Raw genomic sequence first — 121,896 nt, 5'->3', positions numbered from 1 at the left:
TTATTTTGAAAGGTTAGGGCAGCCATTGTTTTTCCATATTATTTCTGGGCCTTTATGGTTTGAAATGCTTGTTAAACTCTGGATAAATGTTGCTGCTTATAGTGCATTTGCTTTTTTCTATTTGTCACATTCTGTTCAAATATATTATACACTTAGCATGTATATATATACACATATATATGTATATATATATATATATATATATACATACATATACATATACATACATATACATATACATACATATACATATATATACATATACATATATATACATATACATATATATACATACATACATATATATCTATATACACACACACACACACACACACACACAAAGTCAAAAACAAAGTCATATTTGTTAGTATTTGTGGGCACAGTTCAGGTTTAATCATCACAATGATTGATTTTGACAAAAGGAAAAAGAAACAAACTTTTTCGTGACAAAATATCAACCTATATCCAACATTATGTACATAAATGGAATAAAAACTACAGTCTATATCTGTACAGGGAGAGGGGGCTTTTCTTTCCTCTTCTCTCGTCTTCTTCATGTCACAGTAAAGTCATTTGGCCACACACAATTCTCAGGATTTCACAGTTCCTTGCAATTACTCCTCTCTACACTCAGCTCACTCGATCTCAGTGAAGCGTGAAAACATGGCCTTACGAACAGCATCCTTGTAGGTGTCAGATGCTGTCAGCTCGTACGCGCTTCCTTTTATACCCAAGCCTGTTCCCTTGGTCCTTAATGAAGCCTGCAGGGAGACAAGGAGCAGCTATTAGAGTAGGCAGACCGGACACTGGTGCCCCCCTCAGGTAACACTGCTAATTACTTCACGAGTGGGTAAAAAAAAGAAATAAGAACACAGTGAGAGGCTTATTCCATCTGTTATTTTTGAATGTTAGTTTCCTCACCGCAATAGGAGTAGTGATGCCCTGTTGGTGGCGCCCCAGGCCTTTGCCTTCCTGCCAGCCCATCGCTTGCAACATTTTGTTCCCGATATTATCGCTTGTTAGGCCGTCTTTGGTCGGCTGCTCGTAGTCTCTGTGGAGGTGGAAGACGGGTCGTGACAATCCGTACATTTACTAAAACCAGACTCTTTAAAATATGTGATAGTCCAAATAAAAGTTTATTCATCAAATATCTCAATAATGTCGTTAGAAGCCGAATAATTACTGCATGAACACTTTCATTCAGACTCAAACTGGCCTGGGCAAATCTGCACATGCTCCACAGATCCCACCTCTGGGTTTGACCCAGAATTAAAAAGAAGGAAGCGAGAAAGAAACAGTCCAGGGCGGCTCTTTATTTGGACTGAGGAGACCCGAGTTCATGCTGTGTCAGCTTGAAGAATGGAATACTTTTAAGTGCACAAATGGTCGAAAAGGCTCCAAGCTACTAACGAACCGTCAAACAAGAAAACACCAAATACCAACAAGCTGAAAAAGGGAAAATGGTGCCATCGAGCGTAGTTCACTGTGCGTGGAAACATACTGAAAAACTGTGAGTGACACTTACTGTGTTGGGGCTGGAGGTTGATAGCGTTTCTTCTTCTTGGGTGCAGGAGGTTCAGGGACACCGTACTTCTCCCTCCTCTCTGCCGCTCGGTCTCTGTATTTCAGCTGAAATGACCACGACACATTAGCGAGACTATGAAAGGAGAAAGACTGGACAACATCTTACGAGCCAAATACCTCCGTCTCTTTCCTCTCCAGCTCCTCTAGTTCAGCTTCCGAAAGCCTCGACCTTCTCTGGATTTCCAGATTTTGCTACAAAGTTGAAAGAAAACGTTAGTCGAGCTAACACGAGCTAACACCATCATGTAAAATATCCTATTTCCATCTATATTCACGATCACGTTTAAGATCTATAATATCTTTTCCATTTTCACATTTCTGTCCTACACTGAACAGATGGCACTGCCCGGAATATTCATGGCCACTGCCGTTTTCCACACTCACCTTGTGGAGGTCAGAGAGCTGCTGGTGACGCAACAGAGCGTCTTTGGTGGGAAACTGACGCCGACACAGCAAACAAACCATTTTCTTCCAGTCTGTTATGTTACCGTCGTCCTCGACCGCTCTCTCTGAGCCACCCTCCTCTGGGTCACTGTCGCCATTATAGGTAACAACGGGGGCAATCTGCAATTAGAGAGCAGATTTAACAGATTTGACTCCATTAATAATTGTCAAGGGGGGAAATAACGGCAAAGGCGCAAAGAAACCTTATCTGGAGTCTCCTGCTCAGGGATCCTGAACTGTTCATTCATGAGGGGTGACATTTCGAAACCTCCACTTTGCTGAAAGGAAACAAGAGACAAATGAAATGTAAAACACAAGATGGTCTGGAAGATAAAGGCCAGTCTCTCATGTCCTAGTTTTTATGACCAAAACGCTAATGACAGCCAAAGGACTCACTGCACTTCATGTCAGATGTGAAGTATTGTGCAAGAATGCATTCCCAGATGAACTTTTTATTTCTTATTCACCATGACACTTATCCAACTGATAAGAAACAGTATGAGGGTCTAACAATGACACTACCTTCTTCTCAAAGAGGAAGAAACCAGCATCAGCAGCTGCAGACTCTCTCCTCTCTTCCTCCTTAGACAGTCCTTGGAAAGTGCTCTTGAAACCTTCTTTTTGCTTATTTAAGCTTTTTGCCCACCGCTCCATGTCTTTTGCAATCTGCAATTTCATTGACAATATTTTTATTTTAAAAGACACAACAAAATAGCCTTAAATTAAATTAAAATACCTTTTGAAAAGCAGCATTTACCTGTTGTGCAGATTTGCTTTTGGGCTTCTCTTTTTTCTCTTTGGGCTCTTTGTTGTTTGAGCAGCTTGCTGCGGACATCTTCTCTGCGTTTGGGTCTGCTGATGCAGGAAAGTACGTCTGCTTCTCGCTGTCCCAGTACAGGTACTGCTGTGTCTCTGAGTTATAGTAGTACTATTGACGACAAGAAAAAAAATTAAAAAGCCATTTAAAGTCACAGTTCTGATAAAAACAAATAAAAGACAAGAGTGTTTGGAAGGATTTTTTGATTCTGCACATACCTGGCTGCTGGGATCATAGTACAGGCCAGTCTGTGGATCGTAATAGTAACCTGAAGACTCGTCGTACTGATACGAGGATGAATCTGGGACATCTGCAGTTAAACAAAAAAACACCAGGGCAGATCAAATACAGTATGATGCTATGTTATTATTGGCATTTTCTCTTTCATCATCACCAGTATATTAGATTATCATGATTCGGCAAATCAATACACTTAAATTAACAATTTATTCATTTTATATCGAAACAGCAACAAGCGGCCTGTCTCTAAATTATAGACGGTACATGCAGCTAAATGAATTATTTTACCTGACGTGTTAGCAGTCGGGGCGGCACAGGCTGTGACTGAGGAACCTGCTGGTGTTACCAGTGATGGAGCACAGACACTGGCAGGGTGTTGATGCACGACATCGACCACACTCGCTACTTGATGTGGCTGCAAAGTGCAAATGAATCACGATTATCTTCCACATCCATCACACAATACTAGAGAGCGTTACTTATAATCCTTACATTATATACACACTATATTATTCATATAACAATGAATAGGTCTGTCTGATGACTGTACAGTAGATGACGTGTTGTAACTACCTGTATAAGTGGCTGGCTGACGACGACAGGCTGGTAGAATTGAGCCGTCTGTGAAAGGACCACACCACTGGCAGCAGGGAGTAATGTCTTGATTCCTGGAGCAGCTGGTGACGGGAGCAATTAAAAATTGCAGTTTTAAACTTTGTGTAAAAAAAGGCACCAAAACACTGTGAGTGATTAACACCTCGTTATTACCTCCGAGTAATCCATCTCCAATGACAGGAGTCAATCCTTCCAGCTGCTGCCGCCACACTTGGAAATTCTGTCCCTAAGTCAGAAAAATAGTTAGAAAATCATGGCTCGTCCTCATTAAAAAGAAACATTATCACAATAAAGTTAACTTAGTTAAAGTTAAATAAACTGACCTGCGTTTGTGGCGGTGCAACGACCTCTGGAGGAACGTATTCAGAGGAAGCCCCTGAACCCTGTTTCAACTAAAGAGACAAGTCAGTTAACAACACAAAACAACACAAGCTATATATAAAACTGCATCGTGTTTTGAACACAAAGAAAAACCAAATAATTATACCTGGCTGGACGACCACTGGGCAGCAGCGATGGCTGTGCTGGCTGCAGAGAGAGCGCAGGCTCTGGTCCCATCGTGCTGTGCAGAGTCTCTGAAAAAGACACAGGGCGTTCATTTTTCAACAAATATGGCAAAAGAAATTAGCCCCTAATTGTAGGATTTCTACATAACATTCTTTTCCCCCAAGAAAATAAATACATTTTTAAAGTATTGTATTGTATTGCGTAGCATGTATAATTAAAATTCCATCATCCACAATGTGTAGTCATGCACTACCCCAAGCCCCAAAGGTGCTTAACTGTGCTGGATTCTATTCATAGAAAGCTAAATATGAATCCAAGCTGTGTGAGGTGTGATGACTCACTTCCTAGCACTTTTGGCATAATCCACACCGATTGTTTTCCCATCCAGTTTCAGAGGTGGCTGAAGGCTCTGGAGGATGGTGAGCAGCTGAGAAGCCTCCTGTAAGCAAGTAAAGACACAGCATTGTCACACTTGCGTACACTGACACTCCCTCGAAAAATGATGCTGCACTGACTAGGGATTGGGCTTTTCAAGCTAAAAATGATATTTGATATATTTGGTCTTATTGTAAGTCGCTTTGGATAAAAGCATCTGCTAAATGACATGTAATGTAATTTGACAGCCCACTAACCACAAACCCCCTGCACATGAGAATTAGTGAGATTAATGTAGGCTTCACAGTGTGTTGAGCCAAGAGAGGCAGCTAACATGATGCATTCAATGACCCTGGTACATTTCATTTAGGCTTTGAAGAGTTGCTGCTGCTGCCACCTTGTGGTCGTGGATGCACCACAAATCAAATTGACATTGAAGACTGCATGTTTGCTTCCTAACGCAATCATTGAAATTATTGCTCAATTTGGTATTTATTTTTATTGTAATAACCAGGGCAGCAATGATTATTAATGGATTCCTAAATTAATTGTCAACTATTGAGTGTTTTTTTCTATAATTAAGAAGTCATTAAAACATGTTAATTTTGGTCTTTGGATCAAACAAAACATTCAAGAACATCATCATTTTCAGGTTTGGGAAACATTTTTCAACATTTTGTGACATTTCATAGAACAAACAAGTACTTGATTAATGAAGAAAATAAATCAACAGATTAAATGATTAAGAAAATAATTATTAGTTGCAGCCCTAGTAATAACGAACAGTCGTTCAGTGATTGACATTAACAATCAAACAAATAATTCATGCCCATCCCTTGTACTGACTGTGTACATACCAGGGGGGATGAGAGTTGAACAAAAGCAAAGCCTCTATTTTGTCCTGTTTGCTTGTCTTTGATGAGGCGGATGTTGCCCACAGACAGATTGGCGTAGGGAGACAGTATGTTCAAAATCCCATCGACACTTGAAAGGGGGGCGATGTTCCTCAAAATGATTGCTGTTAACAAAAACAGTCACAATGAAAAAATGCACAATGTTGTAAAGATGAAATACTTTGAATGTGCAGTAGAAAAAACAACAACTCACTATCTCCATTGTAATCTCCTGGATGTTGAGATTCCATGTTTAACCCATTTACTGCGGGGGTCTCTCCATCTACACGCCATCACAACAAAGAGTAACAATGTATTGGTCTGGACAAGAGGACAAATCCAATTTAAAAGAAAATACCTATGGTTTGATAAGGCTACCAACTCACCAACTTTGGCTCCTCCACACCTGAAACACTTCAGCCTTTTCCGGAAATTGTACAGACCGCACTGTAACAAAGTCAGTGAAAATGTGTTGTGTTTTTCCAGTTTACCGATGCAGCAGAAACACAAAAAACAAAGCAAAAAAATGTGTTGGGAAAAAAAAAACCACTCACAGAGTTGCAAAGCCAGTTTTCAAACTTCTGTCTCCTGTTGCTGTAGTGCACTGCAATGCTTTTCCCCTGGATCACCAAGTTGTTCTGTGAAAGTCAGAGGGTCCCCAGTTATTTCAAATTGTGACATATTCAAGCCACAGAAGCAGGTGAGATCCTGCCATTACCCCACCCAGTGAGTGAGAGCATCTGGAACAGGGAAAGAGTGGCTAGGCTTACACTCGCTGGTTAGGTAGAGTGTCTTTGGGGAGTACAAGGGAACAGAGGTAGAAAGAGAGATTGACAGAGAGATTTAGAGAGAGCGAGAGAGAACTGCAATTCTGTGTACGAGGAGATGAGGCCTCAAAAACAGTTCAGTGTGTTTGGGACCGGAGTGCTGCCAGCTCATCCCAGTCTCATTCCAGTCTTCGGATTTTAAATGGAAATGAGGAAAATATCCAAGTGACTGAGCTGGAGCAAAATGTGCTATGAAACCACAGGGAAGTGAAAACTAAAACATTGGGGCCCACTCTGTTAATAAAAAAAACCCTAATATTGAAAGAGAGGCATGGTGTCTGACTGGGCATGTAACAGACACATGCAGAATACATCACTGCATTTCAGAAAATACAGTGACTTATGCCTAAATTTATAAAACACATTAAGAGAAGCAGCTGAAAGATGATTTTAATTTGGCAGGAAATGTTACTGTATCGTTAGAAAATGAATCATCCAAGTGTGTGATATCAAAAAAATAATTGATTCTAATATCACAGTTTTTGGACTGACTAACTGAACTCTGCAAACAGTCATCACCCTCACAGCATTAGTTAACTGGAGCTTTAATTCTAGACTTGGTGATTATTGAGGCAACCTGATTGGTCTCCATCCATCGGGTAGAATCTTGCAAGTGATAAAACTCCACGAAGGCGAAACCTCGGCTTATACCTAGAGACAGCATTCAAATATAGATGGGAGGTGTGTTAGTTAGAATGCTTTGATGGAACATGCAAACTCACATTGGGTCTTGTACAGTCCAATTCAAAGTGTAAAAAAAAACAAAAAACGGAGGTGGGGAGGAGGGTGCTCATAAGGTCAAGAGGATGGTTGCTGCATTTTGTTTACCATAGCTTGAAATGATGCTACTAACATGATAGAGGTATCGTACATACTGCACCTGACCGCATCACCAAAAGAGACATAAAGGATCCTCTGAAACTGGTATGACATTTTATATAGTGGTAAAAGTGGGTTTTATGACTGGTGCATTTTGTCTGAGGGTGAGACACGCGCCACTGTAAGGCATCAATCACCTGTTCTCTTCCTCATCAAGCGTATGTCCACAGGCTGCGGTCCCTGCAGCTGCTCGAGTACTGTGCGGATCTGGAATAGAGAGACAGGCGGTCAGAGTCATCCGACTACAGCTGCTGTTCTTCAGTGTTTTTCAATTTTTTTTAACATCAAACAAAGAGATCAAAGTTGCTCTGTTAGCAAACTAAAAAGCAATTGTGGTTCTTGTCACTTGACTCCTTACTAAGTTATCCATGTAAAAAAAACAAAAACTTTTGCTTTGAGTGTAGTTCTGAATGCTACAGAGTGTATCATCACTGTAGGAGGAATTCTGACAGGCTTTTGTGTTAAAACACGCATGAATGTCCATACAACTACAATTATTGTAGGTTAACACCCCACCAATGGCATTTTTCTTTAAATGACCATTCCTATCTCGTGTGACTTTACCCTTTAAAAAATACTCTCAAAGTTCTGGCTCACGATTAAAAAGGGTGAACTTCAAACTGTGGATTAAGACCTTCAAATTGTGAAGGGCAGCATTACACCTCTCGGTGAACAGCCTGTCATAAATTAGGAGAAGAAGAAGAACTGTAAGCTTACATCATCCTCTGTAACATGGAGAGAGAGGCCCCTAAGCATAATAGTCCTGCTCTCCTCCTCTGACTCCATTTTGTAGTCCTGGTCTGGATAATCATCATATTCATCATCAGATCTGTCACTGTTGTGCCGTTTTCGCCCCCTCTAGTATAGACAAAACAAAAATGTAATGCTGTTAGTGTTGAATTTTGACATTTCCAGTGGTTTCTGCTTCTACAGGTGAGAAAAAGATAAAGATGTTCCTATATTCACTTACCTGTGGACTGTCTCTGCGGTCGTCAAAGCGCTCTCTGTGTCTATCATCGTGTCTATCATCGTGTCTATCATCGTGCCTATCATCGTGTCTATCATCTGCCCAGCGCCGGTCATAATCCCTCTCTGCATCTCTACTTCGCCTTTCATGCCAGTCTAGATCCTCTCTCCTTCCATCTGAACCATATCTTCCACTACGTTCTCCACGACTGGTCCTGTAAAAACAAGAACCAACCGATGACATAAATACAATGAACATGTGCCACAACAGCTGGCTGATGTTTCGTTTTACCTTTTATCGCTTCCCATGGTTGACTGTAGAGAACACGTGCTCGATCAAGAAACTGTAGGGAAAAAATATTTGACTTCTGTCAGTGAAAAGCTAAAAAGGGTTAACAGATAAACAAACTGAAGCTTCATGGTGCATAGTTTTCATGGAATTTCCATGAACTATTTCAATGTTCATCCTCAGAAACAACTACAGAAAGCTGTTGGTAACACCTCTTCAATGACCACATTGCTCGATTATTCTGGCTAACTTGCCTTAGTTTAATTAAGTGTATTCTGGTTAGACAGCTTTGGATTTTAGATATTTTAATGAATTCAACACCTGCTTTGAAGATCAAAGCATCTATTACAATCATCATGCTTTGTTTCTTCTTCTATGGGATTTAACAGCAGCTTGTATCCAGTGGTGTGCACAGACAATTGGAAGGGCAGGGGTTAAAATTTAAAGGGCACCACCTACAGCATTCCAGTGGGCCAGGGGCCACAAGTACACTTAAGGCAGGCATGCCCAAAGTACAACCTGTGGCCAACGGAAGCCCGGCCCTGGTGACTGAATTTAATGTGGCCCTTTAGATGGACCTCCACACATTATTGTTTAAGTAATTTCTAGACTTAAACAATAAGTCTCCCCCCCACACCACTGCTTGTATCCATGATGTTGCATTACTGTCATCTTCTGGAATTATGCTAGCAATGAAACAATTACTAAATTAATCGTCAACTATTTTGACAATTATTAAAACAAGATTTCCGATCGTTTCAGCTTCTTAAATGTGAATCATTTCTGTTTCTTTACTCCATATAACAAAGAAATCATTAAAAGTTTGAGTTTGATTGACAATGTGTGCAATGATTTTGTGAACGTTCTAACTTGACAATATTTAACGTGCCGTTTCTAATGGTTCACTTTCTGGTTCAGTGTGATATGAGTACTTGTACAGAAAAGTTATTATGAATAAGGTTAAAGTATTGTGGATTTTCTGTATTTTGATGCTGTTGTTATACTTCTTTATTGACTACATGTATATTGATGATTGCTGCAGACAACATTTCATTCCACACAACTTTTAGTAAAAGTGTTATTCATGTTATTATTTTAGTTTAACACATGGAGGTCATAGCGGGTGATATCACTGGCTTGACCTTAAACAACTTAATTGCCAACAAGACAAAGGTATAAGCTGTCTCAGATGCCGTGAACTTCAGCTAAAATACAGCTAAATGTGCCCTTAAAACATCACTTTTCGTTTTCGAATGTAAAGCGAGCATTAGCCCTTTGCTAACACGAAAGCAAACAGGCCACTTCGGCTAACGAAAACAAAAGCTAGCGAACGACGTTACCTTAAACGTTTGACGGAAACGGTAAAGACCTTAAATTCAGCCGTAACTCAGCTGATGTTGACCGAACGACGAAAAACAACTATTTAAATGACATATATTTGCACTGACCTGATTAGCGAAGCTTGCTATGAATGCATGTCCTTCCAGTCTGTGAAAGAACAAGTCTGTCCTTTTCTTCTTCCGTTTTTTATTTGTTTTATTTAGGTTTAATGGCGGTTGGCAAACGACGATTTGGTGCATTACCGCCACCATCTGGTATGGAGTGTGGATCAATTATTTATCAATATAATATTTATGGTCATTTGTAGGTAGCCTTCTCCAATTAATGATAATTTAATTTTGAATCATAATGGTAATAATGGTAATATTGAGATGATTTTGAGTGTTTTGTCGCATCTACTTAAGATGGTTTTAAACAGTTCTGCAGTAATAAGTATGTTATACTCCTAGTTCTTTATTTGTTGATTTTAAGGTTTTACTGTAATAAGTACTATTGTGCTATGTACATGATTTTTGAGTTTAATTTCAAACGTTGGCTTAGGCTGAATCCTGTGACCTTATTAAATGAGTTAAGCCTTGTTTTATCCTTATTTGTGATGAAACCGTTTTGCATTTATTTACTTGTCATCGTTGGTTGCTGGTTGTTGTTTTTTAATCGGTCCCCTCACAGTTTTTGAAAGCCCACTCTTGTCTCGAGTTCGAGGCCACACCATCGCCAGGAGACGCTTCCCTCCATCACCACTCGGTGGCACTGCAGCCCCGGGGAAAGAGATGCTGATGAGCGACAGAAGCAGAAATCTGCCCCTCATCCTCAACACTACACCACAATGAATGTGGCAGTACGCACGAAGTGATAAAGGTTGTTCGATTCATTCAACTACCTCACATTGCGCCCGGTGTGCGTCTGCCGCAGCGGTGAAGTAAAACGCCGCAGGTGCTGCCTGCTGCTCCGCGCGCTAAGAAGACTCGCCATCTCCCATCGAGCACCAGGAAGAAGGTAGCCAGCTAGCTAGCGTTAACAACGTTTTTTCATTGGCACAGTTAACCCCCTCCATTTTCTGGTTTATGTGACAATAACAGTTATTGTATATTGATTAATACAAACGACACATGTTTTGTAAATCAACAGGGTCGTTTCTACGTGTCAAATTGCTCCTTGTCATCTGTTAGCTTCATGGCTAACGAGGTTTAAGGACTGACGGTCCATCCGTTTGTGCTTTCGAAGCATTTCCGTTGTAGCTACTGTTGGGGGTGTTGATGTGAATGTTGAGTCAGCATCAGTTGTTTTCACTGTTCTATTGTTTATCTATTGTTGCCTATTTCGCTTTCGGTATCTGCGTCCACGGTTAACCCTCAATTTCATCATTCGGTTCTTTTTTTATTGTTGAAATTTGTTAATTTCCCCGAGGGAACCTCCCAGAGGGATCAGTAAAGTCGTCTGTCTGTCTTTTTTTAATCCTCACAGTTTGTTGGTGTTTAGCATACACAATTGTGGGAGGGATAATCCAGAAGGATTGAGAAATAAGGATGAGAATGAAGGAGAATTTGCAACTGTTTTCAACAGTTGAATGGAGAAATATGAGAGCATTGAAGTGTGATGAAGCAGGGTGAAAAATCATGATCAACTGCGTTTAAGAAGGAACTGCGATTTTTTTTCCCTGTGGAGGGCAGTGTTGCAGAACCTCCTAGTGAATCATTATTATTATTATTATTATTATTATTATTATTATTAAAAGACCAAAATGTGGCAATAACGGACTTCAGTGATAAAGAAATAACTTTGGAGGGCAGCATTACACCAAAAGTGTGGCTTGAGTATAGGGTGCAAAAACTGATACTCTAAATTGACTGATTGCATTACTGTCTCCATCTTCTCTTAACCTTTAGCTTTTTAAAATCCACCTGACCTTTCTCCTTCTAAATCTTCTTCTTTGATGCTTTACACCAGGCTGAATGGCGGAGCCGGAGCTTCTGCTGGACTCCAATATCCGACTGTGGGTGGTATTGCCCATTGTCTTCATAACCTTTCTTGTTGGGGTGATACGGCATTATGTCTCCATTCTTCTTCAGAGTGACAAGAAGCTGACTCTAGAACAGGTTTCTGACAGGTATGTGATCTGCAGTTGTGAGGTGAATAATGTTTGGGGAAAAAAATGCAATTCATCCAATGTCTTTTTTCCTTTCTTCTCCATCCAGCCAGGTTCTTATTCGGAGCAGAATTCTCAGAGAAAATGGAAAATACATTCCCAAGCAGGTAGAGATCTCTCTTATTTGATATTGTTACATTCATGTTTTTCCTATGTCTAACACGTTTCCTTCTCTATCTTTCTTCTTCAGTCCTTTTTGATGAGGAAGTTTTACTTCAATAATCAAGAAGATGGATTTTTCAAGAAGACCAAAAGAAAGGTTGTTCCACCCTCTCCAATGACAGGTAAAGTACATAATGCAGGGCTGACTCCTTTCACTTTTCCAGCAGGTGGAGAAGCAACAGACCACTTTTCTGGGTCTCGAGAAGCTGCTTACTTACTATAAAACCTTTCCTTTGCTTGTCTCACATTCACCGCTTCACTGTCAGTTTTCAGCTGCTCACTTTTCAATTATAACTCACCTTTTACATAGATATGAGGAGGAGAGAGTCTGGGAGAATGATTCTAAACAATCCCAAGATAATGGTGTGTTTGACGTGCTTTCACTGTGCAAGTGAAAATCATTCGTAGCCAGCTGTGAAATTTGAGTGGCACCGCTTGGAATCATGTAGCACTGGTGTACTAGTGCAGATTCTGGATGAATACTATTAAACCTACCTGTATGAATTAAAAACCTATAGAGGTCAATAACAGACTGTAAACTGGATGCCAGGACACATTCTGCAGCTACAATATATGATCCTTCAACTTCACAGCCTCTTCTCTATTTATTTGAATCACTTTGAATCAATGTTAATGCTATTAATATTATGGATGTTCTTTAACATCCGCTGCTAAAACACATGTCTGTTGTAAAAAAAGGCCTATTGAGAGTTTATAGAAAATGTCAAATGCCAAAAATGCTGTTTCTTTTGACACATCTACATTTTTAGGAAATGGCAAATTCAACTAACAATAGTTGATTCAACTGATATTGACTCATTGGTTTCTTCCTACAGATCCCAGCATGCTGACAGACATGATGAAAGGCAACGTCACCAATGTGCTTCCCATGATCCTCATTGGTGGCTGGATCAACTGGACATTTTCAGGATTTGTTACAAGTAAATGATCTCTCTTCATCACCCGATTTCACAGCTTATCGTGCAGAATGTTGCATGCTGTGAGTTGGAGTAGCTACTAATAAAGATATTATTAATTGATATATTTTATGTTTTTTCTGAACAGCTAAGGTTCCGTTCCCTCTTACGCTGCGCTTCAAGCCCATGCTGCAGCAAGGAATAGAGCTACTCTCGCTGGATGCATCCTGGTAAACAAATAAAAGACACACTGCCGTTACGTATTTAAGAATATGTGTTTCAGACCTTGAAACGTTTGCTTTTGTGTGCACTTTTCATCCAGGGTGAGCTCAGCATCGTGGTATTTCCTGAATGTGTTTGGACTTCGAAGCATGTACTCGTTAATTCTGGGGCAAGATAATGGTAATGTTGAGATGATTTTGAGTGTTTTGTCACATCACATTGTGAAATTCTACATTGCATTTAGATTTGTATTTGTTATCTTTGGTTGCTGATCTCACAGGCGCAGACCAGTCGAGGATTATGCAGGAGCAGATGAGTGGTGCTGCCATGGCCATGCCTGCAGATACAAATAAAGCATTTAAGGTATATTTTACGGTCAACATAGTTTTGGGAGTTGTGGTTTGTTGAGTTGTTCATGTTTGTTCTTGATTTTAGGCTGAATGGGAGGCACTGGAACTGACTGACCATCAGTGGGCGCTGGAGAGCGTTGAGGAGGATCTGATGAGCAGGGAGCTGGACTTCGATGGCATGTTTAGCAAAGAGCTGCCAAGCGGCATCTTCTGATGGCCTTGGTGTTACTATTTGTAGCCTTCAATTTACATTTTGTATCATTGAGGGAATATTTTTTCTGTTAAAGACAGAGATTGGACGAATCCCTTAATGTTATGCAAAGTTTACATTTGCTTATTTGTAATCCTTGTTTTTCTATTTTCACCTGTCTGTGAAATACCTGAAACTAAAAAATACACTGGTTAGGTGACCACCTTGTAGATACTGAAAGCATTTCTTTGTTTTTTTTCATCTTTGAGATTTTAAGTTTGGTAGAATTTAGGATGCTTTCACTTATAAAACGTTTTATTGTTTAGCTTTTTAATGTATGCCATCATAATGCCATTAAGTAATAGAAAGCATTTTTTTAAACATTAAGATTTGTTGTCTTCATTGTTCCATGTGTTGTAGAAATACAGCACTATTTTACAGGTCTGAACGTCATTTAATAAAAGTAACTATGTTTAAAAAAAAAACTACCTGCTTGGCTAGATTACAAGTTATTGTCAGTGATTAGTGTTGGCTGGGCAAATGCTTGTGTGATTGAAATATCGCTTTAAGCATTTTGACTGTTTTATTTTGTAAAAAAAACTCCCTTTTGTTGTTTTTTTACGGGATAAAAAGTCTGTTTTAGCTACCTACATTTAATTGCTGTAGTGCTGCAATTATTGCTGCATTTCCTCAGAATTTGCAAGTCAATATAATTTCTTTTAAGAGATAAAACTTCCGTTAAAGAAATAGGAAACTGGATAGCTACGCATTTGCACACAAAGCAAAGACATGCAGCAATGTGACGATGTGATTGTAATTATGACACTGAATAGCATCAGCAAATGTAATCTACTCTTGAAAGGAAACTATCAAGACATCTGTGACCCACTCAGCGTTCTGTATTCAACCTTATAGGCTGGGTTAAAAAAAGTTGTATACAAATACTAACATCTGGACAAGACTTGGACAGCAAAAAGTATCAATACGCGGGTGTTAAACCCAGACAGGAATCGGCAGCTGTTCGCGACTCGTGAACCAACCGTAGAGGAAGAGCGTTTCCGACGTGAACGCCGCCGCTCTGAAGCTCGCCGAGTGCGGCTCTCCACCCGCGCGTTCACGATACCGGCATACACTGACTGCATGATGGCCGAGGGAGGCGGACCCGAGTCGGGTGGCGCGGCAGACTCAGACGCGGAGCCGGTAGCCGCACAGATGCCAACCCCTTCAACCGAGAGTCAAAAACAGACTGTTGGATCTCTTTTGAAAACTGCTCTAAGGAAAGGCGACGAATGGTGAGAACAGAAACCGACCAGCGTTTACGGGGTCTCCCAGTTTGCGTTAGCTAACGTTAGCTTGTGTATGAGGAACAGGAAATGCTAACGTGCTATGCTTGGCATGCTACCTTAGCATGTTAGCATTTCCTGTTCATGTCACAACGGAAGCCGCTGTGATAGTGACATTTTGCTCAGCTAATGTTTAACAAGTTAGCATGCTAGTTGCTAACTTCACTAGTTCCAGCCCGGCTTTATAATTGTTCTGTTAAGAGTGGTACTTCAATAAACACTTGTAACCAACAGAACTAACACGGCTAATCAAATATCTTATCCGTTTAATACTGATGCGTGTGGCGTGTTACTATTCGGCAGACTGGTCGATGTTGAAGGCTAGTCGTCAGTTAAATTAGGCCCTGGATTCAGGTGGTGGATTCTACTGCTGGCCAAACCGGCTCGTTGCTTAATAACAAGGAACTAGGCCCTATCACGGGACTGTGGCGTAAACAATGGCGGTACCTGTATGTGATGATTTGTCAGATTAATTTGTTCGATGTGTTTGTTCAACTTGTCAGTAACGTGCGTTTGCCAAGGCTATTACTATAAGATCGAACAGCACATAGGCCTGGGCTCAATGCAGCCTCATGGTTTTAATCTCAGCAAATAATTTCATAGAGAATAATGTACATTTAATGTTTTTAATAGATAGAACTGGACAAATAGGCAAGAAGCAGCTATTGGTCAGGTCAGCTAACGTGTTGAAATTGGGGTTAAATTAGCCACCACTACTTATAGATAGTCTCAGTTGTGTTGTAATTTAAACGACCTATCATCCCCTGGTATTCAGGCTAGTATATAAAGTTCACAGGCTCATTAACACTGCTGTTTACCCTGGGTAACTCTCTGGACTGGAAACGGACAGAGAGGAAACAATGGGTGGTACAATCCAGAAGAATGCAGCAGTGTAACGTTACAGATGCCAAATGCCATAAAATGCCACTACCAACTTCACAAACAATCACCAGGGGGGCAAAGATTACACTCATTTCATTTTGTGCCTTTTGTACACATGTTCTGCAGTGGTTGTATCACGTGACCAGCATCTTGCTACTGAATTAACCAAAGGTGATTCTCCCTTTTGTTGGGATCAAGTCAAACTAGCTTGCTCTTATCATACCTGCAAATGCCAAGGCAGTTTGGTGGTGCATAAAGTCCTGAGTTAGCATAGTGTACAGTCTCTCCAAACCCTATATATTTTACATTATTAAAATATACATATTCCTTGTGCCCTTTTCTATTTTTGGTTGATATGCCATGTACACCAGGTGATCGAAAATGTAGGACAAATGATCAAAGTATTATATGTTTATCATTTTCTATCTGTTTTAGGTATCTAATAGACAGCAGGTGGTTCAAACAATGGAAGAAGTATGTGGGATTTGACAGCTGGGACATGTACAATGTAGGAGAAAGAAGCCTCTATCCAGGACCAATTGACAACTCTGGGCTGTTTTCAGGTAACATTTGTTTTTTGAAGAATATTAGATATTAAAACAATGATTCCAATTCCACAAAGAGATTTAAATATGTTTCTTAAGTCATCATTTAATTTTTTTTCCCCACAAAGACCAGGAAACTCAGACCCTGAAAGAGCACCTTATAGATGAGCTCGATTATGTCCTTGTACCCACCGAGGCATGGAATAAGCTTGTCAGCTGGTACGGCTGCCTTGAGGGTCAGAGACCAATTGCCAGGAAGGTAATGCTGTTGAAGATCTTTTCATCTTTTCATTTACACTGTTCTGGGACTCCCTAAATATACCTACATTTATGCTTTGTTTTCTAGGTGGTTGAACATGGTATGTTTGTGAAGCACTGTAAAGTGGAGGTCTATCTGCTGGAGCTGAATCTGTGTGAGAATGACAACATGGACAATGTGGTCACACGCCATTTTAGTAAGGCTGATACTATAGGTAAGTTACCTACCTGTGACACCTGCAATATCGGCTTTGCTTAGATACAGGGAAGATAAAATCTTCCAAATCTTTTTTTCCCCAGACATAATAGAGAAGGAGATGAGAATGCTGTTCAATATCCCATCAGAGAAGGAGACACGGCTCTGGAACAAATACATGAGCAACACCTATGAGCAGCTGAACAAGCCTGACAGCACTGTGCAGGATGCTGGTCTGTTCCAGGGGCAGGTATGGTAAAGCTTTATTATTCAAATGACCTCCAGATCACTGATGGTCACTATGCCTCATTTCTCTGAAATAAAGAGCACCACCTTCCTGAAGCAAACCTGTGCTCACCGTATACATAATTAATTTACAGACATTGTACAAAATAAGTAGAGCCTAATGCATTGCAATACATTATCCCTATAATAATACATACTCGTTGAGACTGATATAGACTTGGTTCCGCTCTATTTTTATTAAGTGGAGTTTACATTGTGTTGTACTCCAAGGGCGGTGTAAGGTGTTCTCTTATATAAATTAGGGGTGTAGGAAGCCTGCTAAACAAACCGCTTATTTAAGTCCAGTTGCATACTCTTGTTCGTGTTCATTTTAGACTAGTGAAACAGCACCTGTACCCAGGAAAAGTTGATTTCCAGACCTTGAAAAGTCTCGAATTTTGTGTGAAAGTCTGGAAAAAAGTTTTGCCCATAGTAGAGTTTTAGAGTCTATACATGTTTTTGAATGTCAGTAAAACATAATTGGCTGTGAATTCTGTGTTCATTCCTTTGATTCATTCTTGCTTTGATAAAATGATCTTTTCCATTAAACACAACAGATACAATCTCAAACAGAAAGTAGGCATGCACATATAATGCCCCTGCCAAGTTTGCAGCCTGTCAAGCAACCTGTTCGATAGATATGCCAATAACAGACAAACTGACTATCACTTTCATTTCTTATCCAAACAAAGTCAAACGGTCTGTGTTAAAGAACCTTGAACTGCGCTTTCAGTCTTGAAAGTGTAATGGACCACTTTCAACCGTGGAGGGCACCTCTCAGTGTACAGCCTTTCAGAACATATTGGAAGAAGACGAAAGTCAAAGTCAACAGACTCGACACTGCATGCACTAGTTTGTTCTTTCAACAAAAGCAGTGTCAAGTGTTTAATTTACTACCATGGTTGCTGTGGTAAACCACATACAGATGATATGTTTGAGGACGTCTCACTCAGTCATCTTCTACTGCTTTATCCTGCACATGAGGGTCACATGGGGGCGCTGTGCTCAGTTGACATAGGACGACAGGCAGGTCGCCACAGTCCATCACAGGGACCACATATAGAGACACAACCGTCACACTCAGTGTCCAATGTGCTCCAAATAACCCTAACGCACACACAGGGAGAACATGCAAACTCCATGCAAAAAGACTCTTGTTCAGATTGTTGACCTCTACACTGAGGACAATGTCTGCCTCCATTAATTTCTCCATATGAGACAGAGCGTAAGTGGCTCATATAACATTATATCTGTCCCATTTCTACCGATATCTACTGTGTTTCAAAGTTGGTATTACACACATTCAAGCCCTTTTATTAACAAGTTAGAATCTTCTATGTACCTTATATATCCGCCGGCAGCCTCTGTAAAACACTGCAGCCTCTGACTCATACATTATTTAATTTAAGTCTGGTATATAGCATATGAAGGTCAGTTTGGCTCTTACTCGGCTTGCTTTCACACAGGTGCTTGTGATAGAGCGGAAGAACGAGGATGGCACGTGGCCCAGACAAGCGTCTCATCCCAAGTAAGCCAGGATTTATTTATTTTCTTGGTAAAAGGAAATACAAACAGCAAATCCTAATGTTAAAATGTGTGGGGGGGTTTTAAATAAATGTTCATTTCAGACGTTTCAGATGTTTTTCTCCTGTTCACCAGATCAAGTACAACCCCATCCAGGAATTTCACTACCTCCCCCAAACTCTCCTCTTACTCATCAGCCAGTATCTCCTCAACATTAGCCAATGGAGACAGCAGCTGTAGCCCTGGATATACACTCAATAACAGCACGTCCTCCGGGAACAGGCAAGTTTTTCCCAAACATAACATAACACTGTTTACCTCAGACACTGGTTTTACTCACTCTGTGTTTTGCACACGTCTCTTGCATTTTGTATGTGTGCAACCATTTTATAAATGTGTATGTGATATAATTAGAGCGTCATTTCAGCACAGTTTGTGTAATGTCACTGGAGAGTTTGGTGTTTCCTGTCCAGGCAAACACGCATACCCCTATTTAGTCGTGTGTGTGTGTGTTTCTTAAATTGATTTAAAGTGGCAACTAACAATTATTTTCATAATCGATTACTCTTGTCGATTATTTTCACGATTAATGGAGTAATCGTTGGTCCATAAAATGTCAGAAAACGTAAAAAATAACAACCTGTTGATGTGTGTTTGTCAATCCTGGAAATGATGATGTTCTCAAATGTCTTGTTTTGTCCACAAACCAAAACGATTCAGTTTTACATTTCTTTGTAATGTGAAGCAAAGAAACCACAAGATATTCACATTTGTTCAGAAGCTGAAACAATCAGAAATCTTGTTTTAATCATGAAAATAGCTTCAAACCGATTAATCCATTATCGAAATAGTTGAAGGTTAATTTAGTAATTGATAAGTAATCGATTAATGGAGTAATTGTTTCAGCTCTACATTAATTGTGATTGTAAGCCAAATTAAAGATGACCCTCCTGTGGATAAAGCGGTAGGAAATGGATGGATGGAATTGGTATCTGTGACCAGATTTGTAAATGTTATGGAGACCACTGTAGTGGCGAAAGTACACTTAATTCCAAAGCCACTGAATAGTCGTTAGCTGTTAAGCAGGCCTCAATTGGCTTGACTCGTAGGTACTGTTTTAATTCATCAATCACGAAGGTGAGAGAGAGTTGTGAAGGGTTTGCACATTTATTTCCACTTACCGTACATCCAAGTTACATTTGTGTCCAAGCTTCTCGAGGATCAACAACACAGAAATATTCCCTTGATGTTCAGTTTGTGAATGACGATCTATAGATTCCAACAGTAAGACGACGCAACCTAATGTCACGTAGTGACCTGCCGTCAAAAACCCTTGTTACACCAAAACTTAGAGTACAGCTTCTAAAACGGACACAACAATCCAAGTGATATTTTTCAGTACATATCTTCCAATTCCTTTTTATCATAGGCGTCAAAGATATCAAAGTGTCCATGGTAGCTTTTATCTAAAGAACAAAATAAACAGAAAGGCCCCAAAGCCATGTTACTTTCCTTGCGAGAATACTTAATTTAATCAAAGGCTTAAGGGTTGGCCTTAAGCCTTTGATTAAATTAATATTCTCCCCTTTCTGATGTTTATATAACTTCAACTCTTCATTTCAATTACATTGTAACAAGTGTCAAATCCTGCATTAACCACCCGACCTAACTCTGGCTCCTACAACCACATTTAATCAAGCAAAAGTTGAACGGTAAAGAAAAAGCATATATTAGGTTTTCCTCAAAATGAAGTTCAGTCTATGAGAGTAGATGGAGCGTAGGGGAAACCTGGTGATGGTAGACGGTTGTGCTTTCACACTCACCATGAACTCTCGTGCCCAGTTACTGGGTACACCGAGAGGGCAAGTGTGAAGCTTAGGTTTGCTTAGAATCACACACCCAGTTCTGCCGACTAGCTGAGAAAAGAAGTTAATGACAGCGAATCACAACCGTTTGTCCCAGTGCTGCTAATGGTCCACATGTGACAGATGGTGTTTTAGAGAGGGAGAGAAAACTTGGCTCAATGAAAGTTTGGTGGACCAAAGTAGACTAGTTAATTGTTTGGAAACACTTTTGCGGTACGCATGATTTCTACTGCTATCGGCGCTGTAACAGATCTGCTCTATCTACAGATTGGGGGGCTACAACTCGTATAGCTCCTCCTACAACTACAGGGAGTCCCAGTCGCAGCCTGGCCTTTGTGGTCTCAGTAATTTGGGCAACACGTGCTTCATGAACTCTGCCCTCCAGGTAAAACTCCAAAGTCCTGACATTTATTCCGAGAGAGATACTTGTGTTCTCGTGTGTCATATTCTCCCATCAATAATATTAATTGTTTCCTTTTTCTCCAGTGCCTGAGCAACGCATCACCACTCACAGAGTACTTCCTCACTGACCAGTATGAGGCCGAGATTAACCGCGATAACCCATTGGGAATGAGAGGCGAGATAGCCGAAGCCTATGCTGATCTAGTGAAGCAGATGTGGATGAGCCGTAGCAGCTATGTGGCCCCACGCACCTTTAAAGTAAGTCGTGTAGATGCATCTTCATGAGTGGACGCGTGCCAAAAATGATTGAGTCCAAATGTACACGGCTAATTAAATGGATTTTTCTCACCAGACCCAGGTCGGACGCTTTGCCCCCCAGTTTTCAGGCTACCAGCAGCAGGACTCGCAGGAGCTGTTGGCCTTCCTGCTGGACGGACTACATGAAGATCTAAACCGTGTCAAGAAGAAGCCTTATCTGGCCCTGAGGGATGCAGAGGGCCGTCCAGATGAGGTAAAGTGAAACTGAAACAGAATTCATGCATTAGTGATTTCCTTCGTGTAGCACACACAAACTCACCAACAACAAACTAATTAAAGTCAGGCTCAATCTGATGCTGGAGTTTACCTGCTGAAGTGTTGTTGTTTTTAGAAAGTGAAAGCTGAAGGAAACCTAATTAGAAGCTTCCAATTGAGTTCACGATCTCCACTAATTGATTCACTTTCCTCATCTTGTATTGAATAAACGTTTGAATAGTTTTGCTCCATTGTTTGTTTGTTTGTGCAATTCCAGATTGTTGCTAAGGAAGCCTGGACAAACCACCGTTTGCGCAATGACTCCATTATAGTAGATATTTTCCATGGCCTCTTCAAATCTACGTTGGTTTGCCCAGAGTGCTCCAAGGTGTCCGTCACCTTTGACCCATTCTGCTACCTCACACTACCTCTGCCCATGAAGAAGGACCGCACCATGGAGGTTTTCCTGGTGCGATCAGACCCTCAGTCGAGACCCACGCAGGTAAATTGACATTAAACTAACACAATAGTTGGCAATCATTCAGTAAAGCATTGTTCATAATCCTGTTTATTTCTCCGACAGCATCGAGTGGTCGTCCCCAAACTGGGTAACGTGACAGACCTGTGCAATGCCATGTCCAAGCTCTGTGGTATCCCTTCAGAAAATGTAAGACCTTCTTCATTATTAAACCTTTTACATTTTATTTGTCGTTTGCTGAAGCGCTCACTCTGCAATTCACATGTGTTTCTAGATGGTGGTGACGGATGTTTACAATCACAGGTTCCATAAAGTTTATCGACGGGACGAGAACCTCAACCAAATCATGGAGAAGGATGACATCTTCATGTAAGTCTCGTTGGTCTGTAGATATTGAGATTAGTGCTGGGTCACCATGGTCGCTGTTTTCTGTGACATGTTTCTATATATGTGCTGCCAATGTGTTCTGCAGGTATGAGGTACAGGAGGAGAACAGCGAGAGGATGAACCTGCCTGTGTACTTCAGGGAGCGCCATTCGAAACACGCCGCAAACTCCACGAGCACCATGCTGTTCGGCCAGCCTTTGCTCATCACTGTGCCCAGGCACAACCTCGTAGCAGATGTTCTGTATGAAAAGATCCTGGAGAGAATTGGGTAAGAAATGATTCTGTATAATAACTGGAATACAGTCATTTATTTCCGTATTTGCTGCCGCCTGACTTGTAATTTATCTTCACTGTTTTTCTTCCAGGCGTTATGTTAAACTACCCCAGAGCCCCGGCACTGAAAGCAGGGCCTCGGCCTCCGTTGCCAGCTGCAGCCAGGCTCCAGAATGTTCCACATCTACAAGTGTCAATGCCGGCCTGAGTGGCTGTGGCAGCCCCCTGTCCGATGGAGCCTCCTGCAGTGCCAGCTCCAGTAACGGCAGCAACCACTCGGGGACCTGCAATGAAACTAACGGGATATACGATGGTAAAACAGCCGAAGTTACAAATGAATGTAAAGGGAAGCATTTGTTGATGAGGAGTCATTAATTCTACATTCATTGGTTGTGTGTTCAGGTGACGAGGAGGCCATGGACCACCAGGTGAGCCCAGAACCGCAGAACGGCCAGTCAGAAGAAGAGGAGGAGGAGACGACGTCTGACTTGGAGAACGGGTCGAATAAAGGAGAGAGCAAAGCAAAGAAAAGCACCGTGCCGGCCAAGCTCTTCACGTTCAGCATCGTCAACTCTTACGGAACAGCCAATATCAGCCCGCTTCCTTGCGATGGAAATGTCCTCAAGCTAAATCGTCAGTGTTTATATATATTTTATCGTTTCATTTATTTGTTAGTTTCAATGAATTGCATCCAGTTAACCCACATTTCCCCCCCATTTTCTTTATTTACAGCACATTCCACAGTGGCCATCGACTGGGACAACGAGTCAAAGAAGTTGTGCTACGATGAACAGGAAGCCGAGGTCAGTGGGTTAATGTTTCTTAGGCAGCCCTTTGACACAGTATCCAAAATAGTCTTATTTATATTCAGTGTAAATATTGTATATTTACAGGCTTATGAGAAGCACGAGAGCATGATCCAGCCTCAAAAAAAGAAGGCCACCGTGGCTCTGAGGGAGTGCATTGAGCTCTTCACCACCATGGAGACTCTCGGAGAACACGATCCATGGTGAGGGTTAAAACACCTAAGGATTACCATACTCGTTATCTCGTAAAATCTGAAAAAGAACTGTCAAATAAACCCAACCCCCCTTTTTTAACGCAGGTATTGTCCCACGTGTAAGAAACACCAGCAGGCCACAAAAAAGTTTGACCTGTGGTCGCTGCCTCGCATTCTGGTCGTTCACTTGAAGCGTTTCTCATACAATCGGTGTTGGAGGGACAAGCTGGACACAGTGGTGGACTTTCCCATCAGGTATGATGGAAATCAGGATTTCTAAAGTTTTACCATGTAAGCATGGGGCCTGGAGACAGCGGGTGTTGAATCCTAAGAAACATATATTATACACAGGATTTACCCCGCTTTTAAATAAAGTGTTAATAATCTTTGACAGTGATGAACTCCCTCACAAGGGGGAGCTGTTGTCTAAAAACTTGTCTTAGTTATTGCAATCGATATGACTCCTGCCTCTTGGGTCACTGTTTTCCAAAGAACAATTACACCTGTGTTCTTATCTGCTGTTGTGTAACTGTAGATGTTGAAACTTGAGTCATTAACCCTTTTTTTCAGTTGGTACAGAACAAATTTCCCTTTGTCTTTAAAATAGAGAAGTTGCTTCAGGATTACGTGGTTTTTAAGGCTTCCCTCTTGGCGCCGTGTGCGGCACTCATTGACTTTCTTTAGAGGAACTTGATCCAGCTGAAAACCAGGAAGCGGAACACGAGTTACTGTGTTCTTGTTTTTGAAAAAGCCTGAGTCATGCTTACTAAGGATGACTGAATCAATTCTTCATGTTTTTTTGATCAAGGTCTCTTTTATTTTTCAAATATAACAAGCAAAAAAATACAATTCACACATAGAACAGTCAAGTCTAGTTCCTGTCATACAAACAAACAAACAAACTGACCAACTTCCCAATGCCCCCCACCCACAGCAAATTTCCATACATCCCAACATATTGTTACAAGTATGGGTCTGCAGACTCATACATATATAATTAAAATATCTAAGTAAATAAAGGAAAATGACAACATAAATAAATAATAATAGTAATAATTAAAAAAGAAAAACAACATCAAGGTACACAGTTAGTAGCTGCCACACCCTCTACAAAGGAAATGGATGGCTGCCAAATGACATAAACTTTTCTAGTGGACCCTCTTACAGTGTATCTAATTTTTCCTAAATGAACATGACTCATAACTTCTCGAATCCATTGCCATGTTGGGGGGAGAGCATCTTTCCATTTAAACAGGATAAGCCTCCTAGCTAACCCAATTCTTCATGTTTTAATGCTGTACATGGTTTGTTCTGGTGTGAAAATTCATGACTCTTTTAATGACTGTGGGTATTTTCTTTTTACAGAGATCTGAACATGTCAGAGTTTGTGTGTGACCCTAAGGCCGGCCCTTACGTATATGACCTCATCGCCGTGTCAAACCACTACGGAGGAATGGGAGGTGGTCACTGTAAGTCACTGTTCATTTTCTTTATATCTTAAACGACAGGCACAAAGTCTGCCAGCTCAATGACAACCTCTGTTATCATTTAAATCACATCTCATTGTTCTTTCATGTGCATTTTATGACTGTTCCTCTATCTGAGTGAACAAATGGCTTGTAACAGCTGTTTGCTCACACTTGTCTTCCTTCCCTCTGACAGACACGGCCTATGGCAAGAATAAAATGGATGGGAACTGGTATTACTTTGACGACAGTAGTGTCTCGTCTGCCACAGAGGACCAGATTGTGGTGAGTGTTGACTCTTCAAATAATAATGAGTCTGTTTCTCCTATCATTTGAATGTCCTCGGAGGCTCCTCTTTTTTTGTTTGTTTGAAAGTACGTAAAACTCGAGATACATCTGTCGTCCACACACTCGCCCACCGGTTTAGAGCTCAGAACAACAGAAGTATAGAAACGCTGCCGGCTCCAATTTAGTTGGAAAACTCTAGTGCTGCGTTTCATTAAAGATGGGCTTAAAACAACAATTTTAGAGAATCAATGACAAGTTTTCAGTATGTGTTTAGTATGGACGCAGTTTAGGGCTGCACAATAAATCGTTAAAAAAAATCGAGCTCTCGATCTGCAACTACGCGTGATCTCATTTCTAAATGACAACGATTTGTCTCCATTTCATTTCATGAGCTGCATCGCAAATAAACAATCCTATTTTCCTCAAACGCAGCCTTGTCACTGCCTTCTCTCTCAACACATGAAGTGCCTTCACGCCACGTGATTGTTGACAAGTAACGATGAAAACTCAGGTGGTAGTGACGAGAATCACACAACCACCTGACGTTCGGCTCGCCGCTCACAGGCTTTCAGCAGTGCTGTCATTAAAAACACCACACTCCTCTGTTAAATGATGAGATTTTAGATATTTCCCTGCAACGTATTAGAGATGATCCCTTTTACCGGGCAAAGAATTCCATTTGGTAACTTCTGGAGACACCCAGAACTGAGTTACCATGAAATTTCACCAATCATTGGAGGCCTGTCACACTCAAAACCTTAAGTGCTCTTCCAGAAGGCTCAGTCTCCTCCTGCATCTGCAGTAATATCTCAAAAACTAATGATAGAAAGTTGATGAAAACATGGAATACCTGGAGGGTAGAGGTCCCAGAGGACCAGGATTGTGAAACACTAAAGATCAAAAAAGTTCTAAAATAACATTCCTTTCACTTTATTTGTGTTTTCCTTGTTTATCTACATACGTATAGGGGCAAGGAACCATACGTGGTACTTTTCTGCCTGCAAATAAAAACATTTTGACAAATTTAAGGAAAGGAAAAAGGTCTTTCTTTTTTTATTAAGTCTTTTTAACTGATCTACAGTTCGGCCTCTTCCTGTGATCGTGCAGCACTAACACAGATTATTACTAAAACGCTGTTAAAATGGACACAGATCTTCTTCTTCTTTTAAATAAAAATGTAGTCAGAGATGCTGTCGTTCTTATCAACAGACCATTATCAGATGCAGGTGACTGCAGCCGCCGCCCTCTTTGACTTCTGTCCAAAGTGTCAAGTGTCCCAGGTTTTTGTTTGGTCATCTTATCTCTTGTCCTCCTCCTCCCGTTTCAGACGAAAGCAGCCTACGTGCTGTTCTATCAGCGCAGAGACGAGGAGTCTCCCTCCAAACCTCAGCCTTCGGCCTCACTGGGTGGAGCACCCGAAGCAGCTGAAGACCACATGGACACAAACTGAGGAGCCCTGACGTAAAAAAATAAAAAAGGGACGCGCACTGAAATGCATAGAGCAAACCGAGACACTTGGATGCACACAAAGCTACTTTAGTGACAGAAGACTCCACAGACTTGACGTTATTAACCCCCCACCTTCCCTGTATTTTGGTATTTTGTCTTGTATGTTGTCAACTAGAGCCAACAGCCTTGTCAGAGACTTCCTTCTTGCAGTGGGGGTGGCCTGCTGATTTCTGAACATAGTTTACTAGTCTGGAACTAAAGAGGAATATACACGGGATAAAGATTGTCTCACTGGATGAACAGAATGTTAGAAGTGCCCTCAAAACACATAGGTAAATCATTGTTTCTGTCGCTCCCAAGACTACAGTCAAAAATATAAAATAAGCCAAATGCACATGTTTCAACCAAAGTGTTTCAAGTTATTTATGATTAAAAACAAACAAACTTGTAAGACATTAGCAAAATAACTGGGACTGTGCCTCGGATAATCTCACCGCGCTGAGGTCAGTGCTAACTCGCGCAGTATCCGCCGAGGTCGGTGAAAGGAAATGATGTGACTGAATGTCACCTGTGAAGAAAGAGAGTGGATTGCTGATCGTGGTGGGGGGGGATGTGGGGGGGGTCCTGCTCTTGCAGTGTAGCTGTGGCAGTTGTGCTCCCGGTGTCTGCTGAATCAGTGATGCAATCTAAAACCGCAGAGGGGAATGTGTGTGGTTTTCTTTTCTTTCTTTCTTTTCAACGACGAGGTCTTGACATCTTGAGTTGTCTTTTTTTTCTCGGGTTCTCGTTCAGCCTTCTCTCCCCACCTTTCTTTTGACTCGCAGTGGGCTCTGCTGTCTCTCCGACCCTAAACTTGTGAGATAAGACCTTGCTTCAAATTTCTGTTATTCTTTTCCCTTTTTTTTTTTTCTTCTAATCACAATGCAAAAGCGGCCTTTTTGATTCCTGCAACCTGACTAAAAAAAGGAGGCACTTTGAATTCTCCATTAGTACTTTATCTACCTGCTTCTGGTGTAACTAGACATTACAGGATGGTATTGTTTGGTCTTTGGCGTTCAGGTCGAGTCACACACACACACACACACACTTGAGGATGATTTTAAACATGTCTTTTAAGCATATTTTAATCGCTGCCTGATTGGACCCCTAAGCTCGCCTGCGATGGCTTGTCCTCATTAGTCTTGTACATTTAATGCAGATCTGTATTGAAATGGCTGTTATTTGATATCTTCAAAGCACACACAGAGTGAAATCAAAAATAAATAAAGTATAAAACTGGTGCTTTTATTCATGAGACTTGCTCCGGTCACGAGGAACAGAAAATGCATGTGACTTCAGATGGGGGTAGAGCAGCAGCAGCAGCAGCAGCAGACAGTTTGAATTAGTTTTCCTCCTCTTATGAGCTTTTTTTGGTCTTCATGAAAACAAACCGGCTCCACTGAGTTATAAAGGGCGTTGAATGTGATGAGAATAAAGTGAAAGTTTACTAAATCTTGGGTTTCAGAGGTGGAGTGAAACTAGAAACGATGCGTAACGGTTTGTCTGTTTCCTGTTCCCTGCACTTTGTTTCACAGCAGTGTGTCTCTGCTGGTTGTTCACAAACAACTACCTAAATATAACCATGTATGCCTGTGACTAGGAAAGCTTTATCACATCATATCTGTAATATATGGCTAAAGAAAACCTTTGTTTAAACTACAATTCAAACCCTTTTCCCTTCAATCTCAACAGCGGTTATTCAGACACCCCCCCCACACCCCCGGAAATCGCTGAAGAGATGTAAATAATCACACTATTTTAAATAGGTGTATAAATTCTTGTCCGCATATTTATCTTATTTGCGATATCTTACAATTATTTGTTTTTAAAAAAAGAGAAATATTTGATTTCAAAATATACAATAAAGACTGGAAGCCTCAATTAAAGCACGGTGCGGTGGTTTGTTTGTAATAATTCACACAGAGCAGAAATGAAGCTGGAAAAACTGCATCATTCTGAATCACCTTAAAGTTAATTACACTGCATTATGTGCTGTCTGGTTGCAGGAAAAACAAAGTGTAGTCAGCTCTCATTTTGTTTATGTCTTGTCGGGAAAGAGCCAATTTCAGAGGTTCAAGAATGTAAAGTGTGACTTTTCTAATGTTAGAATTCATCCATCCATCTTCTACCACTTTACCCTTCACATGAGGGTCACAGGGTTCACTGGTGCCAATCTCAGCCGACAGAGCGACAGACGGGGTCACACTGTCCATCACAGGGACACCGGGACAATCATTCCCTCACACACACACACACACACACACACACCTATGGTCAGGGGTCTCCAACCTGTTTTCTTCTGAGAGCTACTTTGACAAAAGGAAAATGGCCGAGAGTGACCTCATCGCTTATATCGACCCAAACAAAAACACTGGACCTGAAGTTTTATATAAAATGTTGACGTCGTCCGCAACTCACATTTTGCAAAAAAAGTATTGAAGTACTTAATTCAGCTCCGTGTGCATTTCTTTTCTAGTATATCTCACACACTATTGAATTAAAATATTAATGCTGTCATTCACAAATACACCAACATGCCCACTCTGTCACGGTGTCACTACACAAGAGCACCCACATGTACAGCTGTATGTATGATGTATATACTGGGTATTTCCATTTAGTGAGGTGACTGGCACTTGCATGGAGTCAGAGACCACTTAGGTCACAAAATACAGGTTTACTTGTGGTTCCCAGAGTCTGTAAGAGCAGAATGGGAGGCAGAGCCTTCAGTTACCAGGCTCCTCCTCTCCTGTGGAACCAGCTTCCAGTGACAGTTCGGGAGGCGGAGCCTCTCTCTGTATTTAAAGTTAAACTTAAAACTTTCCTTTTTGATAAAGCTTATAGTTAGAGCTGGTTCAGGGAAACCTGGACCAGCTCTTAGTTATGCTGCTATAGAACTAAACTGCTGGGGGATTTTCCTGTGGTACACGCACATTCACTCTCTCACACTCAGGATTTGATTATGACTTTTTATATGTCATTAACTTTGTCTCTTTCTCTCCCTAGTTTGTGTCTTTCCTTCCTTCCCTCTCTCTCTCTCTGTATTCTCATCATGCAGGTTGCAGGATCAAGATCCAGTTTTCGAGGCTACGCTTATCATCACCATTATTATTATTTTGTAAATTAAAAAGTCGATATCAGTAACTGTATAAACTTGTAACCTGATACAGTTGTTGTGTACCTGCTGCTGGTCTCCCTCTCTCTCTTCTGTCTCTCCCTCATCTCCCTCTTGTCCTTTCTCCCCCCCCTTCTGTCCCCCACCTCTCCGCTATCCCCCATTTTTCCTTTCACCCCAACCGGTCGAGGCAGATGACCGCACATCTCTGAGCCTGGTTCTGTCAGAGTTTTTTCTCTCCACTGATGCCTAGTGTTTGCTCATTGTGTGAACTGTTGTGTTTCCCTGCTCTCCTTCATGTTGTCTATGTACAGACCTGAGATCATGTATGTTATGATTTGTCACTATGTAAATAAAATTGAATTGAATTGAAAGAGAGAGGGTTCCACTCATTGGCTAATAATTTAGTATTAGAAGGGGCAGGACACCTTGTTGGAGACCCCCTGGTTTAGAGTGTCCAATGTTACCTAATCCCCTTACTGCATGTTTTTGGACTGTGGGAGGAACCCGGAGAAATTTTACAGCATAAACATGTTTTTATGTTTAGTATCGTGAACGACTTTTACTTTGAAATTTGAGAATCATCACATATATCTCTATTTTGATATCACCATGGAATATTGTGTAATACTTTTAAGATCATATTGCCCACTCGCCACCCAAAAGTTGTTTTCCTCACTTTTTCCTCCCCCTCTTGACCAGACTAGACGCTCATTGGCCCGTTAGAATCCCATGTTTGACTAAAAGCCACAGTTTAAAAAGACAGCGAGACCATTTTTAATCCTTTTAATATTTAAAAAAAACCACAGCAGTGCTTTACACGTACTCGATGTAGCTGAGAAGTTCGACCTTTTACGCGTCATCAGATAACCTCCTCACATCTAAGCTGGTTTCAGAGGATGCCTTCATTTAGTAAAAGGACAGAACACAGTCATCGTGCACATGAGAGCACAACACGTGGTTAGGAAACGTGTCCAACCATCTACAGAAGCTGTGGAGGGGAAAAAAAGGACAAGCATTTAAGTGTATTTAAGTGTGTTCTGTGATACACGTGCTCACTAAGTGCAGAGAGGCTGGTGACAATAACAATCTGTAGAACGGCAAAAGAACATTTCGGAGGACGGTTCGTTTAGTGCGCCTGGCTGAGGAGCTTCTTGATGTCTGCCTCGATGTCGCTGGTGAGGAACCTCCTGCTGTAGCGCTTGAACGGCACCCCGTCAGGCCCGATGAGGAACTTCTCGAAGTTCCAGGCCACGTCGTTGCGGCACACGGGGCTCCAGATGATGCACTTTGGGTCGTTCATGAGGGCGGAGCGCTCGTCGCTGGGGAACGGCAGCTTCTCTCTCAGGAACACAAACAGGGGATGAGCGTCCTTCCCGTTCACGTCCACCTTCTCCAGGAGCTGGAACTTGGGCTCGAAGCCGTTGCCAGGACGGACGTACTTCAGGGACAGCAGGATTTCCTCGTTCTTGCAGTTCTCCTGAAAAGCATTTAGTGGAATATTACTGAGCTGCTTAAGAGTGTGATGGGTTCAAACACTGTGTTAAGACTTTAAGAGGAGCTGAGCACCAGATACTGTTGTGGAATAAATAAGGAAAGTCACCAAACCTGTGCCTGAAGCACTCATCTTAAACCCTATAAACCACCGGGGCACACTGACATTTGGTTTGTCTGTCTGTGAGTCACATACTGACTCAGACATTTTATTTACTTTAGCTTTTGTCTTTTTCTTTTTCCTTCGACAGGAAGAACCAGCTCCACTCACACACTACCTTCCACTTCCAATTGTCAATAACCTTCAATGAATGAGTGACTTATACCGAGTTGATGGATAACTTGTTGCTTACTGAGTGCATCCTAATACACATGTTAGATTTACACTTGTTTTAGTCTCCTGATGAATGCTGCTGTGTGCAACCTCCTGTTTCATATGAGTTTATACTTTTTTCTGTTTAAAATACAAATACATGCAGACTAGAAAAACTCATACTTTTTTAATTTTTGTTAAAAAGTAAATTGTTCAACCTTTTTTGGCAAAAATTCAATAAAAATGTAATATTGCATTCTGAATTTGAAGCTCACTGTGCAAATGAAAACACTGAGCATGGTTTCCACACACAGTTTGGAAAGTGAGGCATAAAAAAAGATCAGTCAGCTCTGTTTGTTACAAGAAAAGTTAGAATAGTTTGGGCTTTTTCATTAGTTTTAATTTAGTTTTGACTTTTATTTTATTGTAAATGCTTAGTTTTAGTTTAATTGTTATTTATTTCAGTGTGTAATATGGGGTATTTGCCAGGTGCAGGAATCAAAAATGTCATCATAAGTATTGTGTGTCTTTAAAAACCAAACAAAAGATGCCACTTAAAAAATGTATGATAACATGAACAACAGTCTCTGAATCAAATGTAATATAATAATAGAAATTAGACTAATGTGCAAAATGTGCACTGTTATTATGAATGAAAATAAAACATTTCAAAATAAACAAACTGCAGATGAAGCCAGAAGGATTATGTATGAAATTAATTTACAAAGACGAAAACTAAAGCACATTTTTACTGCAATTTTAGTTAGTTTGTTAGTATTCAGGGTTTTTTTAAACTCTTGCTTTCTATTTTTATTTCAGTTAACTTAAATGTTTCCAATTTTTTTCCCCGTCATTTCGTTAGTTTTCGTGAGTAAAATGTGCTCAACATGGCTTAAATAAAACAATAAAAGGGTCATTAAATCTAACACGTGCCTCTCATCTTTATCCCATGTGCACATATATTATTGCATAGATATATGATTTGACTCAAAATATTGAAATAAATACTAGAAATTCATCCTATAATTGACTAAATCTCAAAATGTCACTTATGTCGAAACAGCGTGGTTCCACCACTTCCGGGAAACATGGATAAACTTATATAACATAATTCAATAAAATAATAAATAAATAAATAAATACAATTAAAATAAAAACACACACACACGCGCACAAAACCCCCTGAACATTAAAGGAAGAGATAGATGGATGTCCTCACCTGGTGGCCGAACTGGTTGCAGGGAACTCCCAGGATAACGAGCCCCTTGTCGGCGTAGCGCCCGTGGAGCTCGTTCATCTGGACGTAGTCCCTGGTTGTCGTTCCTCAGAGAGACGCCACATTCTCAACGAGGACCACTTTTCCCCGCAGAGAGGAGAAGTTAAAGGTCTCTCCTGTCAACAATTTAGCCGTGAGGTCGTAGAACTTCGCTGCCATTCTGGCGGTCATTGATATTTCCTTTCCAGAGAATGAGAGAGTGGTGTCCGCCTTCTTCAGCGTCCAAAAGTCTGTCTACTTTGACTCCTTGGAGCAAAACCCTTTAATTGTGAACAAAGAACTGGTGCTGGTTTACGTGTCAAGATAATTCACCCCCACCTTCTTCTTCTTCTTCAAAATATTTCGAGAATTAAGTGGTAATATTAAAAAAGTCATAATATTGCAAGAATAAAGTCATAAATTACAGAGAATACAGTCGGAATATTATGAAAATAAAGTCTTAATATTAGCATAATAAAGTCGCAATATAATGAGAATAAAGTCACATTATTAAAAAAGTCATGATAATATGAGAATAAAGTTGTAATATTGTTGTAATATTGTTATTATTATTATTATTGTTATTGTTATTTAGATTTAATGCTAGTTGATAACCAGTGTAATAGCATTACCGCCACCTTCTGGTCTGGAGTTTTAGAAAAATATGACCGTTTCCTTGCGTAGATTCACCAGCGTTGTTTTCTCCAACCTTTCAGCGCTTTTCTTCCGTCCACATTCTCTGTTGATGATATTTATGACATTCTATAATTGGAAGTGTCATATAAAACCTGTTTTTGTTGATGACGTTTTCCTAATTACTGAGCTGGTAGTTTAGATTCTGTTCAGTCCACTTGTAATAATGCCCCCAAAATAAATAACTTTCTACATGTTGTTTACTGACCAAAAACCTGACCAAACATATGTGTAGTTTAATGACCTATCACTTCTTGCTATGTCACATGACTCAAAATGTATATTTTCATAATTTTCACTTCAGATGTTGTGATTGTAGTTCGTGTGTCACATAATCATTTTTGATTTACAGCCTGTTACATGTGACGCACTATTTATACGTAATTCAGTCGTTATAAAACACGACTGAAGGATGCATGCAGGGGGGAAGCAGCTTAAACAACTGTTTACTCTTCGATGTGGTTGCGCACGTACAATTTCTCTGTGGTTGCGCCTGTTTCATCATACAACGTCGCCCGAAAAGCTTCACCATATTATTACAAGCATGGGATAAACTAATCACCGCCCGACAGTGTTGAGTACGCTATAAAAACAAGCACGCACATTTAAGGGACTGTATAAAAATGTGTTTTAATCTCGTTAATGTTGAACACCTTTGCATTTAATAGCGCACTATAGATTACCGCGTCCAGGACAATGTTATAAATGAGTTACGAAGAGAAAGAAACTGTAGACTATTATGATGATTTTCTTTGACGCACGATTCTTTAAGTCCGTCTACAATCACTGCTCCGGCTACGTCACACGGAAGTGGACTGTGTGCCCTGGCTGACTTTGATGACGCAATGGTGCTTTGGCGCGGAAGTTTGTTTTGTAAGTGGAATAATCGTCTACCGTCGTCCGTCTTTGAGCACTTTTCTATTCACTTTTCTATTCACTTTTCTATTCACTTTAAAACAATTTTCACAGCCAACAACTAAACCTCGTCGTAACCACATACACGCGAGGTATGTGTCATGGTAACGGACTCACTTGCTGTCTTCATTAATACGTCAACTTCTCTACATTGACTGTTGTACAGTACAGTAAAACGTTCTTTAGTTCGTGTCTTCTCTGATAAACTCTCTGACGTTTGTTATTCTTTTAGATGTTGCGCAAAAAACGACGCTCGTCTGCGGATAAAGGAGAGACATCCACCACAACTAACAGTACGTTTTTATTATTATTATTTTAAATATAATGTCATAACTCATAACCAAGGTTATAAGAGTTTGGTATTTTTTCATTCGTTTTTATTTGTTGTAAATGCTTAAGGTTTAGTCTTAGTTGTTTTTTAATATGGAACATTTGCCAGGAAGGATTCAAAAAGGCAGAGTACTGGAATATTTATACTGGAATGTCTAAAAATGTACTCAAGTTAAAGTAAGAAAGTATCTCAGAGTAAAAGTTACTTAGTTAAGGTTGGGGTTCTTTCTTGTGTCGTGCAAAAAGGACACAGGGACACAAATATCACGTTTATTGTTTTTAATTAAAGGCAAACTTTTACAAATTAAAGTGCTAATAAAATAAAATACCACATAATGTGTAAGTCAACATGGGTCAAAGGTCACACATGCTCATTCACTACCAGTTGATTATTTTTTAAATTAATTTTTACTCAGTAACGGATGTGATTTAAAATGTACTTTAATTAAAAGTACAATTACACATTTTTAAGTACACAAAAACTACTCAATTACAGTAATGTGGGTAAATGAAATTCACTACTTTCCACCTCTGCAAAAAGGTCATAATAAGTATTGTGTGTCCAGCAAAAAATGCCATTTTATAAAATGTACAAGAAGTGCAAAATGTGCATAATACTGCTAATATCAGACTAAAGGATAGACATGAACATAACATAAATCTCTAATCTCTCTCTCCCTCCATAATAGAGGCAAAGAAGAGCCGCAGCACAGGTCGTCATCCTAAAGTCGCCGTTCCTGTCGTCACTAATGAAAGTGCATTTACCATATTCCTGAGAGAAGCAGGTGTCACCTTAAAGCGAGGTGGCACATCCAATGAGATCGGTAAACATACTCAAGTTCAATTCCAAATCCATTCTTTGGCCAAATTAAAGATATTGCCTTTAAATAATCTTTGAGATTTTCTCCTCTCTCTCTCTAGCTGTCGATCAAGTCGTCTTCCAGAAAAGGATAGAGCAACAAATACGGAAGAGTCCCAAGTACCCTGGAGTAAGTAATGTGTACTGTATACACGTACTGTGTACTGTATACACGTACTGTATACATGCTTCAGTCTTAAGACTGTTATGTTCATTGACATTTCATTTCTCAGGTTGTTCAGGAGTTTGTCACTGGGTTAGAGAGTCACATTGAAGACGCAGATAGTTTTAGGAATTGCCTCCTGCCGTGTGTCCCGCGATTGTCTGACGGAGATGACAGGTGACCGTTTTACAGACTATTATGTACTTTACACTAGAAGCTACGTTTGTTTGCTGTAACAGACCGATTGATCGTCTTTGTTGTCGTAGTTCTGCCAGCTCATTCCAGGAAAGTCTGCTACGCATGCTGTTGGCTATTGAACTTCTGCAGGTGAGAACTTTACCTCTGACAAAGACAAAAGTGGACGGATTTTAATCACATTTTCTGGGGATGTAGGTTGTGAACCAAGGAAGAAATTATTATTATTATTATTCAGGATTTCTTGCAAGATTGGGGATTGTATTAATGCTGTGGGAGACTGAGCGAGCGTTCTCTCTACAGCATCACATTTATATGATCAGACGAATCAAACAATCTTTGAGGGATACAAATATATGAATTGTGCAAAGTTTACACGTATGTGAATCTTTTGTCTTCATTTTTCTCTCATGCAGACTTCCATCATTAACACCTTGCTTGAAAAACTCCCCGAGTTCATGCTCGATGGGTCAGTATTTAACATGAGTTCATGAAGGTTTATTATATATATATTTAAACGTCATGTGGTTCTGTTTCCTCACAGAACCGGAGATGGAGGACTCAGCATTCCACGCATGATCATTAACCAGCTCAAATGGCTCGACAGGGTGGTGGACAGCAAGGTAAGTCATTCCTCTGATGACAGGGTTTCCTTCCATGTTCATTTCTCACACCCATGTGTGATGTGCTTGTTTCCCTCTGTCCTCTCTGTGGCCTGTTACTGTCTGTACCTGCAGGAGTTGGCAGAGAAGCTCATGGAGCTGGTGTCCGTAGCGCCGGTGGATGTCGCGCGAGACATAATCACCAGTCTGCCCGAGATACTGGAAGACTCGCAGCACAATGACATCGCCAGAGAGCTCAAGTGTGTACTGCAACTACTACAACTACTGCACTGTCTGTGATTCCTCTGTGGTTTATTTATCTCTGCTGTGTGTGTAGCTCTTTGCTCCAGACCAACACTCAGCTGACCGTTCCCATCCTGGACGCTCTCTCCAGTCTGAACCTCAGCTCCTCATTACTGACTGAGGTAGCAGACGCCGCACCGCTCATTACACTCACTTTGGGTGACTTATTAAAGGCTTTAGTGAACGTTTACGCTCTGTTTTCACAGGTCCGTGGAGCAGTTATGGCCACGCTGGCTGCCGTGCAGCTGGAAGACCTGCCCGTGGTTGTCAAGTTCATCCTGCACTCTGTTTCAGCCTCTGACGCACATGAGGTTAGATCTCTTACTCATGTCTACAGCCGTATTCTTGTACTTAATGTCTAAGAATCAGTGACATCTAATGGTGAGAGCGTGAATTGTAACAAATGAAGATCATGCAACTACAGTGGTCTTTTCTTTGTTTTTATTTGGGTTTTTTTCATACTAAGCTCCACTTTAAACATGGCGTCACAAGATGGCAACCTCTGTAAAGCAAGGCCGTCACCCTAAAGTAGTTATAAAAGGCTTATTATTAAGGATACAAAAATCCAGTCATATACACGTATATGTAAACCCTCCTAAATGTTACAAACTGGAACTTTAATAAATTGTCTATTTATATTCCTGTGCTTTTATTTTGAAATAAAGGTGGTGAATGATCTTCGTCAGAAGCTGGAGCTGGAGCAGTGTGTTCTCCCTCCAGTGTTGCAGGCCTCTCAGAGCCGCATGAAGAGCAAAGGAGCAACAGAGTAAAACAAAACACATGATGTTTATGTCAGTTCATGCTGTCAAGAACATTCCTCTGGTTTGATTTTTGTGATTTAATAAATCTGACTTTTGGCTCAGGGTCACGTCCACTCCAGGAGCTGGGAACAGCATTACACTGACACTGGACGGCATCAAGTCAGCAGTGAGATTTCAAAAAACTATTTCAGAGGCTTGGCTCAAGGTGGGTTGTTGTTGTTGTTGTTTTGTGAGTACAATTTATTTCTTTTAAATCCTTAGCAAACATTTGTTTTCCCTTTGTTGTCTTTCGTCAGGCAATCGAGTCTGTGGATGAAGCTGAGGACCACAAGGTGACTGTTATCTCCTCTGTTTGTCTGTGTATTATTATTTGATAAGCACATCTTCTCTATGAATGTGACTGCAAGAGGTAAAGGAATTGCCATTTATTTCAAAGTTTGACAAATTTTGCTTCTCAGAAATGTGATGAATGCTGCACAAGTGTTCATTTGAAAAGATTTGTTTTTTTTCAAGACCTGTTTATTGTATATAATATTTAATTAATAACATATATATGAGTGACCTGCAATGCAGACACAACTTGCAGTTATTAAATAGCTGTTTTTTTAAGTTATTATGATAATATCAATAATGATTATATCGGCATGTATAGAGAAACACATATTGGTCGATCTTTACTTTAAAAAAACCAAAGAAACCTCGGCTGGACCTTTCCAGGTAATAGATCTGCTGGTGCTGTTCATCCTCCACTGCACCAATGCCAACCTTAGTCGACGAGGAGCAGAGCGAGTGCTGAAGCTTAAAGTGAGGACAGGACTGATTCAGGAGACTCTGCTGCAGAAGACCTTCAGGGACTATTCCCAGGTGAGTCAGTCTGTTCACACAGGTGGTATCACAGTGACATATTTTACTTTGTGGATCATTAACCCTTAGAACACAGAGCATTACTGTGTTCAAACATAGAGTTTTTGCCAACTATATAGACATACCTGAGCAGAAAGTACTCAAAATGTTTAAAATTGGATTTTTATGAAATGACGGCGCAGTTCAAAGTAGAGCTGAAACAATTACTCGATTAATCGATTGCTTTTTTCATTATAAAAACAAGATTTATGATTGTTTCAGCTTTTTAAATGTGAATATTTTCTTTGTTTCTTTGCTCCATAAAACAAAGAAATCATTAAAAGTGAATAACAAAACACGATATTTGAGAACCTCATTATTTCCAGGTTTGACAAAACGCTGATTGACATTTTTTTAACGTTTTCTGACATTTTCGATTGATCCATCGATTAATCGTGAAAATAATCGACAGACTCATCGAAAATAATTCTGCACAATTATTGCCACTCTATATGAAAACTTTGACAGAAAAAAAAACACACATTTTTTAAAGCCTGAATATGTGACACAATATATAAACACACACACACACACACCTGGATGTCCATATCAGGAGTTGTGTATTATTCCCCCGTGGGTGCAGCTGTATGAGCACTAAGGGTTAATGATCAACTGATAAACGTGTTGTATGTTTGAATCGATTCAGGTCTTGCGAGGGTATTTCCCGTCCATCTTGTCTTTGGCTCAGTGCTTGTTGCGCTCCCATGACCCCTGTGTGGTCCCTTTTGGCGGATTCATGTACCGACTCTCCTTCACCGTGTTTGACTCGTACTGCCAACAAGTGCGTTCTTCTTTTCTTTCATTTTCAATGTGCCTTTTTGGATTAATCTGTTTGTTTTAAAGTGGAATGCACGTGTGTGTGTGTGTGATTTGTCACTGTCCTGTAATGTTTGACAGGAGGTGGTGGGCTCTTTAGTGACCCATGTCTGCAGTGGTGTGGCGGGGGAGGTGGACATGGCCCTGGAGCTTCTCTGTGACCTGGTCACAGAGAAACCCACAGAAATGGCTCTGTATGCCGTCTTTGTGAAGGTAAGGAGGTCACACTTTGGCAAATGTCCCATTCTGTCTTGGTTTGGTTTGGTTTTTGACTGAGCGTTAATGTGATGTGCTTACAGGGGATTTTGGACTACATGGACAACCTCACACCTCAGCAGATACGCAGACTTTTCCACCTCCTGAGCAGACTGGCCTTTGGGCAGCAGCAACAAGGCTCTCACATTCAGGTGAACAGTCATGCGTTCATGTGTCCCACCTTTCCTGTGTTGTGTCTGTTCTCTAATGTTCTCTTGTCCCAGGACGACATGCACATCGTGATCCGTAAGCAGCTCTCCAGCACCGTGCCCAAGTACAAGCGCATCGGCATCATTGGTGCCATCAGGATTGTAGGCAGCATGGGGGCCTTCAGGTGAGGCCAGTTTGTCGTAGGCGTCGTTGTCATTATTTTCTCTCTCTCTCTCTGTTTCCTGATTATTCTTCTTTTTCCACATCCAGGCCCAAAGTGAAGGACACACAGAATGAGGCGTTACCTCAGGAGACGTTCAGACAGGTAGGTACAAGTTAGGATGACAGTGAAAATGTGGCGCAATACTTCATTTACATTTAGATTTACAGTAAATACTTCATTGTCTGTGCTTAGGTTAGTGTTTTCTGTGGTTGAGAACAAAACAGGTTTTTTGTTTCAGTTTATCCATTTGTTTTGATGTAAACAGCTGAAATTGAAATGAATAACACCTTTATGGCAGCTTTTTGTTTTTGGATATTCTTCATCTTCGTTTTCTTGCAGGTGACGGCTCTGTTGGAACTCGTGAGGTCAAGCAGCGAGAGTTCACCCGAGGCCACGGCTCTGTTCTACGATGAACTCGCCAATCTAATCTCGAGCTCCACCCTGGACCCGAGTGTGCAGGTGTGTCTCAGCAAATAATGATTCACTGTAAGAGTGATGAGTGTTGGAAACAACCTTTTATGAACTGCAGCTCCTGTTCCTACTAGCACTTTGATCCTGTTGTGTATGTATATATATATATATATATATATATATACATGTGTCTCCCCTCTTCCCAACAGGAACACATTTCAAAGAGCGTCATAGACGACTTTCAGAACGACTTTGTGGTGGATGTTTGCCCTGAAATAAAAGGGTTAGTAAGGGATAGAAGAATTAGAGAAGAATTCACTGGAATGTTTATTTCTTAGTGTCATTAATCCCTCCTTCCCCCGCATATCTCAGGTCCTTCCCTCTACCGGTTCATTTGATGTACAACCTGGAAGTACTGGATGAGAACAGCATCGCCATCAACCTGTTGCCTCTGCTGGCGAAAGATATTCAGAACAAAAGCGAGCAGCAGAGTCAAAGCAAGAAGGCGCACAAGTCAGTCCACTTCCCCTTCTTATGTTCTGCCGAATAACAGCAATGTATTTTAAATCAGTGATGTACTGTATTTCACTTGTGATGCAATCAGATTGAGGATTATAGTTTATTGAGTAACAACTGTCTGTAATGATCTTACAGAAGAGTATTAGGGCCACATGTAAAAAATAATAATCTAATAATAATAACACATTGAAAAAAGAAAATAAAATGGCATGAATTCTGACGAGACTTTAATAATTCTGAATTCAGACTTTAATCTCAGTTTCAGACTTTAATCTCAGAATTCAGACTTTAATCTCAGAATTCAGACTTTAATCTCAGAAAAGAGACATTTTTCTCAGAATTCAGACTTTAATCTCAGTTTCAGACTTTAATCTCACTTAATCTCAGAAAAGAGATATTTTCTCAGAATTCAGACTTTAATCTCAGAATTCAGACTTTAATCTCAGAATTCAGACTATATTCTCAGAATTTAGACTTTAATCTCAGAATTCAGACTTTAATCTCAGTTTCAGACTTTAATCTCAGAATTTAGACTTTAATCTCAGTTTCAGACTCAGATTAAAGTCTAAATGAGACTTTAATCTCAAAATTGTTTTTTTTTTCTCAGAATTATGAATTTAATCTCAGAATTCATGCCGTTTTATTTTTAAATATTTTATATGTGGCCCTAATCCTCTTCCATATGATCTAGATTTCTGATGTTTATTTTTCATTTACAGGAGAGTGTCTCCTCTCTGTCTGGCTCCGTTTTTTCGCCTCCTGAGACTGTGTGAGGAGAAGCAGAATCCTGGAACCCTGGAAAACATTGATGGTCTTCTGGGTAAGGAAGAGGAAAGAGACAAATCTATAATTGAAACCTGTGGTTGTGAAGTAATGACTGTGTTTGGCGTGGTCAGGCTGTCCTCTGGTCCTTACAGACATGGGTGTAGTGGAGAAAATCGAGAGCCTGTCGAAAGCTGAGAGGGAGTTTCTTTGTAACTTACTCTTTTACACCATCAACTGGTTCAGAGAGGTAACTGCATGTTGAATTGAAGTCATTTCTTTTCCTGAACATATGAGCTCTGTGACTAAAGTCAGGCGTTGTTTTCTTGCAAGACTGTAAATGCATTTTGTGGGCAAAAAGAAACTGAGATGAAGATGAAGGTGATGACCCGACTGCAGAACATCACGTACCTTCAGACGCTGCTGGAGAGGGTGCTGGCTGGTACGTATTTGACTAATTAATGTCTCAATTATGTTTCTAAAACGTATTGTTTAAATAGTTGTAGAAGGACGGAAAACATATCCTGGTCTCCTTTAGCCTGGAAATCTAGACGCACTCAAGCGGTAACAAATTTAATTTGTAGCCAGGTTCTGTCTAGAAACTCTCTGTTAGCTTGCGAGCTGCAAAATCCAAAGTCTGGTTAGTCTAGTCTAGTCTAGTCTAGTCTAGAGTCTAGTCTAGAGTCTAGTCCCTGCTGGTCTCTGCTACATGTAATGCATTTAAATTCAACATAACATCATAACACCACACGCGGAACACTTGCCCATGGACTATTTTCCGTCACTGTGCCTACGTTACCTTCTCCGCTGCGATTGGTTGTAGCGCTTTCCTGTTGCGTGCAGAGGGAATTTGAAGGACGACCGTTAATCCCGCCCCTCGGATTGAGTCAGGCTAGGTCTCCCCGTGACCCCTGCAAAAGTGGTTGCATTGGTTGTAGTGTAGTTTGCTACGTTAGTCCAGATTTGGACTAGTTCCTCCCCACACACACACACACACACACACACACACACACACACACACACACACACACAGATCTTTGTGTATTGAAGTGTTTCAGAAACAAATTGACATACAAATTCTATTCTATTCAGTGGAAACAAATGAGTTAAATAATTGAACCCAATCTTAACGTGTGTTTCAGGAACGCCTGGTTTTCTTCCACCTGTTGCTAACTTTGATGGAGACAGCGCAGAGGGAGCAATACTAGTTAGTTCCACTGCTCCTGTGAACAAGGCAAAGAAAGGTAATAAAGCCCAACACCTTTGATGAAATAGTTAAAATAAATATTTAGTATAATATATGAAACATTTGTTATGTAGATGGTACAGGAAAGAAGAGGAAGGCAGCCGGTAAGAGCTCCTTAGACAGCAGCTCCATGCACGATGAGACGACTGAGGCAGATGACACTCAGCAGGTAAAACTTCAGCTCTCACGTTATCGCTTCTTTTTTTAACATGACCAAGCTAAAAAATAAAAAAACCTCTTGTGCTTTTTCTTAAAGGAGCAGCCCGAGAAGGAGAAGGAGAAGGAGATCTTACATGGAGTCAGTCTGGTGTCCTACAGACAGTTTTTCAGGGAGCTGGACGTGGAGGTGCTGAGCGTGCTGCAGTGTGGCCTCCTGTCTCGCTCACTGTTGGACTCTGAGCTCCACACCAAAGTGAGACGAAGAATATGACCCTCTAATCTTATTCAAAGGTCCAGTGTGAGAGAATTAGTGACCTCTAATAGTGACGCCTTCCTTTCATAAACACAGAGAACACTTGTTCTGGCTGCTTTGTCTGATTGGGCTGATGTAGAAACATGGTGGTATAACAACATCATAATAATAATGATGATAATAATAATAATAATAATAATAATAACAATAATGTAATAAAAAGACAAATACATCATTGAAACTCAACACAGTATGAAACTAAAGCGTTAACTTTAGATAAACTAAAAATGGAATATAAACAAGCTAAAATGGCAGCCTACATAATACAAGGCTATGAAAACTCTATTTATATACTTACATACACAAACATACTGATAGGTAATTTATGCTATGCAGAAGCCTTTCATATTTGTGTTTAGTTTAATTTAACTTGTTTATTTTTTACTTTTTAATAGTTTGCTACTAATTTTATTTCTAGGTAACTGAATGTGTTCAAAATTAACAGAAGAGATGAATGAGGTGAAATAGAAATGTGAGCATGACGATTCATTTAGATTCAAGTGAAATTTATGCCAGTGATTGCTGGTTTTTAACTCCACCTGTGATACTCTGACTTTACTGAGGTGCAAGAGGAAGTCCTGCTGGGTCCGGCCGAGCTCGTCCTCCTGCTGGAGGACATGCTTCGCAAACTGGAGTTCAGTCTCACCTCTGCTCCTGTCAAGAGAGCGCCGTTCCTCAAGGTACGAATCATTAACAGATTTGAGCGTTCAGGTGACAAAACATGTCGTCTCAGAGTTTCTTGAGTTTTGAGTTTCATCTGCATGTTATTAACACTTTGACACTACAGATTTGGTAGTAGAGGTGCAAAAGTGTTGATTTATGTTCAACTGAGAGGTTTAATGGAGTTAAAGATCAGTGATGCCAATGGTTGAAAGTTGAAAACCTTTGACTGAGGGAAAACCTGTTCATCTTTGGAAAAACACACTTTTCTTGTGTATTGTTTTCTTACATCTGACTGATGGAGACACCTGAGAGTTGACTGACTCTGTCCGTTAGTCATCAGTGATGTTCAGAGGCTCCGGGTATCAGTGGCCTTTAGTTGCAGCTGTATAAAACTGTAATCAGCAGGCTCATATGAGCCAAACACTAAATGAAATCTTTTCTTTTCCAGGCAAGAGCTGATAAAAGCGCTGGTTTCTCCCATCTGCAGCAGAGGAGCGCCAAGGACATCGCTACCTTCTGTGTGCAGCTGTTACCTGCGCTCTGCTCACACTTGGAGAACTGCCACAACCACTTTCAGGTAACAGTCTCACACTCGGGTCGAGTCGGACCGATTATTGACAGGTTTTTACATCACGATCGGCCAATTATTAATCATTGTGTTTGCTGAGAATTGATAAATGCAATAAGTGCACTAAGTAAGAATTGTTTTGACAGTGTTTATTAATATTTAGTTGATATCTTGCTTTTATATTAAAGGTATAAATAAACTGCAGTGCAGTAGGAATCCAACATTGTTATTATGATTGTAATATACTTCCAAATAAAAGGACCTGTACTATTGCAATACTTGAATCAGAATCGCAGTAAAAATTCAAATGTAACGCGTGTGCTGTCCTCAGACTCTGCTGACGGACAACAACGGTGTCATGGATGGACCGGCCACAGACGTGCAGGAGCAACAGTTGATGACATCTTGCTATCAGCTGCTCCTGCGGGTTCTGAACACCACCTTCAGCTGGTGAGAACGTGGTGACACTGATTTGTTTGTCAGTTTTGGCGTCTGACTTCCTCCTGTTGACCTTTTTTTTTTTTTGTGTATTTTTGTTTCAGGTCTGGATTCAGTTTGCCAGGTCAGAGAAGTTTACTGAAGAAAGCTCTGGGAGTTGTCGCTGAACGACTCAAGGGACAGTCCGAGTTGATCCTGGAGAAGCTCGTTAAGTGAGTTACAGCAGCTTGTTAGTGGCACTGCATGAGAGCAGAATAAAGCGTCTCTTTACCATCTGTTTTGTTTTAGACACTCCATCAAGTACCTGCTCAACTTCAGCGGCACGATGCCGAGTCTCAGCACCGCTCTGTGTCTCACCCGGCTTCTGTCCACCGTGTCGGAGAAAGGAGGAAACCCCGCTGCCTTCCGAGAGCAAACCGGTCAGTCTGACTCGTCGTTGCTATGTTTAAATCAACTCAAATCTAAGCTCCAGTGAACGGTCGTGATTCATTGCTTTATATTTATAATCTCAGCTTCACTTGTGAAGCGTTTCCTGAGTCAAGACTGGGTGACGGCCAGTGGAGAGAAGGAGCGAGGGAGCAAATTCAATGAAACACTTCACACTCTTCTAAGGTGAGTCTCCTGCAGTTGGATTTCTGTAGAATGGGATTATGGCTGGTAGTTGTAGCCTAATTTACCCTGAAATCTGCTCAGGGACCCAGATTCTCTTCTTGCTGACTCATCAGTGCTGTCCCAATAATGTCAAATATGTCTGATATTTAAAAAATTAAAGAAAATTAAAAACAAACCCTGATGAGGATTATGTTTGAGCAGTACTTTCAAAGATGAAATGCAATGGAAAAAATGTGGCCGTGAGGCTTATATTATTAAGTAATACTCAGTAATAAATTATTAATAGAATGTAAAAGTGCTCTTTTGTGTATTACATAATCTATATTGTAATCTGATTCTGAGATTAAAGTCAGAATTCTGAGAGAAAAGTCAGAATTCTGACATACGCCTGTTTTTAAAGTGCACAGTTCTTAGTTTTGTTATAATTGAAGTTTATGAATGGAGGGTTTTTTTTCTTGACTTTTGCCTTCGCAGCATCTACCTAGAAAATGTCGACGACGTTCTAACGGCCGTGGAGGAAATAGCTGAAAATCAAGTCTCTGAGCTCGTTAATGCATCAAAGGACGAGGGCTCGTCATCGTGGCCCACTCTCAACAGGTAGATCCTCGTCTCCTTCCTTAGAGCGAAATAGAAGTTTGCTTGTGCAACAGTGAGTTAGAAAGAAAGAAAGAAAGAAAGAAAGAAAAGCCACCCAGCATTTGGCTCCCTCACAGCTGATTACAACAGTGTAATGTAAACTGTAATTATCAGACATAACCACAGTAAAGGATATCATTAGCCGTGTTATTGTTACTCCTGTGCCAATCTTCCATAATCCCCCCCCCCAGGCAAACATTCCTGGTCTTCTATAAAGTGATGATGGCAGAGCTGGAAAAAGCTGTCAAGAAGATTCCTGCGAGCAAAATGAGTGACAACGCTGAGGTCAGGTTCTTCTTGTTACTGTAAAACATGTGTGTGTTGTTTTTTTTGGACTTTGGCCTGATTCCTGCAGAGAGTCGTTCCTGTGTTTCTGTATTTAATCGGTATCTGTGCTGCTGTAATAATAATATTATCTGTCTGTTCTCAGACGCAGAGTGAGAAGCTGCTGACATGGAACCTAGCTGTCAGAGATTTTAACATTCTGGTCAACCTAGTGAAGGTACATTATTTCAATGTTTATTAAAGTGATTATGACTTTCAATTAATGATTTTTGTACAGTTTAACTTATGTTTTACTTCATCTTTATGCATTACAGTTACGTTAAATTCGCCCACTCAGCTGTTTTCCCGCTGTTTTCCTGCAGGTGTTTGATTCCAGACCAGTTCTCAACGTGTGCCTAAAGGTGTTCTCCACAGTTCCACAGTAGCATTTCACATCCAGGTGCAGCTGCTGGTATTAACCCATGTTAATGTCGTTATCTCATAGTATGGCCGTCTTTTCTTGGAGTCTTTCCTGAAATTGGGGATGCCGCTGCTGGACTACAGTTTCAAAAAGCACAAGGTACAAATGAAATGGAAAATTCCACAGTGCTCTGATTTATGCAGCACAGTGCAGTGATCTCTCTACCTTATCATTCATATGTGTAATGTATGTGATTTTCTGTGTTTCAGGGGGAAGTCCACAACCTCCTCAAGACCTTCCAGCTCAGCACCAGGCAGCTCCATCACATGTGTGGGCACTCGAAGGTGATTACAGATCACGCACTTTCAAATTCTACTCATCACAGAGAGAGAAATGCTTCCATTACATTAGAAGGAAGCATTCGTCTGGGCATATGTTACTCCTCAGGTGCTCAATATCGTCGTGTGTTTTGTGCACAGATTCGACAAGATGTGAGTCTGACCAACCATGTGCCGGCCTTGAAGAAGAGCCTCGAGCAGTTTCTGTACAGAGTGAAGGCCACGCTCACACTCAACAACTGTCAGGAGGCATTTTGGATCGGCACTTTGAAAAACCGCAACCTGAAGGTACAGCCTCCTCCCTGGACCTGTGTGAATGTGTGAAATTGAGCGTTTTTGAATAATGGTGTCACATATTGTATTTTTTTTTTGTGGTGTACGCTGCAGGGTGAAGAGATCCTTTCACAGAGGTCACAGGACAGTGACGACGATGACGATGACGAGGAGGAGCAGGGTCCAGCGCTGTCTGCACAGGCGAAGGCTGAAGTACCTGCAATTACAATTACAGTCTTTTTAGTGGCGTTATATTATTATATATTATATTATATCTGATTCTAAATGTCTTTTTTTTATATCACATATGAGAACATGTTGAATATTAATTAATTTCCCTAACATACACATATATACATATATATGTGTGTATATATAGATATATTTATATATATCTATATATACGTTTCCATACTCATTTCATAGCAGATGTAGATATAGATTTTTTTCATTGAGTGAAATAAATAAATGCAAAAAAATAGTAGTTGTAGAGGGCGTCGGCATAGAAGTCAAGGATGTCACAGCTACTGTTGTAGTCGTTACTCATATCAGCAGATCTTGGTGTGTTTCTGATAATATATAATATTTCACAATATACATTAAATACTGATTAGAGCACATTTTTGCCTACTAAAACTTTGTTTTACCACCATTACTGAAAAGGCCTAATATTGCTTAGAACAGGTAAACCAGACATTTCCAAGAGAAATATGGTTTTCACACATAGGCTATTGAAAACATGCACAAAAACATAGTAGTTGAAAGGTCTCATAAGTGTGAATGTCTTTTTATTTAGTGTATTTCAGGGATAAGCAGCACACGTGAGTAATACAGTTGGTTACATAAGAAAAACACACTCTTTTCCACGGTGGTCATTTCTGTGTCAAGTATACATGTGTTGGCCAGCAGACTGTGGAAACTGTAAAAGGCAGTGTGGGCTGACATGATCATTTTTTAGACACTGATGATTAGTGGTGAACACAGTTCTTTGATGTCTTAATGTAAGCATTCATTAGCTGTAGCCAACTGGACTTGCTTGAGATAAGTTTGTGTTTGCTAACGTTTCTCCTGTTTCTTTCCTCCAGGCCAAGATAAGTGACTCTGAGGAGAGTACGAAGATAAACGGAGTGAACGATGTGGATGAAGAAGATATTACAGAGGACTCTGAGTAACGCGCTGAAGCACATGTACATAACAAAACTTTAAATCTACAGTTTATTATTATATTTTCAAGTTTGGAATGTTTGTATTGATGTTTTCAGAATGTATTGAATATTGCTGCTCGTGTAGTTTCAGTGTTTGGCAGTAAATAAAATCACATCTGGCAAAAACACCACATGCTCATTAAAGAAATGAATGGATGAGTTGTACTTTCATGTTTCCCTCTCTGTTGGAAGATAAAATAAACCCAGTAAATGGAAGTTTTCAAATCATGGAATGTAAAGAGTGAGATCGAGAGATCACTTTTAAACTATGGCTAATTTAAAAACAGACCAGGCTTGTTTTTTTTTATGCTTATTGGGTTATGACAAAACTTTACATTCACTATGTAAAACTATAGAGCAACGCTGACTTATTTTTGACCACACAAAACTTAGTGAGAGCAGAAAACACTGAAACACTGATGAGTGTAATCTTTAAAAGCTGCCGCCTTTGATTAAAATGTTTGCATGAAATTCAAACCAAGTAGACGTCCGAGAGAGGGACACCTGTCGAGGACATTCTCGTGAAATAATAAGATTATCAGAAATGAAAGCACAGATTGAGGCTGGTTGTACAATAAGTAGAACTACAAGGATCCTCTGCTGGCACTAAGATCTTAGTGAAGAGAATGAATAAATCAATACACATTATCCTGCAGAACATTTAATCAACGTTGCACCTGTATCTAGTCACACTTTCTATATTTAACTGAATAACAAGACAACACGACCCACACATTCTCCAGAGATGACATTTTAAACTATGTAGCACACTAACGTAAGCATGTAATAGCACACTGTGTGTAGGGATGCACAATGTTATTGGTAGATCTTGACTTCAAAACGTATTTAAACAAGCCGATAATTATGACTAATGACCACAACAGTTAGCTCCTTGACTTAAATGCTGGCGTCCTCAACAACTATTATTATTATTTCATGTTTAAAACTCAATATTATGACGTATGTTAGTTATCGGCCCAAGCACTATATCGGTAAAAGGTCCGATATCATGCGTCCCTCGTTAACTGGTCATTCATCTTGTCACACTAGTAGAATTATGCTTCTACATTGAGATGAATTATTTTGTATTTGTTTGTCTTACACAGTCAAATCTGCCAGAGTCTTGAGGAAAGTGTCTGTCCTGTTTTGTCCTCGGTGGACTTTCTTGATAAAGTAATGATGAAGTGTTTTTGACTCTAAATACACTTCGACAACACAGACAGCATTTACATGAGACCGTCACGTTATTCACTCAACTCAGAAATGAACGAAAGAGAAAGAATAAAAGAGAAAGAAAGCACAACGTCGTGGTTTTCCCCTTTTGTTCCAACGTTCTGTCACTTTTCGGCACAACCACCTGGGTTAAACCATAGTAGTGAAGAGCGGGGGAAATCTTTGACGTGCGTGAGCGCCGACGGTAGATTTACAAGACCGAAAGGAGTAAAACTATAATCATAATTACACATTTAATACGTGTATTCCATATTACGTTCGTTGCTGTTGATATATGGAATTAATTTACTCATGAACATGTACATTCACAGCGCTCTCCCCCCTGTGTGGACGAGAATGGTTTATCCAGGAAGCTTGTTCCACTGTTGGGGTAAAAAAACAAACCCCAGCATAAACAAACTGACAGTTATTCCTTCAACTTCAGCGAGGGTTTTCTTTTACTCTCACTTCCGGTCCTTTCCCCCGCGAGCAACTGACATTTGACCGCGTGCGCTGTTGTTTGAACCCTCGAGACCGCGGTGTTGCTGAATGTGACACGGAGCAGGTCGTTGTGAGCGTTGACAGAGAATTGTTTGGACCTCCTGCTGCTCCTGCTCCTGCTCCTCCTGCTCCTCCTGCTGCTGCTCCTGCTGCTGCTTTGAGGGGAAACCATGTCTGACTTCATCCTGGTGCTGCTCATAGTCTTCCTCCTCCTGTGTTTGGTGGCGACGGTGGGGGGTGCCCTACTGTTCTCGGGGCTCCTGTCAGACGTGGTCGTGAAGACGGGGCCACCTCCAATCAGGAACGTCACCATCGCTTATAAGTTCAAAGAGGGGCCATACAAAGACTGCGGGCCAGCCTACACAGAGAGCTGCAGCATCGGGCCAAAGCTGAGCTCCATCGGCGTCTTCTACGATGACCCCAAGCAGGTGAGGTCACACACGAGCAGGTCTCAGCACCTGCAGAGAGTCCTCGTGACATAAGCACAAACACCGCATGTACTTTGTTTCCTGATAAGGTTTTAGTCAGTGTGTGTGTGTGTGTGTGTGTGTGACCTGGACAGAGTCTGAAAGGTCACACTTTCTGCTCCTTTCACGTAAGTGTTGAAAATGACACACAGAGCTCTTCACTCATCTCATCTTAAGTCATCTATTATGCAAACTTACACTTACACCACACGTGGTCTAGAGATCACATTTCATAAGTGTAAAACAGTAGATTCAACTGACCATAACAACACATACACATTATTTCTTATTGTGTAAACTACTTAACAAAGACATACAGTATAAGTGTAATGTCAGCGGTGAAGACAGTGGAATTATTAATTCAAATGTGTTTACCTTTTATGTACTATGAGCTTTTTTTTGTATATTTCAATCTTTTTTTTTTTTTTATTCCTATTTTCATTTAACTTAAATTCGTAATAAACTCTGAATAGTCTGTGAAAGTTCTCAGTCACCCAGGCCAACATTACCCATGGAGTGTAGACGTAGGCAACTGGACTTGGAAAGTCTGAATTGCATCAGTTCAAGTACATGCAATTCAGTGTAACTCACAAGGGCTCAATGGGTTAAACATCGGAGTTTTCTTTTGAAGGAAGTCAGCTGTTCACTGCCACGTTGCACTGTTGATACTTTTCCCCCCTCTCGTCTGTGGCTCCACCATGCTTCAGCCTTTGACTCATACTTGCCCTAATGGCCTGACATTTTTTGGGGGGGCAGTCTAAATGCAGTGGTGTGACACAGTGATTCTCCCTCTGGATGTTCTTTAACTTAAAACCACGACACACAGTCGGCCACTCCTTGGCAGAGATCCGTAATTGTCCGCTGCTTCATTTTACATCACGCGTTGTGTTGAGTCAATAATAAACGTCTGCACAGCAGCTGCTGGTTAGACAGGAATGTTTGCCGAGATCCAGGGTGACACAGGTCAAGGACACCACGTCAATTCAACTAAATAATACCCTTTCACAATGGTACATGTACACATTTTTATATATGTATATATATATATATATATATATATATATATATATATATATATATATATATATATATTATATACAGTATATGACTCCAGGTAACTGCACTCTTGTGTTTGTTGATTAGCTGATTAACCGACACCGTGGCAGCACTGAGTGTTGACATTTGTTGTGGTTGTGTGACTAAATCCATCTTTCAAACGGAACGGCGAAATAAAGGCTTTAAAAAAAGCATCCCAGTATCCCAGTGAACACGCTGAGCGGGTGTCTGTCATGTCAAACCATCGTTTAGTTCTCCTTTGTGGAACAGGAAATACGGCACACTGGCAGCTGAGCTCAGCCCCCTTTTTTGGGGCATGTGGTCTGTTTTAAGTCGAGGCTGTAAGTGGAAAGTTTTTGGGCCTGAGTCGGAGTTTGTGGAGCGTCTGGCTCACAAGCAGCCGTGAGCAGGTGCACAGAGGTCAAAGGTCAAACACATGCAATGATTCTGTCTCTTTTGACAAACTAAGATCCAACGATGTCTCGACCTCTGATTTTTTCTGTGATGACAAATCACATAATGGATTAAGAACTGGTTTAGCTCAGTTAAGTTAAACTGTAAATGCTCAATTACAGTTTGACCTCTTAGAAGGTCCAACTGTTCAATCACTCAGGCAGAAATGAATAGCCCAGTAAATTGGATTTATAACATTTAATCATGCCTTAAAACAAACATGTAGGATAGTGAATGTTGCACTTGGGCCTTTTTCCACTGAACCTGCTGAAGTTTAGTGTTTGTTTACTCTTGTATTTTATCAAGACCGTGCGTCTGATTACTCGCTCGCTGCAAACACAGTAAACTGTGCACAGTACAGCGATGTTTTATGGCTGAATGTGTTTATGTGAGATGCTCATTCCTGGACTCTCATTGTGCAGAGATTTAAGTTGGAGAAAATGGTGAATCACAGTTGCCCCGAGAGGTTTTTAATCCTTTTCTTTCTTTTTCAGCGTGACAAGAGTTGCAGTGTCATTTGTAACTTGCTCTGTTCATGGTTTCGGTTTCATCGGCTCATTTCAGTTGGCGTTTGTGTCTGCTATGACTACAGCGGCTCATTATTTATCATTCACTAATGCATGTAATAATAGTACAAACCAGTCACCAGCTCAGGTTGTACTGTGTGTTATTAATGCCGTCTGTCATACATGAACACCACAGAGTCCTGCTTTTATAATGTGGGTCACTGTTGTAAAATATGGCTCTTGCTCTATTAACCTGAAAATATTGCTCATTAATAGATATATTATATACTCTACTTACTACCCGACCATGTACACTGTGTGTCGGTGTAAAGTGACGGCCACTAGATGTCAGTATTAGCATTGAAAGTGAGCGCATGAGGGAGGCAGGAGCCACTTGGAACCCCCTATTGATCGTCATTCTTAATTTAAGCAGGATGACTCAGCCTGGCGTCTTTGAAGCATTTAAAACAGGAGTTTCATCACATTGAAGTAAAACTAGACTCAAAACCACCTCCATCAGTGGCTGTTAAGTATTAACCGGTTGCTGCCACTCATGCGTCTTTCACTCCTGCCTCTGGATCCTCCTGAGTTGAGCTGCTTTTCGTCAAGCACTTATTTGCATTCGCCTTACACCTTCAGGTTTGTCGTGAAATCTGTGTTAAACGAGCACGATAAAAAAAAAAAAGCAAGCAGGACTTTGTTCTTGCTGCTGAATCTGTTGTTTCCCTGTCAGGTCAGGCTGCTCTCTCTCTCTGTGTGTGTGTGTGTGTGTGTGTGGACAGTCTGATTTTACCCTGCACTGATAATGACAGGTGGCTGAAACTCTCACCTCGCCACTCAGAGACATTTAAGGCAGCGAGCCAATTAGCACCAAATCCAGTTGCTCTTTTTCATGCCTCTTGCATCCGTGTGTGTGTGTGCGTGTGTGTGTGTATACTCATCATTAACACAATATTAGTCATCACAAAGGCCCGAGGGACCGGACAGTTTAGCAGTTTGACAGACATCAGTCAACATTGGAGGCTACACTTGCATCTGCCTCAGTCTCCGCTGTAATGGAGATTTGACACAAATATTTAAGAAATCCTAGACTGGTTAAAGTGCATCACACTGTCTCCCAGGTACACGTGTGTGTGTGTGTGTGAGAGATGGGACAGTAAATAACCAGAGAGTCAGGAATTCAATGATTAATATGATTTCCGTGTCTGGATATAACTGTTAGTGTACACATGTCGTGGACATGCTCAGCGGAGATGCTGAAAATAAAAGCTGCAGCTTGACGGCATGAGCATTCGTTTTGTGGGTGGAACATTCCATTCCATTTAAAAACAATCATATTTAGCTGAGTGCTTGTATTGATTGACCGAAGTAGACGTGCGCATTAATTACGGATGAAATGCATTGTGGAATCAAATGGCATCGTTGATATGAATAAATCAACAAATTAATTTATTCTGAGAAGTGAGATGAAAGGAAAAGCATTAGACAAAGTATATGAAAAAAGGTCATAATAATAATCAATGACAAAGAAATATTGAGCATTTAGCATAAAAACTAAACTGAAACGAATATTAAACAAACACAAAACTTCAGTATTAATATTTATTTTCAGCATTTTGAAGCTTTTTCGCTTTGGTACCAGAAATGACTGTAAAACGAATGAGGAGTCAGACGATCTGCACTGATAAACACGTGTTTGTTTGCACTAATCGACACTGATGTGAGTCCAGTGAAGATGCACAGATCTCATCCCCTGACTGACACTGATGACATGTTGTGTTCACGTCACAGCTCAGCCAGGCTGCTGTTGGGTTCATCCTCTGAACCGCCGAATTCCCACTTTGTTTTAGTTTCCGCGGCGAGCCCACTCACAGCCCGCCGCCCCCACCGCCCCCCCCATGACAAGCAGGAGAAAATGAAATGTCATGTGTAGACGCGTACGGGTGTGGCAGTGAGAGATGAGGCGAGGTGTGCGACTGCCTTTAGAAGAGGGATATAAATTGGCAGGGGTCTGACTCGCCTTGAGAGCATCGCAGGGTTCAATTCATCAGTTGGAATTTTTAGATCAGAGCGCGGCGTTGCCACACTGCCAGTCACATTTATTAGCATTTTAGTGTCGCCTGTCTGTCTGTTGACAGGCAACAACATGAAAGAGGGGCCTTCTGGCAAGGAGTTGCTTCTTTTAAAGGTGGATATAAAACGAGAGGGAAATATGGTAATACTCTGAAGACGAGTCCCACTGGTCTCCAAGTCAATATCGTGAGTCACTGTGGATGTACCGGCTAAATCACCGTTAGCGGTTATGGACGTCTCAACACCGAGTGACGTGCTACAGAGTGATTATGGCAGAAATCCAGACAGAATCGGGTTAAATGGAGAACAGCGTTTTATTCTAAGTGTCATTTCAGGCCGTTTAGATTTGGTTTTCACAAACTGTACGACATTACTCTGCAAGGTGGCAAGCTGCAATTTGTCAGTGAAACGAGACGGTGAGGGATGTCTCCAAACCCTTTGCGCCATCAATCATGTGACGCGTGTTGGCTTTTCAGCGTGTGTTATGATGCGCGGGATATTGGATTACTGGGCTGAATATTTATCAGCGCATCTTAGCGGCGGCAAGGAGGTGGAGAAAGATCTAAATATTTGTCGAGAAGGAAGTAACCTCCATGCAGGGGAGGAGGAGGAGGAGGAATTCATTCATATCTCCTATTAGAGGAGATTATCTTTCCACTCTGTCATCTGGCTGGAGGAGTGCCACACTCCGTCCAGCTGGCCGAGGCGTGGTGAAACCAGCCGCACAACTGTGGCAGAGGAAAACGTGTGTTCTGCCTCCAGCAGGCTGCTTATCCTCGGCAGTAATTATACATGCCAGAACTCCCAGGATGCTTTGTGTAATTACCAGCTAAGTCTGAGCGCAGCCTAAAGGAATCGAGCTGCTGTTGGTGAAAGAGTCACAGAAAGAAGAAAAGATTTCCACTGGCTCCTGCCCCAAGGGGTCGCAGGGGCCCGTGCCTCATCGCTGTTAAGGATGTGTAATCGGCTTCGGATGCCAGAGGAGGACATATTTGCACTTATTTGCACATGTGCGAATAACGACTTTTACACTTATTGCAAGCAATGTAGGTTTATTTAAGCCGACGTTAAGTCAGTCAGTGTTTAAGTTGCAGGCTCGCTTTGACTGCAACTCTTTACAGCACTTGACAATTTACCTGCGGTTGCTGATGCTGTGCAGTCCCTATTAGTTTCAGTTTCCTGCCTGGCGACTTTGTGGGTGGATGGCTTTCCATCAGCCGACGAAGACAATCACTCTCACTCTGACTCACTCAAAAAGACGGCTCTTGTGGAGAGATTGCTTAACCCTTAAACCTTAAAGTCTTCTGTTCTCCTGTGTCAGGTTATTTGCTTTTTTAATGGAAATGGACACCTGTCAGTGTTCCAGATGTAAAATGTAGATGATACTGTGTGAGCCAGTGAACGGGAAGTGAGACAGACAGCTCTGAAGTGTATTCTTTGGGCAATCCATTCGTTCAGTGTGTTCTATATGAACGCTGCATTAGCTGCTCGCTGTGCAGTCGCTGATGTAAAGACGGCACGGAGGTCAGAGAGATGAGGTTTGATGATGTGTTGACTGCAGTGGAGTGACGGACACTTGTACGATCAGCCGTAGTGCCACCACTGTGAAGACCACCACACTTCCCTGATGAAGAAGGCAAAAAAAGAAGGTTACAATCTGCAGTATCACCTCTAGATGTTACTAAGTCTTACACACTGGCCCTTAACCCTTACTGCTCATGCAGCATGGATCTGTGCCGCAGGTACTCCTTAAATGGACATCCTGGGCATGTGTGTTTATAGGTTGCATATTCAGGCTTTAAAAAATGTCTTTTTTCATCTTCTTATGTGTTGTTGAGTCAAAGTTCTGATTCATTTTATATTAGTCGTGATATAAAGTAGCAATAATTGTGCAGAAATCACCAAATTAGAGCGTTTTTCTTTTTCTTCCTAAAAACGAGCTTTGAACTGTGAAGTATTTCCAAATTTCACGAATTCAAGCCGATTTTAAACATTTTGAGTGCTTTTTGCTCAGGTGTGTTTATATAGTTGGTGCAAGTAATTGTTTTTTTTCATCAGATTGCCTAAGTTGTGCTGAAAAAAAACCCGATATAAGACACTCAATATTGTGCATGCTTATACCCTCTGTATATACTGTACATTTAAACATAATAAAGTGCGCTGTGTTCTAAGGGTTAAAGTCTTTAGGTTTGCCTCATAATGGCACTAAACGGTATAGTTAGTTTTAAGTGACGGCCAACGTTATCCTCTCTAGGTGTTAAATGCTCCCGCTCTGCTAATTTAGCTCCACATTTGGTTGATTTGTCACTATAAAAAGGAGCATTGTGTTGATCCTCCATCAAGACAGCAGTGAACTCGTGCTGCTCTAGTTATGATCCGGGCCCTGAGGCCGAGCCCCCCACACACACACACACACACACACACACACGACACTTCAGAAATAACCAGCTGTAAATGGGTCCAGAAAATGGTGTAAGCCAATATCACGTATTTAACCACATGCACATAAAGAATAGAAAAGAAATGAACAAATGGGGAACGTGCAAGCAGAGAGGGATATTTTCATTAGAACATACATCAGGCTTATGGGGTGAAAACTGTTCTCAGTTGTGCAGCGAGAGCTGGTGGGAGATGCCCTCGCCCGGCAGGACAAATGCACACTGACAGGACTAACCGACAAATAAAGGACAAGTGACACACAAGACGAGAGGGAAACAAACACAGGGGAAGGGGAACGTACTGTAGCTGCACACTCCTAATAGAAAGATGAGTAAATGAAGAAAGTAAATCGTCATTACGTGTCTGCTAATAAAGAATTACCTCTGTCAGTCGCACTGTTTTATTGTTGCAGAGCCCCCATCCATCAAAAATGGCCCTTGTAGCCTCAAGCAAAGAATTGCTTTTGAAATTACTTTTTCTCCCAACAGGTCCCAGGAGACTGGGCTGTAGTGGAAACGGGTAGAGATGGGAATGGCACCATTTGTGTGAGGAAAATACATTTCAGCTTCCCCATGAGCTCGACCAGAGTCGGCTGTAACGCGACTTTCTTCAGATTTAATTTGCCTTCTTTAGGGAAATACAGGATTATTGCATAGGTACGCGGCAGAGACGTATTCAGATGGAATTAACACGTTTTTGCAAATCGTGACGCTAAGCTTTAGAGTGCATTCAGCGCACATTGCAAGTTACGGTAAACTTCATTGGTTTTTCCAAGACGGTACAAAGATAGAATTTGTCCGTGTCGAGGTAGAACTCTCACAGTCTTCGCATTATCAGACACTCTGCTTCTCACATGGACCAATCAAAAGACACAGTCGGCTCTCTTCAGCTACCTGTGAGGAGCAGAATCTCACGCTGTCTTTGAAAACATCGCAGCTTTGGCAGCAACAGCTGACTGAGTGACTGAGTGACTGAGTGAGTGAGTGAGTGGTGTCCAGGTTGGAAGGCATCTGAGAGATTCTACCTTGTGGGAAACAAAACAACTGTTGCAGGGAAGCGAAGTCGAGTGCGTCGAGTGCGTCGAGTGGTGTTCCTCTCTTTCTAATTGCCTGTAGTCTCTGGTGTGTTATCTGGAGAGAAACAGAGATGAGATTTCTGTCGACGCTGCTGTTTGTTCTTGCTACTGTGTGGGATTTGAATGATCGCTATAGAGCCCTGAATGATGTCATTAGTGAACTACACACACACACACACACACACACTCTGCAGAGATCGTGAGGTGGTAAGATACTGAGTCAAGATTGTGGGAGGACAGTTGTTGTGCCCTTTGTGTGTGTGTGTGTGTGAATGGTTATTGTTGTGTCTTATCAAAGATCACTGGTGTTGACAGGAAATAGCCACGTACAGAAGCCTTGTCAACAAGTTGTTTATGAGAAAGAAGAGCGATTCCAAACAAGCTCTACACAAAAGTCCACGTACATGTGAAAATATAGAGAAATGTGACGTATACTTACACATGAAATGTAAAGTTGAAAAAGGCAGCATTGATAGATAAGTTATTGTTGGTTATTTAAACAACAAAAACTTGAATAAGACCTGAAACTACTGATTTAAACCTTGAACTCTGCAGGATAATGTTTACTGACATTATAAATCAAGTGGGAGTTTTCTCAGACTTTCCACTTAAACATGCAATCAGCAGGGTTGCCCCTAGTGACCAGTGGTTTTATTTGTGGGGATGTTTCTGTCGCTGCCGCATTACCTGAAAGCACCTGTATTATGCAGAGTGAGTAGGTGTTGTGCAACAGAACAATAACACAGAAAACACACAGGTGCTCCACGTGTGTGTTTTCTTTTCTGAATCGTCCTGTAATCTGATTGATTCAAAGCCTCTGACAGTGCAACATATTTTGTTGTGAGGCTGTAAACAGAGCCAGAGCCAGGAGGTATTTTATCGTGATTTTCCCCTTCTTTAAACGTGTAAATCACTCAGTATGTCTGTAGCTGTGGAGGTTGGAAGAAAATGTCCCTTCATTGTTAAGTCGTCACCTGTGCTGCAATATAATTATCTCCAGGACAGAAATGTCCACTGCACTCATTATGCTAATGATGAAGATCACCAGTGTTTGCTGTGCTGTGTTTGTTTCACCAGTGTGTGATCGTTCTTCAGGTCAAAATGTAATAATATTGATTATTGCATGGTATTGATCACCTATAACACCTAACATGTCCATCTGTCCATCCGTCCATCCATCTCCTGCCACTTCATCCTCCACATGAGGGTCGTGGGGGGGAGCTGTGCCAATCTCAGCTGACATAAGGCAGTAGGCGGAGTCACAGCCTGGACAGTTGGCCAGTCCATCGCAGGGACACGTATAGAGACGAACAACCATCCACTCTCACACTCAAGTCAATTTAGAGTGTCCAATTTACCTAACCCCCAAATCTGCATGTCTTTGGACTGTGCGAGGAAACCGGAGAACCCGGGGAAAACCCACGCACTCTCCATAAACGCCATGCGGAAAGACCCTTGTTCCGACCCCGGTCTTCCTGCTTCAAGGGCAAGAGTGCTAACCACTGCACCCTGACATGTTTGCCATCAAATCAATAACGATTTGGACACTGCCTGGCCAAAAATAAAAGGGTCACACACTCTAATATTCCGCTGGACCGCCTTTAGCTTTGATTACAGCACTCATTCATCGCCGCGCAAAGCTTTCTCCAACACGTCCCAGAGATTCTCAATGGGGTTAAGGTCTGGATTTGTGGCCAATCCATGTGTGAAAATGATGTCTCATGCTCCCTGAACCACTCTTTCATGATTTGTGCCCGACCTGTCAGCTGAGATTGGCACGGCTACCCCCCGTGACCCTCCTGTGGAGGATAGAGCGGTAGAAGATGGATGGAATCCTGGCATCCTGTGGCATCAGGGAAGAAACAATCCATTGATGGAATAATCTGGTCATTCAGTATATTCAGGCACTCATTCTTTGGCCACATAATGTTGCTGAACCTAGACCTGACCAACTGCAGCAGATCATAGCACTGCCCCCCACAGGCTCGTACAGTGTGCATCACCTCCTCTGTCTATCCAGGCTGTGTAATTCAGGGTTATTTGTGTGTAGCGTGATAGGCTGCGTGACACATGGCACTGCGTCCAGTGCTCTGGGAACAGGCCCGAGGCATGGAGGCTCATCCGCATTGAAAACATGGCTGCCATCAGGGGACACGCAAGGAAAAAACACAGATTTCAGCCGCTGAATAAATTTCTCCACCTGCTTAATTCTGCAACATCTTATGAACACATATGCTGCTTTATCTCGGCATTAGACAGTGTTTACCTGCTGGATATTCTTCCACTTAAAAGAGATCAAAAATATATGGGCTGCACAAAGCTGCTGCCTCATTTAGTAGGTTTGTGTCACTCTGGCACATGTGAGAACCTCAACTATAACCCGTAAGGACATGTGTATTACTGCAATGATTGTGTGTGTGTGTGTGTCTGCGATGATTCATTGTTGTTCTATATTTCATGCCAAGTTGTATGAATGTCTGTCCAAAAGCGAGTCGTCTCACCGTTTAACATGGAAGCGTCTCCGTCAGGTGACAGTTAAGATTATCTGCTAAAGATAAACAGCCACTGTCAGTCATCATTATTATTATTATTATTATTGTTGTTGTTATTATTACCCACGTGATGCAGACAATATGAGACATGGAGAGTTAGGGGTGGAATGATCAAATAGATGAACTCAGCAGCAGCAGCAGCAGCAGCAGCAGCAGCCGCAGCAGCCGCCGCCAACAACACTGAATTATGGCACAGAAGCTGCTCTCTGTGAACAAAGCAAGAATCAGTGTCGTCGCTGCATAATGCGGTCAACACAAATTTAAATAGTAATAAAATAAAAACACCCCGGATGTGAGAAATCTGAAGGAGAAGAAGAGAGGGTTGTGGCATCTACATTGTGTGCCAGGGACATGAAGATGAGTGTCGCCGTCTCCCATCTGTGCCCCTTCAGTGCCAGAGCTCCGCAGACCTGTGGTGTCACAGAGCAAAGAGCAGCAGCAGCAGCAGCAGCAGCAGCAGCAGCAGCAGCAGCAGCAGCAGCAGCAGCAGGTCTCACAGAAACACACCAGTCTGTTTGTCTGTTTAATATCCCTGTCCTTCAGACTGACCATGGCTCCCTAAACTTGGTAACAACATTATAAAAGAAAACGGCCATCACGTCTAAACAAACTACTACAATTTATATGACCCATTGTTTCCCCGGGAAGTTATGAAACATTTACTTAGACAAATAAAAAATACCGTGGCAAGATCCAGAGAATTATGGGCACAAGTGTGGTTTTTAGTTGAGTTGGCAGCGCACACACAAAGCTTTTATGGTCTTTTAACAACAGTTCCCACTCACCATCTGAGCCTCTCCAGATAAACTGTCGGCAAACGGATCTGAGGGGGAAAACTCTTCTTCTTCTTCTTCTTCTTCTTCCTGACCATGCGCTCCGTGATTGTCATTCTGTCAGTCTCACGTCTGCATACAGACACTTACAAGACATAAAAAGACACTTGATGATTATTAAAGCACACATATAAAAACTTTATTATAGTAGTCTAACAGGCCATTTTAGTAGTATCTAAAATGGCTACCCTGTTATTTGTGACATTTCTAATAATATTCCTATGCTTTAAAATGAGTAGTGTCATTTAAATGACCACACACGGGACAGAGAGTGACCAGGCTGTTGGATAATCTTTAATCATGGGATGTTTACCACAGCCGACAGCCCCTCTCCTCACCGACTCTGGAGGTGCAACGTCTCCAAAGATTTAAATCAAATTGTTGCTATTTTTACTTTTTGCTGACACGACGTTAACCACAAACGTGACACACTCCGTTCTGTAACTCTTGTGTCTCTATCTGGGCATCGCTCTCATTCTTAGACGTATTCTTAGTAATATTGACTCATTTATTCATGAGCGACTTTGGGCGACTTTGTTCTTGTGTTGTATTTATTTTGTCATGTATTTGCAGTTAAATATGAAAGAATCAACTAAAATCTCTCTTAGTTGTGTTGCTTCTACTACGCGCTGTGTTCTTTCCATGTCCCACAGCTGAAATACGGGCGCGATGGTCTTATAAATAAGAATGCGGCTGGCTTCCACTGTACATCCATTATTCTTTCCCTCTTTGTCTTCTCAGAGGCCACCAGAGAAATGCCGCTACTTGGTGGGCAGTGTCCTGTGCGCGGGCGAGGAGAAGCCCGACGAAGAGCTGCAGAGGATGTACGAGGAGTTCGGCTTCAAGGTGTTTTTGCTGCCAGAAGTGAGCCACGCCGTGACCACCAGCTTCCCCTGCACTACACCTCTGTCCCACGTGCTGGCACCTTACAGAGTCTACCCGAGGCTGGCTTCTTATATTGAGGTATGTCCGTCGTTCTAAAGTTAATTATGGTCTCATTCTTTTAACCGTTTTTCCACGGTTGATATTCTTAATTTGAGGTTTCATAAAAATGAATAGTTTGATGCACTTCACAGAAACTGTAAGACTCTCTCTCTCTCTTATTATGTCCATTTTCTAGCATGTTTCGCCGTCATCTGCCCTCATTTCGGCGCCCTCTCTCGTGTTTAATTAATCATACGATGCACAGTTGCGGTCTTTAAAGACGATTAAGAATAGATGACATAGTAGGAAGTATAGGTATGTTGCGACTCCCACAGCCCGTATGCCGGTCTCCATGTCCTCAGGACAGGCCTGAAAAAGCGATTGACATTTACGAGTGACATTTACGCACAGGGATTCATTTAGGGACATCCCAGAGCATGAATAATGCCCCACATGCACTTCTGTGTGTGAGCGTACGCACATCTGTGCAGCTGTCCATCTGTTTATCGAAGCCTCTGCCTTTTCCACAGGAGGGAAAAAAAAAAAAGGAGCCACTTCCTACTTGGAAAAAAAAAAAAAGTGCTGGATGTTCTCACGTTCACCTTTTTGTCGGTGAAACTTTTCTCTCGTATTAATGAGAGTGGGAGACGGGGGAGAGCTGAAATGCAGTGGTGTTGCTCTCTTATTCTGGGAACCTTTTAGTATTTCTTCAGTGAGCTGCCGGCACATATATCTGGTCAGTGATCAGCATGTGAAACGCTGGTGTGAATGTGCTGTTATTATGCCGTGGGAGTAGTGCACTCCTGTGCTGAGTCCTTCGTGTGTGGTTGTGTTATTTTGAGGAAAGGCAAGTGGGGGGGGCATAGTGCTTTGTGGTACAGATGTGTCATAAGCTGACTTTTTAAGAAAATTCTTAGCTGACTTTTTTTCCTTTGAAAGACGACTTTCACTCTGGCCTTGTGGCTTTATTTAGGAGCTTAAACTGCATCATCCATCCATCTTCTACTGCTTTATCCTCCACATAAGGCGGGCTGTGCCAATCTCAGCTGACATAGGGTGATAGGCGGGACGGATCACCAGTCCACATGATTAAAACAAGCTTCTTAAATGTGAATGTTTTCTTCATTTCTTTGCTCTGGATAACAAAGAAATCATTAAAAGTCAATCATTTTGGTTTGTGGACAAAACAAGACATTTGACAACATCATCATTTCCAGGTTCGACAAACACCGCTCAACATCTTTTAAGGTTTTCTAATATTCTGAACGTCGACAGATTAATCGATTATGTAAATAATCGTTAGTTGCAGCTCTAGAGACAAACAACTATCCACTCTCACAATCACACCAATGGTCATTTTAGAGTGTCCAGTCTACCTAATCCCCATATTGCATGTTTTTGGACTGTGGGAGGAAGCCCACACACACACACACACACACACACGCACACACACACACACACACACACACACACACACACACGCACACACACACACACACACGCACACACACACACACTACTACATGATGATTTTGTAAAATGTGAATTTGTCCAGTTCAGGATCAACTATATTTACTGTACCCCAGATGTAGATTTTTTTTCACCTGCCCACACAACAGGATTTGTTGTTGTGTGTCTGAAGTGCATTCTCTAATGACCAAAAACTGCAAACTAAACTCTATTTGCTTTCAGACGCTGAGCAAGAAATCACAAAAGCAATGCTACAAAGTACCTCTGGGATATTTCATTATGTACAACCTTGTGCACATTTTAATACCTTTTCCCTGCTTCCACGTGTTGAGGTTGTATCTACAGAACCGCGTTTTCCAGCGTTGTCTCCTTTTTGTCTTCATACTGTAACACTCTGCATCAGAGCGAAGGGCAGACTCTTTAAACGTGTGCACTGACACAGACTAAATGGCACAGGGAATAGCGTCCATCCATCCATGTTTCCGTATGTAGTAGTATTCCCCTGTAGGCTCTGGTCCTGTTACATCATCGCGGACAGTGTCAGTGCAGCGTGCGTCCTCTGTGAGCCAGCAGATCTGTCCGTCAAAGCTATAGCGAATGTCACCCCAAAGAAGACGGCCTCAGTGTCTCTTCCTCCCCGGCACAGTTGACACAATCAGTCAGTGGACCTGACTGTTGTGGCGGGTTGTTAGTGGCTGTGCTTGAACAGCAGAGATGTTAATCACACACTAACATCCAGTGCTGGAGTTGTGGAGCAGTGTAGTGAGTGCACTATGTACTGTATACCAGCCACAGCCACGCTAATGAATAATGGAGTGCGGTTTGGAGGGGATGGTTTATGCATGTCTGCATATATACTGTATATGTATGACTAATTGAGTAGGTTTGTGTAGTATAAGGGACTTTGAAGGGAGCGAGACACTGGCGTGACGTCGCATGCTGAGGATTTATCTGAACTGTTTTCAATTCTGCAGCTGAGAGACGGCGCGATGAGAAGAGCAGGGCTGACAGGAAATACACATTTAAACCCAAACTGGATGTTAAAGACACAAAGAACGTCCTGTATCCCCTGGAGATTGATCAACATCGTCTTCATAGTCTTCAAAAGTGACCGATTAATCGATTACTAAATTAATCGCCGTCGGTTTGAGTGTTTTCTAAAGAATTAAAACCAGTTTCTGTGATTTTTCAGCTTCTTAAATGTGAGTATTTTCTGGTTTCTTTGCTCCGTGTAACAAAGAAATCATTCAAACTGAATCATTTGGTCTGTGGACGTCTGAGAACATCATCAATTTCACCAGGTTTGACAAACACTGATCGATATCTTTCAGCATTTTCTGACAATTTGTGGACCAAAGGATTACTCGATTAGTCGTGAATATAATAGTCGCTTTTACGCTACAGTTTTGCCGTTCAAGTAATCACAAAACAATCAAAATCGTAATATGACCGAGTGCAAATATCCAATTTGACGTTCTGCAGAGTTGCTGGAATTCAGTGGCCAAAAATAATCCCGCTCTTCAGATGAGAGATGATCATTTAAATATTTAAAACAACAAATATATAGCAATCACAATATCTGTCACAAGAATTTGTGTATGTACCGTGTCATGCTGGTCAAATTCATACCCTCTTCACACAGTAGATGCACATCTACGGTTTATTTTTATTTATTTTTCTATCACTCATCATCCACAGCCTTTCACACCGTGTCGCCACAGCCGTCAGGAGCAATTTGGAGTCTGAGCTGACCTTCTTGTTAGGAGACGACCCATTCTACCTCAGTGCTTGTAACGGCTCGGTATTCTCGGTTCACATTACGTGAACTGTTGCTGCCTGTGAGGCTTGTACGGCGCTGGTTTACTGTGTGGGCTGTGGGTGTTTTCTTTGGTAAACCTCTCAGCTTCCCGCGATGCTTTAGATATCACATAACGGGTTAAATGCATTACTACACCTTCTCCGGTTCAACATCTTGAACCGGAGTGTTCTCGACATGCAACCAACGCTTATCCCACACCTAACTGAAAACTAATGCAGCTGTATTTCTGTCAGTCCACATGAAAAACACAGATCGAGCTTGTCACAAAAAATCAGACTGAACCCAAATGTGGACTCGGGAAGCAGGCGGGGCTTTGAAATATTACAAGGTTTATTGAATATGTTTGAAATGAGATGACAAAAAGGCTTAGAAAGCCCTTGAAAAACAAGGAAGAAAACAAATGCTGACAGAAATCGAGATCGAGCAAAAGGCAAAAACAAAATTACGAGATGGAGGAGAACTTTGAACAAATCGTTTAGTTCAACAATCCAGCAAGGACGACGGCTTAATGGTGTGCAGGTGTGCAGGTGTGCTGCTCTCCAACAGAGAAAGAACAAAGAGAAGATGAGCGTGGTGAGGGAGGGACAGACAGACAGACAGACAGACAGACAGAGTGACAAACACAAACAAAACAACAAACCACCACTCATTCAAGAAATAAAAGAGCACTCGCACATGTGAACAAGCTGACATAGGGAGGGAGAAAAGGCGGGCATCCACTCACACCTACAGGCAACTGTGAGTGTCCGATTAATCTCTGTTGGACATGTGGGAGGAAACCGGAGAACCCGGAGAAGACCCAAGCGCACACACACACACACACACACACACACACACACACACAGGGAGAAGATGCAGAAAAGACCGGGACAGCAACCATCTGCTCCACTGTGTGGCCCAAGCTTTTGTTCAGAACTTGAAATAATTAAATGTAAATAAAGACACTCCTTGTTTTTGTGGGGACTGTCTCAGACATTCTCTGTAGTCCCTGCAGAGACCCCCACCAACCCATTTTAGCGATGCATTTATCTGAATCAAACTTCAAATGTCATAAAAGCATAATTATTTTGCCCTTCTTTTAGAAACATGCCAAAGGCCTTGTAGCTCCCATAGCAATTAAAATATTAAAATCGCCCATTTTATTTTGCAGGTTTGCAAAACTAAGATTATCTTGATTATTTTTTCCCCTTTGTTATTTTCCACTCACATACAGGACACGAAAGCAAGGTTTGCAAATGTATTCAAAACAAAAACTGTTCTTTGTGAGTCTACCTATAATTACATTCCACATCGGCTTTAAATTATGCATCTTTATTGGACTACATTTTTTATCGTTTGCAAAACCAAGTCAAATATAATAGTATTTCATAAAGTACTATTATATTCCTTCTCAACTCCTACGGTGAAGATGAATTTCGGCGAGTATCTCTTTCAAAATGGATGCAACTCTTGTGTCTATTTTCACTCGCTTGAGTTTCTGTCACCTCGGTGCTCTGACACTGCAGAGTGTGGATTCCTCACCTCCGTGCTGCTCATGGTTTATTCACCAGGCACTCTTCTCCCCCCCCGCCGCCCCCCCGTCTTCTTTGTGATGTTATTATTTGTTGAATTAAATATAGAAAATGTTTTTTGCCTGTCCACAGCATTTATTTTTCATGCAACAGGCTGATTAGGGGTTAGCCAGGGGAAGTATCTTATATCTGCTGTATCTGCATAAGTAAACAACAACTGAGATGGCCTTCGCTCTGCTCTGGTGGGTCTGAATATAAATGTGCCATTGTTTTGGGATTATATATATATATATATATACCAACAATTGATCATGAGAGCGGTGGAGTTGTATTGGCTTTTAAAGAGACTTTGTCTCAGAAACGGTTGCTTCACAGCGACACACTATCACCACTTGTGTCTCAGCATTTTTGAATATTATGCATTTAACCATACGTCACAAGGCTTCAAATCCTTCTTTCACAACGCTCACATTCCTTTCTGATAATTACTGTTTTATAGTTTATGTATATTCCCAGCATGTATACACAATGTACATTTCACTGTGTGTTACTGTGTGACATACATGTGACAAATAAAAACCCTTGAATCCTTCACGTGACCAAAAAGTACTTCAAATGTTTAAAAATGTGCCACAGTTCAAAGTTCACTTGGCTCGTTTTTATGAACAAAAAGAAAAGAAAAGAAAAACGGTCTAATTTTGTGACTTCTGCACAGTTATCACTACTTTTATATCACGACTAAAGATGTGATATAAAATCAATCATAACTTTTTTTTTAAAGCCTGAATATGTGACCTATAAACACACCACCAGGATGTCCATATAAGGAGTTGTGTATTATTCCCATGACAACGTACCATGTGTGCACCTGCGGCACAGACCCGGGCTCAGAGCAGGCATCAGTTTGAGGAGTGAGTTGTTTTTATGCAGATAGCTTCTTCTTTTTCCCTTTTGTTGTGGAGCATTTTAACACCATGCAGAGAATCATCTGGTTCATGTGGAGTTCCTGAGAGTTGGCTAACTGTAAAATATTTATGGGGCTACTTCGACTTTTTTTTTGAACTTTTAGCTGGACTCACGTACTGATGCTTCATCACATCTCTGCAGTGTTGAACGCTCACCTGAGCTCACATTATGTATATCTGTAATGTAATGTAATGTAATCTGTGAAATCAAACAGCTTCTAGCTTCTAGCGAAGACATAAACAGCATCTGTGAGTTTATCTGATCATCGTGTTTACACCGTGGAAGCACACGGTTAAAGCTTTCATCTGATACCACAGAGCCAAAATCAGCGTTGTCGGTGCACACTTAAAGCACTGTTTTATCTGTAGTATCATTAGCCATGAAGAGGATTTACGCAGTCCTACATTGACCCGGCGAGGTAGCTGCAACTTAAATCAGCTGGATAAGGAAACCAGGGGAAGGCGGGGCACGATGGCACCTGCTTTGATCTTCAGTCCCTCTACATTTTTAATTTCTCCTATAGGCTCACGGCACACACTTCCTTAACTGCTCTCTTCAGCAGTTTCTGTGTGGGATGGTGCACAAGTGCAGGGGCCGTGGCTGCAAACGCCGTCACAGCAGAGAAAGCAGTGAGAGAGTCTGTGAGTCTGTGAGTAACGTGTCTCTGTGACTGATCGCAAAAGAAGTCTCTTTCGTTATTAACGCTGTCATTTCACAACATTTTTTTATTGGTTAACACAAGGTTCTTGTTTCTTGAAGGCTCTCGCAAAAGAAAATAATAACCTGAACATAACAAGAAAGCTGCAGCCCAGAGCCCTAGGCTTCGTCTTTTGTGTCTACAATTGATACGCCTTGTCGTACCTTCAGTCTGTGGAAGAAAACACTCGCCTGTAGGTGCTCAATAATATATTTAGCCACCAAAGACGCTGATGACAGTTTCATCTTTTCTTTCTTATTCTTTTCTTTCCACAAAGTGGCTTCACTGTATTGAAGCCCCGCGCACACACCGGGGTTTCCACTAAATGATACCAGACTGTAGTACTGTAGTAGCCTTAATATCATTTTTGATCCAGAGGCTTTCTGGATTCAACCAAGGGGATTTCGGGCCAAGGTTTTTATCACTAGTGTTTTCAATTGTTTTTGATAGATTGTATTATGAACAGTGCCAACCTGTTTCTGACCAATACTGTTGCTGCTTTATCCTCCAAGTCAATCCCAGCTGACATAGGACAACAGGTGGGTCATCTGCAGTCAATTTAGAGTCACCATTAACCTAATCACCAAGGGAGGAAACCACGAGTGACCTTCTTGCTGTGAGGCAGCAGTGCTAGCCACTACTCCACTGTGTGACCCATGGATCATTCCATGTATTCTCTGCACCCTCTGCCTGCAAGTGCTGCTTTAAAGCAAACGAGGACTTTCCAACTAAAAGATGCTCTCATCGTCAAGACAACTCACAGAAGTCTGCATCTGGTTTAGTAGAAAATGGGTCACGATCCAGCTGAAGTACCTCAATGGGAATGTTGAAGCCTTGAAACCTCTCACTTATTCTCATGTGTGATCTGAGTTGTGGGAAGTGCAGCAGTTTTGTTGCATTTAGCGTGTGTGTGTGTGTGTGTGTGTGTGTTGTAAAATTGCTAACTTGGTTGTAAAAGATCAAAGCCTGTCAGTCAGAAAATGAATCTCTGTCACAAACATGCGCATGCTGTCCGTTTGTGTGTACGAGTATGGAGGAGTGACACAGTCTCCGGGTGGAGTTCACAGAAATGGTCCAAAAAGGTTCCCTTCCCTCCTCCGTCTTACATCATGATGCAGCAGTAGACCTCTGTGTTTGGCAAACAGACTGATGAGTGACGCAGTGTGAAATGTACGTTCTACTTCGTCCTACCTGGAGCACCGTCAGTAACTAACAGGCAAACCTTTCTGTCAATCCACTTCACGCTCATTAAAGAAAAAGCAACAATCTGAAAAGTCACTTCACCTGGGACCTGTGTGTCCCTCCGGCGGGAATAAGTGGGAGAAGTTCCTCCAAAAAAGTGCTCTCCATCAAATAAAATGTGACATCGATGCATAACTGTGCCGTGTCAGTACAGTCACAGTGAGTGGCTTTGTGAAGGCTGTCAAAGGATTCTTTGAGACATCCTCTGTAAGTAGTTCCACTCTCTGCAAAGACCTGTTGTATCTGAGAGAGAGGCAACTTCTTAATGGCTGTCCCTTTTTCTTTTTTTGTCAATCACCACTCGAGCAATGACAGCAAGCACGCAGTCTTTTCACAGTCTTTGTAAAGTGGCCTGTCGTCGAGTTAACATCCACAGCTACACAGAGGGATGATTCTGTTGCCCAAGAGCCACTTGACTGCGTAGAAACGATGCTAATAGTAGCTGTAATTCCTCGTCTGCTCCTCCGTGACCTCAGCCAGGGTTTGTCTTGTAGTGCCTCTTTAAGTTGTTCTCCTTTTGTTGCTTCTTAGCCTAATTTACAGAGTTTTACAGGCCATAGGACTTTAGTATATTCACCCCCCCCGGGCCACTTCTTCAATAGGCCTAATCAGTAGCTCCGAAATTTCATTCCACAGAGTGAGTTCATTCCAAGTAAATAGGCTATTAAATGGGATCGGATGAAACATTTAACATTTAGCTCACGTGTAAATAAATCAATGGTTTAAGTTGTGAGACACTTTTTGTTCGCTTATCTAAAGACAGAGTTTAAGGTGATGTGGTCATTTATCCCCTTTGATAGCTAACAAGATTATAGTTTACCATCAGGTTGTTACTCCAAGTAAAACCCAAGTCAACTGAACTTTCATTACTTTCATGAAAACCTGTTATTAGCTTAATGATTCTGACTCACATGCTCCTATTTTCATTCTTCATGTTTAACCCTTAGAATAACCCCATTACTGTGTTCAGAGGCTATAAGAATGTGCAATATAGAGTGTCTTATATCCTTTTTTTTCTGCACAACCTAGGCAGTCTGATGGAAACAATATTTAATTTTCATCAACTATATAAACACACCTGAGCAAAAAGTACTAAACACGTTAAAATTTGGATTGAATTTGTGAAATTCGGAGTCTAATTTGTGACTTTTGCACACTTATTGCTACTTTATATCACGACTAAAAATGGGATATAAAATGAATCATAACTTTGACTCACCAACACATAAGAAGACGAAAAAAGACATGTTTTAAAGCCTGAATATGTGACCTATAAACACACACCCCCAGGATGTCCGTATAAGGAGTTGGGTATTACACACAGATCCGTGTGAGCACAAAGGGTTCATAATGATGGATCCCAGTGGGCTACATGCTATGTCTTGACAGACATCTGATATACTGTATATATTTTTTTGATTGTAACCAAATTATCATTTATTAGAAGCGATGATTGGTTTTAAGTGAGTTGTGTTGGAGCTTAATCACAAATCTCTCAAATCTTATTTTAGCCATGAAATTAATCTGGGGGAAAAAAATGTTGCACTAAAAGTGGTGGATGTTGCAGTCCAATAATACTTTATGCCATTGCAAGTTGTTTCACTGGGATGTAAAAGATCATCACCTTGTTATCAGCCATGTGTGACAGAGAGAGTCTGCCACAGCTTCCTTGCAGTGATTGGCATCTTGTCAGCATGTCTCCATAACATGTTTGGATTCATGACCACGTGTCACTGCTGTAACTCGTGGATATGAGTCACTGACCTTGGAACAATTTGCTCAGTATGTCAGGACAAGGCAAGGCAAAGAGTAACATGCAGTATTTTAGTTGCCAGAAAGTGATCTGTGCTCCTACCTTGTGTCAAAATAACTAAGTTGCATTGCATTGCATATCCTTTTATCTGTTTAGATGCCTGTAAAGAGCGAGTGCAAATAGTAAAAGTGATTTGGGCGCCTGAGGGGATATTTTTCTGTTAAAATAATGAAACTACATTGGAATATGACATATTTTAAATGTTATAGGCCTCTCATACCCCTTTTACCAGTTGAAATACCTCTAAAGTGCTAATGCAAATGGTAACATGCAGTATTTCAGTTGCCAAAAAGTGATCTGGGCTCCTACCATGTGGCTGAGGGGATCTTTTTTGGTTAAAATCACAACATTTCATTGGGGTATGACATATTTTAAATATTTGACACAATTGTATATTTCTCTGCTTTACTTTGATAGTATAGTATTTTTCTATTATTAACCATATTTATTCATTCACATTCGTCATTAAACACCACAAAATAAACGTAGGAGACGTCTCTCCACAACAAAATGATGCTCGGAGAACAACCGCACCTTTTTACATCACATACAAAACCTCACAACTGGTCTCGTTTTGAGTGAATTAGGCTTTTTTTTTTTCCATCAACCTCAAAATGTTTGCCCTCGAGCGCATCCTGACTGTTCATGTGTTCGTTGGGTACACCAGTCTTTTCTGTCGGACGCGTTAAACACATCATCACAGATCAACTCAGTAATGAATTGTATTTGCTTTAGCAGAGTAGGGTTTAAATTGTGAACCTGTGCATCCTGGAATGAACTCTGTGATGCTGTTCACTGTCCACTGCTGTGTGAGTGGGTCTGCAACGTTTGATGCAGTTAAATAACTCTGCCTTTAATTCTTTTGTTCTGGCAGTGATCCTGCTGTGAGACCATGGATAATAACTATGTCTGACAAACACACGATGCCAATACTTATAGAGCACTGTTTTAAAATACTTAAAAGCTCTATCAGTTCTGAGTTGTTTTTTGCTAAGTACATATTTACTGCCTTAACAAATATACCGTATACATGTATACAGTATGCACTACTGAGAGCATTTCTAAAGGCAAACAAAATTATTTTTAGATTGCAAGAAGCTATCTGTTTGCACAAGGACACGAATAAATGAAGGCGTAAAATGTTTGCTTTGTAAATGTCATGTTTTTCTGCATTTCAACGTTTGTTTATGTCTCATTGTCCATACGAACACCTGCACTCATTATCTGTGGCTTCAGGTACGTTTAGGGGATTTTTACAAAACCATGTGATGTTTTGAATGATCAGTGCATCAGTCGCTGTTTGATATGCACAGAATCTACCTTGTTATGTTTAGAATTCACCCCATGTCAGGTCCACAGCCCCTGAGTTTCACTCCTGTCAAAGGTTTTTAAATTAACTTCACACTTAGCCACGGCCTCCGGACACTGAGCACATTAACCACATGAATCCATTCCCCCGCTCGGTCACTCATTCTGCCGCTCTGGCTGTTCAGCGGTGGAAAAAACCACACCGCTTTGCCACTGTGGGTGAGCAGATATTAAATAAATGCCAGATTACTGAGAAAGACCCCTCTGGGTGGAACATACGGCAGCTAATCCTCAACCCTCTGGATGGTGAGACACAGGAGTAGAGAAGAAGCAGAGGTGTCAGAAGAGATCAGCTGCTGACATTTCCTGAAGTGCATCACAACTGTCACTCCCTTGTCCCTTGACTATGTCTCCATGCTGGCGGCGGTCGTGTGTGTTCAGGTTGTCCATCCATCTGTCCTTTCATTTCGTCATCTCTCTGGAATGCTGTGAGAGAATCTCATGGATTAAACGATGAACTGCTGTAGAGGATAATCACATCTCTAGAAACATGGCGGTGCAAGATGGTGGCCTCTGTTAAGTGAGGCCTTAGTCTTAAGTACACTTACAAGGCGTAGTTCAAGGACTAAGAAAATGAAAGAGGTACTTTGAGTTGATTATGCACTTTTTTCTGCCTATAAAAATGTCACACTTACCTTTTAATACCTTTTGAATAAATTCCCTCCAAGTCATCTACTACTGTTCGTAGGTGTGTGGACAGACATGGGTGTAAACTGCAACTTCATGTGGGAGACAGCACTAGTTTTACAGCCGTTATACTACAGACCTCCACTTGATCAATGTTGGTGTTACAACATTGTTGATGTTAAATGTGTCCACACAACACAAGGAAATGTGTGTTTGCTCAGTTATTTATTTGTTGTAACAATGCTTCTTGGCAATAAATCTGATACTGTTGGAAAGCCTAGAGTTTATTTCCCTTTTTAAATGGAGTTGAGTATGTGGGTTACGCCCATGAAAAACTTGCCAAATCTTCTCTGCTTATGTCAAACAGCTTATTCTGCTACTGACATTTATTGGATTGGATGATTGAGGTCTGAAGAAACAAGACATATTGGCAATTTAACCATTTATTAACATGGGGGCCTTAGTAGCACGAGGAAGAACAGCCTGGCACCTATGCCTCATGCTGGTCACCAGCTTATTCAAAAACTTCTGCCATCCCATTCTTCAACCAGCATTTGTCACAAGTCAGCCAATTTGTTGTGTTTGTGTTGGTCACTCATGTGTTCAGTGGTGTTGAGGTCAGGACTGCAGGCAGGACATTCCATCCTCTCCACTCCCAAACTCTGGAGGTCTTCTTCTTGGCTATTCTTGGCTGATGAAGATTAATGGGGTAGTCCACTCACCCTTTGATGACTGTGAAGGCCAATTCTGGATTTACATGTCCTGTGTCAGGACATCGGTGTCTCTCTGGCTCTTCGCCTCTCTCCTTGTCTCCGCTAGGCTGTTCCGTCTATTTGAGGCATGGATGTTATCCTGCATAGTCTCTGATAAACCCTGCTCTGTGGAGGTGAGTGTCGAGGAGGAGGTGCCAGGCTGTTGTGGCTGTCTATGGTTCTTCCACGTGCTACTTATTTCCTGACTCCACTGCTTTTCAAAGACAGGTCTACACAGGTTCTAGCAGAGTGGATTCAAAATGATAATATGAGGACTAAGGATGTGAAACGTTCAGATAAAACTCTGACTCCTTTATGATCAAACTTGAGCCTTTACGTCTCCTTTGTCCTCGTCCTTGTTGCACTATGGGATGCTCCCCTGGGAAACGGCACTGTCCACCTGCAGCTCTGGCATCTTAGGGAGGATTCCGGAGCTTTAAAAGAGGAAAGGTCTTGTGATAGATGATGTTTTATTCTCGCATGTGATGAAAGTAATTCTCTGCCATTGTGCTCTTCCTCTTCCTGTCCCAGGACTCTTCACAATCTGTTTTGAACCAGTCGTTCTAATTCTAGTTCTCTCCATGAGAAAGGAAATGTCCGAGTGCTGGAGTCCCTCCTCTGGTAGATTGTTTTCCAAAAGTCTGGCCCTGTTGCAGCACTTGACCAGAAAACTACATTTATCTAAGTCTTATTGATTGTTCAATGATGATTCTGGTGGAGGTAATCCAGTGTGCAGTGGTAATTTCAGCTTTTAATGAACTCAGTGATTAGGGAGTGTGTATGCTTCAGAGAGCAGTTTGTTCAATACAATACCTTTTTAATTAGCAGCCATTTACTTAGGACTCTCAGCCTTTGTTATGCTCACTATATATGTGTTTGTTTGTTTGTGTGGTTCTTTGGTCCTTGTATGCTTTCCCTTTCCCTTCTGTTTGCAATTGGAGCCCCGAGGGCGGGGTGGGGGATTTATTTTTACACAACAATCACTGTGGAGCAGCAACTCACATCCTCATGTAATCAGAGCCCAGTAAAAACCCTGAAACTTAATTTCAACTGCATTTAAATTTGCCACACATCTGCACCATCATATCAACTCTGTGTGTATGATATATCGAAGCCATGGTCAGATACACGGCAACATAAGGGAAAGGGTTGCCCATATATAAGTGGCTTTTCTCCGTCCTTTAGCTTACACATAATTAACTTTTAGTTTAGTTTTCTTTCACAGTGATGTGACAGATCAGGGCTGTGTGTGGACACAGAAATCCAATCATCAATTCCACTTCAGTGTGTTGTAAGAGATCAGATATGCTGTATATCAGATGTGTGGCCTTATGAAAGGAGTGAGAAGCGTCCATACCAGAATCTCTGAGCTTTGATGACTTCATCGACCTGTGCCAACAATGCAGGACCGTGCCGTCCTCTAGAGAGCTACTGTGTGTATCTCGACTAGAAAGCTGCAATATCTTCCATAGCTCTTAATACTTTAATAGCTTTAGTAGTGAGTGGTCTCACAAATATGATGGTTTTTTTTGTCGCTGTTTACACATAAAAGTCAGAAGCAGGACACTTGTAGATGTCAAATGTGTTCTGTGATGAACTGGAATTGAATTGGAATTGAACAATGGTCCTGGTGAACATAGTCTGAGTTTCCACTGTTGCGCCATTTCATCTTCTTTTCATCTGCGCTTTGTTTAAATTATATATCCATCCTTGTAATGCATGTAAATGTATTTGTAACCAAAAAAACACAAGGATAAATATTCTAATTTAGTTAAGAGACGCCAGTTTTCCTAACCTTAATTAAAACATCCTTACTGGCTTAGCTGACACTTTTTCCAAATTGTGTTCCTACCACTGCCTCCTCTGATTTATTTGTTATGAAACTCCTGCAGGAAGTGTTGAGTTAAAATAACATTAGCTTTATATTCACAATTACAGCTGAAAGGGAATGGAGAGGAAGAGGGAAATTATATAAGGCTCCCACTATGCACATAAGTGACAGCAAGCACGACTGCAGGCAAATATTGATAAATGAGACAATGTTACGTACAAGTTTTGCTGTGGTTCTAAAAATGTTGACTATCACTGAATGAATATATAGCTTAAAACCGGCATCGTGTTTTAGTGCAGGTTTAACTTTGAGAAGATTTGCACGCAACACTGAAGTTATTAAGAAAATATTATGTGATACATTTTAATTTTCCGCAGTTCAGAAATGACAGACCTGAACTTGCAGGGTCACAGGGTGGAGCAGCGGCTAGCATTGTTGCCTCACAGCAAGGCGGTCAGTGTTTCTTTTTTTTTGTTCTCCCTGTGTGGGCCCGCTCCGGGTTCTCCAGCTTCCTCCCACAGTCCAGAAACTGGACTCTCTAAATTAAGTGAAGGTGTGATTGTGAGACGGACTGCTTGTCCCAGGGAGGGACTGTCAACCTGTCCAGGGAGGGACTGTCAACCTGTCCGCCTTTCACCCTACACTACATGGTCCCAGCTCACCTCGGCACGGCTCAACTCTACACGGTCTGGTTGGTTTTACATTACTGTAGTACCTCCTCAACGTGGGCGGAGTCATCACTGCACGGCTGCATGAAGACGCACAAGCTAGTGACTTGTAAAGCAGTTCTATTCAGTGTAACTGAATCATTAGAACCAGTGAACTAAAAAGATTTGTTCAGTACAAACCAGTATACCAGAGTCCTCTGTTAAATAATGAGAGTTTAGACATTTCCGTGGTAAATGTTGGAGATTAACGCACGTTTTCAGGATTATTTAAGTCTTTTTAACTGAGCTATAGTTTGTCATGACTCAGTGACGGTACTCTCTGACCAATCAGTGGCCGGCAGTCTGACGACATCATGCATAGCAACCTCGCCAGAACAGGTATGGTGACCCTGTACCAGGTACTATCACTAATGGAAAAGCCCTAGTGGTGTGCTATTGATGTACATCAATAGTGGTTGTTTATAATTGTCTTTCCACAATGTCTTTTGTGGAATCAATTTTTTAAATCAGTAATGTTTTGGTCAAATTGATTGTGAGAGACACTATAGTTGTATTTTTCCTTGTATGAAATTCAGGGTAAAAACTTGAATAATTCTTTCAAAATCCAAGTTCTTCGTTCTTGCACGTCTGCATGTGTGAGTTATGCTATAGTGTAATGTAGTCAGACACCTTTATCGTCTCCCTGTGCACTGGCGTATGTTACACATTAACTTGCAGTAGCACGGAGGTGCAGAGGGAACAGTCTGTGTGTTATAGATGCCTGGTGAGCCCTCCCTCATTAAAGATGAGACAGCACTGTTCTGTTGTGTGCAGCCTGCAGAAATTCTCAATGGGTGCAAATATTGACTCTGTTTATTCTCTCCCAGAGGGACCAACGGTGTAGATCCATGGAGTTGAATATTTGCTCTGATTAATGATCAAAGATTATTAAGTTTAACATTTTTTTTTGAGTCTGGTTTTGTGTCTAATAAAATCAGTTATGTCAATATTTCATTGACGATCAACGTTGAATATGTCACGTGGAGCTCTCACACTCTACAGCTGTTGTTTATGTGACTAAAAGACATGAGTTACTTACTATTTTATCAGTGACATAAGGTGGTGTTTGGCGGGAGGAGCTTATGGTATAACTTCAGAACAAGTCTTTGCTGTTAATTTAGCTTATTTTCATTAAACACTGAGCGAGATGCCTGTCCCAATGAGGAGCTCACTTTGTCTCCAAGCTGCTTTTGGATGTCGAGTGGGGTCGATTCAGAGATGACCGCCTGCTCACTGCTCACTGCTCTACAGCTTCACTAACTCCTAATAAACACAGCAGAGCTCCTCCTGGTAGAGGCAGAAAATGGGTTTATTTGTGGATGTAGTGAAGCATGTCCATGAGGTCATGTGTACATATATGAATGTTGGCGCTTTATGGATGTGCATGCATGCATGCGTGCATTTGTCAGTCGATGTTGGCGTCAGTGTGTGTGTGTGTGTCATTGTTTGAATGTAGAGCTCATGTTTTTCATGTCACCAAGTGTGGGAGAAATAAAGCGTTGGAGCCGCGTGTATGTTTGCTGGATTAGATTAGGGTAGCAAATTGATTGTAAGCATGTAGTTGTCTCCAAGTGCCACTGATTGCGGAGGCGGATGAACATGCCGGCGCTTAATTCGATCGTGCCGCGGCTAATGCAATCTGTGTTATGGGCCGCTATGGCAGATTGGGATTAATGTGTCTATCGGCCCGAAACAGGAGCGTAGAGGTAGAGACAATCACGCGCTGCAATGTGATTAATCACACGTACGGAACAACCGAGGCCCAAACTCACTTCCTGTGGCTAAATAAGTCCATTATGTTCTTTGAAAACAACAAACAGGTTGAATTCCATCTGGCTTTCTGAAATGATGATGCTCTCTGTAGTTAAAACCATATTTACCGTTATTTTAACCCTTTAGAACACAGAGCATTTTCGGCTCTGTATATACAGTATATACAGTTATAGGAATGTGCAATATAGAGTGTCTTATGTCCTTTTCTTCAGCACAACCTAGGCAATCTCATGAAAAACAATGTTCATTTTCACCAACTCTATAAACACACCTGAGCAAAAAGTACTCAAAATGTTTTAAAATCGGATTGAATTTGTGAAATTTGTGAAATACGTCACAGTTCAAAGTTCACTGGGCTGGTTTTTATGAACAAAAAGAAAAGAAAAAAAGGTCTAATTTTGTGACTTATGCACAATTATAGCTACTTTATATCGCAACTAAAAATGTGATATAAAATGAATCATAACTTTGACTTTAAAACATAAGAAGAGAAGCAACAGCAAAACAGATGCGTATGCATCTGTACCAAATTACATTTTTTACTTCCTATATCTTATCTGTTTTATGTCAACTCTGTCGATACATGAAAGTAAAAAAGCCGGCGTTAAGACTTAATTTCCCATGACTAATGAGATCCAAACGTGTCTCTGAGCTTTTCTCATATTGTTAAAATATTTGCAAAGCCTTAAAAAGTTTAGAAAGTTTTTCTCGTGTGCAGTTTTCTTCTTCTTGTCTTTTTTTCGTCCTCACTCTCACTGCTGCGTCGTGCTCATACGTGCTGAGTATGCCTCGCCACATCTGTCGCACAGCTGTGCTCCAATCCATTTTTGCACCAACTAGACAAAAAAACTATAAGTGGACATGATACCGTGTATCCAAACGTTGCTGCGCAGAATCACTAACAGACGCCTCTTGAAATGTGTTGTAACATTTCAAACATTAGACACTGATTCCATTGCACACACAGTAAGACAGGCAGCAGATATTGATTTCATACAAAATGAGTGACAGGAAGACAGTGCCGGTTATCGCAGCGATTATAAGCATCTCATGTGTTCTCCGTCCACCTCCATCATCTCCTGTCACATTCACTTCTCAACCCAAATGCCACATTAGCATGCCTGAGACCCACTCCCACAGTGTGCATCACACTGACAGCTCTCACACTCGCACAGCTCATAGATCCTCTGTTCAGACAGAGCTGCAGCTTCCATCATGGTTTATGCATGCTCTTCTTTTCTTCATGGATCATTTACAGTGTTCAGACAGGCAGTAAATGGCAACGGGGAAAAAAAAAAGAAAATGCAGTATAAGAATGGTCTGTTTAAAATAAATCCCCTTTGTTTGCTTTTAGTTTTGCCAGCTCAACTTCATTTGAACAGCTGCGTAATTTCAAGTTGAATGCAATGAAGAACAATATTGTTGTCAGCAGAAAACATTTTGGTATTGTAAGCATCAAAATATGCTTTTAAGTTGTTACTAAAGAAAACGGAAAAGTTATTTAATGACCTATGCAGGTTTGATGTTGTGTAAAATTGTGCGCCGCCACTTGTAAAGAGACTTTTCTTTTTGCTGCTGGACAATGAAAGCTGTGGGTTATCGTTCACCTTTCGTTGCTATAGCTTTAGTATCAAAGCATCAAGTGTGTCCAGCTGGGAATTGGACCTTGGCCGTCAGGGATTTAGAGGCTCAATAAAGCAGCGTGATACTTTTCTTACCTCTCTGACTCCTTTTTTATTCAAAGAGGGGTTTCAAACAACACCCACTGTGTTCCTGAGAAGGACACTTCACAGACGTGAGGCATAGACGTAACAGCTGGAACTGTCCCACAAGTAAAAGCTTAAATAATAATAATAATACTAATAATAATATACCCACACCAAATTCCGACAGCTACTGTTCTGTCTAATACAGTCACAGTAACATTGTTTATCTGGTCTCTGAGGTCATCGAGGCGAGAAGTAAGCGATGACTTTCATCTGTATGTCCAGTGTCTCCAAGAGAATGGGGAGGTACTCAATTCAAATTAAATCAGCTGTTGCCCAAGCAAATAAGGGTATTTTCTGTTATTGTTTAAAGCCAATTTAAAGCCAGCTAACTCTAGATATTTTTTTAAAAGAAGACTTAAAACTTATATTTGTAGCCTTCAACTACCTCATTTAATTCCACCCTGTGTTGTGTTTTATTTGTTAAGCACTTTGAGCTGCAATCCTTGTATGAAAGGTGCTATACAAATAAAGTTTATTAAAACTAGACGTGCAGCTTACATTCCTTTTAACTATGCATGGCGATTTCAACTTACAACAGGGACATCCATTAAATATGTTTTGCATTGCAATTTGCATAACCTCATGTCGCACAGTGTAAACAAAAACAGATTGAAAACCTTTTATTATGAATGACTTATGAAAACTAAGCACATTTTCAGTTTCCGTTATTGTTTTTCTTTTAAATTTCAGTTAACAGAAGTGTATTTTTCAGTTTTAGTTTTTGTTATTTTGTTAGTTTTCTTTAACTATAATAACCTTGGTACACAACAATGTACTGCAAATTCAACTAAAAGCAGGAGCAATGATCACAGCTAAAGTTTGTGAAGGAGGAAATTGAAATGAACGAGCTGAGTTTTAGATTCTGTCGTAACTGTTTCCAGACACTGAAGTTAAAACTTGGTTAATTTAATCACTGAAGTTAAAACTTGGTTAATTTAATCACTTCTACAGACACACGTGCAGTCCAATAACTAAACACTTGCTGCTACGACCACCTTGAGGTAAACTTATAAAACATTTTTTTTTTATAAATATATAATTACGACTAGTCACATTAACCAATTTGCTTTTTATAATAATTTCATTGAGTATTCATGAGTATTCATGCCCGGCCGTAACATTATTAGAGTCATTGATTTGAGTGTTTTTAGTTTTAGTTTTTTTTCAATAATTAAAACAAGCTTTCTGATTTTTCAGCTTCTTAAATGTGAATATTTTTGCTCCAAACAAAGAAATCATTAAAACTGGATTGCTATTTTCTGACATTTTACGGACACAAATAATTATTAGTTGCTGCTCGAAACTGGAATGAATTAAATTAGCGTTAGACTTCAGAGCAGGTTTGGAGTAAAGGACACAAAGTTTTTTTTTCTTTTTGTTAGCATTTTAATGATGTCTTGAGGTGAAGTTCTCCTTTTAATAAATCGGTGACCTTTCCACGTTACTATGCTTTTCAGTGTTTCTCAATGTTTCTACAGTGATTCGGACAAAGACAATCTAATCTTTCCTTCTTCCACAAACATACTATTAAATCTGACACAGACTGAGTCATTAATTAAAAACACAATATTTGCCTTCCAACAAAAATGCAAAACAAAACAATTAAATGAATAAATAAAAAAGATTAAGGATTAACACTTGTAGACATTTCTTTTTTCTTTTTTTTTTACTATATCCTGCGTTTAATATTGTTGGTCTCAAAATCAGCTCATGTCTTTATTTTTTTGCCATCGTCTGTATATTGAATGTTCATGTAGCAGAAAAAACCTTTTGGTTTATCACCTAATGCTTAACCGATGGCTTAAAATATACCAAAAAGAAGAGCAGCACACCAGGAATTAGCCCCAAGGAAAGCATCCAATTAATATGTAAAGACTTGTTCCGAAACGAAGATCAACACTTGTGTGTTCCTTTTTAAAAAAAGCATTTGGCCATGACACTGAAGTTGAATCATTTAGCTGTGGGTAGAGAGTAGGAAGGGGCTTTTCATCTTGGGGCAGATGTGGTATTTTAACATTCATGCCACAGGTTATGGATCAGCAGTCAAAGGCACATTCCTCCACACACCCACTACCCTTCACTTTCCTGATAGATCTTCCCTTTAGCACTACAACCATTTCCTGTTTGTCCACAACATTAAAAATAGCGTTGAAAACACAGTGAAAGGTTATTGTTACACAGACAGTACGTGAAAGGCCAAGTGTGGGGCTGAACCTGAGCACCCTTGTCACTGCAAGACAAATGGGTACAATAGAAGAGTTCACATGTTGTTCTACCACCTTTAAAGTACATGAAGAGAGTGGGACTGAGCTCGGGACTGCATGCGTTTCTGCAGAAGTGATGACATTTTCAAGGTTCCTTGAAGGCATCAGCAAGTAATGAAATTTGCAGGATTTGCTGAATGCACTTCTAAGCTCAACCACACCATTGACTAGCTGTCATCTCATAGGCTGGGCTTTTCATGGATCCAGCAGTGGTCTACTTTTTGTTTGGCTTCATGATTAATCATTGGGAGAAAATCACATCTAAACACAACAAAAAGAGCGAGAGCTGATTAATCAGCTAATTATAATATAATATAATATAATATAATATAATATAATATTGTACACCTAGTTATAAAGCAAAGTTGCTTTATAACTAAAAACAAGGTAAAAGACATACAAATTGGAGACACTAATACATAAACGTAATCTAAAATGGCCAAAATAATTCAATAATAATGAACTGTTCTCTTCTCCAACAGAAGCCACAATCCACACCATCTGCTTACAAGTGAATAGAGAGAAACTATTATCTCCACACACATGACTTTATGAACTATTACTGGAGCAATGTAATGAGACATGAGTGCAGTGCATAGGTGTCGCTTTTTTAAAGCAGATAAAATGCTTAAGACAAACCTTCCCTCGTGACCCGGGGTCCCTCAGAAATTCAGCGCTTGTTCCTCTGTGAACTGAAGACGGCTTGAATTAATGCCATTCACGATGCTGTCGCTCAGACGAATGAGGCAGAGCATGCACAGGGAGTGAAATACCATAAACATCCTCATGGCACTGAGCAGTTTGCCGAGCAGGATGGCAGGAGGTGATGGGATGCACCCGAGTGCAGTGGAGAGTACACAGTGTGTGTGTGTGTGCGGGGGGGTGTCGCCATGTGGGACCACCAGACCAGCTCGACATCCTACTCCTCTCTGGTCTTCTGTGTGCATATTAAGGGATTTCTTTTAATAGATGTGGCTTATGGTATGTAGATCACCGAGAGTTCAAGCCTCAAGAAGCAGACGCACTGTAAGCTGTGTTGTATGTGAGGGAGCAAGGGGCAGAATTAACACCTGGCCCTGGAATAAGAGCCTTTCTGTTTTAGTTTTTCATGTCTGTGTGAATCTATAATCACATGGGAATTATAGGCCTTTAAATAAGCATTATAATTATTAGTAGTATTATTGTAATCAGAGTTGTCATTTAACTCCCGTGGTAAATTGCTGCAGGAATAATACACAACTCCTTATATGAACTCCTATGTATCGCATACAAAAAGATATCTATCTTGTGACATCTGCATAATTATTGCGACTTTACATCACTACTAAAAATGCGACACACACCCCACACATTTTTTAAAGCCTGAATATGTTTGCTATAAACACACATCCCCAGGATGCCCATATAATGAGTTGTGTTAAAATAAAATAACACGTTTTTCAGAAGAAAAAAGAAACTGCTCCTACAGGTTAAGGTGTCGCGTAATAAGTGTGATTTACGCTTACACTTGAATAACGGCACGACTCTATAACGCTCTTGAAACTGGAGTGGAACCCTAATTAACGGGTTTTGGTAAAACCGTGAAAAAGCTGACGGCTACAGGTTTCTTCAAGACGTGTTTGAGCATTTTACACAAACACACACACACACACACACGTTGTCCTGAGACCAGAGTGCTGGATATATACATATAAATACTACGTTATATAACGTGTGTTTCTTCATCCATCAGTGTTTAATCATGCAGAAGCTGATGAACTGATAATATCAGACGTAAGGACTTGGATTCACTGTGTACTGTGCGTATGTATGTGGGTGGATGGTTGGGTTTGCTTTTGCACTCCTGCTAATTGGAGGGAACGCACTATAAATAGAGTTCTCTCGAAAACCTTAACACATTGAGGGGGAAGTCAAATGTGTATGTTCCTCTCTCTCTGTAACTGTGTGTGTGTTATATTTCTCATTGCGTCATCTGACAGTTTTAATCAGGCGATGATCGGCAATCCAGGACGCTCCCTGTTTGCTGTACATTAATAACGTGACATTGAGAACAGAACAATCTTGTGAGCCTTCATTCATCTCCCTCCTGTCACCAGCGCTGCTTCGACTATGAGGAATACTTTCATATGGTTCCCCGTGTCCCCCCCTGAGACTCGTTGGCAGCTTATTGTTCTCTACATTTTCACGTCTGTGCGGGAACTTTATTATATTTGGCTGAAAATGAAGATAAATTGTTTGTCTGTTTTATGTGAAGAGCAGGTACCACACTCACATTCTCCTCTCTTTCCCAGATTCATTTGAATAAGTTCTCATTTTCGGTTTGTCTGCTCACGAGCTCGCGAGCGACTGGCCTGTGTGTTTGGTGTTTACTTGATGTGGTGCAGTGATGGAGAGATTCAAATGAGCCTGTTCCTTATATTTTACACTGATGTTTTTGTGTGTTCGTGGAGCCATCTGTTCATTTAGCTTCATATGTCCCCAGAAGTCTGAGTGAGTGAGTGAGTGAGTGAGTGATGGTGCCATCATCAACATCTTTTCTTTACACCATACTAAACCTCAATAATACAGATTTTTACAGAGCCCCAGACATGACATAGTCATAGGGCAAAAAGCGGGGTCACACCCTGGACAGATCGCCAGTCCATCACAGGGACACATAGAGACAACCATACACTCTCACACCTATACGGTCAATTTTAAAGTGTCCAATGTCCCTAATCCCCATATTGCATGTTTTAGGACTGTGGGAGGAAACCCACGCACACACCGGGAGAAATAGTGCGCACAACATGAATTATATTAATTACATTCTCATGAATTACCTGGAGCGCTGCGAGCAAGTAAAGAGAGCAAAGAGGGCTCAGATGGACAGAGATTATAGAGTGATTGAGTTTTATTTTAGGTTGAGAATGAGTTACAAAGATATTCTCCAAAGCCTGACATTGCAAGTCGAGGCATTTAAACACAATGATAACTCTTAGTGGTCACGTGGCACCAATCTGTGCCGCAGGTGCACACATGGTAAACTCTTATTCAGGCTTTAAAAACGTCTTTTTTTTCGTCTTCTTATGTGTTGTTGAGTCAAAGTTATGATTCTGATTTTCTATCGCATTTTAGTTGTGATATAAAGTAGCAATAATTGTGCAGAAGTCACGAAACAGCATTTTTTTTTTCTTTTTGTTCATAAAAACGAGCCAAGTGAACTTTGAACTGTGACGTATTTCACAAATTTCACAAATTCAATCCGATTTTAAACATTTTAAGTACTTTTTGCTCAGGTGTGTTTATACAGTTGGATATAAGAAACTCTATGTTGCACATTCTTATAACCCTTGTATATGTTTAAATGCTCTGTGTTCTAAGGGTTAAGAGCCAGGTTAGTTCACAGGTAACAATGTAACCCCGCCTCCGCCTCGCTGAATCCACGCACGCTCCCGCAGCAGGGGATACAGATCCTGTCCTGGGATAACTACCTTGGCACGACGCATGCAATCCCAGGCTTTAGAGAATATCTTTGTAACTCATTCCAAACTCAATCCCACTATCTCGCTTTACATGTGTGAGAATGAGTTTTTTTCCTCCCATGTCATGACTGGGGCTCCGTAGATTTCACTCCCTATTTCAGGGTTTAATTAGATTTCTCGACCACCGTCTGTGAGTAACCCATGGAATTGACTTTAATTTCTTAAAGGACTTCCTGTGTTTCTGATCATATTACGTTTAGCCCACTGGGCTTGCGAATCATTTCGACAATGTTACATCATCTTCATCTGTGTCACAAATCCCTTTAACATGATGAAGCTAATTCAGACACAAGCCATTTTTTTTAAAGCATGGTTTGATTGAAGATGAAAAGCCGTGTCTCGAATTGTTACGGATAACCTTGAACGAGAGCTATTCCAAATCTTCACTTTGCCAAAGAGTCAGTGCTAACATAACATGTGTCTGAGTCTTTGGATAACTGAGAAATTCAGGGGGAAAAAACAAAATCTTGAAGGCAAAAGAACTCTGTGAATCTTACACAAGCATCTCATCAGAATCGTCCTTAAACTGAACACAGAGAGGTTGTGCCTTTTGTTTGCTTTAAAAAGAAATAACATCACGGTTAGTCATAGGTCCCTAAAGTCTTTACTCCTGAGTACATAATTAAATTGCCAATGTCCAAATTCAAAGAGAATTAGTAAAACAATCTGACTCATCGCTGAAAGAAGGAGCTACATTACTAGAGTCAATATAATAATCTGTAAATAAAAGCTTCTCTGTAGGATATTGTCTCAGTTCTATTGTTTTGAGTGTTGCCATGAATTCTCTCTTTTCCACACTCAAGCCCTCACATCGTTTGATCTTCACGAGTGCTTTCCAGCTCCCCGCATGCTCCACAATACACTGACTGCTGTGGAGCTATAGAATATCATATCACAGGCTCACATGCAGTTCATTTTAACAGAAGACACCTCAGACACCTCAGGTGTGAGTGGGTGACAGACACACACACACATGGAGATGTCTCAGTAACACACACACGCAGTCTATCACTGGTGGCATTTTTCTTTTATTATTTTATTTTTTTCCAATTTTCTCATTTTGCTCTTTTGAGAGAACTCCTGTGCTTCAAAAGAGATTTGGCAGCCACTCCATACTCCCCCACGTCTTCTGCAATCCCTCAGATTATCAAAGTATCCGGTCTCCATGGAAAACAGTGAGAAAGGGATCTCTGGCTGAGGCAGTTGCCCTGGCAACAGGCTCACTAAAGTCAGCTGCTCATAGTCCAAGTAAAAACACAGCGGACTGAACCCGCGTAACCGGGAGTTGGCAGAGAGTTGACAGGACAGAAGACTCGGCAGAACGACCAGGGTCGAGATTGTGTGAAGACTTTTGAAGTTTAATGAAGAGATATTAGTACTTCCTCTGCTCTGATTAAATATAATTCTATTCTGTATATAAATGTCAGAATTGTAAGAGTTTCTTAATACAAGTACCCTCTTACGCTCTAAATTCTCGATTTCTTCCTCTGCCTGACTCCAGAAAGACTGATACTGTATGGAATTAGATTTGTGTCAATATGTTCAAACAACACTTTTCACAAAGCAAATAAAATATCGAGTTAATCTTTCAAAAATATTGTATTTTATTGTTACATTTGTTCCTTCTTTCTGGAACTTATAATTGTATCTAACATTTGTCAGATTATAAACGTTAGATACTTGGGGAACGAGTTCCAGACGGACAGCGACTCTGAGCCCGTGACGACTTCCAGTCCATTGAGCTGTCACTCCAAAACTCAGTAGCCAATCAGCAGGCAGCTTCCTAATCACCAACAAAAAAAACTCGGCATAAAGAACAATAACATACAATATTTTTGAATGATTAAATCGATATTTTATTTGCTTCTTAAAAAGTGTTGTATGAAAACGTTGACACAAATCTAATTCCATAATACTGCAGTGTCCAAGTATACGTGTTCTTTTACTTACAGTACGTCGTCATGGAAACATCACATTTTTGAGGCACCATAATGTTTGTTTCTTGTTTTGATGAATTCTGATGTACAGTCTATGTTGGGGCTAAGACGATGTGCTTTTGTCTTGATTTCATTGTATCATGATGAGGGCTGCCAAAATGAATTCATTATTAATGAATCAATGAATAGAGAAAATGACAATAATCGTATGTCATGATGCATTTCATGAGAGAATCACCCACGAGTCACATGTATCTAAATGGAATGGGACAGTGGTATAAATGTTTTAAATAGCTGTCATTAGCTTTGCCTGCTTAATGCTCACTGAGCTCGTGCTGTAAGAAAATGCAAAATGATGCAGCACAAATGTCAGCCCTTGAATCTGAAAACCCCTGATTGCAAATAACAGTAAAATCCTTTTGTGGCCTGACAGCATCTCCAGTCTTGGTCGGAGGTTGCTCATATGTCTCTCTCTCTTAACTGAAGGCAAGTTTGCTGCTGACATAGACCTGTCGAGTTCCTGGTGGATCTCACAGTCCAATTAGTATTTAGTTGACAGGCTTGGAATGTGAAACATGGAGAGACCTGAAATAAAAAATGTCAGCCATATCAATTGTGGCAGCACTGTACTGTGTACTCACTGCCACAGATTTGTGTGGCATTCTGCTTTTAGGTTGTCTGTATGTCCAATTATTTCCAACACAACAAGGATATCTTAACAGTGCCATGAGGGAATTTCTCCACATTTCTTATGTAATGTTCAGTTAGAAGTTGGTGGTCAAAGACAAATCTTTTTCAAATTTGTTACAACCAGTACGTTCACGGATCTGTGCCGCAGGTGCAACCATGTTCATTTTCTGTGGGGATAATACACAACTCCTTATATGGACATGCGTCAGAGTTCTGATTTATTTAGCAATAATTGTGCAGAAGTCACAAAATAGAGTGTTTTTCTTTTCTTTTGTTCATAAAAACGAGCCAAGTCAACTTTGAACTGTGACATATTTCCAAAATTTCACAAATTCAATTAGATTTTAAACATTTTGAGTACTTTTTTCCAGAATGTTGTGTGTTCTAAGGGTTAAGTGTTAATCTGTGAGTCAAAGTAGCCTCATAAATCGTTTTTAGTCTTTGAAATGTTCCTTTTGAGTCAACGACTGTATTGACTGAACCTGCTTCACAACCACTGGGCATGAGTTACATTTTTAAGTGCTTCTGCGTCAACATGAGAATTCACATGTGACATTTTGCAAAGGTATTTCACTGAGAAGGAACTTTATGAAAAATCACTATGTTGTGTTGCTTCAGTGTGAGAGACGACCCATAATGGCCCCCTATCAGTGTCAGGAGGACAGTCGTGACATTAACTGGAGACGCACCTTGAATTGATGGACAGAAATGACTGTGTGGAGGACAGTGATGCTCACAGAGGGACTCTGTCTCCACACTTGATGAGGATTAAATCGTAGTTTGGACTCAGTGAGGTGTGGTCAAATCGAATGGGCTTAAGGAAAACAGACAAGCCAGACGTCCTCATGTGTTATGCTCTTTGAAATAAACTGTAATGATGTCAGAGTGGGTGGTTAGGGTTGAATTCTTAAATAATCATCTTAGTTAGTCTTTTAAATGCTCTTTTTATTGGCAAATACCTTCTCTCACTTGTATCTCTCATGATTTTATGACTATTTTGATTTGAATGTCATGCTTTTATTCTATGGTTTTCTTAATTTATTTATATGGCCTTGTAAAGCACTTTGAGTTGCCCTGCGTATGTAATAGTGCTTTACAAATAAACGTGCCTTGTCTAGAATAAACTAACAAAAATATGTAAAGAGGTGAAGAATGAATCCAGGTGAAGTTGTTTCAGACGAGAAGGGAACACACCGCACGTTGTTGTGTAACGGCTTCTTTTGTGTGATGTTTTTTATATTTTATTAATGTCATTGCATCTTTATAACCTGCTTTAACCTGACATTGTCCACTGAATGGGAGATTGAGGAGATTGAGTTGTGAATTCAAATGCTGCCACACTCACCAGGTTGGCCTAATGAAAGATCAAACAACACAATATATATTTTTTTAATGTTGGTGTTGCTCACTGCTCGGCCGGCCCATCAGGAGAACTCCCACTCCTCCAGATGGCCTGTCTGCGTCTGATTGCCAATATCCACAAAAAAAGTTCAGTTGAGTTATAGCACAAGCATCAAAAGGCACAGTGTTATTAATCATGTGGCAACATATCGAGCAAAAAAAAATGCAGTATTACAAATTGTTGTTTATTTCCAGAAGATGTTAGAAAAGACTTTGCTTCATCTACAACTGGAGAAACAAAAGTGAGCAGAAAAGGATCAAAACAAACAAATTAAAGCCAGTGTTTACTGCACTTCTCTGGGACTTTCCTCCAAACATAATACGGCTTTTGTTAAATCGGTTTCCGCTGAAGTGCCTTCAATTCTAATGACTAGTTTTATTATTTAAGGAAGTACTTGAAATGATCAAATACTATGTTTGCTTAATCTGGGACTACTGACATTGTGACAAAAGCAAAAACCCTTATTATCTGTTGAGCTCTTGAGTCTTAGGCCATCATTAACTGTGCTACAGTGAACATACAGTGATAATTATTTCTTAATAACTTCATTGGAAGACAGAAAATACATCAAAACATGTATGCAGTTTTAAAACAACACATCCTTCTACAGGTTAAATTGTCAAATGTTTAGTGTGACCTAGTCTTAAAGGGCCACTTCACCAAAAGAATAATATATAGTATTTTACTCATTTCCAAAGATAAATGTGTTATTTGGTCATCAGACTGTGGGCTAAGATTCACGTCTCATTCCCACAACAACAGAGGAAGTTGGGATTGGAAAAAAATTAATAAAATTGACAAAAAGTCGACGCGAAAGTCATAAAAGCTTTAAAATGAATGTAACCCAACTCTGTAATAGAATGTGAATTCAATTATTAAGTGTATTCTTTATTTGACCATCATGTGCGTGCAGCCCAGATAGCACATGCGCAAACTGAATTTCCGCCCCACCGGTAATGCTTCCTATTCCCTGCGTCCAGCCTTGTACCGCCACCCAATGGTGAAGTCAGATACTACAGGACCCTGACGCGTCCGTGGCATGTGCGCGGACGTATACCCGGGCCTTTCCACTGTTTACCTCTTAAATGTTATTATGTATAAGTTCTACATGTATACGACCAGCTTTCAGTCACATTATTCCAACATGCAGTAAAAACAACAAAGCTGGTGGTGCCCTGTGACCCATGTGCCATTTTTTCCCCTCCCCCTTTTACCATTTCTCTCTATAAATCTGCTCATCCTACATTTTCCACACTCGTCTCTTTGAACTCGGGTTCCTTTTTCCACTGTAGCAATAAAACACAGTCATTAGAGCACAATCAGACTGAGGGGAGCACACAGAGGACGTTCAGATAGGAGCTCTGTCAGCAGAAGGGATTGTTAATTGTAGCCATTAGGCTGCCGTTGTGCCACGCTGACAGAGCTTTAATAGATGGTGGCCTGTGGTTTAAACATGGCTCTCACTGCGTGGACAGCAGCAGGACGGTAACGTTTTTAACCCAGACCCAACGGCTTGTGTTCTGTGGCTGACATGCATCATCCCTCCCTGTGGAGCTAAAACAAAGTGTTATCTTTGGTAGCTCTTAAAAGCATGTGATTAGTTGGCTCATCAGATCCAGTTTCCTGTTCTCTTGTCTCCGGTCCACTTACATTGATTGTGGCCGTGACATTGAGGTTTGTTTGCCTTCTTGAGCACCGCTCGGTCTGTTGTATGTGCAGAGGTTTAATTGAACGACACTTAAACAGACTTAAACTCCCTGTATATGCCATAGTAGTGTACTGTGGCTTTGAAGAGTCTGATTGTGCTCCCTTCAGGGGTCGCCACAGTGAATCACACCAACTAACTTCATGTCCTCTTTCACTACATCCATAAACCTTCTCTCTGGTCTTCCTCTAGACCTCCTGCCTGGCAGTTCTAACCCCAGCATCCTTCTACCAATACACTCACTATCCCTCCTCTGTACATGACCAAACCATCTCAATCTGACCTTATCTCCAAACATCTAACGTGCTGTTCCTCTGATTGACTCATTCCTGATCCTATCCATCTTCGTCACTCCCAAAGAGAACCTCAACATCTTCATCTCTGCTACCTCCAGCTCTGCTTCCTGTCTTTTCCTCTCTAGACCATACATCATCGCTGGTCTCACCACTGTCTTGTATATCTTTCCTTTCATTCTGGCTGATACTCTTTTATCACACATGACCCCTGACACTTTTCTCCACTCATTCCAATCAGCTTGAACATGTTTCTTCACCTCTTTTCCACAATCTCCACTACTCTGGACTGTTGACCCTAAATACTTCTTTATCTCCACTCCCTGTAGCCTCATGGTTCCACTTGGGTTCCTCTCATTCACACACACATATATATTCTGTCTTGCTGCGACTAACCTTCATTCCTCTCCTTTCTAGAGCATATCTCCACCTCTGGAGCTTTTCCTCCACCTGGTCTCTGCCCTCACCACAGATCACAATGTCAAACATCATAGTCCATGGACATTCCTGTCTAACCTCATCTGTCAGTCTGTCCATCACCACTGCAAACAAGAAGGGACTCAGAGCCCAACCCTGATGTAGTCCCACCTCCACCTTGAACTTCTCTGTCACCGCTGTCTCACAGTTGTCATACATGTCCTGCACCAGTCTAACATACTTCTCTGCCACTCCTTCCTCATACAGTACCATAGTTCCTCTCTCTTTTTCCAGATCTACAAAGACACAAAACCTCTGACCTTCTCTGTATTTGTCTACCAGCATTCTTAAAGCAAATACTGCATCTGTAGTACTCTTTCTGGGCATGAAACCATACTGTTTTCTGTTTTCAGTATGAAGAGTCTGATTGTGTTATTGGCTCTTATTAAGGCTTTTAATTCAGATGACTGAGTTAAAGTGACATAACAACATTTCTAAGTTGGTTTCTCAGAGCTGTGTGGACTCTTTATGATGTGGTTCTAGATTAGATATATACCTAATATGTCGCCATGGTCATGCGTCTTTTATCTATATGAATGCACTGAGCATTACCATCTTAACCTGTACACGCCAAACAACAATGGAGGAGAGTGTTTTTTACTTAAGAGCTAAATCTTGCCCACAAATTCTCTGCAATATCTTCCATTTCATATATAAACATACATTTATATGTACATTTTAATTCAAATAGCTCTTTTGCATCATACCTTTCCATCTCTACTCAAAAGTGGAAGTGGTCTCACAAATAATAATAATGTTAATAATAATAATAATAATAATAACAATAATAATAATAATAATGATAATAATACATCACATTTATATAGCTGATTTCTAGACTCAAAGAGTCTCAAAGAGACTCAAATGTGACGTTTGCGTTTTTATTGATGAAGCGTGTGCATGCGTGCCATTGAAGAGACTGTCAGATACTTGTGGTTATGGATGTATATATCTGAGCTGAAATTAATCTGAATTGAATCAGATTTTAACAACATGGCTGGTCATTTGAACGCAGCCTAAGAAGCCAGTGATTGTGGATGAAAATCTTCAGCAAAATTCAGCTTGCAGACTTTGGCCTCGTGTTTAAACCTGTGTGTGTTCCTCTTCAGAAACAGACACACACATGCACATGTCGAGTCAAAAGATCACAGGTTTAATATTGATGCGACAAGATGTAATGCAATCTATCTGTATCTTATTTGGTGCTGCTTTGTGCCCCTGCTCACACACACATGTATTATTCTAATTAATTGTAATTGTCACTAATTGTTTGACTCAGTTAGGGAAAGGCTTGAATTGCCAGGAGACAGTGTCACCTTCTTTTTTTAATTTGTAAATATGCGGGTGGTTTTTGATATTCTGTTCATAATCTCCCTAATTTGGATCTGCACACAGATTATGACTCCCACATATTGGTGGCTCTTCTCTCTTTAATGTCTGTGTAAATTTCCAAGGCCGTGTAAAACAATTAGACAATCAAAATGACCTGAAAGGGCTCGTGAACTGCTTTAGCTTTAGTGTTCTGTTCCACTTGGTTATTCGGAGCTCCGTGGATCGTCTAAGTTAAACAGATGCCACGATGAGCTCCAAGAAATTAAGAGGATTTCAAGGTCTTAGCGTTTTGCTCCGGGGGATTTTCAATTATCCCCGGGCTGAGTCAGGAGATCGGGAAAACAAAATCAAAACCCACAGAATGTAATTCAATCTTTTATGGTCAAGAGGTCCATATTTACAAAATATACCAGACATGTCCTGTTGGATCATGGAGAAATGAAGTCCTTTTTTTTTGTGTTTATTCCTGGTCACATGTGCTTCCAGCTGATGTATGCCATCTTCCTTTGTGAATCCCCAAGGATGACTGCACCCCGTGATTTATTCATAGAAGTGGTAGAATGCCTGATGGCTCTTTTCCGGGGCTATGAGGAGGTCACGCAATAGCTACGAGGTAATGAGGATAATTGACAAAAGTGAAGATTAATAAACTGAATGTTTTTTTTCCACTGATTTTTTTGACGAGTGCAAGGAATTAGTTTCATCTCCAATTGTTTCTCTTCCGTTACCCGCAGTTATTTGTTATAGTGTGCACAGTTTTGTGATGAGATTATTCTCACCTTCATATCTCCAAACACAATACTTATTTCCGCTGCTGTCTTTTGTAACGTGCATGAAAATAGATTGTTCATGTCAGTGATGGACAGCGCGTTCCCACTGAAACTTCACACAAATGAAGACTTCTTCACTTCCCTGACAATAATCTTAATCCCTGTAAGTGCCTCCAGGTTTAAACTGCAGCGACATACATTATATGCCACATATGTTCAGAGGTGCATTGAACATTCAAGGCCTGTGGGAAGAAAAGTAAAGATAGTCCAGTCTTTTCTCCTGTCCACATAATTGTATCTCATTAGAATAGAGATGTGAACGTCCCCTAACATAAGCCTCCCAGATTAAAATCTCCATTAGATGTGGGAAAGTGTCTGCCTGTTTAAAATGAATCATCAGTGTGTGTGTATATGCATGTGTTTCCATGTGCGGCTGAATTTGTAAGCTTCACGTTCCTCGTAGTGTTATATCACCGTTCAGATGCTGCTGTGAAGCTTCTGCTCGCTCTTTAGTAAATGTTTACTTTCAGGAATAGGAAATTTTAGCCCTCGGAGGGCTTCATTTATATTTTTCTGAAGGAACTCCGACACTCGTGTTAACTCACAATTACACGGACAGTTTATCGAGTCGATGTTGTCGGGCAGCCGGTGAATATGGAAGTGGAATTAGCAGCACATGAAGATGTTTTCAGAGGACGTGTGGTAAAATGACTGTTAGCAGTGCTCCAGGATATTCAGAATCAGACTCTTAAAGGATAGTTTTCACGTCGGAATCGTACAATATTAGACACACAAAACAAGCAAGTACAAAATATAGACTCATCTACTCAGGAGCAGGTGTTTAAACTGTACTCAAGCTTACTGACTGCTGAATTAATTTGTGTTTACCATAATTATCATCTTTATGTAGAGTGTAAACATGATAAAAAACGTAATGGCACTTATGACAAATTACAGCGTTGGCTGATGGGAAGTGCTATCCGTTCAGCCGTTGTTTGGCGACAAAACAAGTAAAGGGATCATGTGTGAGTCTGTTTTGTCTTGTAGGGGACATTAATGAAAGTTCATGGTTATCCATCATCTTAAAAGCCAAAAATGCCAACCTTGTTGTGACAGTAGAGGAGTCGATGAAGTTCTTGCTCAAAGAAACGCAAACGTCAGCTGGCGTGTATAATATTGTGGGTACAAATCTGATTACAGTTCTAAGGAGATTGTGTTTTTCCATTTTCTTTTTAGCGAACAAAGTGTGCATCCAATAGTTACCTGATGGCTTCCAGGTTTACAATAATGGGGAAAGGAAGTGGGGTGTTTATAATCCACAGCTAAGAGACTATAGCTGCTCTCAGTGCTGCTCACCTCTCGCCAGCTTTCCAGATCAATTGTGCAGGACCTCTGGAGACCACAACATCTGCTGCTGACAGCGTCACTAGACTTGTAGCTCATCAAGTCTTTCTTCTTATTGATTGCACGGGTGCACAGAGAGGTCGCCGCACAAACCCATCCGCTCGTTTTCCGTCCCGAGCTGTCCCTCTACCTCCTCCTACAGCCATCTTTGACGCCTCCGCCACGATGACGTGGAAGCAAACGGGTGATAAAGAGGTCCCAGCTTGTCGAGACGGATGCAGTAAATAGCACTTTTGCAGACAGAATGAAAATACTCAGTTCTGGGGGAAAGTGTGTGACGGTAAGGGACAGTTTGATTAGACACCTCCGCGGAGGTGTGAAGTAGAGTTTGTCTCTCTCTCCACAGATAGCAAAGGGACAAAGCAGTTATAGTGGGTGTGAGGAAGGTGGACTCTGTGGCTGTAATAGTTTAATGGGAGAAAACAGACCAGGGGAGCGAGGAAACCCAGGGGGCTGTCACCAATTTTCACCATGAGCCGCTCAGTTTTTCTTTTAATTTTCCTTTTTGTGTGCCAAGGGTCCAGGGTGAGATATCACTCCTCTAAAAATAGATGTGTGTGTGTGTGTGTGTGTGTCCATTGTTTATGGATGAAGTGATCTTCCTCCATCTTTGCTGTAGGGTTTTAGGTCGTAGCTGTAGGTTGCTACGGCAAATTCGGGTGTGAATGATTGTTGTGTCTGCCTTTCATTATTCACCGCAGCTCCTCAGCCGTATTTCGTGTCTCTTCTCCCCTGCGGGGGAAGTGGAGGGGAGGGGGAGGGGGTGAGGCGGAGGTTTTGCTGTCACTGAATCTCACTGCTGGCAAGACAACATCTTTTTCTGTCTGAGATCACTGTGTTTTTTTTTTCAAAAGATCGGCTGTTTAAAGGAGAAATTCACCGTTTGATTGTTATCCTGTGATCGTCTATGTGTTCCACTGTATAGTGAAGCTCTTCCTAAAGTTATGTGTCGCCCAGGGCTGCACATTTAATCACGAAATAATTTAAATCACAATATCCAAATTGAAAGACACTGCAGTCATTTGCATGAATTCACAGGCCCCCAAATCTTCCTTTTCATAATATGTTTCCTAGCAATAAAAATGACAAAAGGCGTCAGTTGCACCAATTTGTACCACTTTTTTTTATTGTGGTGCAACCTGAGTTCTTGCAGCTCTAGTGTCACAAACCCATTTAAATTCTAAAAATCTGCTGTGGCTCACCCAAACCTTAGGATCAACCACTTCTCTATACGTTCTTTATTTCATGAATGGATGGAAAATAACTTACAAAAAAAAAAAATAATACTCTCCGATGCCACTGTAAATCCTCTACTGTTCTTGTTTATTGCGTTCCAGGGACAATTGGACGTCTTTGTCTCATACATTTTTCTGTCCCACCTTCTTGTTAAGTCAGTCATTTTCCAGAACCTCCCGGGGAGAACTCCACGAGACCGGCTGCCTCCAGCTGTGATGCATGTGTTTGTGGAAAGGCTAATGAATCCAACAGGAGGACAACTACTAGAAACAAAATAGGCCTGTCCCTATTTAATGTTTCTGCAGTTACGCGACGGTCTCAGTGACATAGTTTTCTATTGTTTTATTTGTTTCACTTTCACAGTTGTGCTAAAGTGTCGCGTCTCAGGGTCTCATTTTCTTTGCATTGAGAGGATTCACTGACAAAATGTATTCAATATAGAGTGATTTTCCAGTCAGAACCCTTGATGGTTGCTCTGGTTTATTCTTCAAATTTTGAGGAATCACAACATAAATGATCTCAAGGCACTGTACATAGACAACATCATGGAGAGCAGAGAAATCCAACAGTTCACACAATGAACAAAGCACTAGACTTCAGTGGAGAGAAAAAACTCCCTTTTAACAGAAGAAGAAACCTCTGACAGAACCAGACTCAAAGATGTGCCAAGACAGGTTGGGGTGAAAGGAAAAATGGGGGAGAGAAAGGACAAGAGGACCGGGAGCAGAATGACAACAATGGTGTCACGTTTTTCAGTGTCTCCTTTTCTCACAGAGGGATGGATTTGACACATTTGAAAAGCGAGGCAGATGTCATGTCATGTATTTTAAGAACATACTACAGAATCTGGAAGAGGAATATTTTGCCAGTGTGATTCACTAGACCACAGACAAAGACCAGAGAAGGTGTGAACCTCGTGTCACAGTATGTGGTCATGTTTATATTGGAGTGTTGGTGAAGTGATCAGCAGTAAATCAAGCTGCAGCATTGTTTTATTTACTCTTGTCTCTTTGCTGTGTTTCTATTGGATGCTGTGTACTGCTGTGTGTAGTGCAGCTGTTGGAGTGGTAAAAGATACTATAAATTCCCATGGGGGCCCCTTCTTTTATATACTGTACGTTTGTTTCTCATCCCCCAACCATTAAAGCACACAAACCCACTCATGTGTTGCACATATCTCAGAAATCTGTCATTCCTAATTTACTCCAATGTCCAGTTTCATCAACACCGAATAAACGTAGCAATTCCAGTTTCTTCCTTAATATTTCTACTTTTATGGATCAAAAATCCTATAAGGTCTAAGTGACACTCGAGGTCACAACAGGAAACTGAGCATTTGTGCAACTTGTGTTTAGTTCTGGCCTTTCCTCGAAAGTAACATTCCGGTTTTACCAAATTGGATTTGTTAAAGGCCTCTTGAATGTCACCTCCGAAGACTCGTGACAATTATAAAGCTCGTCTTGATCATAGGAATGCTATCACACTACTCCTGAGAGGCTGCTTGGTAAGCAATAATAATAAAGATGTGGTACTTTTATTGAGAGAGTGGGGAAATTACTGACTGTACGTCCTAAAGAGGATAAAATGTCATCGTCACAGTTACACCCAGGGGGATGGAAGAGATATTTTTTCTCGGCCTAAGGGAACGTGAGCAGAACTGGTGCTTGAACCTGTGTCCTTTTGATTCATTAAATGACAGCATGGCAGCTCATATAGAATTCATGCTAAATTTAAAAGTGATTTAAATGTGATTTGGGGTTTAAGCTGGGGTCACATATAGCAGACCACTTTCCTTTTTCACTCTAATGGGAACCTTACAGCCCGTTTATGGCTAATCCAGCTAAATACATCCTGAAAACTTTACGGTATTTGCAATATTGTTAAGTCCAAAAGTGCTTTGTTCTTTGCTCTCACCCACGTTGGCCTGATAAAACCGTCTAAATTGAAAGAAAAGACACCTCAGTGTTAAGTATAGCCAAGTTTCTGTTCCATCAGAACATTCTCTGACAGGAAAGTAATGTTAGCTGAGGTAGTGTTTATAGGCATTGGCAATAACCATCGAGATTATTCAGCTTGTCATGCCAACATTACTCTGCACTGTTTATTTAGGATGTTTTCTTGAACTTGAGAACTTGTAACCGCACACTACAGGGAAATCAGTCATGTAGTGCAAATGTTTGGTTGAAATGAAAACCACTATATTTTTAGTGCTTGATTATTGCACAAAAATGCAGATTGTCTTACACCTCAAACCTGATGTCACTTTCCAGTTCTTCTGCTGTGTGGAACCGTAGGTTTGAGAATATGGTCTTCATAGTCAACACAGCTGATAAAAGAAAGGTTATTCTCTGTCTGGATCCATTTCTTTTATTCTTTTTCCACGAATGTGTGCAGATTGCAGGAGACAAAACATTCCCATGCTACCTTGAGGTCATTCATTGGCGCGTTTCCACTAGCATTGTACCTGCTACCTGCTACTTTTTTAAGTTCTGGCGAGGTTCCAAACGATCTGAGGCGATACTATGACATCGTCAGACTGCCGGCCACTGACTCCTGGTCACAGGAAGAGACGTCCGACCAATGGCGAACTGTAGATGAGTTAAAAAGATTTAACGATCCTAAATCGTGGCTTAATCTCCAACAATTTCCAGGGATTTGAATTAACTGATTCTAATGATTCAGTTACACTGAAAACAACTGCTTTACAAGTCACTAGTCACTCGCTTGCGTGTGTCGCATGTCGAACAAAGTCGCGGCAGTTTCATGCAGCCGTGCAGTGATGACTCCGCCCACGTTGAGTACGTACTATTTTGTGGTGGAAAACCAACCTAAACTGTGCCGATGCGAGCTGTGACCAAAGGTGGAAAAGGGGCTAAGACTAAAAGTAGAACATATACAGTAGTTTATTGTGTGAATGTTCATCCGCTGGTGCTTTGCCCAGGACGATAGATCAGTGTTGAGGAAGAATAAGTCTGACTGTGATTATAAGGTCTGCTGTAATGCAACAGGAAGGAACCAAACGACATGTGCATCATACGGTTCAATCTCATCTCCTGCAGGGCAGCGCATTTCAGTCCCCAGCAGCGTCCAGACACAGATGCAGGTTGGGGGGGTTGAGTCCGTGATAGGCTACAGATGAGAGCAGGAAGAAGTGCATTCGGTGCAAATAGAAATGTGAAGTTGTTAGAACTATAGATTCAAGCCGATAGAGAGAGAATGTACGCATTTAATTTATCTACTTTATGGTATGAAACCCCTTGGAGAAAAACAGAATCAGCAAATTCAAATGTAAGGAATTTTTATAATTGATTCATCGGTTTCAGTGTTGTTGTTGTTTTTAGTGATTGACACAGATTTTCTGCTTTTGCAGCTTCTTAAATGTAATTATTTTCTGCTTTCTTTGCTCTGTATAACAAACAAGTCATTAAAACTGGATCATTTTACTTTGTGGGCAAAACAAGACATTTGAGGTCAAGTTTGGGATAACACAGATCAACAGTTTTTTGGACCAAACTAATCATCCATTCAATGAGAAAATAATCAATAGACCAACTCGAGTAAAATAATAAATTACCATCTCCTCTGAAGTAAAAAATAATGCTTGAAATACAGGGAATGATAAGGAATACCCTAATATTCACATTGGTGAAGTTCTTTGAAATACATCAAAGGGTAGCACTGTGATATTACAAGAAAGTGGAACTGAAATGAATAATAAAATCAAAGATTAAGCTTAAGAAAATACCTGCAGGGAGGGAGACCGTTTAATAAATATTTCAGTTTAGAGAGAGACGAGAGTCGGAAGGTGTGAATAAAATTATTTCTGAATCCACTCGGTTACGTGGAATACATTAACAAGTGAGTTTGTTTAAGAATTGATTTGGAATAACGGTGGAAATAAGAAGCAACTTCTTATGAGAAGAAAAAATGTATTATAGATATAGTTAATAACCCTTAGAACACAGAGCATTCCAGCTGCTTTTTTATATCTTTAAACATACACTATATACAGAGGTGATAAGAATGTGCAATATAGAGTTTCTTATATCCTTTTTTTCAGCACAACCAAGCAAACCTGAGCAAAAAGTACTCAAAATGTTTAAAATCAGATTGAATTTGTGAAATTTGGAAATACGTCATAGTTCACTTGAACAAAAAGAAAAGAAAAATGGTCTAATTTTGTGACTTCTGCACAATTATTGCTACTTTATATCACGACTAAAAAATGCGATATAGAATGAATCATAACTTTGACTCAACAACACTTAAGAAAATGAAAAACTCCCACATGTACACCTAAATACACCCCCCCCAGGATGTCCTTATAAGGAGTTGTGTATTATTCCCACGGCAAATTACAGCTCCGTGCTGCTTGAGCACTAAGGGATAAACATCAAACGTGTTTATTTCAAGTGAAGTAAAAGTCCTTGTTTCTAAGCGCGCCGCTGTAATAAACTTTGAAGACATGTAAACAACCATGGACTCTTAAAGGAATACTTCATCGATTTGCATTTAGCTGTGTATTACTGTGTATTAGCTGTGTATTACTAGAACAGGGTTAGTACTTGTTAGTACTTTCTAAAATTGTGCTTCCTAACCTCAGTTTCCCCTGAGTGGAGAAATATCTTCATTCTTTTCTTTGTTACGTGTCCACCAGTGACACTTGGTCGTGTTAGCGTAACTGTTAGCAAAGATGGTGAACATTGTTTACATTCTGGGAATGAGGTCCCGCCCCCTACGAGTGCGTCTAAAAAGTGTGGTATGCAGTTCAGTTTCAGCCTTGGACTGAGGCCCGGACCAAGGCTCGGACCAAGGCTTGGACCAGGGCTTGGACCAAGGCCCGGCCCGAGGCCCGGACCAAGTGTCACTGGTAACAAAAAAAAGCGGATCACCTCCCAAACTATCGCTGACAAACTATATATAATACATCATATCTTAAAACACAAACCAATGTGTCATTCTAAATGACTCATTTCTCGCCTCAAATGATCTTAAAACTGCGCTCGAGGACTCAGAAAAATATTTATTTCAGGTTTACATTTCTTTTCTCTGCTTGCCAAAGCAATGAATCAGACTCGATCAGCGTTAGCCCCGCCCTCTGACTTGATGGGCGAGTTTGACAGATAAAATAAATTAATAATCCACTGCAACACGGACCATGAAATAATGAAATGTGTCATTAAATAATTAAATGTATTTAATGACACATTTCATTATTTAATGACACATTTAATGAATGATTTAATGGTGTATTTATTTATTTGATTTTGTCCCATTTGGTCCTCCATACCAAACAAAGTCTTTTGAATTATGCATAACACTCGCCCACACTGTTGTCTTTGGAAGGCCGCCCTCCTCGTCTTCACGTGCTTCGTCAATCTCAAGGTGCACTTGTTGCCTCGGTCGACAATGAAACATTTCGAGTTGGGAGGGAAGAAATCTGCATAGATAATAGAGCGAGGTCAGTGTCACGGAGCGCCGAGCAATTTTCAGGTTTTCATTTCTACCAAAAGATAATATGAGGTGATTTCACCGTGAGCTCCACCTCTGGCTGATGGTGAGTGAATCAGTCAGTGAAATGGCACGATGTAGTCGTCTCCTGTAAAACCCATGTGAGACACCAGAATATTAACATGATGCACAAGTTACTATTTTAAGTGTCGGTGTACTGGCATCTTTGTCGCATGCTGTTTTCTCTCTATTTCCTGTGTGTGTGTGTGTGTGTGTGTGTGTGACTACAGTACGGTGAACTGTCTTTGTCTCCATTCCCCTGCTCATTATTGGCACAGGTTCAAAGAGATGGGTTCTCATTTGCATATGCAGCTGCGGGGCTGGAACTCCTGTGTAGCAGCCAGGTGATTCATACCAGCTCCCACCGTCTTATTTTTTTTGCAGAGGATTAAATTAAAACCAATCAGTCAGCCCAGATCACACTGACCCAGAGGAGAGGGAGTCAGGTGACCGCTGTTAGGCCGTCCAACATGTTAATTGCCCTCTGCGAAAACGTCAAGTGCGCCTCGCTGTCGCGCAGCCACTGTGGCGACAATTAAGAGACTAGAAAATTCATCCTGAGACCGTTTCGCACAGCGAGCGGCAAACCAGTGTGAGCATAGAAATTATGGTTAATGTATTGTGTTGTGTACGAGGTGTAATTGGCTGTTAACACGTCCATGTTGGGGGACACGAACAATGCAGAGCTGTAGATCAATTTAAAACACTTAACAGTCCAAAAAAACAAGGGTTAATCTCCAACACTTACCAAGGAAATGTCTAAAATCTCCTCATTTAAGGAGCCGAGGCAAGGACCATGTAGTGCAGGGGTGCCCACGCTTTTTCAGCTTGGGAGCTACTTTTAAAATGACCAAGTCAAGATGATCGACTTTAATCTACATAAAAAAATGCTATATATATGTTCTCAGCTCGCTTTTATGTGGGGGGGAAAATCGGTGGCGTATAGCGTTGTATCAGCAAAGTAAAGATGTTTTAAAGCGACTCGTCCCTCATATTTTATGCCTCTCCGACGCTCTGTATTTATACACGTTAACCATGTTTTCATTTTGGAATTTAGCAACAGTTTAAAGTGGATTTTGTGATGTTTCAAGGTTTTAAAACACCACAAATGTTACAATAAGTTTCTGGACACATTTGTCCCTCAGTCTGAGCAGAATAACTTCCTGAGGGATGGAGTTGATAGCAGAAGGAATAAATGAGTTATTAGCTTGTCATTAAAGCGAGGGTGACAGTGCACTCTAAAAGGGAAACAGATGTTTAGAAATGATGACCTGAACATTTCTAAAGGGTTATTTGAATTAGGGTTACTTGAATACAAGTTGAAGTTTCTAATACCTTCTTTAATAATGGTCCTCTTTCTTGTTCTCTTTTGTTAAAGTGGAAAAGATGCTTGTTTTTAAAGCTGTGTCGTCCAAACACGGATGATTCTGAGTGTCAGGGTTTCTGTAACTACCACGCACTGATCCAGAGTTTGGAGACGATGCACTCTTTTATCTTGTACATTTAACTCTCCTCTGTGTCCTCGTCTTTCGCAGGAGAGGAAGCTCTGTGCGTTCCCATTTATTGAAATCTACAGCGACGATGTTATCAACTATATGGTGCCGCTGTCCCGCCAGACGGACTTTTTTGTTCCGGAGATGAAGGAGGAGGTCAAAACAGACGTGAAAGAAGAGGACTCTGACGAGGACAGAGGAACTGACATAACAGGTGACTTTTTTTTTCTCCTCATTCAAACCCAAGGTCTTGAGATCTGTGATACAGGAATAAGCTACATAGAAGAAGTCTTGGAAAGAAATCCACTAGATAGGAACAGTGGACTGACAGATCCAAGTGCAGAAGGAGATTGTGGTGTGGGGGGTAAGTGCTGGGACTGAAGATGCTCTTGGAAGAGCTGAGTCTTCAAGAGCTTCTTGAAATTTAAGGCGTTCAGTAGATCATTCCACCAGCATGGAACGACTGAGTGCGATTTAACATCTGTTTTCTGTTAAATGGGAACATGATGAACATGATTTACAGAAGTGTCGTGTTATGTTGAAGAAGTTGAAGTTGAAACCATTAAAATGCTCATTGACAAAATAACTCATGAGAGAATTGGACTCATCTTCCCACATTCTGTTCAAATGGACTCTTTTGCGAACAGTGAAGTTTCCCCCGTGCTTTTTTATTTTCACGGCTGCATGGACGCAGTAGCCATTCTCCCCAACGCTGTGCCAGACGCGGTGGGTCAGAGATGCAGCCATCACGCCCTGCACAGGCATCCAGTGTGAATGTCACTTGTTTTGACGTGGAGTCCCACATTAAGTATTCACAGCATGTGCTTAAATCTGCCTGTGCCAGTAAACACAGCTCAACATTGTCCACTTACTTCACTGAAAAGCCCAAAGTTTTAAAAGGCTGGAGAACAGATTCATCACGTGGTTGTTGGTTTTGTGTTGTTTTGTAATTGCGGTCTAATGAAGCGTGTTGCTTTGTTGAAGCTCCAGCCTGTGTCCAGGAAACATATTTTATGAGGCACTGCACTGACTCCTGAGGACATGATATATGAGACTCTAGGTTCTGGTTCTGTCACTGCAAGTATGTGACTCCAAACACGATGTCTTCTCTGCTGCTATTACTCTTTCAAACTTCCTGCACCCGTAGGCTGGAGCCCATGTCTGTATTGACGCCGTCCTTGTGCAAATCACCAGAGAAATCAAACGGCTCTTGGTTGGTGGGACGGAGTGGGCGTGGGCTTACATCAGACGCTGTCTTCCTCGAGCGGAGAATCTCTTGTGAACGCAGCACAGACGAGTCTCTGGTATGAGCCTGACATGTTTAGACTGCAGTCACCTGTGACAGGTGAAGGCCGCTCTCCAGAGACACTGCAGGATTGTCTACTGTAGCGTCATTGACTTCCTGCTGATGTGAAAGTAAAGGCTGCTCGCAACTTTAAATGAGTTTTGTCAGCGTCGCCAGACCGAGACCGAGTTTAGATTGTTGCTTGCCTTTCTAACAAATGAGAAAGTTAATAAAACAGACCTCAAGTTCTGGAAAACATTTCCGTTCAAGTTCACACACGACTCTCTCTCTCTTCCTCAGTATTTGAATTTGAATTAATCATTTTTTCAAACGCGGCAATTAGTGACAGTGAATTTGTCCTCTGCATTCAACCCATCGTGGCCATGTGCTGCCGTGTTTGGGTTCAAGAAGTAACCCCAGTTCTGTAAAACATGAATGAGGCAGATGCTTCAACAAGTGTTTGAATGTTTCAGAAAGTCAGTAGAGTTCAGACTTCATACCAGGGTCAGAACTTAGCAGAAGAATGAGGCTAAATGACGTTCAAATATCTGACATTGTCCTTGAAATTCAAACGATGAGAGGTACAAATGCCCCCATCAGCAGCCAAGCAGTCGAAGATGAGACTCTAGTGCCCACGTCTCCACTCTCCCTTCTCCACAGCATCGGTTGCCAGGGCAGCAACCGATGCCAAAGCTCTCCAACGGGCCTGTTTACGAACACAGAGCAGTTTATTTATGAAATACCTCGACTAAAACAAAATCAATTCAACGCAGATAATATTACTGAAACAGTCACTGCCGCTGGCATTAAAAAAAATATGAACTGTTATGTCGTGTAGTTGGCTAAGTGCTATTTAAAAAGGCCTTAAAGGGTAACTAAAGGGTAACAAAACCCCCTCTTCTGCCTGATCTTTAAATGGTCTAAGAGCTGAGTGACGCCGAGCTGCTGCTGTCTAACGATGTTCTCTGTGAGATGAGCCTCTCAGTCTCTTACATCAGGATTTCAGCGATGCTGAGAGAACGAAGGTTAATACGAAGTGACAGCTCTGGCTTTTATGGCAGTACTGGAATTTCACAACGTTTGATAAAATTGTCCTGGAAATGATCTAAAATGTCCCTGAAACATGTCCCTGAAACATGCTGTATCGCCTGTGTTGAAGACGTGGAACCAACAAGGCGCGTTTTTAACGCGTTGAGACGGAATGAGATTCACCGACATTCAAGCGGAGTTGACGCACGTCCTCGTGTTTGTAGATCGTGAACCCGTCTATGTTTGCTTCATAAATAAGTGTGAAAATACGGCAGCGCTGACTTCAGACCAGGTATCCTGGTGGCCAACACCTCGTTTTAAGACCAACGCAAACACAAGTGCATTTGTGACCGACGCGACGCGGGCACTGGCCGAGAAAATGAAGCGTTGGAAAGCAGCAATGACGCTTCCACTGCGGCTTGTGTCGCTTTGCACTGCGTGTGAGATCGAGCCTTAACTGTCAGATAAGGTTAAATAAGCTTCACTATCTTCAGAGGGAGTTGCACAGTGTCTAACCCACTGATTGCCAACTATTCCTCGTTTATTTATGCATTTGTTTGAATAACATTCTTGTTCAGTGTCCTCAGAAAAAGAGGGGCAGCAGGTGAAGATGGTTATAAAAACAAACATGCTCTTTTTGAAACGCTTAACACCGACTGCCTTTTTTTTATTATCGTTCACAAGATCTGAGAAGAAAGTGTTGTGATACAAGCATCAGTGGAGTTTGAAGAGTTTGACAGCGTTTCTTTTGTTGTGACTGCTGTACATTCTGCATGGGTTAAGTAAAGCTAAAGAAACGCATGTTGATGTGTATGTAATGTACGTAAGTGCATTTATCACAATCCAACACAGTTTTCTACCTGCATTGTTCCTCAGTGATGGCAGATATCAATTATTGTTGGTTCACAGTCTCAAGTAGAGACTTTCTTAATGATCAGAAGAGTAAAATGTTGTTTGACACGCGAGCTGTGGAGATTCCTCTCCACCACCTGGCAGATTGTTCACGTCTCGATGAGCGATACAACAACCTAAGACAAAAAGAAAAGTAATTAATAATTAATAATAACATAGAAGTGTGTGTGAGTGCTTGGTTTAAAGATACAGACACCCTCGCTCCTTAGCAACCGAGGAACTCTGCCAGAAGCAGGTGGACAGAAGACGTGAGACGAGAGACGAGTGGAGGTGAAGCAGAAAAAGCACCGCAATATAACAAAATCCCTCCATTGTATATTTTTATTAAGAAGACAAGAGCTGGGATTATTAGGACATTTCTTTTCAAGACTTTTGATAAGAACAGCAACTAAGAACGTCGTCAAGTTTTTGGTCTTTAAGTTTTCTGTTTCTTGAGACCAAGAGTTTAAATGTTAACTTAAAGTGAATAATTTACTCCAGTGTTCAGAGTTGTGTGTGTAGGTGAGATTATTGTGTGGGAGTTAGGATTAGAGGCATGAAAACGTCATGCACAGATGATCTCAGATCAGCATGTTGTCTGAGGGAACTAAAATGTGACGATGGTGATGAGTTTGAGCTCCAAACAAAGAAAGAAAGAAAGTGATACTCACAAAACCAGCAGCAATTAAAAGAACATAAAAAAGATCTCGTATTAGGGACTGACTGGACCATAAACTGTGACTTTGGCTTTCACCGTCACAGTGAACAGTAAACATTCAAACACAAACACTTTCAGGATTATCTGGTGATCACAGCAGCTACTGTGTGCTGCAAAATAAGGTCAGTGGACGTCAGTTATAAACCATTTTGTACCAATAATACATTTACTTTACTTCCTCAGGGACTTTATTAAAGGAACTTTAACATTATGAAATGATTTAAGCAGTCATTAGACCTGCGTTTGTCTCGGTGTTAGACAGACAGACAGACAGAAGTTGTCCTGCTTCAACCAACAGATGAGCGAGTTTTCTCGTTCATTGTTTGTCTCGTCTTCTCCTTCAGTCATTTTTGATGCAGCGCCGCCTCAGGTGAGGAGTGGAATGGTTCGGTTCTTTTCACTAAAGTGTGAAAGTGTGAACGCAAACTGGGAGCGGCTGAATGTTGCAACCCTCAATCGTACCGAGTCTGGCGGACTATCAGGTGTGAAAATGACCTAAGAGTTGTCATGGAAGACCCGGGTTCATGACCCGGTTGGAACCAGGGTTCCTTTCTGCATGGAGGTTGCATGTTCTCCCCGTGTGTGCGTGGGTTCTCTCTGGGTTCTCCTGTTTCCTCCCACAGTCCAAACACATGTAATGTGGGGATTAGTTGAGTTGGACACTGAATGGTTGTTTGACTGGAGACCTGTCCAGCTGATGTCAGAGCTGACCCGCACGTGGAGACAAAGCGGTAGAAGATGAGTGAGTGAATTGTATTTGAGTTTGAGCATTGTTAACTTCTGCTTTGTTAAATGAGAAGATTCGTCTCTCCTCACCTTTTCAGTCGCAGTCTGGTTCTTAAGAACTCTCGGCGCACCTCGGCACCGGCTGTCTCATTACCAACCCTCTCCTCTGTTTCAAACAGTTTGAAGCACAAGACCCTGATTCTCGGCTAATAATCCCAGTGGGCCCAATTTACCCACTAATTTAAGCAAATGCTCTCTGATAGACTATCAGAGGCAGAGCTACCTTCAACCAATAGTGGCTGAAACTTATCCAGTGTGCTGCAGCTGTTCCTGTGGGTCCTGTCCACCCAATTACCTTAAATAGACCCATTATTTTCCCCACAAAATTCCTCGAATTGTAAAACAAGTGTGTGTGGTTGGTAAAGTCGTGCCAATAAAATGGACAGTAAATCACCTCATAATCTCCATCGTATGAATTTTCTAAAGCAATATTTGTGTCGTGTTCAGTTTTAGTCTTCAGCCGTTTGTGTCTGGACCTGCAAGTTAATCAACAGGCCCATAAATAAATAAGACGTAAATAACTTTAATGGACCCGTCGTGTACTTTATTATAAACAGGATTAGATCTGTTGGACGTGATAATTAGATCGTTTTTATTGGGTTTTTTTTAACTGAGATTCAAATGAATGAAAACAAAAGAGTGACCTTTGTCTGGAGCTTATTGTGTTCTGGTCCCGCGGGTGACGCGCGTTTGTCTGTGCAGCACGAAAATGAATCGGACAATAAAGTGTCTGCGTCCTGTGGGGACGCCACGTCACGTTCTATTTCACGAGGACATTGTATGTCATAGCCGTTTTTTTTTTTGTTGTTTTACATAAAACAACAAACCAAAAAAAGTTATTACAAAAATAAGTTTAATGGTCTTTTTTTCTGACGTGTCATTAATCTCTTTAATTTCACTTCTACAACACAATTAGAAACACAGAAGATATTTATGTGTCGACCTCTGAAGTCGCGCCCGTGATTCGCTCGCTGAGAGTATCTGTTGTGTAGGTGGAAGGTGTGATGCGCTCGTTTTCTTTTTTATCCAAAGTTTAGATCATTTCCCCGATCCACCTGTCAGACAATGTTTTTCATTTCACGAGCAACTGATTGTTGTGCAGTTTATTTATCACATGTTTTTGCTCTCCTTGCAATTAGTGCCTCTAATCACACCTGAGCACATGACGCCATTTATCTTTGAGTTGCATTAGAGAAGAATATCAGTAGGCGGCGATAATGAATGGCTGTTTGGTCACAGAGAACCGTAGATCAATTTGAATCAGGTTTAGTCTGAAAGCATTAGCGAGCCTTTCATGTGGGTGAGGGGATCTCCAGCAATTAAGCTAATGGACATGTTTTTTTGAACGATGACTCCAGATATGCTTCACGTGCTGTGGACCGCAGCGGCGACAACGCTCCCTTCCTTCCTTTAAAGCAGAGTGAGCTGCACGGAGCCGTGAAGCCGGATAATTAGATGCAAGTGGCATGTTTTTGCTTTGTGGTCTTTGACTTCATTTAAAAGAGCGCTAATCTTTTCATCTCTGATAATCTGGTTTGCCTGAGCTCGGCTGCAGCATTATGAGATTTAATAACTGCGCTCAAGCCGAAAGGAAGAGCGGTCAGTGTCCGTGTCATTATGATAGTATGAAGTATTGATTTAAGTAAACATCTTTAAGGCAGATCTGGTGAGTGTTAAGTGACAGGACACCATTTATATTGTTGCTTGTTTGTGTGGTTTGCTTGAAGTGGGGAAGTTAGCGACTGACAAAAGAGAATAAGAAGTCTCATAGAGAAATGCACTAGATAGGAACAGTGGTCTGAGAGTGAGGGCAGAAGTGGATCCAAGTGCAGAGGAGGGGGGGTAAGTGTAAGGTAAGTGCTAGGACAGAAGACGCTCCTGGAGGAGTTTGACAGGGACGCCCCCTGTTCTGGTAGCGCTCGGTACGTCATTCCACCAGCGTGGAACGACACATGAAAAGAGAGGTTTTAAACGTACAGTATAACAATGTGCACTGTAGACTGTCTTATATCCTTTTTTCCAGCACAACTTAGCCAATCTGATGACACATTTCTTTCATTTTCACCAACTATAGAAACACACCTGAGCAAAAAGTACTAAATAATGTTTTAAAATGGGATTGAATTTGTGAAATATGTCACAGTTCAAAGTTCACTCGGCTCGTTTTTATGAAACTTTTTGTGACTTCTGCACAATTATTGCTACTTTAAATCACGACTAGAAATGTCATATAAAATGAATCATAACTTTGACTCAACAACACATAAGAAGACATGGAAAGAAAGAAAGAAAGAATATGTGACACATAACCCCCAGGATGTCCATATAAGGAGTTGTGTATTATTCCCACAACAATCTTTTGAGCACTAAGGGTTCAATTCAACACATGATGTTAAGTTAAAGGGGACATATTATGCAAAATCAACTTTTTAACCATTTTTAATACTTATATTTGGGACTCTTATATTTATATACTTATATTTGAGGCCCTACCAGTCGCCAAAGTGTGGAAAAAGAATACTCAGTCATGTTTTCGTGGTCCCCCTTAGTGTAAGTATAGGCGATAATACGCTCGATGTTGAATTCCCTGCGCTTATGACGGCAGCATGCGCATTTCAGTGCGAATGTTACCGCCCACCAGTAAGTTTACTTGGAGAGCTCCACCTTAGCTCCACCTTAGCTCCACCTTGTCCCTGCGAGAGTGCAGGTGAGGGAGGAAGAGCGGTGTTATGTCAACGCGGAGGGACAAGTGTGCTGTTGGTGGCTGCACAGTGGAGCACAGTGTTTTACAGAGGATTTTATATATGAAGCTAATGTGCCGGATAAAGTCAGCAAACGTGTGTTCGTGTGTTCGCACCACTTCACATCAGACTGCGGCCAGCGGTCGCCGTATTTAGTCAGCGACCGTATTTCACCGATCAGCGGTGGATCAGTGGTGCTGTCCCTAAGTGTTTTTAACTGATTTACAGTTGGACAGTGTTCGGCTGCATCCTTATGTAGGACGTCTCTTCCTGTCAGAGAACTAGTGGAGGGAGGGGGAGACGAATGGAGCTGAGGGAACAGGAGGTGAGCGAGTGAGCGCTGTAAAGAGGACAAATCAGAAACCCCCTGGAAGAAGTGGGTGTGTTTGCCTGTGTCTCATTTGCATATAAAGGGACCATGCACGAAAACCGAGTGTTCTGAAAGGGGCGGGTTTAGCAGGGTTATTGAACTGCTATGATGCTTCATCCTTATGGTATTTTGACCAAAGCATGTCACTGACATGTTCATTAGGACACCAGGGAACTATTTTAATGGGGGAAAAAGGGTATAATATGTCCCCTTTAAAGGTCTGGGTGTTTTTGAGGTGTGTGGGTCAGAGGTAGTTACTCCCCGTTTCCATCAAACAGTACAGTATAGTATTCTGTACCGTCTCACTTTTTGGCACCCTGACACACTGCGGCTCCACCTCCCTAAAGGGTGGAGCTAGAAAAACCGCAGCCTGTTGATTTGTCAACACAAAATCCTCACTTATGTGTGAAGGCATTTTTTTTCCAGCCTCATTCCAAGAATAGAGAATAGCTGCATGTTCTCATTGTCCCTCTTTTTTCTTTTTGTGTCATGCTGCTATGACGTCATGCTACTTACCGAGATGACCCAGCTGCATGCTGGGACGGGCTACTTCTGAAAGTGTCTCAAAATGTCCACAACTAAGCTGTGTTGAATAAAGTGTCAGTATTAACTGTAATATCTGAACTTTTGTTCCAGGTGCAGATTCCCACAGTGACGTGAGCTCGGTGAGTGGCGGCGTACCGTGGGACAGCAGAGAGACTTCCCTGGCCGCGTCCACAGCCGCCTCCCTGGCCTCCTCTCTGCCTCTGAGGGACGTCATGGACGCAAACGAAGACGTCAGGCACAGGGACCACAGTGACAGAGACTCCAACGAGTCCGTGGGCAGCGGCTCGTCTTTTGAAGAACTTGACATGGACCAGGACGAGCAGGGGGTGCAGGGGGTGCAGGAGGTGCAGGAGGTGCAGGGGTGCAGGGGGTGCAGGGGGTGGAAGAAGAGAGGGAGGTCAGGGAGGACGGGCAGGAGCGGGCGACCCCCGAGGGCGAAGATGGAGCTGAAGAAGCAGTTGAACTGATGGCTGAAAGAGACGAGTCCATGGGGGATGGAGAGGAGTAAGGGGAGGAGGCCCGTGCAACGCTGGCGTGCTAGAGAGTTTCTCAGTTCTCTGCTGTTGCTGGTTAATCTGTCATTTAATCTGTTCATACCATGACCAACAAACCACATTCCTGCGCCTTCTAATTCTCTGCTTGAAGCTTGTATGTCTTGGTTTTCTTTTCTTTTTTTTGGGTTGGGTAATGTGTCCAAAAACACACATCACCATGGATCCATCCATTTTGTATCCTCCGTGGGGGAGGGGCGCCAATCTCATCTGACAGGGCGATAGGGCGGGGGTTTCACACCCTGGACAGTTCACCAGTCCATCACAGGGACACATATAGAGACAAACAACCGTTCACTCACACTCTGTCACACCTACGGTCAGTTCACAGTGTCCAAATTGCCGGGGATTAAGGCATTTTGGACACTCTAATCTGCATGTTTTAGGACTGTGGGAGGAAACCGGAGAAAAACCACGCACACACGCGGAGAACATCAGTCGATATAAATAATTATCATGATGATTAAAAGTTAATTTGTGGTTTTAAACAGAAAATGAACATTTCACAAATCTAAGGCAAAGCATTGATAGGAATGATGTGTTCAAATAATCTTTACACATTATATAAATGTTATATCTATACATGTTGAACCTTTGAAATGATATCCCTATATTATTGCCCAGCCCTAATTATTATTTCATTTCAAACTGTATTTTTCTCTCTCTCTCGCTCTCTTTTCAAACTTGAATTAACACGACTTGTGCCCAGATTAGAAGTTTCACAGGACAGAGGACAGACACCGAATCATGATGCAGCATCCTTGTTGCCCTTGTGTCACGGTTATTATCGTCGTCCCCCCCCACTTCAAGGTAGTCTCTTGAGCAAAAATTAGGAAAATGAATGTGATTTGTGTTTGTGTGCATTAACGTGACTGTGGTGTCTTGATATAATGGTAAGTTTATGGGATGGAGCTTCATGCTCGAGTGACGTCGATGGTCCTGTGTCATTTTGTGAAGTTTGTTGTCAGAAGATTTTGGAAAATGTCTCGTCACACACGGGGAGCTGAGAAGACACGAGTGAGGACGCCATGAAGATTCCACCAAGTCACCAGGACCAAGTGTTTATGAGAGAGTTTCAAAATGAAAACCTTGTACAGATACTCAGATAATTGCTTTCTTTTGTTTTTATAGTGACGTCCTCTTCTGTTGTTGTTTGTTTTTATTAAATCTGTCTGTATCCAACACTCACTCACTTCCTCAGAGACGAGCTGTGATGTTACGTTCGTAGCCTGAAACTGTCGGTGCTGCGAGACATTAGAGACGATGTGCAGCACGTGACACTCGGCGTTGTGTCTTATCTGTCTGTAATAAAAAAACTTTCAAATCAAAGGAATCAGTCGTGCACGGATGCTTTTTGGAGGATAAAACTTTGGTTTTATGTTTTCTAACACAAAGCTTTTGCTCACTCCAAAGACCTTGCTCATTTGTCTTTGTCTTTGTCTTTGTCTTTGTCTTTGTCTTGTCTTTGTCTTGTCTCCCCGGCAGATGAAAGTAACTGTGGGCGTCCGCGCGACACGTTGTGGTGCAGGAGTTATTGATGAGGCCGTAAGTGTTCGACGACTTATTCATTTTTACCACTTTTTTAGGATTTCACTGTCGGTGCGACTGTGTGTCTTTAAGGCACAGACACACACATTTGGCACAAAACACAACCAGAATAGTTGTCTGTCCATGCGGTCAGATGATGTCACCTTAGCACCAGCATTTCCTGTGTGTTTCCAGGACTAACAGTGATGATGATGATGTTGATGGACATACGTGTTCCTTCGTTTTTTAGTTTTAATGAGCATCGTAATCTATGAGGTACAAATGTACCTCATAAATTTTCACATCCAGCAGCATAATGGGCACAGTCATTATGAAATTAAAATGAATATTTGCCAATCTATTGTGACTTGAAATTAACTTAAAATCATTATTCTCCACAAACAATTGGCAACATATTAAAGGGAAGTAAATGTAGAGAGAAATGTCACATTATTTCGCACTCACATGCCGTTTTATTAGGTACACGTGTTTTCTTTCGGCTGCTTTTTTCCATTAGTATGTTTAAACGTACAGTGGCTATAAGAATGTGCAACACAGAGTGTCTTTATTATTTTAGCACTACAGAAGAAATCTGATGAAAAGAAAATCTTAATTTACTATATAATAACTTTAACTATATAAACACACCTGAGCAAAAAGTAAATGTTTTCAAATCGGATTGAATTTGTGAGAATTTGGAAATATGTCACAGTTCAAAGTTCACTTGGCTCGTTTTTTATGAACAAAAAGAAAAGAAAAACTAAAGTCTATTTTGTGATTTCTGCACAATTATTGCTACATTATAACACGACTAAAAATGTGATATAAAATCATAACTTTGACTCAACAACACTGTTTAAAGACTGAATATGTGACCTATAAACACACCCCCTAGGATGTCCATATAAGGAGTTGTGTTTTATTATTTTTTATAACCGTTAAAGGACAGGAGGTGGCACGTTGTCTGAGGTGTTGTATCTTCAGAGATGTTCTTCTTCATACTTTGGTTGTAACAAATCACCGAGTTCTTCACTGTTTTTCACTCTTTCTCCTCCGACCTCTGACACAAACAAGGTCTTTCCGCCCGGAGAACTATAGCACTCGCTGAAAATGTCCTCTTTTTGTTTCCTAACCTAGAAAATCCCAGTCGATCAGCAGTTTTTTGAGATACTCTGACACAACGGCCCTTTTTATATTCAAAGTTTCTTCTCCCTTTCTTCCTCATTCTGATGCTGCTTCAGCGGCTCGTTGTGACCTTGTCAATTAGATATTTGCATTAACGAGCAGTAGAGCAGGTGTACCTAAAAAAGTGGACGCGTATAAGACGCAGAGATCGCTGACTGAGTGTGAAAGTCATTTAAATCCTAAGCTGTGGTCTGGAATGGCTTTCGTCACCAGATGTTTTCACAGTCGAAGCCTCGGGAGATTTTAACTGATCGTACGCTGACAACGCTGCTCTCAACAAATGAGGCAACGTTATTTATAAAGATTGATGATCGCTCCCTACAGCTGAGGAGCAGGGAAACTTACGGAGACGCAGATAATCACTGTAAATTATTCCCCGAGCTGCACATTGTTCTGGTCTATGATAATAATAGCGTTGTCTCGTAGCATTTCAGGGGCATTTGTTACATTTCTCTCTGCAGCTCCCTCGGACACGTCTGGTTCGAGCGGCTCATCATATGAAAGGTCCGTCGGGGAGTCGGGGTGTTAGCCGGTTCGAGGGTCTGATGACTGTCCTCGGCCGTCTACTTCTTCTGTTGTCTATATGTTTTTTCTGCTTGCTGAGCGAGACTTAAAACATAAACTCAGTTTGCCCAACGTGCTCTTTGCCTCCGGTTCCAGAAATCTGGATGCAGGGAATAGGACGCGTTCCTTCCAAAGAAGAAGAGAACGATTCTGATTCTACAGTTTCCTCGGAGGCTGTGTGCGGAAGTACACCAGGGCCTGAAGTGAGCTATAGCCATGGTTCTCAAACTGTGGTTTCCCAACTTTAGTTTTTGGTTGCATGTTTGGTTCCCAGAACATTACTTTGTTACAACCTTCATACAACCTTTAGCGAACGTTCTCTAAACGTTTCCAGAATGTTCCCGTTACGTCACTTTTCTACAACCTTCATACAACTTAATTCCCAGAATGTTCCCCTATTTTTTTTTTCAAACTGGGGGGCGGGCCCCCCCTGGGAGGGCGTGGAGACTCTCCAGGGGGGGCGTGAGTTCTGTTTTTTAAGTCCTAACTAAAGTTTAGCAGGTGGAACTTTTGGTCTCGCTGTAAGCTGGACTCATTTAAGTGACGTACCACAACAAAACCTACACTGGTGACAAGGTTAGGATAATAGAGACGTTTCTGAGGGGCAAAAAGAAAACTGTGCAACTACAACAAGCCAACGTCAGCTGAACAGAACAATGATTCACGATTGTATTGTTAAAACAAAAAAATGAATTTCACAGCAAATGATTGATATTTGTTAAGTATTCTTTGTTATCCAAATGTATTTATTGTTTAAAAAATGACGCTATTATAGTTATTATAAGTGCACATTTCATATTTTTATTTGAAAATTGCTTTCTCACAAAGCAATATTGAGGTTATTTGTATCGCTAAAGCAAAAATGTTGCGAGGCCCCTGGGAAATTTCTTCCTCCAAAGGGGGGCCCAACAGAAAAAGTTTGGGAACCACTCCCCTAACGTTACTTTAGTGAAGGTTCTCTAAAGGTTCCCAGAATGTTCCCCTAAGGTTATTTTTATACAACCTTCATACAACCTTTAGAGAACGTTCTCTTAAGGTTACCAGAAGCATACCTAACCCTGAGTGAATGTTCTATAAAGGTTAGTTTTTGGTTTGGTGGTAACTAACCTTAGGAGAACCTTAGGGCAACGTTCTCTAAAGGTTTGTATTCGGCCCTTTGTTTTAACCTTTTGTCCAGAAGCTAAAATGAAACGCAGTCAGGGGAAGAGACTGCGGTGACGCACACTGGATTTAATGAAGTGTGAAACCCGCGGGGATGTCACGGAGATTATTGCCTTCCCGTGACGTTAATTATTAATCTCATTACATTACACGTTGCGAGTGAGAGATATGGGTGCAGATGTGTCGGCATACAAATTGGAATGCCGACAGTCACGTGGTTTTTGTTTGTTTGTTTGTTTGTTCAATGGCAGGATGGAGGAGAGGAGGTCACAGCATCACCGTGTCACTCGGGACTGACCTCACACTCTTGCCGTGACGTGTCACAACTTGTTTTCGCCTCCTAAATAAAAGGTTTTTCCACAGCTGAAGACAAAGACAGTCTCCAAAGAATCCTTATGATACTGGACCTCACAGCTGTCCACACACACACACGCGCGCGCGCACCAGGCTCTGGCTTTATGATGTGTTTATTTACATCAGGTTGATTCATTTGTACAGATTTGTACGACGACACGCGGTGTGTGTGTGTGTGTGTGTGTGCGCGCGCGCGGGGGGGGACTGCGCTCCTGCGTGGATCAGCTGCGTGAAAACCTTCTGAGAGTTGAGGTTCTCGCAGTTTTGGCGCGCTTCTCCGTAAACGCGTTTATCAGTTATCAGCTGATAGATTTGAAATATTGCCAGGGTTAGATCTTTAAAACAGTGAATAACATCCTTTAGATTTGGTCGTTGAATGGAAAACAAAATAATGTATTTTTCACACTTGGTGATAATGGAATCAAAGTGAGGAGAGAACAGAAGTGGGCGTCACTTGTGATTTTGTCTCGAGACATCTGTGGACCTGTGGACTTCATCCCGCAGCCTTGTTGCGCGCCGGCGCGTCTGTGTGTGTGTGTGTGTGTGTGTGTGTGAACTGTGCAGCACCACGGACAGCTCCGCAGCTGCACGCGCTTCCTTCAAACTTCAGGTGGCGACTCTCATCTCCTCCTCCTCCTCCTCCTCCTCCTTTTCTTCATTTCTTCATTAATCCTGCTCTGTTGCAGTTTCACACACAGAGATCATTTTCTTTTAGGGTTCATAAAACAACAACAACAACAACAACAACACGAAGCAAACGTCTCCTCTTCTGCAGAAGATGCTGCTGCTCTGGTTCTTTACCGTCTGTTCATCGCACAGCAGCAGCAGCAGCAGCAGCAGCAGCAGCAGCAGCAGCGCTGGACACCAAGGAGAGCTGCACAGGTAAGAGATGTGTTTGTGTGTTTGTGTGTTTCTCTGCTGATTTGTGTGGAATAACTTTACATTGGAAGAAAGTGTGCGTGTGTTTCAGGAGCTGACTTCACACTGGGTCTGGGGTTAGTTTGCGCGTGTGTTTTGTTGTTGGCACTATTGTTTGCATCTCTATTGGAGACAGTTTATTATTCTAATAGATCCATCTTTTTTTGTGAGATCCACGCGCAACCTATAACCACATGTGCGCGAGGCTGCTGAAAACTATTATGAAATATAGGCGCGGCAGCATCAGCAGCATCAAACACCCGCCATATCATTATAGTATACAGTGTCTCCATCTGGCAAAACGAGAAAAAGTGCGAAACGCAGTGCGGGGAAGTGGATTAGTGGAGAATTAGTTTGTGTGGCACAGTGTGTTGGTGTGAGCGAACGTGTTTTATGATGTGATCGTGTTTTTTGTTTTAAAAAGAAGGCGTTTCTTCTGACTTTTGAGCATTTTTATCCAGCGTGGTTGTAGATCTGATCCCACATTGTTTGAAAAACGGTAAAGACACAGATTGTGTGTCATCGTCAGATCACCATGAGGAATAGAAATGAAAACCCACCCACAAGGGCGCACATATTCGAGGTTGTGTCATTAACAGAAGCAAAATGTTGTGTGGATGCTTTGTTTCTTCTTCTCTACAGTCCCACAGGGATCTGTGCTGCATGTTCAGCAGATACAGACACAACAATGCATCCCATAATTATAAGCGTTTTTAGTAAACTATGACACCAACACTTTGACTGATCACCCATATACTGTATGTCCCAGAAATCTTCCTCCTCCTCTTCCTCCTCCTCCTCCTCCTCCTGTGAGACTAAGAGTGTAGGATGATGCATGTGTGAGCACAGCATTCACAGTGAGAGATGTTGATTAGTGTAAATTATTCAGGTGATGGCTGAGTGAGGAACACGCTGCCATCATCTCAACCAAGTACAGCAGCAGCAGCAGCAGCAGCAGCAGCAGGAGGAGGAGGAGGAGGCTGCTGCATGTCTGTGACCTGTGATGCCTCCACGGCTCTGACCTGCAGTCACTGTCCGTCACCTGACACAGAGGACACACACACACACACACAGTGTAGAAACAAGTTAGCAACAAAGCACAGGTGTCTAATTATCTGCAGAGAAAACAACAAACAAAGCTACTGTATGTTCACTCATAAAAGTCTCTCAGGTTAAACTTCAGTGCTATGATATAACACAGGTTTGTCTCGCCGTCCAAACTTGACCTCCTGAATCTCTCGACCCTGAGGTTTATCACCAGCCCTCGACTCTCGGGGCTCATTACTGTGCTTTATACTTTGCTGCTGCGATGGCCGTCCCTCACTTGGCGAAGGCTAACACTGTGTGGTGCACGGCCATTTACGAAAGTTATCTTCGCAGAAGTTTTCCTGCCTGTTTATAGTGATAAACTTTTTTCCTCTTCCTTTTTCTTATTGTTCAGCCCATATTAATCATTTTTACTTAAACAAAATCTAAAACGATGCAATTAGCAAATTGCAAAAGCTACGATGAAGTTAGAATATTTTCTGATTGTTTTTTGTTAAAATCATCATTAAAATCACGAGAGATTTCACTGAAAATCAAACATTGTGATCATTATCAATATCAACTGATTATAGTAATTATAACCTTTGGCCCTAAAGGTTATTTACTATAACCCAATATT

At 41.2% G+C, this 121,896-nt stretch overlaps 7 protein-coding genes and 1 long non-coding RNA gene across 11 annotated transcripts in view; 5 read left to right on the top strand and 3 right to left on the bottom strand.

Moving 5' to 3' along the window:
* Positions 1-360: 360 nt before the first annotated feature.
* Positions 361-9,969, bottom strand: LOC122768530 (RNA-binding protein 5-like). Its single transcript, XM_044024593.1, has 25 exons — positions 9,885-9,969; positions 8,440-8,491; positions 8,152-8,362; positions 7,899-8,039; positions 7,319-7,388; positions 6,880-6,953; positions 6,030-6,113; positions 5,862-5,922; positions 5,690-5,758; positions 5,440-5,600; positions 4,549-4,646; positions 4,188-4,275; positions 4,024-4,092; positions 3,854-3,926; positions 3,659-3,762; positions 3,374-3,500; positions 3,064-3,155; positions 2,786-2,956; positions 2,551-2,694; positions 2,232-2,306; positions 1,969-2,148; positions 1,702-1,776; positions 1,526-1,629; positions 922-1,051; positions 361-761 (listed from the first exon to the last, which is right to left on the bottom strand). The coding sequence occupies exons 2-25, from the start codon at positions 8,454-8,456 to the stop codon at positions 636-638; spliced, it is 2,544 nt and encodes an 847-aa protein (XP_043880528.1). The 5' UTR covers positions 8,457-8,491; positions 9,885-9,969; the 3' UTR covers positions 361-635.
* A 562-nt stretch (positions 9,970-10,531) lies between these two features.
* emc3 (ER membrane protein complex subunit 3) lies at positions 10,532-14,249 on the top strand. The gene is made up of 9 exons (XM_044023040.1): positions 10,532-10,773; positions 11,725-11,884; positions 11,973-12,030; positions 12,114-12,207; positions 12,922-13,026; positions 13,151-13,232; positions 13,325-13,404; positions 13,505-13,587; positions 13,660-14,249. Exons 2-9 carry the CDS (start codon positions 11,730-11,732, stop codon positions 13,786-13,788), a joined length of 786 nt encoding a protein of 261 aa, XP_043878975.1. The 5' UTR covers positions 10,532-10,773; positions 11,725-11,729; the 3' UTR covers positions 13,789-14,249.
* A 597-nt stretch (positions 14,250-14,846) lies between these two features.
* Positions 14,847-27,369, top strand: usp4 (ubiquitin specific peptidase 4 (proto-oncogene)). The gene is made up of 22 exons (XM_044024212.1): positions 14,847-15,056; positions 16,425-16,552; positions 16,663-16,793; positions 16,881-17,007; positions 17,093-17,238; positions 18,740-18,801; positions 18,933-19,079; positions 20,930-21,047; positions 21,149-21,322; positions 21,417-21,575; positions 21,855-22,079; positions 22,161-22,244; positions 22,330-22,424; positions 22,528-22,710; positions 22,808-23,028; positions 23,118-23,348; positions 23,448-23,518; positions 23,609-23,724; positions 23,821-23,970; positions 25,081-25,184; positions 25,378-25,466; positions 26,797-27,369. The coding sequence occupies exons 1-22, from the start codon at positions 14,905-14,907 to the stop codon at positions 26,917-26,919; spliced, it is 3,036 nt and encodes a 1,011-aa protein (XP_043880147.1). The 5' UTR covers positions 14,847-14,904; the 3' UTR covers positions 26,920-27,369.
* A 3,475-nt stretch (positions 27,370-30,844) lies between these two features.
* Positions 30,845-33,409, bottom strand: gpx1b (glutathione peroxidase 1b). The gene is made up of 2 exons (XM_044023141.1): positions 33,099-33,409; positions 30,845-31,552 (listed from the first exon to the last, which is right to left on the bottom strand). Exons 1-2 carry the CDS (start codon positions 33,324-33,326, stop codon positions 31,202-31,204), a joined length of 579 nt encoding a protein of 192 aa, XP_043879076.1. The 5' UTR covers positions 33,327-33,409; the 3' UTR covers positions 30,845-31,201.
* A 1,156-nt stretch (positions 33,410-34,565) lies between these two features.
* fancd2 (FA complementation group D2) lies at positions 34,566-49,258 on the top strand. 4 transcript variants are annotated; one of them, XM_044023932.1, is made up of 45 exons: positions 34,566-34,700; positions 34,797-34,834; positions 34,975-35,035; positions 35,762-35,896; positions 35,994-36,061; positions 36,165-36,271; positions 36,361-36,421; positions 36,706-36,758; positions 36,834-36,912; positions 37,027-37,151; positions 37,229-37,316; positions 37,401-37,505; positions 37,860-37,960; positions 38,058-38,160; positions 38,252-38,287; positions 38,673-38,819; positions 39,505-39,639; positions 39,756-39,887; positions 39,974-40,081; positions 40,154-40,263; positions 40,350-40,404; positions 40,642-40,761; positions 40,923-40,996; positions 41,086-41,226; positions 41,952-42,052; positions 42,129-42,244; positions 42,328-42,436; positions 43,137-43,238; positions 43,315-43,409; positions 43,497-43,652; positions 44,276-44,392; positions 44,824-44,952; positions 45,275-45,393; positions 45,486-45,593; positions 45,670-45,800; positions 45,894-45,993; positions 46,468-46,590; positions 46,821-46,914; positions 47,060-47,131; positions 47,277-47,315; positions 47,399-47,473; positions 47,584-47,658; positions 47,794-47,940; positions 48,040-48,138; positions 49,011-49,258. In XM_044023932.1, exons 3-45 carry the CDS (start codon positions 34,975-34,977, stop codon positions 49,095-49,097), a joined length of 4,338 nt encoding a protein of 1,445 aa, XP_043879867.1. In that variant the 5' UTR covers positions 34,566-34,700; positions 34,797-34,834; the 3' UTR covers positions 49,098-49,258. The 4 variants fall into 4 exon arrangements, with proteins under 4 accessions (XP_043879867.1, XP_043879864.1, XP_043879866.1 ...); XM_044023929.1 differs by having other exon boundaries at positions 34,797-34,846; XM_044023931.1 differs by having other exon boundaries at positions 34,566-34,834.
* A 1,465-nt stretch (positions 49,259-50,723) lies between these two features.
* On the top strand, positions 50,724-114,713 carry tex264a (testis expressed 264, ER-phagy receptor a). Its single transcript, XM_044023933.1, has 5 exons — positions 50,724-51,271; positions 63,039-63,260; positions 105,647-105,818; positions 114,061-114,305; positions 114,338-114,713. Exons 1-5 carry the CDS (start codon positions 51,014-51,016, stop codon positions 114,476-114,478), a joined length of 1,038 nt encoding a protein of 345 aa, XP_043879868.1. The 5' UTR covers positions 50,724-51,013; the 3' UTR covers positions 114,479-114,713.
* Positions 58,908-61,587, bottom strand: LOC122768156. The gene is made up of 3 exons (XR_006360282.1): positions 61,532-61,587; positions 61,414-61,457; positions 58,908-58,967 (listed from the first exon to the last, which is right to left on the bottom strand). It is a non-coding gene; the product is annotated as an uncharacterized LOC122768156 (long non-coding RNA).
* Positions 114,714-120,026: 5,313 nt separating the features above from the next.
* The window catches only part of grm2a (glutamate receptor, metabotropic 2a), a 34,982-nt gene continuing 33,112 nt past the window's right edge, over positions 120,027-121,896 (top strand). Inside the window, exon 1 of the mRNA XM_044024407.1 lies at positions 120,027-120,194. The gene's annotated coding sequence lies outside the window, so the exon portion shown is untranslated. The remainder of the gene's footprint in view (positions 120,195-121,896) is intronic.

This window comes from Solea senegalensis, linkage group LG4 (genome assembly GCF_019176455.1).
Source record: "Solea senegalensis isolate Sse05_10M linkage group LG4, IFAPA_SoseM_1, whole genome shotgun sequence".
NCBI lineage: Eukaryota > Metazoa > Chordata > Actinopteri > Pleuronectiformes > Soleidae > Solea > Solea senegalensis.
This window is presented reverse-complemented; position numbering and strand designations above follow the sequence as displayed.

Coding starts and splice junctions, on each gene's coding strand:
- LOC122768530 (XM_044024593.1), bottom strand. Junction 6,954..7,318: donor CTTGATGAGGAAGAGAACAG/GTGATTGATGCC, acceptor TGCTGTCTCTAG/GTATAAGCCGAGGTTTCGCC. Junction 3,927..4,023: donor TTGCACCGCCACAAACGCAG/GTCAGTTTATTT, acceptor TTTCTGACTTAG/GGACAGAATTTCCAAGTGTG.
- emc3 (XM_044023040.1), top strand. CDS start 11,730: ATGGCGGAGCCGGAGCTTCTGCTGGACTCCAATATCCGACTGTGGGTG. Junction 13,027..13,150: donor ATTTTCAGGATTTGTTACAA/GTAAATGATCTC, acceptor TTTTCTGAACAG/CTAAGGTTCCGTTCCCTCTT. Junction 13,233..13,324: donor CTCTCGCTGGATGCATCCTG/GTAAACAAATAA, acceptor CTTTTCATCCAG/GGTGAGCTCAGCATCGTGGT.
- usp4 (XM_044024212.1), top strand. CDS start 14,905: ATGATGGCCGAGGGAGGCGGACCCGAGTCGGGTGGCGCGGCAGACTCA. Junction 22,425..22,527: donor GAGAAGGATGACATCTTCAT/GTAAGTCTCGTT, acceptor TGTGTTCTGCAG/GTATGAGGTACAGGAGGAGA. Junction 23,349..23,447: donor AAATGTCCTCAAGCTAAATC/GTCAGTGTTTAT, acceptor CTTTATTTACAG/CACATTCCACAGTGGCCATC.
- fancd2 (XM_044023929.1), top strand. Junction 36,913..37,026: donor ACAGGGTGGTGGACAGCAAG/GTAAGTCATTCC, acceptor CTGTACCTGCAG/GAGTTGGCAGAGAAGCTCAT. Junction 40,082..40,153: donor AACAAGGCTCTCACATTCAG/GTGAACAGTCAT, acceptor CTCTTGTCCCAG/GACGACATGCACATCGTGAT.
- tex264a (XM_044023933.1), top strand. CDS start 51,014: ATGTCTGACTTCATCCTGGTGCTGCTCATAGTCTTCCTCCTCCTGTGT. Junction 51,272..63,038: donor TCTACGATGACCCCAAGCAG/GTGAGGTCACAC, acceptor TTGTCTTCTCAG/AGGCCACCAGAGAAATGCCG. Junction 63,261..105,646: donor GGCTGGCTTCTTATATTGAG/GTATGTCCGTCG, acceptor CGTCTTTCGCAG/GAGAGGAAGCTCTGTGCGTT.